This window comes from Marmota monax, unplaced genomic scaffold, assembly GCF_021218885.2.
Source record: "Marmota monax isolate L192 unplaced genomic scaffold, Marmota_monax_Labrador192_F-V1.1 WCK01_AAM20220418_F8-fsc00061, whole genome shotgun sequence".
In the NCBI taxonomy this organism is placed as follows: Eukaryota; Metazoa; Chordata; class Mammalia; order Rodentia; family Sciuridae; genus Marmota; species Marmota monax.
In genome coordinates this window covers 18,542,606-18,686,784 of record NW_026695230.1, presented here as the reverse complement: position 1 = coordinate 18,686,784, position 144,179 = coordinate 18,542,606, and the positions used below count along the sequence as shown (strand labels likewise).

Here is a 144,179-nt window from a genome sequence, read left to right as displayed (position 1 = left end):
GTGCTTTGAAATTTTCTTTTTCTGAGCAAGTTCTGGTGAAAGAATTTTTTTTTTTTTTTTGTAAGAGTAAGAAGTCAAATACAGCAAGCTATGCTTGAGATTTGAAACGCCTCCCAAGGTTGCATTTTCAGGTCAGAACTTAATAGAAGGGAATCAATACTAGCCAAGCAGTGCCTCAGACTTTTTAGTGGCACAGAATACCGAATACCCGATTAGTGGATGACTGTAGGCGTTGTCAGCTTCCTCTTAAAGGCGCCAAGGATTTCTTGGTCGCATGAAGCCTCAGTTTGCAACAGTCACAGTTGCACAAATGTACCCAAATTCTGAAATCCTTTTAATTTACCCTATTCAGCAACCCCAGTTAGCAACAACGCTGGCTTAGTAGGCTACATGGATAATCCATAAGACCAGACTGCACTGGGTGTTGTTTTTGTTTTTTGTTTTCCGTGCGGGGGTATTGAATCCAGGGCTTGGAGCATGCTACACTGAGTTCAACCCACAGCCCTTGCCCCAAGTTTGCAGCTTCACTTTGTGGAGATGCTTTGCTTTTTAAATTTTCTTTTGGAGAGTTCGGCCCTGGATGGATGTGTTTGGTTTGTATTGTTTCCTAATTGCACGGCAGAAATGTTTTTCACGACTTATTTTCTTTCTTTTTATTTAAACGCAGTGTATTTCTTCTGCTGGTTTGAGTGCCAGGTACACGTCTTCAAGTTTCAAGTTTCCTTAGTAACTTTTGCGCAACAACTGAGCCAGGAAGTAGTTGGGAGGAAAGTAGCAGTTTCTACAGTGGTCCCAGGGAAGAAGCTCTAGGCCAGGGGCTGGGGGTGTGGAGCTGAGGGGAGGGCAAGGGATGGTGGTGTTGGAAATCAAGTTCCAGTAGAACTCCTGGCCCACCCTGGGCAGATCACCCAGGTCCAGAGAGAAAGCGTGTGGCCAGGTTCCACAGTATATTGATCCCAGAAGTTCTGTTGCCTGGTCTGTTGAACCCCCAGGACCACTGCCTGCAGCCTCATACTGCTCTCTGACCTGTCCATTTCACACCAGGTTACACAGATTATGGGGGGTGATGGGTGTCAGAAATCACAAGCACCTGTCTGAGTATTCTCTTCTGATCCCCTGGGCAGTCCTACCTAGATTCTGGAAAGCTGGGTGGGGAGTGTAGTCTTCAGAGCAAATTACCTCCTAAAACAGAATTAATGATATTCACACAAAATCTTATCCACCTGGATGAAATTATGGAGGTTGAGAGGAGATTGGCATAAAGTTTTGAAAGAAAAATCCCCACCAGATTTGTGAGAGGAAAGCTGTTTGGGGGCAGCTGGTTCACTATTGCACCAAATCACATTGCTAGTTTTGGAACACAGTCTAGAACCCAAAATATATACCAAAGATCTCAGGTTAAGAGCTTTGAACAGAGAAAGTCTGGAAGGGAAATGTGTGAATGGTGACTTAGGAATGTTGAGGCTCAGGGCAGGGGCATGCACTCAATTTTGCTTGTGGTCTTTCACTTTCCCAGTTTAGTGTTCTAGTGCCAGATTGCTAAATTGAAAGGACTTCAGAATTTGTGTACACGTGTGCAACTGCAAGAAGCTAAAGTCTCAAACTGAGTCACAGAGCAGTTGCATGGCTTTCTAGATGTGTGACCGTCACCAAGTTCTCAAACTGTTGCAGCTTTTATTTCAACCTTCTCTGAAATGGAGGCCAAGTCAGCTCTCATTTTTTCAAGGAGGTTTCTTGAATAGTCTTTGGTGGTAAAAGTGACTGATGAGCAGCAGATCCATGCTGGAAGTGACTTGTTCCAATTTCACCAATATCGTAATAACTGACTGACTGTATCATGAATTGAAAAAAGAACTTAATGGGCACAAAAGTAAAATTGACCCTTCTTTTGCAGGTTCTGTCTGTGGGGTTTTCTTCCTTCTTTCCTTTCTTTCTTTCTTTCTTTCTTTTCCTTTTCATATCATTTCCATGTTAGAAGTATAATACAGCTTCATCTGAGTCAAACCTACTGCTGTAAAGGAATCAATGGATTTTCATATAGATCACTGTTGACTTAATAAAGCTTGACTTAATAAAGCCTGACTGATCACAGTACTTAGATCTTTGTATTTATTTAATTTTATGCTATTTGATGGTACTTAAAAATTGATGTCTTATACTGTGATGTAATGGGTGCAGGACCCTCTCTCGCTCTGCTCTACTAGGCATGGGGCTGGTGGTGGCTTGTGCCTTCTTAGAGGGGGTGGCCAGGGGCCATAGACATCCTGTTATTTACACACATTTGGCCTATCTAGCAGACAGGCAGCCACCCAGAGAAGTTAGCCTGGGAATAATTCTGCTGGATCTCCCTGGCACTCCTTCCCTTGCCTCATGTGAGCCTCAAGTTGCTCTGAGGCCTCCAGCATCTCTTTTCTCCAAACACACCTCCAGCCATTGGCCTCTGGAGACCCATAGTCTCTGGCTCCCTTGGGTGCAGACAAATTCCCACAACAAAATGTCCTTTCTATTCTGAGTTCCCAGTCTGGGAATCCTGCTCTATCAATACAGCTCACCTGTGGAAACAGGGCTGAGGCAGACAGTTGTGGCAGTCTGGCCCCATTTTTTTATTTTTTGTACCAGAGATTTACTCAGGGGCACTCGACCACTGAGCCACATCCCCAGCCCTATTTTGTATTTTATTTAGAGACAGAGTCTCACTGAGTTGCTTAGTGCCTGGCTACTTTGCTAAGGTTGGCTTTGAACCCTTGATCCTCTGGCCTCAGCCTCCTGAGCTGAGCTGAGCATGTGCCACCACTGTGCCAGGCCCTGGCTTTGTCTTGTCAGCTTTTTCACTGCTGTGATAAAAAGATCTGAGAAGAACAATTAGAGAAGAAAACGTTTATTTCGGGGCTCTCGGTTTCAGAGATGTCAGTCCACAGGTGACCAACTCCATTGTTCTGTTGCTCTGTGCCCAAGGTGGGGCAGAACACCATGTGTGGAAGAGAAAAGCAGCTCAAGTCATTGAACCAGAAAGGAGTGAGAGCAGGGGTGGGGTGGAGGGAGGGAGAGCACAAAGTAGCTCCACTTAATAAGGACAAAATATATACCAAAGGCAGCTCCCAGGGACCCACCTCCTCCATCCACACCCTACCTGCCTATAGTTACCCCTCAGTTAATACCTATCAGAGGACTATGCATTAATTAGGTTAAGATCTGCACAACCTAGTAATTTCACCTCCAAACTTTCTTGCATTGTTTCACATGTGAACTTTGCGGGGTGGGGGGGACAACTAATACCTAAACCATAACAAGCCTGAAAGCGGGGCAACCTGCCATCAGGTCATAAGAGTGCAGTTTCCCCCACCTCCTCCTGGTAGTGGGGATTGAAATCAGGGGCACTATGACACTGAGCTACTAAGGGTTCCCAGCCTTTTATTTTTTGAGACAGGGTCTTGCTTGGAATCCCTACATCCATTAATTGGCTAAGGTGCCAGACCCTCTCAATAGGGTCGATAGGGAATGGAATAGAGAGCACCCACTGCATTCTGAGAAGCAAGGAGAACACTGACATAAAATAGATGATCAGCACAATATCAAAGATATCAGAAGCGGAAATTACAGAGATGATGATCCTTCCTTGGGGACTGCTGCAAAATGTCCGGGGCATTTAGATAGACCCCAGTCTCCAGCACATCCTCTTCTCCATTCTCAGTCACACTTCTCTGTGTCACCTCTGTTGATGTGGATTTCATTATTGAAGAACCATACACATCCCTGTTGTGAATTGCAAAGTATTACTTTTCTCCATGTGTTGCATTCCATTGAGGATAACTATGCATTTTCAGTATTCCAGGGAATATTTTAGTGAGTTTGTCCAAAGAAGATCTAGGCTAGGAAGTGATGACACAGATGTATGTTGGGGACACTGAAATGCCATTATTTAAAGACTTTAATTTACTTTTTTGCACTTTATTTCTCAGAAGGTACAGATAGGAAAGACTAAAAGTAAGCAAAGGAAAGGAATTATTTCCTCAAAATTATTTCTTGCTTTCCTCCTCAACTATTTCTGGTAGTGACATCAATAAGACCTCTCACTGGAAGGTGAAGAATTCATGTAATATTCTTTGTTTTCACCAAGAGAATGGCAGGCCCCCTTAGGCACTCTCTTTTTCTTTGGTACAGGGGATTGAACTCAGGGGCACTTAGCCACATCCTCAGTGTCCCCCCACACCTTTTTGTATTTAGAGACAGGGTCTCATTGAATTGATTAGTGCCTGGCTAAATTGCTGAGGCTGGCTTTGAACACTTGATCCTCCTGCCTCAGCCTCTTGAGCCACTGGGATTACAGGCATGCACCACAGCACCCAGCTCCCATAGGATCTCTTGTAAGGAAGAATTTGGAGTACAGTTCAATGATTGTTCATTAGCAATACAATAATCCAAAAACGTTTTTACCTAATGTTTGGAGTATATATTTGACTGTGAAGCTCATTTGGTAGCCAAATCTGATGGAGATAAGTTGAGGCTATTGGTTTTAAAATCCCAGCTTACATGTACATGTATAGGAATGATTGGTTACTGGACACTGTTCGGTTTTATTCAGCAGAAGTACACATATACAAGCATAGAGCCTTCACGATTTGCATCCCATGGAGATGCAGTGGATCGGCCACTTAAAGCTGGGCAAATATCCACTATTGCTTTATCACTCTCGACACAGGGACATTGAAGAAGCTTTGCTAGAGTTCTGTGGGGGACCTTGTTAAGCTGGAAGTCTGATGCACAGTGCGATCTTGGACTGTGATATCCCCGTGGCATGTAACTGAGACCTTTTCTGCCTAAACCTATATTTTCTAAGATTAAAAAGACACCGGTATTGGTGACACCTACAAGTCCCAATAGCCGGTGTTCCCTGAGTTCTACGTGAGTTAAAAAAAAAATCACAGACAGCTGAGGCGGGGTTGGATACGGAGATAACGGAACTGGCGCGACTGAGAAAAGGCTTTGGTGGCCACATCGCGTTTCCTTGGGAGGTACAAACCCTGAACGTAGTCAAAGCGGAGCTCTCCGTTGCAAAACCAAACTTGTTAGAAAAAAGAAACGGCGAATAGTGCTAAAGTGGCAATTGTTGAACCGGCCTTTCAGAAAAACGGCATTCGCCAGTACCCATGTTTGTACCCTAGGTAATCATCACCCACAAAGCTGAAATGGAGTTTGTTCTTACGAATCCGGATCTTGCTTCCACTTAAATGGCAGGCTCTGCTGCTAAACCCGAGTTCTTATGACTAAACACCGGAGGCTGGAATAAACGCTAAGAAATGGCCAATCCTGACTTGCTTGGACGAAGCGATCGCCCTCGGGTGTTAAGTCCTAACTGGTCATGGACAACCGGGACTCCAAGGACCAGGAAACCCAAGGCGGGACTCCAGGACGCCATTCGGTTTCTAGCTTCGCCTACAATCAGGACACTTTTGGTACTTGGGCGGACAAGGAATGGAAATCACAGGCGCCTCTAAATCGAAGCTTGCTAAGCCAAAAAACGCAGGACGCAGGGAGGCCAGGGATCCTGAGACAGAGGCACGGCCGCCACCAAAACAAAACTCGGTTCTTTGGCGGCAAAGGAGAGGAGGGCGCCGGGAAGACAGCGCTAGGAAAGAAAAAGCGCAGGTGTCGCTGTAGCCGAAGGGCTCAGGGGCAGAGGCGCCGCGACCCTGCCAGCCGGGCTGCCGCTAAGGAACTCTGTTTCAGGCAACTGCAGAAACTGCACGTTAGAACCCATCAGAGCTGTGTATCGGCGGTGCACAGAACAACTAGCTGAGCCGAGACCAAGAGAAAGTGGACGGGAGACAATGGTGCGCTGGGATTCCGCAAAGGACCTCAACTATCCTTTCTGCCAGAGACAAACTTCCACTTTGGCGCCAACCACGGTGCTGTTACCTAGAATGTGGCCACGCAAAGAAAGGAGCCTTGGTGCAAATAAGTGCTGTGACAGGAAAACTGTCGGGGGCCCCCTGCTGGTCAGAGAGCAAATGGGAACAGCTACCAGGGAAGGCTGCACCGACCGGCCTAGGACAGAGAAAGGGACCTCCCAGAGTACAGATAAATGTTCTCTCCGCGCAACTAAGGGCAGTGCTAAGGAGAAAAGCAGGCTCCTTTCCTTTTGGGTGAGGCGCTAGTGAACTGCGATTCCAGTTGCTGGCGTCACTTGTCCCTGCAAAAGCCAAACCCAGTTTATGCCTTTGCCGAGGCCAAAGGCATCGCCTCTGGTTGCATCCGCAGTGCAGCAGGTAAATCTATGCTAGCTTTGAGAAGGTAACGGCAATATCAGTGAGTCAGTGTGGCTAGTGAGATTTCCACTCCCAGTGGATGTCCCCAAACCCGCGTTTCCGACATAACAAAACCTTCCTTTTTCTTGGCGAAGTCCGGGTCCCCAGCAACTGACCCAGAGGGCTGAGTAGCGCCCAAGGAGGGCACCGATCAGGCTGGTCTAAGGGAAAGTAAGGCCTCCGGGACACCAACAGCTCCTATAGCAAGAAGCACTGCTGGGCCCTCCTTGCATGCCACCCCTCCGCCTTGGTCTGGGGCCCCTCTCCTTTTCTAGACACCTCAGCGCTTTGAGGCGAGTCAGAGAAATGCATCCCTTTGCGACAGGAAACTCTGCGCCCAAACCTTCAAACTAGAGCTCCCTAATTACTTAGTTGATGTTCTCTCCAATTAACGTTTTAAATGAGTCATTGAAGGCTTCTCTGTCTTGAGATGTTGCAATGGTGGCAAAGTTTCAAGCACTTGAATCCCCCCTTTCCACTCACTTTTTAAGTAAGACTGATGCCTTTGAATTACTTTTTTCTACAAAGTATGGAGGTGCCACTGCACAGAAGGAAATTGCTCTGTCCCACAACTTTTTATGCTTCCCCCCAAAGAACTGCACTACTGGAAGGGATGCCCCATGCAGACTGCAGACTCCACCATGTGCATCTCCAGCAGCCCTTAAGATCTCCCACACTCCTCTGGCTGGTCCCATTAAATCAATTCCATCCTTTCCCTAGATAAACTTCGGCTATTTGCAGGAGGGGACAGGTGACCAAGAGAGGTAAGGAGACCCCTTTTGGATGCTTATCTCACCTACTTTCAAGCTGGCTACTTACAGTCTTCCCCCGACTATCCTACCATTTCCTCCCCTAGCCAAAACCCTCTATGGTACATGAAGCATCTCCAATTGCCTCCTTTGCTGTGGGTCTGGAGAATGAAGGAAGAAGTGCCTTGTCCCCAAAGGAAAAGTTACAGCCACCTTATCAGAACCAAGAGGCCAGGGCAAAGAGCTGTTTAAAGCAAAACTGGGGGCCCATCAGTTCTATCTCCCACTCACCCACCCCTTCCCTACTTCATTCATTCATTCACACTTTGCAGTACTACAGATTGAACCCAGGTACTTGAGGCATGCTGGGCAAGTGCAATACCACTGAGCTAAACCCCCAACCCTTCCCCTCCACCCTAGCCTTGCATCTTAGCAGAAATGTTGAAATTAGCACCCCTAGTGGTAACGGTGACCAACTCCAGTTTAGGAATCTAAAGAGGAGTTTGGAAGGAGTTACTCCCCTGAAAGAGTGTGCATCAGAGCCTTCAAATTCAGTCTAATTCCAGTGTGGTGTGTGCCTGTGAGAATGGCCAGAGACTGGTCATGGGAAGGGCATATTCCCCACGAGGAGACCCTAAGTCTTTTGCAGTCTGAAATTGGCTACATTCTGGGCAGGCTGGCAATGTCAGGTGTATAGGTGCCAGGCCATGGTTTCAATCCCCCAGGGCCAATTGTGGGACACAGAAAAACATGTGATGTGGAGCCTTTCACAGTGTCTGTCCTCATTGTAATTGGAAACAAGAAACAAAGTATAAACAGAGATATGTCTGTAAAATGTTATTAAGGAAAGCTTCACCCAACCAAGATACGCAGCACAATAACAAGACTTGTTAGGATACTATTGACTGAAAGAAGGTGACACACAACAGATATTCTCTAACATTTGAAGCAAAAATGCAGAAAGGAAGTTTGGAACCACAGCAATGTGCAAAGGTGAAACTTGTGGGAAGTGTGGACATAGCTCAGAATCTATGAAGTAATGTCTTAGAGAAATAGTAATAATACATGTCCGTGCTTTCCAGGAAAACAAAGAAAAGCTTTTCCTCTGCCTTGGTAGATTCAATGGCTGTGGTTGGGACTGTTAAATAACTTGGAAACAGCTGAACAGGACCAAAGGCATAACAGATTTGTAAATTTTAAGTTTTGTGTGTATGGAGGAGTCACGGAAAGAACTAATTACTCCAAAGGAGTGGGGAAATTGGAGAACTTAAAATCACCTTAATAGGGAATTAAGATAGTTTGTAGAGAATGTCTGTTTGAGTGTGGTGGCAAATTCCCTTATCAGAGGGAGATGTAATTGTTCCTGGGGTGAGTACTAATGATGATCAAGTTATTTGGGAAAGCCCTACTTTTAGGTATAAAGAGAGATTTCAGAAACTCAAATGCCTTTAGTTCAAAATAATCCTTATGCCAAAGTGGCATATATTGAGGGTGGCATATCCTGACCTTCTTTCATAATCCCCTTCATTAGGAAAACTCCTAATTGTAACAATTGTTTTAATTTGGTTCCTGTCACTATAACAGAATCTCAGAAACCAGGCAATTTATTAAGAAAATAAACACATTTTCTATGGGTTCTGAAGTCAGGGAGGTCAAAGAACATGGTGCAGGCAACTGACAAGGGCCTTTATGCTACCTTGTCCTATGATGGAGAGGCATAGGAACATGTGTGCGAGGGCCAGTGACTGAAAGCCCTTTTGTAAAGGGCACTGAAGCCACTCATGGAGGCAGAGCCCTGCTGGCTTAATCACGTTTTTAAGGCCCCACCTTCTGATACTGTTGCATGGGGGATTCAGATTCCTATGAAAAAGCTTTCCGGGATACATTCAAACCATAGCAAGGATCTCCACCTCCTTCTTTCAAATGTCAATTTGAGGCTCAATACTGAGGTAACAGTGATCACCCCTGGGCCTGGTAGTTCAGGTGAAAACAAAGACCATGGCAACCAATGAGCAGCAAGTAAAAGAGAACATTCCCCACGGTCAGTAACACTAAGATAGAAAGTGCACAATCCTTCCTGTTGCCTGTTATCTCAACAGAGAACTCCACTGTGCCACCTTATTCACCAGCCAAAAAGAGAGCATTTTCCATTGGTCTCCTGGATTGAAAATTCAACCGCCCCCACCCCCCCCACCCCCGTCATTTAGTGTTAGTTTTGCATTCTTGTTGCAGTTCAAAGGAGTTTGCTTTGAGATGCTCTCTAGAAGAGATGGATGAATTTTAAGTACCCTGATTCTCTGTAATCCCTGCAGGGTGAAGAGGAGCTCCCTGAATAGGTGTGATGGGGATGATCTTTGTCCAGGGAATCTGTCTGCTTCATAGTTTTTCCTCCTTGGAACTTTCCAACCAATCTGAACCTCCTAGGAATAGTTTCTGCATTTCTTTAGCCAGAATGATTACTTTTCTGCAAGTTAGATCTCACAGCAATTTACATGATTTGTATTAACTGATGCACAGAAGTGAATGTTAGAGTCTGTAAACAAGTCAAAATAACACCTGGCATTTTGCCAGGGGAATGTTAGAGTTCCTAAACAAGTCTGGATGGTGCCTGGCAAAATGCCAGAGGGAGTGGTTTGAGAAGTAACAAAAGTGAGCCATTAAGTGTGGAGATTCCTGATTGGTTGACTGATGTATCTAGTTTATGCTAATTAGATAAGCTGTGTGGAATGTATAAATACCGCTCCTGTCCTGCAATAAACGGCTCCCACTCCTGCTGTATCAACATACACAAGTTGTTCTCGTCACCCCCCGGTTATTTGCTGCAGCCGGACTGCGGCAAGTGAAGACTTAGGAGGTGCATTCCACATTCTGATGTAATCTGAAGGTCACCAAATGATCCAAATTCTGTCAATCAAATGATCCAAATTCTGTCAATCAAAGAAAGGCCTACTTAGCAGTGAACACAATGGTAAGTTAGGTGTGTAATGCCAGATTCATGGGACCCCAATAGACCTCCAGGAGCCGAATCTGATGCAATCACACAAGAGTCTTTAATGTAAGCTCGAGCCTGGACTCACAGCCATTTCTGATGCAGCGGTCCCAGGGAGTGAGTTTTGGTCCTTTGTTCAATGAGATTTTATAGGTTTTGGGGGATACTCTATGTTTCACAACATCACACAGCAAATCATTTCACACTGTTGGAAAGTCAAACAACAACTCTTAACACTGGTTAGCACATTCACTGGCAGGAAAAAGTTGGGTAGGGGTGATTGGTTACTACAAGAGGGGGATTACTTTGAACTGATGGTTTAAACCACGAGGGGTGTACGCGCTAAACTACATGGTTTCCCAACATGTTATCAACCACCATAAACTACTGGGGTGTCATCTGGCATAACAGGTATTTTCCCTGTCTCATGCTGATTGGTGGTTGCTAGGGGGCTGCTATGGGTCCTCTCCTAGCCTAACTGAGTCAGGGACACCTGACTCTGCAGATCTCTCCTGTTATTTTCAGACAAACAACTCAGCAGGGTGAGTATGTGCCTAGGAGTGCTCTGTGGGTTTTTCCAAGGACAAGAGTCATGCCCCCTTCCTTGGACAGGCTTTGAGGTAGAAGCTGTTTTCAAAAATGGAATCACATCAGTTTCTCAAGATGCAACCTTTCTTTAGAATTTAGAAGGCTTGGCAAAGGGAAGGGAAGGAACCTTACCAAGGAACAACTCACGTGACAGAGGCTACATTTACGAAATTGAGGAAAAATTATACTTGTTTTACTTTCTCTATAACTAAGTAGGCCTTTCCTTGGGCAGAATTTTACAGTTTGAAAGAGACAGAATCATATGCATGAAATCCATTTTAAAATATCAAACCAAAATAAGTTTTAGAATATATTCTAGTTTGTTTTAATGATTTATCCTCACTTAGTAGGGCAATCTACACTTTGACAACATAAGGAGGACAGCAGTGTGTAGTATCGTTACCTCTGTTTACCAGTGATGAGTCCTTGATTCTCTGAATGCTGAAGTATAACACCTGAGGAGCATATGGAGGCAAGTGTACAGTGGAAAGTGGAAGGCTTTATTAAAGGACAGCAGAAAAGACTTCTCCCCAGAGGAAGAAGGGGACCCAAAAGGTGGAATCCATGGAAAGGCGAGGTCTTCCCTTTTTTAATAGCTAAGGTCTTCTTTTAGTCTTCCCACATTCCTGGCCTTTGTTTCCCTTTATCTTACAGTGATAGAATGCAGGTGGGAAGGTGGGAGACAGGTGGACTGAGGAGTAATCTGGGCAGGAAGGGCCTGGTGTGGTTTGATTAGCACCTCCCTGCTTGCTGGGAGCTGTTTCATTAACAGTTCCTTAGGATGGGTTCTGGGCCTTGGGGACATTAACATTTCAATTTCCCCAAGCGCTGCTCTGATTTCCTGGACTCCATTCTTGATAATGGACTCCATTTTCTTTTTCCTACTCAGTATTAGACCTGATTTACCTAACTACACTAACTGCCTATCTTTAAATCCGGCTTCAGTATTTTAAAGGGAAATGTAAGGAAGCAACCCAAATTTAGAATACATCTATACTTCAAACCCAAATGTTAACTTTTTGGTCAGTGTACATCTTTCTGTCTGTCTGGTGCATTCTCTCTCTCTCTCTCTCTCTCTCTCTCTCTCACACACACACACACACACACACACCTACAAGCTGAAATGATCACAATCCAAACATTTAAATTGGAAAATAGCTGGGAATAAGTCATTAGAAATAAAATATCATGAATACAAATCAGAACATATGAAATTGGTGAACAAAATCTCACGATATGGTTACGACTTATTAAGTGATAGAAAGGTGGTGAAACAATGGTATGTATCTCATAGTTCCACTTGTTTTATATGCATGAATATTTTCAAAATATACAGCTCCTTAATAGCTTCTCAGAATGTGAGAAGCACTAATTCCCAGAAGCACTAGTTCACCCTCCAGCCCCACCAAGACAGATATGCAGGCACATTGAGGACCAGGCCACAAGCCCGCCTGCCCCAGTCACCTACCTTTGGCCTCTGGGATCCTCACCATTCCCCGCCTCCCACCCGCCCCAGACCCTCAGCTGGAGATAGGATATCCCAGTAACACTTCTGTGTTTGTTCAGATGGTATGTGGAAAAGTTTCTCCTTCACTTTGCTTCCTGCCTTTTTCTGTGGCTTGACCAATAAGAGTCCATCAAATGTGAACTCTTGCCACATGTGTTCCTCCTTATGCTGAAAGAGGCTCAAGATGAAGGCCTGCACTGGAGAGTCCTAGGGACTCAGAGTAAGGGCTTAAATCAAGAGCCAAAAGCTCCGAGTTTAAAGCAAAAAAAAAGAGAGTACAAACTTAACTGCCAGGCAGTTATGAAATCCTTGCCTCATTGGCCTCATTCATGGCAGAAACTGTGCCGAAACTGCGCGGAGGAGAGCCCATTTCAGAGGCTTTAGAACTCACCTTGCTTCAGCCTGGAATGAATAGGCGACTCATCCACCGACAGAGTCTAGTTAAGGTCCCACATTAGTTTTGAAGCCACACGCACATAAATATAATTTCTTTCAAAAGCCACAAAGGGGGTAGGGGTAAAAATGAAGGGGGGGAAAAACAAAAACTCCAAGTTCAAAGAAAATGTTTCCTATAGTATAAAATTTTAATAGTGCTTTTAAACCAACGCAGCCATAAGATATGATCTTTCTCTTACGGAGGAGGAAAGGACTGACGAAGGTAAAAATGCCGCTAGGGCCACGTAGATACTGATGCGACCCTGCCAGTAGAGCGCGGGCGCCATCAAATCCTTCCTTCTAGGGCCACTGTCCCCCTGCATCATGGGTGGTGCATGCAGGCACTTGTGAGCGGGAGTAGGCAGAGGGGCGGGAGAAGTGGTCTGCGCCTGAGCCTGCGCCTTCCGCGTCTCCGCGGTTAGCTTTCCAGAAGGGCCCCGAGATAGTTTAATTCATCTCATGAAAAGAATCCAGAAAATCAACTTCAAATCCGATGCATTCACACAAGAGTCTTTAATGTAAGCTCGAGCCTGGACTCACAGCCATTTCTGATGCAGCGGTCCCAGGGAGTGAGTTTTGGTCCTTTGTTCAATGAGATTTTATAGGTTTTGGGGGATACTCTATGTTTCACAACATCACACAGCAAATCATTTCACACAAATCATTCAAATCATTGCGTTAAATATTGATTTGAGATTTTTTTTTTTTTTTTTTTGGCCACGTTCCCAAGATAATGATCCGAAATGTCTGATGTTTGTTTGTTTGTTTGGTTTTACAGATGCACGTGATTGAGAGTTTCTTTGTGGACGCGAAAGGGATATCACTATGGATGAGTAGGTTGGAGAGCTCCAGTGAGGGTCCTCCAGAAGATCGAACCGGAAAAACTCCTTTTGGACCGGCGGAAGCCCGGCAAGCAGCCATTCGAGGGGAGAGGTAAGTGAGTGTAGGCTGGGAGCGAAAGGAACTCTTGGAGGACAGGTGGCCCTCTGAGCAGCCGCGCAGGGTAGGACTTCCAGAGGACTGGGGAGAAGGCACACAAGGAGTCCGTGAACTGGACAGCTCTGTCTGTCCAGTGTCCTGGATTATGTACCTGCCAGGGGTGGTGACCAGCAGGATCAAGGGTCGCACTTACTGACTAACGCTGAGCCTCGGAGACATGCAGCAGATGGCAGCCCCGTGAACCTGGCCAGGGAAAACACTGGAACTTGGTGCCTGCACCTCCTGAGTGGCGTTTCTGGCATCTACCAGTTCTGCAGCCTCTACCACTTTAGACTGAAGAATGACACATGGTCGGGACAGATAGCTGATTTTGACCTTTGCATCCTACCTACAGAAGGTCTCTTCTCCCTCCGATGGTTCGGGAAACTAGTCCAGAACTTAGCTCATGTGCCTAGTGTCTAAAATGCAAGTGCAATATAAAGTCAGCCTCAAATTCTGAGAAGCAGTGGAAGTGGGATTAGGGTGGAAGTAGGGTCTGGTTCAGTTTGAGACCTTTCACTTGGAAAACTTCCTTTCTGGATTTAGCTGTGTAGCAGCTCTTTGGTCTTCTGCTTTAGGGTCCACACTCCTGTTCCTTCCCCAACCATCAAGCAACACCACTCTCAGGCCCTACCCATAGAGTAGACTCAGGAGCCCAACTCTACTCTTGTTTCCAGAAAAGATTGGCAAAAATCCTGGCTTGTCTCCCTGCATCCATGTTAATGAAGTAAACACATACAGAAGAGAACAAAGGATATTTATGTGAGCATTTTGGATGGAAGAGCACTTAAAAAAAGGAAAAACCACAAACTTCCAAGGTGAAATATGAGAGGAATTTTTTTTTCTTTGTCTTCATGTAGAAATAATGACCTGTATAAAACAAATATTTTGAAAATATCCTGAAAGTAAAGCAACCATATAATTACTTATATGTTTTATCAAACAATTTATATTCACTTTCCAAAGATTATAAAATAGAAAAAAGGGTATAATATATTAGTTGAATGTGGTGTTGGTCTCATTTCCTTTTGTGGTCATGGGTGTGAATAAGTGATTGGATGTTGAGAACACACCAAGAGTAAAAGCTTAATGATATTTATTACTAATATAGATCTATCTTGACAGAATATTGAAGACACAGATTTTCTGAGCTTTGGGAATACATCCCAGAACCACTCTGTAAAATCTCTGTCTAGGAGAGAAAGTGTGAGAAATCAGAATACCCTGAATGGAAATTACTGCCAAAATTGCCCTCTTCAGAACCAAGCTGCCCACAGAAATGTATTAGAATATGGTGTCATTCCAAGTATGTGGGGAAGCTGTGCATAGAATAACCATGCACTCTTGTTGGAATATAAATGTAGCAGCTATCCCAAAGAACTATCTGGCAATGCTCAGTAACCCTTGGGTTATGTGTTTTTCCATGTTATAGTTGTGTTCTTAGGTATCTGTCCTAGACAAATTCTCTCTGAGTTCTGTAATTGACTATTGTATTTGATGATGGCCACCAAGTGGTAATCTGACTGCCCATGGGTGGATGTACAGTGGAGTGAGGCAAACTGTCACAGTCCCATCAGAAGGTAATATGCTGGATCTGGAAGAGGCAGATGAAATGTGTATAAATGATCTTAGAAAAGTAATAAAAATAGTGCTTTTAAACCAAAAAAATATTGTTCTTTCATAGTACAATATAAAAATGATCCACATGGTTAGAAACAAGACAATCCTTAGAATCCTAAAGGGAATAGATTGTATAGAGATTCTAGGACATATTAAATGCCTTATAATTCCAAGAGGTAGAAAGCATTAAGTATTTTTACATATATGTAAATGTTTATAGTAATGAAAACGTGGCTCCCTGTTGACATGGAATCATATAGATTTTAAATCACTAAACAAAGATAATGATGCTACACAATTTTGTGGATTTGTAGGACCTTTAATCAGAAAAATATTTGATAAAATCAATTCTCTATTAATCTCATATCTTCCACTTTCATTCCTTTTTCTGTCTTCCTGGAAATTATTCTAGTGAAATGAAATTTAAGTAATGACTTAAATTACAAAAATATAGTGAGATTTCAGTTTGCAAAATGGATGCAAATTATATCAATAATAATTAAAAAAATAAATTTATTAAATTATGAAATTGGTGCAAAAGATACTGAAGATTATTAAAAGACAAACTTTTAAATATAAAGATTAGTTAAGACAAGTAAAGGTGTCAGAGTATAGTTAACTGGAGGTCAAGTTGAGAGATACCTCCTTCTCTTCCTGGTGCATTTCCTAGCTCACATCAAAGCCCAGGGCCTCTCCCTGTGCTACTTGTCAAAGGCTAAATCTTCCTGAGGCTGGGAAATTGCAACAGAACCTTTGGCCCTCTGCCCCTTGAAGGGACCCACCATGACTCTTGGCCCCAGGCACACTTGTAGCTTCATGGACTCATTCCTGCACTGAAAACCCAACTAATATATTAAATTAAAAATCATATTCTTTTCACAATAGTTAAAGACAATATGTTAATATTATATATCAGATGTTATATTAGGCATGAAAGTCAATTTTTTTTCTTCCTGTTTTAAAGAATTAAAATAATTTTTAGGCCCCTAGTGTATTATAAGGCCGTAGGTGCTTTGCCTAGTGGGTGGGTGAGCCCTGAGTGGTATCCTACTAATTTCCATTAGCAGCAGCTGGGGCTCTATCTCTAGAAGGGCTAAATTATGAACCCCTCCAAAGCAGAATTCGATCTGTGTGGTTAAAATGCAACTTTGTAAAGGAGTCTAAAAATTTGTGTACATTCTTAGATTCCCAATGATAAAAACTACCCCTCCTTGGATCATTGTGACAGTAAAAACCACACTGTGGCTTCTTTGTCTCAAACATGTCCCACAGAGATTTCTTCATGAATCAGTTTCAATTCAAGATCATGAGACTCTTGACTATATTTCAGGAAAACAATACCATGTAGGAAATTAATTTGAACATAATCTCTGAGGAGAGTCATGCCCTAAAATAAAACAAAAATTAAAAAATTAAAAAAAGCAAAATTGTTCAGGCACATTCACACATGCTTGTAATCCCAGCAGCTCCAAAAGCTGAGACAGGAGGATTGTGAGTTCAAAGCCAGCCTCAGCAATGGTAAGGCACTAAGCAACTCAGTGAGACCCTGTCTCCAAATAAAATACAAAATAGAGCTGGAGACGTAACTCAGTGGCCAAGTGCCCATAGTTCAATCTTCAGTACTGGGGGGAAAAAAAGGCACAATTCATCTCAATGTAAGATTTTAAAATAGAATTAGTCATTGTGAAAGTCAGCCATCTTTGTGTATTACCTCTGTGCATTTGCTCATAATTAATTCCTAAAATGTCTATAGTCCCAGCTACTCAGGAAGCTGAGACAAGAGGATCACAAGTTCCTCAGTAATTACTGGCCTCAGTAATTTAATGAGGCCACAAGCAACTTAGTGAGACTCTCTCTTAAAATATAAAACCAGCAATGAATGTAGCTCAGTGCTCATGAGCCCCAGGTTCAATCCCAAGTACCAAGAAAAAATAAAAATAAAAAAGACAGTTTTAAATGTCAGTTTTACTTTTCTTTCTTTTTTTTATTTTTCTATCATTTTATTTTGCCAGCATTACTTTTTTCCATTTGCTATGCTATGTATTCCTTCCCATAATTTCAATAATGAAAGCATAAATTGTATAAAGACTTTTGGAGAATTCTACTTTTGTTTTATGCTAATTTAACCAAAGGAAAGTACATTATGACAATGCTAGTATTTTATTTGTATAAAAACAATGAAACTTCCTCAAAAAATGAAAAGATATCTTTTTATACAACTACTTTTGTAAAATGTACAATTTCTCAAGGTCTGGAGTCTTCCAGCAGTGGCATATGTGGTGATGACTTGTTGTGGGTTTTTTCCCTTTGGTGGTGCTGGTGATTGAACCAAGGGCCTCATACATGATCAACAAGGCCTCTACCACTCAGCTACATCTCCATTTTTTTGTTTGAGAAAGAGAATCACTAATTTACCATGACTGTCCTTGAACTTGTTTTCCTCCTCTCTCAGATGCCAAGTCTCCAGGATTACAGGCCTGGGCCACTGCACCTAGCCTTCTGCCTTTCTTTATTGTGGAGTCTTATCCTCTAGTTGTCCCCAAGGTTCAAGAAAATCAATAAGGAGAGAGAGAGAAAGAAAAGCTGATTTAGACTTAAGGTCTTTAGAGTTAAAGGTCATCATATAGGAATGTTCATCAGAGACAAAGTACTTTTACTCTCTCTCAGTTTCCAGAAGTTCTGAGAGGAAACCCAGCCAGCCCTTTCATCTATGCTCCCTCCTCCTTCCTAATCCTTTTCACCAGTACCACATACTACCCATCTGCCACTAAATGGGGCTTCTAGTAAAAGGGTTTTAGTAGAAGGAAGTGAGTGGATATGGAATTCAATGGAAACTTCAGGAATAATGCACTTTAGGAATTCACATATTCATTTTTAATGCTCATTATCCAAAAATACATATACGGGGCATAATCTGGACTAACATTGGGCTTATCCCATAGATAAAATAAGCAGTTACTAATGACTATGACATACTAAACTATGACAGATGGCCAAATCTAACCATCACCCTCTTTTATATGACCTATGAGATAAAAATAACTTTTATATTTTTCAGTGATTTTAAAAATTATGGCACCTAAAATTACATGAAATTTCAATGTCTGTAAAGTTTTATGGGAACTCAGTCATACTCATTTGCCCAAATATGGCATATGTTTGTATATCTGATGATTTTATATACCAACATTATATACATGAATATTATATATATATTAGCTATATATGTATTTTTACACATATATATGTGTATTTAAGTATTGACTACTTATGACAGAAATCACAAAATTCTCAAAACCTAAAATATTTTAAATCTGGCCTTTACCGGAAGAAGTTTGCTAACCCCTGGTACAGAATCATGAAAGGAAGTAATTTGTTTAATAAGTGGTAAGGTGCTTAGCATTGCTGGAGATTAAGGTACATGAATAACAAGGAGACAAAAATGAAGCTCAAGGAATATATTACATTCATATTGTATGCCTTGCTGAAACCCCAAATTTCCTTTATTTTTTCTGATCATGGTTCTGAGTATTCTGCCATTTACTGCCAATGTAAACAAGTTGCCAAATTCATTACCTACCAAATTCTTTAGCCAGTTTAAACTTCAATTCATCCACTGGCAATAAGGGAGGATAATAATAATATCTAAATCAGACAGGTGATATAAAAAGTTGAAAAAAAATTCATAGCATAATTGTGTGTTGTATTCTATAGATATTATCAACATATGGTCATGATTTTCATTTTTATTATTACTGTTTTTTTGCTGCTATGTAACAAATGTAGCTCACTGTTTGGAAAACAAAATTAACAACATAGCCCTGTCCTCCTTCTTACCACTTGAAGGTGACAATTATTAAAATTTTATGTATTCCCTCAGTCTATTTTCTATTCACACATTACTAATATTGCAATATTATTCAAAAATCAATATTTTATATACATATTTTTGTGTTTTCATTTAATATTATAAAGTGGGTATTCAGTAGAAGGAAATGTTCTTCAAAAATGACTTAAATGATTACCTATTTTCTTAAACTCACTGGTCATAAATGACTTACTCATTCATAGATCAGTGGTTATTTCCTATTTTGACACAATAATGATTCATCATTGAACATGTTTCTATGTGAAATTTGTCTATAGCTCTGATTGTTGCCTTAAATTACAGACTCTGAAGAGATTCTCAAAACAATGGGTGAACCCTTTGAGGGAGTTCACACAAATATTCTAAATTGTTTTGCAGAAAAATTATACTAATTTATAACCAAAATTATTAACTCTGGATAATATAATTCTTCCTTTTCTAAATTTGATAAGCAAAATTGAATTTCTGTATTGTTTCCTGATTTGTTCAATTTGTATTTTTTTTACTACTAGGATAATTGAACAATTTTATATGCTTAATTCTTATTAGTAATTTTATTGAATTGAGTCTTTGAACTCTCTATCTTTGGGAGAGAGAGGTGTTTTTCCCCCAATGATTCATATGAACTCTAAGTCTATTACACAACCTTATTATTATTGTGTTCCTTTAATTTAAATTGCTGTTTCCATATATCTTATGATTTTACTCTGTTAACATATTCTGTAATACAGAGGGCTGGATTGCTTATAAGGTGAGAGTAGTTTCTAGTTATCATGCAGTGTTGATCATATTATTGTTCTTTTTGTTTGTTTGTTTGTTTTTTAATTATGGGTGTGTGGGGCATCATAGTAAAAAATACAGTGACTAAAGTCTCCAAATAATTTTTTGGCTCAAAAACATATTTTGTTTCATTTATGTTTTAGTGCTACAGAGAATTCCAAGTTCAGCATGATAGTATTACTAAAAAAAATGATATTTTAACATTACACAATGTATACAAGTATCAAAACATCACATGATACCTTAAAATATAATCTTTATATTTTATGTATTAATTAAAATACATTTAAAATATTTTAATTTAAAAAAGAAATGAGTTTTCCCTCTACAAATGCTATAAAATTTTGAATAAATTTTGAAAATCAAATTGTCTTCTAGAACACAACTGGTTGTTAGCCTTTCTTCTTTGATTTTGCCGGCCGCTTAATGAGTCATTGTTATTATTTAATTAATTTTTCTTAGGTTGCTAGTATTTTCATTTTTTTTACTACACATTACTTTTACTCCATTTGCTTCCTTGACCTCCTCAGGAACACTTAATTATTTGTTACTTTGCTTTATACTATTTTTTCTATTTTTTCCCCATTTTCTATACCTTGTGAGAGAGCACCATAAGTCTGTTAATGTATTTTTCTCCTTTAGAAAAAAATCAAGTCTATTCTTTTCTGCTTTCAATAATTTTTTTGTTTCTACTATTGCAATTTGTTTTCATTACAATATTTCCATAATTACATAAAGAAGTCTAATTTTTATGCCTATCTTAGCAAACTTCTTTTTCATCTCTGTTGCCTAGAAAACACTATATAGACTATATTAATGGCCTTGTTTGTTATATACTTCATGTTGCGGTATATTTCTTTCTTTCTTTCTTTGGTACCAGGACTGAACCCAGGAATGCATAACCACTGAGTCACATCCCCAACTCCTTGGTCTTGCTGAGTTGCTCAGAGCCTAGCTAAGTTGCTGAGGTTGGATTTGAACTTGAAATCCTCCTGCCTCAGTCTCCCACGCCCCTGGGATTACAGGTGTACACCACTGCACCCGCTGTATAATTTAATTTGGTTTCAGCCTTTTTCACTTTTCTTTTTCTTTTTTTCAGGGTTAGCTGTTTACTCTCATCACTAACTCTTCCTCATCCCAGCGTCACCACGCAATGGGCAGCATCATCCCCACTGGGCCGCAGCAACTCCGCCAACCCTTCTGCTGGACCAAATTCTTCGCCGAGTTGTCTTCTAGGCTCCAGACCCGCCCCCTCCCGCGGGTTGCCAGGAGAGAGCTTCGCCAGGCCAGGCCAGGGCAGCTCCCAAGGGCCAGCTTGGGTTTGCAGAGACCAGAGAGAAGCCGCAGACCCTAGGCCAAGGTACCCTACCCCGGTGAGTTCCCTCAAAATTCGAAGGCGCCTGGAGCACCCAGGGCCCAGAAACAAGCCTCAGCTGCCCAGCGACCGCCAAAGGGATGAGGAGAAAGGTGGTGGGGGTCTAGTCGCCGCGGGGCCGCCAGCCGGGTTACCTGAGGCGACGGGCGGGGCCCGCATCGCTGGGGCGGGCACGGGGGGCCGCACTCAGCTTTCCGCCTCACGTGACTGGCGCCATCCGGGGCAGTCCGTCCTCAGGCGGTCAGTGAGTACACCAGTCGGTGACTCTCCCAGGGCGCCTGGGGACCGGCCGGTTCAGGCAACTTCCGACTGCCAGGGGCAGTGGCCTCAAATAACTCCCCAGACAAATGGGTCACTGCGCTTGTGCGGTGCGCCTGATCAGCGACTTGAGAGGGGCTTTATTAATTCTTTTTAGCTATATATAGCATTATAATTCATTTTGACATAATTATATAAGCATAAAATATAATTTACTCTATTTTAGTCTCCAAAACGTCCCTTTTCTCCTTCCTCCCCCTGTTCTCTTCTTTCTACTGATTTTTCTGCTGTTGATTTATAGTTTTTAAATTACCTCATAAATATACATAATGGTGAAAATCACTGTTGTATATTCACATATGTCCATAGGAATTAGGTTATTCCACTCTTCTTTCTTTATTTCATCCCTCCTCCCTCCCTACAATCCCCTTAGTCTACTCCACTGATCTTTTTTCTATTATGATGGAATCTTTCATGCTTTTTTTTTCTTTCCTCTTATTTTGGATTAGTTTTCACATTTCAGAGAAAACATTCAACCTTTGACTTTCTGTGTCTGGCTTATTTCACTTGGCATGATTGTATCTAGTTCCATCCATTTACCAGAAAATGCCATAATTTCATTCTTCTTTATGACTAATACCCCATTGCCGGTATGTACCACATATTCTTTATCCAGTCATCTATTGAAAGGCACATACGTTGGTTAATGGCTTAGCTATTATGAATTCTGCTGCTTTAAATGTTAATGTGGCTGTATCTTTATAATATGCTAATTTTAGACCTTAGGGATATACACTGATAAGTGGGATATCTAGGTCATATCATGGTTTCATTCTTAATTTTTTTGAGGAATCTCCATACTGCTTTTTCAGAGTAGTTGCACTAATTGGCAGTCCCACCAACAATGTATGAGTGTACCTTTTTACCTCACATCGTTATCAACACTTATTATTATTTGTGGTCTTTATAATTGCCATTCTGACTGGAGTGAGATGAAATCTCAATGTAGTTTTGATTTACATCTCCTAATTACTAAAAATGTAGAACTTATTTTTATATATTTGTTGGCCATTTGTATATCTTCTTTGGAGAAGTTCTGCTTAGTTCTTTTGTCCATTTATTGATTGGTTTATTTGTTTTAAAAGAAAACATCCTGCACAAAAGTCAACTCAAAGTGGACAGAAGACCTAGGAATTAGACCAGAAACTCTGCAATTTCTAGAAGAAAATATAGGATCAACACTCCGATATATTGGCACAAGAAGCACAAGAAATAAAACCAAAAATCAATAAGTGGATTGGCATCAACTTAAAAAGCCTACAGAAGATTACAGAATGAAGAGAGAGACTACAGAATGGGAGAAGATCTTTTTCACCTACTCATACAGTACATTTGTGTACAGAATATCTAAAGAACTCACTTTTCATTTTTATGGTGAAATCCTGCTATAAGATATACCATTTTAAAATTTCAAATTTTTTGTGTTGTATTCTGTGAGTTGAAAATGTTGCACAAGTGCTTTGATGGTATCTATGTACATTGTATGCTTTCAGCATAGTCAGGTATCATTGCATGATAAACACAATGTTCTGACATCTAATTGGATTGCAAAATGATCTAAATTCCACTGCTTCTTCAAATGTGGCACTTGAAATCTACTTTTTTTTCTTATTTTTGGTATGATGTGTATCCACTGAAAATAAAAATGAATCTATGATGCTATACTACAAAGATGTGCATTGAAACTAAAAACACTGACAATTTACAACTGTATTATTGTGGTTGTTAGTGTTCTAAGGAGTAGAAGAAAGTATTGCTAATGGACAAACTCTGTCACAGCTGTTCAACTTTGGCCACTGTAGCATAAAATCAGCCATAATATATAAATAAATGAGTATGGTTGTACTCCAATACAACTTTATTTCTGAGTACTGAAATTTGAATTTCAAATAATTTTTACATGTCAAGAAATAGTAATCTTCTTTTGATTTTTCTAAAAATATAAAAATAAATTTTCTAAAAATGTAAAAATATTAAAATTAGAAAAATAAATCTTTCTAAAAATGTAAAAATAAATTAACTCATGAACAAAATAAAGACTTATGGAGTGTTAGATTTGGCTCATAGGCTATAGTTTTCCAACACCTGCTCAATGTATGAGCTCTGACACTAACATGCCTGGGTTTTAACCTTGATCCTGTTTGCTTAACAGCTCTATAACATTGGGCAAGTTACTTAAGATCTCCTGTCCTCAGTTTCTCCTTTTATGAAATGAGAACAATCATAGCATCTACCTCACAGCTTGATGTAGGATTAACTCAGTTAATACATGTAAATCACAAAAGAATTATGCAGGGGACATCATAATTTCTGTAGAAATATTAACCATTATGATGATGCTGATGACAGTGGCGTGGAACATGTTTGGGATGATAGAAATTGTGACATGGGAGAGAAAACAGAAGGAAGACTAGGATGGAGAGGTGGGTAGGAACCATGTCTTGAAAGGCCATCTATGCTGAGATATTTGAACGCTATTTTTTTGAACTATATAATAAGGGTTTTCAGGACAAGAAAAAAAATTAGATCGGTATTTAGAACATTACTGTGGCAGTCAGGTAGAGATTAGAAGACAAGAGGATTCAATCTGTAAGAGAGAAGTAAAAAGACTTGTACAAAGGAAAAAAAATAAGTATAAGGAAAGCCACTTCTTAAATCTCAGAAATTGTAGCCCTCTGTCTAAGTAGAGTAGGCATTAAGCAGAGCTGACAGCTCAGAGTAAAATTGTTTCTGTTCTAGACAGCAACTACTCCTGGAAACCTGCAGGCCAGCAGAGACTTGAGCTTCATAGATGGCCCCTTGCCAAGATGAGGTCATCAGGAGGTGTGGCTGTGCCACCTGGGACATTAGCCCTCCTCCCCAGATCTGAGCCTGTCTAGTCACCTACCCTTCCCCTCCAGGACCCAGCATAGGCCACTGGGAGCCTCAGTCAACTGTGCTCCCTCAACAGCAGAGTGTGTCATTATCAACTTTTTAATGAGGTCACAGACAGTGACTCTTCATTAAAGGATTGGTTAGTTTGCAAACCCAGGGGAGGAAGACACTAAGGACCGGACCGAAGTCAGTGACAACAGAGCTAAGCCCAAGAGTAGTTATACTGGAGGGAGGAAGAATGAGCTCTTCTTAGCAGAGACTCTTAGGCTTTTACTGTTAGGCCTCTGGGATCCCTTCCAGATACTATGATTCTGGAGAGAGAGAACTCAAGGGACCAGGCCCTGGTGGGAGGAAGTGACAACAGAGCCAAGTGGTCCCAAGCTCATCCCAGCTCTTGGCAGAGAGTCTTGGGGAAAATCAAACATTCTTCAGATTTTCTTGTATGCTTATGTAGATGAAATATTTGGAACTCCTCCTTGTGTAGGATCCCTTAGACATTCCATCCACTCCCAGGTTCTCAAAAACAATCACTACTGTAGAGATGAAGATGCCATTTATGTGTATCTCCCTTGAGGATTGCTGCCAGAGCTTCCTAATTGGCCTCCCTGCCTCTAGTCATGCTGCAGATTTACACATATACTCCTCATTCCAATCCATTCTCCTCAGAGTTGTTTCTAAATTAACACATGGCAATCTATTATTATGCTTAAAACCCTTGTGACTCACCTTCATCCTAAGAATAAAACTAATGTTCCTAGTATGTCATACAAGCCCCCTTATAGTTCAGCTCTAAGCTTTCTTTATAACTTCAGATCTTACATATCCCAGCCACATGGTTAAATGAATAGTCAATTATTATTGTATTATTTTCTTTCCCTGTATACCATGCATTTTTAGTTAGCATTCTTTATTCCCATCAAAATTTGGAATTGAAAAACTTCAGTTTAAATCCTGTGTTGGCTATTTACCATCTATACAAGTTCACACAAATTACTTTAAATTTCTATCCTTCTATATTCTCATCTTTGGTGCAATAACTCTTCATGAGGTTAACATAAGAATAAGATAAGGATAAAGAAACCTACGGTCCAAGAGCGTTAAAAATCCTGTTTGTCCTATGGCAACAGAGGTACAATGTGAACGAATCACATCAGTTAGTTAGTGTTAGCAACTAGTACCACTTGTAGAACTATATGATTCTATTCTTTAGCATTTTTTTCCAATTTAGAGTGGATCTTTTCTGCAGAATCCTCAATAGGTATTTGCTACTATTTGTCATATAAGTAAATTATTAAGTCCCCTCCTTTTCCCAGGGAGCAGGGTGAAGAAAGGAACTAACATGTAATTACTGCCAAATATGAGCTACCTATTTGTTAGTAAAGTATTCTTCATAGTTATTAGTAAGGGATAGAGAACAGGCAAAGTAACAACTAATAAGTGTCAGAAATTAGGTTTGAGTTTAGGTCTCTCTGGTTTCAGTATCATTATCTTTTCAATATAGCATATTACTTCTCTAGATTGTAATGATAGAAGCTAGAAAGAAACTAGGAGAAAACAAAAATAAATGTAACATGAAAGGTCAAAAGACTTCAGGAATGTTCTAAGAGGAAAAAAAAAACATTGACACCAGTAGATAAAAAGGAATGACCTATTATCATATATGATTAACTGTTTCTATGGTATCATTGAAAGAACTAGAAATGTTACTTTTATTCTTCCTTTTTTTCCAGAACAATGGATTGACCATTCAGCCATGTCCCCAACCCTTTTTATTTTTATTTTTTTATTTTGAGACAGAGTCTTCTTAAGTAGCTTAGGGTCTCACTAAGTTACTGAGGCTGCCTTTGAACTTGTGATCCTCTTGCTTCAGCCTCCTTTTCTGTGGGTAATTGGTATGTGTCACCAAGCCCTGCTAAAAAAAATTACTTTTACGTTTACATAAAAACTACTTAGAACAGAATAAGTTTTCAACCAAAGGGAGACACTATTTACATCTTTGTTCAACTCCTCTGACTGTAATTTCTGCCTCACCTCATACACCCCACATGAAATTAATTCCTACATATCACTTAAGATTCAACTCTAATATTTTTTCTTTCATGAAACTCTGGATTATCCCTCGAAGCAAATCAGAGTTGACCCTCCTTGATTGTTAAGAATTAAATGAATTGCATATTTATTTTATATGCGTAAAAGACACAGTAAGGAGAGTTTATCATTCATATTTGTATGTTTGAGAACCAGAGTCCAGGGCCTGGCATACAGTAGTACATAATAAGTGATTAAATGAGTGCATAGTTCCTAAAATGTTTCTCTAGCTCTGACCTCCCATTGAAATGTGAGTTGTTCCAACTTTCCAATTGTCAAATATGTTTTTTTCTTAGGTATCAAGGTATATGTCAAGCAACAGGAAGCTATCAAACAAACTTTTATCATAATCTTCAAATCTTGAAAAAAAATATTGTTGTTGTGGTACTTATTCCCTTTTTTGACCCACTTTTCATTATCATATCCTGAATATTTAAACTAAGAATCCTGAGAATACAACAATAACAAGGTGCTGCCCTCTAGGAGTTCCTAGATCCCTGATTAAGTCAGACAAGAAGATTAGCAGCTATAGAACAAGAGAGCAGGGTGCAAAGTGTTTTACTGTGTTAGGTATCTATATGGTGTTTTAGTGAGCCTTTTCACTGCTGTGACTCAAAGACCTGAAAAACAACAATTAGAGGAGGTTCATGGTTTCAGAGGTCTCAGTCCATAGATGGCTGGATCCATTGCTCTGGGCCAGAGGTTAGGGAGAACATCATAGCATAAGAGTGGCAGAGAAAAGCAGATCTCCACCAAGAAACAAAGAGGAAGGGAGAGATAGCAAAAGCAAGAGAGAGACACTTCTCTCACCACAGACAAAATGTTATCCCTAAAGACACACACCCCCCCAATGACCCAGCTCCTCCAGCCATACCCTACCTGCCAATGCTTACTATCCAGTTAATCCCTATCAGGTGATTAATGCACTGATCAGATTAAGGCTCTCATAACCCAATCATTTCATCTCTAAACTTTCTTGCATTATGAGCTTTTGGGGAACACCTAATATTTAAATCATAACAACTGACTGGGAAGTACACTGTAGAAATATTCAACCAGCCTTCTACTCCTGTTGATTCTTCCTTGGCAAAACTCTTCTTAACTCGAACTTGATTCAATTCCCATTTTCTTTTTTTTTTTTTTAATTTGTTCTTTTTAGTTACACATGACAGTAGAGTACAAGTTGACGTATTTATACAAACATGGAGCACATCTTATTCTAACTAGGATCCCAGTCTTGTGGTTGTACATGATATAGAGATTCACTGTGGTGTATTTATATATGTACATAGGAAAGATAAGTCAGACTCAACCCACTGCCTTTCCTAATTCCTTTCCTTCCCCTTCCCTTCATTACCCTTTTTCTAATATACTGAACTTCTATTCTTCCTATCCACCCCCTTGTAGTTTGTTAGCACCCACATATCAGAGAGAACATTTGACCTTTGGTTTTTGGGGATTGCCTCATAGTTTCCAGATCCATATATTTTCTGGCAAATATCGCAAAGTCATTCTTTTATGTCTGAGTAACATTCTATTGTATATACCACATTTTCATTGCCACTACCATTATCCTAGGTAGGCTCTTACCTCTACAGTATTATTATAAGAGCCTTCTCACGGTTTTCATGCTTTTTTGCTCATTTCCCAATCCTTTACACATACTGGTAGGTATTATTTTTACAGTGATGAACAAAACCAAGCCCCTGCCCTCAAGATGTTACAATCTAATGAGAAGAGAAATGTCAACAATGAATTGCACAAACATATATACAATTACAAACACCTATAATTGTTATGAAGGAAAAGATGTAGTGTTCTGAGAAACAAAAGGAGGGGGTCCTAATATACATTCAGAATCAGAGAAGACCTCATTGAAGAAGTGGAATTCAAAGTAGTATCAGAGGATTATATAGAAGGTAACCATGTTAAAAAATAAAAATACTCAAAGTAAATGGATTCTACTGTCATTTATAGCTAAAACTAACCAATTAAAAAGAATTTATACATACAAAAATTCTAAGGCAGTATTGCAGAAAAGGTGTTGGTGCAATAAGAGTAGTGGTGATGGTCATGATATAGTGTACTGGAATGTCCCTTCCTCTCCTTGATGCAACTTCAGGTCCCAGTTCAAATAGCATTATGATGAAACCTGATTATATATAACATTCACCAGGGCTCAGTATATTTTCTATATTTTGTTTCCTTCTCACAGTAGGTTTTGGGCATTTGACAGCTGAGGAAATGAGACAAGGAATAATTTCCCCTCAGATTACAAGTTTAGGAATCAGTGGAGAAGAACTAGAATCTAGTTTAGTTTTGTTTCTAATATCTGTCTTTTTAATAAAAGATGAATACTTATATATGATAAAAATTCAAAGACTCCTTCCTTCTGGAGGCAGAGGTTAATTCTTCTTTCTTGCATGTAGGTTGGGCCAAAAAAACTCATTTCTAAAGTATAGAGTATGAAAAGGGGAAAAGGATTAACTTTACAATAGAGAAATCTGAGAGATATCATCTTAATCAGGGATTAAGGTTAATATGACTAGTGACATGTGGTGTTGGTACAATACACAACTTAGCATGACATGATGAGATGGGACCTCACATTCACAAAATTACTACCCCTTTATCCCTTAACACCAAACAACAGCAAAAAAAAAAAAACCAAACAAACAAACAAAAAAACTACAATCTAATCACTAAAAACCTACAGACTGTTTTGAGAGACATTCTATGAAATACCCAATAGCACTCAGGTCAAAAAATTAACAGAATTCTAAGTAAATTTTACAGATTGGAGAAAAGTAAGAATATGTGATAACTGAATGCACTGTACTCTCCTGGATACAATCTTGGAAAAGAAAAGCCCTTCGTGGGAAAATTGTTCCAATTCAAATAATTACCTACACTCCAGTTAATGCACCAAAGAGAAATTCTCTGTTATTTTATGATTCTCCTACAAACCTAAAATTACTTCAAAATTAAAAATTTTTGTTCAAGACTTTAATAATGTTCAAGACTTTAATACTGTTCAAGACTTTTATACTGATACAAGGATACACAATCAAAAGTAGATTGTCCTCTCAGAGGTAATAACTATTGCTCAGAGGTAATAACTATTATCAATTTCTTATAGAGCTTGCCAGAAATTTTCTAATAATAAATTTTATTTATATATTCATGATTTTCTTTTTATAAAATATATGTCATTTTGTTAACATTCTTCACCTTGATTTTTTAAAAATAAATTTTAAAAAATTTAGAGCACTATTTTTATAGAAAAGTTGCAATGATAGTACATATAATACCCATATACCCCACATTCCGTCCTCCCTATTATTAACACTTTATTGAATATGGTACATTTGTCACAATTAATGAACAAACATTGATATATGATTATTAACTAAAACCCATTCTTTATTCAGGTTTCCTTAGTTTTACCAGATGTTGTGCTCTGGGATGACATCCAGGCTACCACCCTACGCACAGACTTCATGTCTCTGCTGGGCTGCACTTGGTCATGCCAGTTTCTCAGACTTTTCTTGTTTTTCATGACCTTGACAGTTTTGAGGAATACTGGCCAGATATTTTAAATAATATCTCATATTTGGGATTTATATAAGGTTTTGCTTATGATTGGACTGGGATTGTGGTTTGGGGAAAATGATTATAGGAGTGAAATGTCATTTTCATCGAATCTTATCAAGGTCACATTATATCAACATGTTTTAGCACTGGCTATGATCTAACTTTGATCACCTGGATGAAGTCATGATTGTCAAGTTCCTCTGTGTTATGGTTTGGATGTGAAGTATCCCCCAAAAGCTCACATGTGAGACAATGCAAGAAGATTCAGAGAAGAAACTTTGGGGTTATAAGAGCCTTAACCCAATCAGTAAATTAATCACCTGATGGGATTAATTGAGTGGTAACTGAAGGCAGATGGGATATGGCTGGAGGAGATAGGGCATTGAGGGTGTGGCTTGGGGACATATATTTGTATCTGGCAAGTGGAAATCTCTCTCTCTGCTTCCTGGTCACCATGTCAGCTGCTTCCCTCTGCCACACTCTTCCACCATGATGTTCATCCTCACCTTGATGTTCTGGTAGGGTCCTTTTAGTCACAGCAGCAAAAAAAAAAAGTTGACTAAAACACTCTAACATGAAATTATTCTCCCCTGCTCCTTCCCATATTTTACTCTTTGGAAAGAAATTAATTACCATGCTGAGCCCACACTCAAAGGGTGGGGAGTTATCCTCCAACTGCCTGTGAGTAGAGCAATCTACATAAATTATTTGGAATTCCCTCAGGAGATTTGTTGATTACATTTTTGTCTTTGTTCAATCATATATGTTCATCAATATGCATTCAAATGGTATTCATTTTATATTTTGGATTACAATCCAATCCTACTTAATTTGTTGGCAAAATTCAGCTTTAGCTACTGAGAGCTTTTCCATTTGCTTTCAGTCTCTCTTTTACATAATCTAATAATGAACTTTTTTTTCTGTTTTGTTGTTGTTGTTATTGTTTTTCTTTGTTTTTAGCATTTGCTTTCTGCACTATAAAAAGCTTCATGCTCATTTCATATATTTCCTACTCCAGTCCTAGAATTAGTCATTTTCCAAAGAGTACTAATTCCATTTTGGAAATTAATATTAGAAAGACAAGTCTTGATCCTAGATGTTCTTAATTTTTAGCATGAATATTAATATACATTAATAGTTATATAGCATTTCATTGTATATCATGAAAACTTCACAATTTTTAATTGTTCCCTATTGATGAAATTAAGGTATTTTCTACAATGTTTGGCAATTTAAATGGTGCTACAATTTAAAAACCAATTATAATTTTTAAAGCCTGAATTAAATAATTTAATACTATTTTATTTCTATCTTGTACTGTTCAATAGCTATTTAAAAGTCCAATAACCTCAAGTCACCTGAACAACTAAGAATCAAGAATTATTTCTTTTTTACATTTTCCTTGGCAATGCTCAGCAAAGGAACAAATAACTAAAAATAATAATTCCAATGGTAAAGTCTATGTATTTGAGAATGTTTTTATCTACAGTTATCTTTCTCCCCTACTGAAGCCAGAATTAGACAGTCAGTATAGTTAGGTAAATTGAGTCAGGTTGATCAAGGAAGCCAACTTTGAGTGAGTTGAGGAAGTTAGAGACTGTCCCCTGAAGAATTGAAATGTTAATTCCTTCAGAGCCTTTCCTCCACCATTATCAAGAACTTCCCTAGGGCTGGGGATGTGGCTCAAGTGGTAGCGCGCTCGCCTGGCATGGGTTCGGCCCAGGTTCGATCCTCAGCACCACATACAAACAAAGATGTTGTGTCTGCCAAAAACTGAAAAATAAATATTGAAATTCTCTCTCCCTCTCTCTTTAAAAAAAAAAAAAAAAAAGAACTTGCCTAACCTGTTCCAGGAATTGCTCCTCCCTACAGGGAGCCATAATGTTGTTAGTTAATGTGTCCTTGGCTTCTGTATCCTGCTCTTCCCCTTTAGCCCACTCGGTTTCCCACCTTTTGGCCATCTCACAGAGCATTCCTGGGCCTAGTCACGTTCACAGGAAGGAGGAAAATAAGAGGAAGAGGGCAGGAGAACAAAGGGGACCTAGGACATACAAAAAGGGCAGAACATCTCACTTCTTGGGATCCAAGAAACCTCCCTGAGAAGTCCACTCACCCCTTTTTAAATAAACCCTGCTTTAATAATGCTTGCCTCTGAGTGCTTCTCTAATATTCAGACTTCAACATGTGAGAAAGCAGGACTTGTCTCAGATAACCGGCTGTATCACAACTACATTTAATAAGAGCCCCTTGGTCGTAGGCTCTTGACCTGACTAAATATAAGCTTTATGAAGGCAGGGACAATATCTATTTGCTTCTTTGTAATGCCTAGAATTGGGCGTGTGGAGACTCTCTGCTGAAGTTAAGTTTCCCTCTTGGGAGAACATCACAGAATTCCTTACCCCTCCCCCTCCTCTCTGAAGGGCACCAAATTCGAAGGTTTTTTCAACCAATCCCCACAGGATACAGTGTCCTCTCACTGTTCCTGAGTCACCCTGCCAATCAGAACCTGCCATGTCCCCTACTCAACCCTTCTTAAGCAGAAGCTTGTAAGCAGATGCTCTCTGCCCTCTGCCGTCTTCCTCTTCTTTCTTTCCTCTTTCTCTTTCTCTCTGCCCTCCTCCTCTCCTCTCTCTGTTCTCTGCCTCTCCTTCCCCTTTAGGCAGCCCACCAATAAATCTCTTGGTTGAATCTCCATCTTGGGTGAGTCACTCGCCTTTCACAGAAGAACACTGATATCTAGAAGACACTCAATGAATGTTTATTGAGTGAATGAATAATTAGTATCTGTGTGATAGGTTTTATAAATACAAGTTATTTAATTTCATCATAATATCAACCCCATAAAATAAGTATTTTTATCTTTAACTAGGCAATATGGAAACTTGAAGCCCCAAGATTTAATCACCTTGCTGAGTACCAAAGCCAGAGTGTTCCAGAGTTGGGATTAAATTTAGGTTACTCTGACTTCAAACTGCTGCATTTTCTCTACACAAAACTACTTCCCTTTACCTAGAGTTTAGTTTGCCTTTCTTGAATTTTTCCTAGTTGGCTCTAAAATTCATCATGTTCTCAAAGGACAATAGATTAAAAAAAGGTCAGGTCCCCATGGGGAAGGGAAGGAAGAGGCGCTCTGGTGAGCCTGATAACACCTAGGGAAAATACAAATTCCAGCCATTCCACTAGCCTCAAAGACAAAAGAGGCACAGCAATAGTTTTCCTAAAGTCAGGACTGGGAGCAAGGCCAGCCCACAGTGTGCTCACTCACATCTGACACAGAAGGCCGCAGTGGACTGGCTGTGGCTACAGCCTTTAATGTTTCAGTGAGGACAAGAAGTAAGATTTGCTTGTTTCCTCCTCTGGATTTTCTAGAAGAAACAGTTATAGAGCTCTTAGATGAATGTCAGGCAAAGCCCATGAAGGAAGATGTCCCTATTGGATACAGGTAAGTCTCTTTATAAAAGGCCGAAACAAGCAGTGACCCATCTAGAGGTTCATTTGTTCAACAGGGCAAGGTTTGGGCAGGTTTGGGTGGGACACCTAATTCTATTCCTATGTCTACACTGGAAAGATCTCATCAGTTCCTTTCTTTCTTGGACCTCAGTTTCCCCTTTGTACGTCATAAGATAGGACCTGAGGCCACAAGAAAATTGATATTACCCAGGTTTTTTTTCCAGTTCTCTCATATCTTTTTCTGGGTCAGGAAGTGTCCAGGCCCTGCAGCCTCAATAGGACATACACTTCCTCCAGATCTCCATTTTCCACTGATTAACTTGGGGAAGATTTGCCTTGGTGGAACATTCATGAGGAAGAGGATATTAGGACATGCCACTTCTTTAGGGAAATTCTATGGGTATAGAAGTCTTAGAAGAATGGGCTCCTATTCCTGGGACAGTCAGAGAAATGATTAGCAATGAATGCTCCCAGGGAAGTTCTGGATGGCCTGGCAAGGAGGCTGTGGGCCAGCTGTGGAATAGTGGCTTCTGTAATATCTCCCACAACACAGACAGGGTGCAGCTCTTTTCCCCCAGTAGTTTCCAGGAGTCCAAAGAGAAACCTAGCCATCCCTTTTATCTCTGCTCCTCTCTCCTTCCCAAATCCTCTTCACTAGCACCATACACAACATCTGTCATGAAATGGGGCTTCTAGTGAAAGTAGAGTTCTGATAAAGGAAGGGCAGACACTGAGAAGATAAGAACTCTAGTGAGGAAAGAAAACTCCATTAAGAATGAACTTTGTCGAATTCATATATTTATTCATCTAATTAGTTGTCCCAAAACACATATAAATAGATTATTCTAGACAGACACTGGGCTACTTCACATAAAAGAGATAACAAAGACAATTAATATTCTAGTGCGGTCTACAGATGGAAGCAAATATTATAATACCTGAATAATTAAAATATCTTAAAGGATATAGGAAAATAGAGAAGAAGACTAATCTTATCTGGAAGCATCACATGATAGAGCTAAGTTTTGAGTCAGGTAGGGTGTGGGAAGGCAGAAGTGATGGCACATGGAAAGGCATAGAAACAGAACTGAATTGGTATGTTCAATAAAGAGTAAGAAACTCAACATTATGGTAGAGAAAGGAGATATGATATGGACTCAAAGTGACACTTGAGACATAACTTATGATCATTTGAAACCCAATTTTCAAAACTATTGAAAATTTTCTTAACTGTGAAGTTCCATATTGACTCTAAATTTCAGTTTATTCATTTTTAATACGGGGAGGGTATTATGTATGTATGTATATATATATATACAATGGCACTTAAATCATAGAATTGCAAGAAGGAAATGAGGCAATAAATGTAAAGCACAAAGCATAAATCTATTACATAGTAAATCCTACCAGCCTTATTTGATATGATCATCATTTTCATGTGAATGTTTTTATTGCTAACATATAACAAATACAGCTTATTCTAGACAATGGAGAAATCCAGAAAAAAAATAAGAAAATAAATCCCCTCTTTTTACCATTTGAATTAAATCACTTTTAATTTTTGCATATATCCTTTCAGTCTTTCTATATAGCATCTATTTTAAAAATTGAAAATGTATCACAGTGAGCAGTGTTATGTTTTGTTTTTCATTAAGTATTATATGGCAGTTACTATGCAACAACATTAAATATTTATCAAAGATTAATGATGTGGGAGCATTTTGTTGAATACTTGCTTCATAATTGAACCATGCATTGATCTGTATTGATTATTATTTTCACTTTATCACTGTAATAGTCAGCATGGAAACTTACCCAAAAAATCATTGCCTGTACCTCCTTTATTCGAAGGGGTTCTTTCAGAAAATGTAGGAATTTTACAATTTTAATTTTAATTTTATCTTCATATGTTGTGAGAAACTGATTTTCAAAGAAGTTATACTCATTTACACAGCCTTAAGCAAAATAAGATATTGTCTACTACACCATCCCTTATGTGCAGTGAATATTATCTTTTTAAATATTTCAAATTTGATAAAGATATTTAATCTCTATGTTTAATTAATTTTATTGTTATCAGTAGCAAAATAATTTTCACATGCTTACTAGCTATTAGATTTCTTTGGGAATTAAATTGTTATATCCTCTGGCTGTTTTTCTTTTGGGCAGATTATATCTATTTAAAAATGATATCAATGGCTTATATATGAAGTAGAAAAATCACATTTTATTATTTGTTTCCACAACTACAAATGTTTTCTGAAATTTGTCATTTATTTTTCCCTTTTGTTTGTAGGTTATTTTGTGTTTTCAGCATTTTATTTTTAAAAATATACAAGTATTTTTCTCCTAAATAAAAACCAATGTATTTCCACTGTGCATAATGCAAATAATATAAAATACAAAGAAAAAAAATAAAACACTTGTAATTGCACCACTAAGATGTTAACAAAGGAATAAAACTATAGGCTGTGCGTCTGTGTGTGTATAAAACATGTATGTATGTATACATATACATATATATAAAATATATGTACACATATATGTGTATATAGATATATAAAAATTTTACAACAAATATTTACATTAGCCATACTATTTTGTAGCATATTTTATCAATTTAGCCAAACATACAAGATCTTTTCTCATAGCATTTAATATTCTTCCACAGCATACTTTTACATTAATGTACAGTGCTAGATGTGGTGGTGCATGCCTGTAATCTCAGCAATTTGGGAGTCTGAGGCAGGATGATCATAAGTTCAAGGCCAGCCTGAGAACTTAGGGAGGCTCTAAGCAACTTAGAAAAACACTGTCTCAAAATTAAAAACAAAAAAAAGGTTTGGGGATGTGACTCATGGGTTAAGCACCCCTGGGTTCATTCCCGGGTACTGAAAAGAAAAAAAAAATTTGTATGTTATTTCATGGTACAGATATAACACAATTTATTTAACCAATCTGCTACATGTTTATGTTGTCCTTTATTATATATTCACTTCAATTACTTTCTTACGAATAAACAGAGAGGAGCATTCTGGTAGCTAAAATTTGCACATAATCTTAATCTAAAATTATAGATGTGAGGATTGCTAGTTCAAAGAGTCTCTGGCAATATACTGTGAAATCCACCTATTATTTGGAACTACAGTGTTTAAATAGTTATGTTCTTTCACTTTAACTCAAAATATGTATAATCATGTCTTTAAATTTAGAGGAAAAAATAACCTCCTTTTTAAAAATTATGGTTGCTTTCTGACAATTTTAAATTTTTAAAAATACTTTTTAGCCATTTGATTTCGACTTATGAACTGAATGATTGTAACTTTACTTAATTTTCTCTTGGGTAATTTATAAGAATCTTTTGATATTAACTTGCAGGTATTATCTCCATTTGTAGTTTACACTTTAATTTCTATTTTAGGTTTTAATTCTCAAATTTATTTAACTTTTATATAATCAAATCAATTAATCTTTTTTTTATGGATTCTGCTTTAGAGTAAAAGCTGAGAAAGAACTTTGCAATGCTGAAGCTAACATTAGAAAGTAATTTTAAATATTTAAATAAAATAAATTTTCTTCAAATTCAACTATACATTCACTTATATTAAAATCATTATTCATATTGAATACATTTTGGCATATTAAGATAATATTGGAATATTTATTTTCCTCTCACGTTGCCCTTTAGCTGCTTCTTGAATTCCTTTTATATATACCCTGCTTTTGGGCATCACTGTATATAAATTGTCTCCCTAAAGCACAAGAAAAAAGCATAGACATAAAATTTTTTGATAATATGAGGAAGATAATTAAATACCATGAAGTTATATTATAAAATGGCTTAACATCTTTGTATGCATGTACTTCTTCTATACTTTCCTTAGTGATTTTGGAAAAATACTAAAATACTTATCAATTTTTAGTAATATTTAATAAACACAAAATGAAACTCAATTGCATATTGTGTTCAATCCAAGACATTCTTCTAACATGAATTCGTACTACATTCCATAAGAACATGTCAGTTTTGGACATGCTTATTCTATTTTGTGAGATACCAATACAGCAAAACTATTTTTCTAACTAGTTTTTTTTTTCATGAATATAGGAAAACTACTTGTTTAATACACCTCTTCTGTAACTGGACAATGCATTGAACTTCTTAATATTACTAGCTTTTCATCTTTTTGAAATGAAAAAAATTATTTTTCCTTCCCAATATTTCTGCTTTATCTAGTTTCCTTGTCTTATTGTGTTTCCCCAATTTCCCAGAGTATTTTGTAACTCTAAACTCCAGTGTGGGTTTAACCAGGGGCTTAAAAAGATCTGAATTTCCACCCCAAAGTGAAGTATTTTTATGTAGTGATTCAATATAGGTATGGATGTGTAGATAGATATAAAGATACATAAAACTTTCAAAGGAGAGAATTTCCATAGTTTTTGTCAGCTTCTCCAAAGATTACATGAGCCACCCAAACATAAGAACTTCTATTCTAATGTTTTACTTATAAGTATAATGTTGGCTATTATTTCTATAGAGATATTCAGGTTGTCTTAAGGAAATTGTCTTAACTGGTTGACTGTAAATTTATTTGACATATTTTTTAAATCAGATAAATGTTGTGTTACATATTTTCCTATGTAACACAACATTTACCTACTGAGGATAACTTTTTTAATTGAATTTTTGGTGGGATAAATTTTGGTGGGATAAATTCCACTTGAGGATTACTGAATTTTGAACTACATTTTTATCCTTGAAACAAATTCTACCTTAGCATAATGTGTTATTAAAATATAGATTGGATTGAGATAAGTAAATGAATTTTTTTCAAAATTTTACATCTATATTAATTAGGAAGATTGACCCAAGGAGATTTTTACATGTGTTTTTCAAATTTTGAATTAAAGTATTTGTTATTATCATAATTACAAAATAAACATTGGTCTCTTCATTTAGAAGAAGTTTAAATAACCCTAGGACTATCTGTTTATTGAAAATTGAATATAACTCTCTCAGCTCAGGACAGACTCAGGGTGCAGCTCTTTTCCCCCCAGGTTGGATCTTTTATTTTACCACAAAAATATTCCCTTTGTATTTTTATAATTTATTAATGTGAATATGATCCTTAAAGAACTGCAAAAGTTTTCTAGAGTGGTTGTAACCATATACACTTCTAACTGCAATGTATGAATGATCCAGTTGCTCATATCTTCCCAGCACTTAATGCTGTTACTATTTTGTTTTACCCATTCGAATATATGTATAGTGATATATCATTGTGATATTGATGTGTATATATGCATTTCATTAAAGGGGAATGATGGTGAACCTTTTTCTTTTCTTTCTTTTTTTGGGGTGGGGGTGGGGGTGGGGGCTCACTTGTGAATTATAGGGACTTTTTTTTTTTAATCTTCTTTGGGATATTTAAATCATTTTTCCAGTCTGGTTACTAAGCAGAATTTTTCACTATTTCCAAAATTAAAAGAAAATTCCACTAACATAAAGTCATGTGTTCTAGGAATATTTTATAATTTATTGTTTTTTACTTAGGGATTTTCTCAGTTCAACAAGTCAGGTCTTCCCTTAGCTCAGAGATGTTTTTTCTTCCCCTGTTACTTCTTCAAATGTTTTCTTGCCCTTTTCTTTGTTCTATTATTTAGGTTTGCCTATTAGGTAGATTTTTCATTTCCTTTATTTTACTTCATAATTTCTCATAATTTTAATCTTTTCATAATTTGCTATAATTTCTCAAACTTGCACCTTAATCTGCTAATTCAGTTTTTTTTAAGTCTTTATCACTGTGACCCACAGCCTTTTAATTCTGTAATCATGATTTTCCCCTTTGGTGCTCTTTTTTGAGCTTAAGATTAATTTTCAGGGCTACTCATTCAGTATTTAACATTTTATGAGATTTATTAAAAGTAAGTAATAGAGACAATTTGATGCCTATCTAGTTTCTTCCAGACTCTTTCGGGAAGGATAACAACCGCTATGATGTCTTGGATTTATCTCATTAATGTGAAATGTTGTGCCTTCATATCCCACATGACTTCTGTTTACTTAATCTGAAAGACAGAACTAGCTTGTCTTTCAGCATTATAAGAGAGTTTCTAGTTGAGAGTCTCTGCTGCATCAATGATCCTTTTATTATCTTTTAAATCATATTTAGTATTTCTAAAAAAATATTTAGTGTTTCTGACGATGGGAAACAAACTGTAGACATCATGTCTTTCAAAGAAATATTAGATTCAAATGGTTTAGAATTTTGAATATAACCTTGAAATACAAATTAGTCATTGAATAATATTTAGCCTCTCTTTGTTAAGATTATGTGCTGCTTGAAAATAAATTATTATTGAAAACTAATAGCAATGATGCACATTTCACCTGCTGTCCTTGACTCCAGGCATACAACTTTTTATCCCTCCTTACTTCCATACTCTACCACATAATTTCACAGCAATGCCAGAGTGATCTTTCTTCATGGTATATTTGAAAATATGATTCCACTGTTTTGAATATCTGGGCTAATTTTGTTCTCTAGAGAATAAAGTCCAAATTCTTTAGCATGGAATAAAAGCATATTGATGTAAAATATCCAAAACACTGACCAGATCCTTATTTGTTTTTCACTTTGTGTCACTTCTGTTTTCTACTGTTTCTAATAATGTTTTTATTTATTAAACTTTGAGTGTTTCTTATGATAGTTCCCTCACCCTAATTCCTTTTTCATTTATCCCAGACTGTGAACCCATTTCATTTGCCAACTTTATCCCACTATTTCTCTATTAGACTTTTTAAATTTTAGATTACCAAGATAATAAGAGGAGATTCTTGATACTCAACTTAAAATTTGAATCTTAATGTTAATGATGTTGGTCCTCTTGATTTTCTTTCCCTCTGTCTTCACTGTGATTTTTCAGAAAATTCCATTTATTTCCCTAGATCTCAAGCATTTAGTCCTCAGATCAAGGTATAAGAATCCAACAAAGCAAAACAGAATTTAGTAGAAATCAAAAGATATTTGGAATTCAAAATTTGGATGTGGGTTGGATTCAAGATCTGCCATCTAATTGCTGTTTCTTAACTTCTCTGAGATAATGTTTTCATGTAAAGAATAGAGTAATAACAAGAAAAAGATATACATGTAATCTGTTGTCAATACATGTTAGCCTTTAACTTACCTCTCAAATTCTACCCGGGCAAGAAAGATTTATTAAGACTAGAAAAATAATTACTTGCCTTACTTTCCATTGTAATTACATTTCTAGAGATTTTATAATTTCACATTTATATGTTCTTCAGTGAGATCATGAACATTGGATAGGTTTCTCAAAAGTTTAGAAGTTTTAAGGAACACCATTGTCTCCTAAAATGTATTCCTTGGTGTCTCCTTCAGAGATTCATGAGTCTGACATCGCTTGACCTTTCTAAATATGTTAATGTACAAAGAGGAACATATCAATTCTTTCAGAAACTGATATAGGTCCTTCTTAAGCTTAGTGTCTTTATTCTTAGCAATTACCCTTCCTCTTCCAGCAGAACCTGATCTTCCTTTTCCTGAAACTAAGGGGGAATTTGAGAAACAAATGCAGAATCTCCCAATCAACAATTTCTCTTCGTGACCACACTGGGAATTTATGCCTACATCCATGATGGCAGAAAACTGGACAAGAGTAAGTGAGTTTATCCTCCTGAGCTTCTCTTCCCTACCTACCGAAATACAGTCACTGCTCTTCCTGACATTTCTAACCATCTACTTGGTCACTCTCATGGGAAACAGCCTCATCATTCTGGTGACCTTGGCTGACCCCATGCTGCACAGTCCCATGTACTTTTTCCTCAGAAACTTGTCCTTCTTGGAGATTGGCTTCAACCTAGTCATTGTGCCCAAAATGCTGGGGACCCTCATTGCCCAGGACACAACCATCTCCTTCACTGGCTGTGCCGCTCAGATGTATTTCTTCTTCTTCTTTGGGGTGGCTGAATGCTTCCTCCTGGCCACCATGGCATATGATCGCTATGTAGCCATCTGCAGTCCCTTGCACTACCCAATCCTCATGAACCAAAGGACACGTGCCAAACTGGCTGCTGCCTCCTGGTTTCCAGGCTTTCCTGTGGCTACCGTCCAGACCACGTGGCTCTTCAGCTTTCCATTCTGTGCCACCAACAAGGTGAACCACTTCTTCTGTGACAGCCCACCTGTGCTGAGGCTGGTCTGTGCAGACACAGCACAGTTTGAGATCTATGCCATTGTGGGGACCATCCTGGTCGTCATGATTCCCTGCTTGCTGATCTTATGTTCCTACACTCGCATTGCTGCTGCCATCCTCAAGATTCCATCAGCTAAAGGGAAGCACAAAGCCTTCTCTACCTGCTCCTCCCACCTCCTTGTTGTCTCCCTTTTCTATGTATCTTCAAGCCTCACCTACTTCCGGCCCAAATCAAATAATTCTCCTGAGAGCAAGAAATTGTTATCATTGTCCTACACTGTTGTGACTCCCATGTTGAACCCCATCATCTACAGCCTGAGAAATAATGAGGTGAAAAATGCCCTGACCAGGACCTTCCACAAGGCCCTAGCTCTCAGAAGCCACATCTTATAGACATTATGATATAAGAGTAAAGTTCATTAAATGGACCACAATCAGTCTCACATTTGAGTTTCCTTTCTGCCACTTTTTACATGTCCATTGGAATGAAATTCAATTCCTGAAATGGCTTTTGGATAGCTCAGTAAAGAGGAAGGAATACAGAAGTATTTTAGATGTCTTATTGCCACCCGCAAAAGCTTCTCTGCCTACCCATTATCAACTGTTTTTTTTTTTTCTTATTGGTGGTGTTGGTCTTTCAACACTTGTGTGGCCAAGTATTTTCAGATATTCATATTCCTGTGTAACATACATTTTGGATAGTATGAAACTGCTAGTAACTTTAAAACATGGATTCATACATAGAAAAAGAAGAAAAACCTTATCACAAATCATCTTGCCATTTTTTTCCTTTAGCCAAATCTGACCATCTATTTATCAGATGGAAAGTCCTGTGATCCCTCCCAGTACAAAATTTTTCTCACTATTTTACTTCAGTTCTCATGCCCTTGAAGTTGTTTTAGTTAGTTCTTTTCAGCTTATTGCTATACAAAATGGGTAGAAAAAGTGGATCCATAACCCTCATGTATATGTCTTTATAACCTCGATAATCATTTCTTTCCTCACTACACTTTTCCCAGGAAGAATGAACTGAGCTCCATAAGTTGTCTATCCCATATTTAGGTTCTTATACTTTGTTAAAGTAATATCACTAATTTTAGTCATGGTGCTGCTTTCACTGAAGCTAAAATAGATCCTAACTCCAGCATAAGTATTCTTTAACCACAAAAATAGTTCTCACTCTTTTTCAACCTCCTAGTACTCTATTTTGTAGACATGCCATAATTTACTTAACCAATTATCTACTGTTAAAGACCATGCTACAAAGAATAGCTTTATCCTTATGTATTTTTATAGTTCTGTTTTACATGTGACAGATGTAAATCTAAAAATTAGAAATCTTGAGCAAAAGGTAAATACACTTATGATATTATATATTGGCAAGTTTTCTCCCAAAGTGATTGCACAATTTTAAATTTCCATTAGCAATTTATAAGTATGCTTGTTTTCTGGTAGTTTTGTTTTCATCAATAGCATTTATCATAAAACACCTGGAATTTTCCTTATTTAACATATAAAAAAATTCAACGAAATTTTAATTTGAATGAAACAAATTTTGAAGAATAAGAAAAATATAGGTAAGTAAATCAGAGAAAAGTTATGACTTTCGTTCAAATTTCTAAATTCATAGTTAAGATAATTACCATTGGTGATATTTTGGCATTTTATTTTTGCTTCTTGAAAGATTTTGTTTCACCTTTACTTTAGCCAAATTCATCCCATCTTTCAATGTTCCACTGTGATTCCTCTGACAGCACTGCCTCAACCTGCATAGCAACAATAAAGGCCAACTGGGACACTGCCCTCTGATGGAGAAACAGTAACCCAGAACTAGCTCCACAAGTATATTTTATAAGATCTCATAATCAGAAATTTTAACTATAGAGGCTTTGTAAATTGTTCAAGGCTTGTGAGTTTTCAAGAGGCTTTTTTTTGTATACTAAAAATTTACAGAGCTAGAAACATTTCTGTAAATATCCTGCTGTTAAAGTGTCAGGAACATCCTGCAATTACCCTGCTGAACCCAGAAAACCCACTGGAATGGAACATCTGGTAACTATTAGCAGCAAAGCCAAGTATCAAGGCTGTTCACGTCCTTACCTTTTGGCAAGGAATGTTTCCCAGGCTTAGCTTTTGCCTATACCACAGGATCAGCCAACAACCAGGGCTCATTTACTCTACACATCTACCCCTTTTTAATTTTTTTAACTACAACTAATGCATGTCTATTTGGAGGTGTTGAACTGGGATCTGATGAGCTTGCAGCTGACTGCAAAAAACAATACAAAATTAAAGAAAACAAACCCTATGAGATACCAGGTAGTATATTTTAGCATATTCCAAGGATTGAAACCAGTTAGGTCATCTAACAGGTTTTCTGCAAAACTGGCAGGAGATAACATGGGAATCTGACTTTCCTGCATGGCTGGATGTAATGATGCAGTTGCAAGAGATGTAAACTAACATTGTTATGATTCCAACTTTCTAATAGATGCATTTTAATCTTTTTCCAATTCCATTGGGAACTATCATATGGAACAGGTGTTACACAAATAAATTGATAAGCAACATGGCATCATAATTTTTGTCTGAACTTAAGACTTTATATCTGATCACCTAGGCTCATTACTGTATCTTTAAAGCATTTAACTTAGCTTTAGGTTTATTATCAATAACCTCCTGAATTTGAAAGGCCAGAGTATTGACGAAATAGGCTGTTTGGATGCCTCTCACAAGAGCAATGGAGTCAGTGATTGCAGAAGTAATTACAGTACTTAGGATAACAATACCAAAGACTACAAGTCCTCTGGCACAGCATGATCAAGTCAACTGATTATGAAGTTCCTGAAGAACTTGCAGCCCTTTATCTTGATACAAGTCATGTGTAATACTAGTGGGAAGCATAAAAAAGGAAGGCTATTATAAAACCAAATATCTTGATCTTTGTTATGTCTAGTCATGCAATTAGAGAGTACAATTAGTACCTGTACAAAACATCATTCACTGTCCATTTTTATGATATTAGTATTTTATATTAATAATACATAAGGAGACCGAACACATGCTCACGGGCTAGTGGTACAACCACTGGTTACATCTGTTAGTGATGGACTAGTAAAGTTAACAAAATCCAAAGCAGCAGCTAGAAGCCATAAATCCTTCTGAATATTTTCTGAACCTGTGGTCAAGATTTTACTAACAAATCCCCCAGGAGTAATGAATTCATTATGAGGATGCACTGAATCTATGGGACCAATCCAGGACATATGACTCACACTGGGAAATGTTATGTCTTACAAGAACTAAGTTAGCACAATCTAGCCATTTGGGGAAAAGTCCCTGATTCTAAGGAAGTGGAACTAGGGCAATAAGGAAGCAAAGGGTATTTGACAGAGTTCTTATCACTAGAATTAAGAAACCCTATTTTAATAATGGTTTGTATATATTTTTGAAAATCTCAAGAACCAGAAATTGTGGCAACATGAATGCCACCATAGGATGTTTTATATTCCTGGGACACTTGTAAGTACTCAGTTTTTTGACAAATAGGGGCCTCAGCACTACACCCAGAATAAGTATAATTAAATTAATGAGAGAATAATATGATAAATTGGCCCACCACCATGGCAGAGAGATTTGTGAACACTGGAATAGATCCTCCTGCCCAGAAAGCAGAATAACTACAGGAGGGTTGGGAAAATATGTTCAGAAAATTTCTCCTATCTTCTCCTATCATCATATGTACCTGGAAACTTACAATGGCCAGCATTGCTATAAACATGGTAGCCTGTGTCACAGAGGCTCCTTAACTCTCAACAACATTCATTCACTGGTTTCTTGATATCACCCCAAGTCAGAGGATTTGTACTTAGTGTGCCTTCCATTGGTTGTTTGTTCAAAAAATTTAAAGTAAAAAGAGCATAATGTAATTGATTCTGTGGAAATGGATAATACCTCTCTCCCCATTTTTGTTTTTGAAGTTGAATCTTTAATATTTTATTGGCACACTCTACTATTGTTTGTCCTTAGCATTGTTTGATTTTTTTGTCTTATGAATAATATAATAGGAAGCACAAAAGTGTTGAAAAAAGGAGCTGGCATAAGACAGACCATTATCAGTTTTGAGTTCTTGGAATTTGCCCACGACTGCAAAAGCAGCCAGGCAATGATTAATTACATGTTTAGAACTTTCTCTTGTTTGTACTGTAGCAAAAACAAAACAAAAAAACACGAGACTATGTGTCAATAGACACAGGTACCCACCGTTATCTTTCAAACTCCTGTCAATGTGTAACATCCATCTGGCAAATGTGATTTGGTTTAATGCCTCAATGATTTATGGCTGTTAATAAGATCGGGAAGTGAATAACACATTGGGAGAATTATTTGACTATGGTCTGGGCCTGTTCCCTAGTAAGATAAAATTCTTTGCATAAACTGGAAACATGTTAATGATGTAGGTCATGTGATACTTGGGCTAGGGAATAAGGTGATACACATTGTACTGATATAACATTGTTTCCTTATACTAAGATCCTGTAACACCTGAATGAGCATTGAATGTGCCCAATAAAACATGGATAATATCATTGTTGGATAGTGCTTTATAAAGATTTAAAAAGCTAAACTGATATCTCAGCATCAGTATATCCAGTTGATACCAATGACGAGAATAAGGACCAAGTCCCATTCCCTCGGTGTTGAAGATTGAACACTCCAGAAATGCCAAGGCAAACATACAAAGCAAGTTTTATTTAAAGGATAGAACAGAGATAGACTTCTCCAAAAAGAAGGGGCCCCAGATATGGGTGTCCAAGGAAGTGGGGATGTCCTACCCCTTTTATACATTTTAAATTCTTTTTGTTCTCATACTCTCTCCTCCCATCCTGTCTTAATGACCCAAAAGGTGGAATGATCCAAGGATGGGAACAAAGCCACCCAGGAGTACAGGCAGGAAGAGAGCCACACAGGGACTACTCATTAGCTCCTTCTGAGGAGAGATTATTCTCTGGAAGCAGGTAAACTTAGCAACAGGTGGAGGAAGGAAAGGTATTCACATTCCATTCCCTTTGAATCAGCTTCAAACTTTCTAACTCAGCATAATCATTTATTATTTACCCAAAATGTCATTTGCCCCCCCAGCCTAAACCTCCCTCTGAGAAGGAAACCCTTACTGCCATAAGGGAAAATGGACGATGACCGCTCTGGCTGCTTCAAGCTGAGAGGGGGAGATGTGGGGCAAGCAGTTTGGGTTCCCATTTAAGAAGGTTTTGGGTCAGTCAAGGGGTTTATGACAAAAGTCTGGTTTGGAAGCAACAAGTTGTAAAGTCATCATGGAGGTGGGTGCTTCTATGAGAGAAACAAGAAGATATGAGTACAGGAATGAGATTAATGCAAAATAAATGTCATAGCAGCTGGAACTTGTCAATGATTATCGTGATAATAGAAACCAGTAATCTCTCACCAGGAAGTGTAAGAGCTAAAATGTTGTTCCCCTAACAAAGCCAGTGAGGACATGGCTTCTATTTGGGAATGTACATTTTTAACATTGCCAGAGTTATCAGGATTGTAAGCACAGCACTTAGTTTTAATAATGTCACAGATGTCCTCATAAGATATATTTAAGATATCTAATGTCATCTAATTTTTGTAAAATATTTCTTTATTGGCATAACCTCTGTATTTAGTAGAGATCCCTTTATTTCTGTTACTTAGAGCTAGATAATCATACTAGCAAACACAGATCAAACCTACCTGTGTAGGAGGTTGGGTAGATTTGTAAGCCTTAAAATGACTATTGATTAAGAAAACTTCTGACTCTGGTAGTCTCTTTTGATAGTTATCAGGCACTCCTATCTAAGAATTCCTCTTTTTTAGCCTCCAGTCTTACTTGCTCTTGGTGGGGCTAATACAAGTGTACATCTTAAGTTACATTAAAAGAGCAATTGTCTTTCCTTTTAAAGGCATGGCTCTGTTTTGGTAATAACTGTTTTGCTGGATGTTTAAGACAAAGCTGGTCAAACTGACATTGTTCCTATCTATTTTTAAGTCAGCTGATTACCCACAGGGGCTCATTCTTAGGAACTTGGGAGCAACCTCTTAGCACATTTAGTGCCATCTGCCAGGATGGGTCAGGGTCTCCTTGACCAGGTGGCTTCCCTTGGAAGCATAAGGGACATCTCCCTCTCCAATGACCCTCCTCTTTGCAGCATGTGCACTGATTGGCTTTCTGTTCTCTAGGATCTCAGTGATCCCCCTGATCGGGAGGTCATGTGACCCAGAGTTGCAAAGCTCTTAGAGAAGTCTCCTTGTTCCCTGAGTTTAAGCTGACTCAGAGGGCAAGAGCCAAATATTGGCAATTTTTCCTTGTCCCTTTTACTTCCCTAACTTTAGTTTTTAAGCTTTGGTCTTAGACATCCAGCAAGCCAGTTTCACCAGTCTTAAATAAGCTTAATGGGTTTTACCTTTAATGTCTATAACTTTATAGTTATTTTGGTCCTTCTGTTTAATTGGGGTCATTATTAGTACTGGAAGTCAACCTTACCTCCTGTTTGTCTTATAGATTTTGGCCTATTATCTTAAATTAACTCAGTTTGTTATATTAGAAGTTATACTTCTGTAAAGTACTAACAAACAATAGTTATAAAGTTTATAAGAAAAATATAAAATGAAATTAACAAGAGTAAAAACATAGTTATTTCGTATAATAGCTATGGACCAAGAAACACAATTTTTATAATCCAAACTTTTACTTTAAACTTTAGTTTGAAGAACACCAGCTTGATAAGATGTTCTTCTAAACCTTATACTTTAAAGACTTGTATATTTGGAAGATATGACTACATTTATTATACCAAGAAGCCAGTAATAGCATCACAATTATACTGATGTTCTTATATTAATAGGTTTAGCTTTTTCTTTTAATTTTTTAATATTTATTTTTCAGTTTTCGGTGGATACAACTTCTTTTTTTTTAAATTTTTTATTGTTGGTTGTTCAAAACATTACATAGTTCTTGATATATCATATTTCACACTTTGATTCAAGTGGGTTATGAACTCCCATTTTTACCCCGTATACAAATTGCAGAATCACATCAGTTACACATCCATTGATTTACATATTGCCATACTAGTGTCTGTTGTTGTCTTTATTTTATTTTTTTATGTGGTGCTGAGGATCGAACCCGGGCCACATGCATGCCAGGCGAGCGCGCTACCGCTTGAGCCACATCCCCAGCCCCTAGGGTTAGCTTTTAAAGAAAATTTTAGACTCAGTAATGTAATGTAATTCTCTAAAATAATAGTTGTTGTTTAACCAGAGTTGTGCAAAACCTAATCACTTTAAGACAAGTTCCTCTAAATAATAAAACTTAACAGACACGAGAAATTGTCTTGATAGATAAGATCAGATTAATGTTTTAAGAAATCTTTGTTACTTCAACCCATAGAGGATTAAACTTTGGTTTATATCAGTACATTTATATTTGACCTGAGGAAAAAGCCTTAAATAACTTTAACTGATTGTGCTACTTACATATAACCAACTTAGTTACACATTTTTGAAATTTTCCCTCCATAAACCTTCTATAACTTAGACATTCTACGGCTTTTTACCATACAAAAGAATTTTTCATCCAGAAACATTTTTCCTTCTACTTTCCATATTAAAATATATTTTCATACCGAGAACCTTCTTATATTTCTTTTCTAGCTGTTGAACCCTGTTTTAATATTCACATCCAGAAACAACCATTATAAAATATTTGGACTTAGAAAAAAATTACTCCATTTTAATAAGGTGAAATGATTTATGTTTTTATAGTACTTTAATTGAAACCTCTTTTATTATTTGCATATAAATTACACCTGATAGAATCTTCACTCTTAGTATTCTTGCTTTAGTGAAGACAGAAATAAAGCAATCTCAAACCTTTTTTATTTATCAATATATGAAAACACACATAATGTTTAAATATATTATCTTATGAAATTTAAAAAGTTAAGAGTACTTAAGTTTATATTTAGCAGTTGATGTTTTAGCATTTTAACTTTGTAAATTAAGCTGATATCTCCCCTAACAGACACATTTATGAAGATTAATCCCATTGATGTTAAATCTAATTTACTCATTCTTAACTATAAAAACCAAGATATCACACAAGTATAGTTAACAGTATGAGCCATCTCTTTCTTGTTGAAGAAGAATCATAGAAGCAATGGATATTACATTCTAGACATTTTATAGAAACCAATACACTTAACTATCTGACCATCTAGAAAAAGTTGTGAGTTAATAACTTTAAATACATGTTTCTTCTCATCCATTTACCTAATTTAAATCAAGCTTTTAAAGTCATATTAACTAAAAGGTATTTGGATCCATATCTCATTTAAATTTTGATTTATGGAAACTCATTTTTCTATATGACTATTTTGATACCATGTACATGTTATGGACATAAGCACATATGTAGACACAACAATATAAAACACAGGTGGGCATACATACATAAAACAGACAGAAACACAGATCTTGTATCTGTTTGTAGGTGAATCTCCACAAGTAAGAGGCAATACTGTAGATGTTTATTATAAGCCTTTATTAGCCTTGACCTGTTAGAAATTAAAATAGGGCCTATCAGATTTTTACATTATGACTTAAATATAAGGCAGGCCTGTACAGTTGGAAATGCTAGGTAGTCTGACAGACATGATGGACACTGAAATCAAAAGTTCAAATGGCCTCTTGTCCTCGATGGCTATCAGATTTATTCCCAATGTCACCATGTCTATGTCCTTCTTAGGATTTTGTAAAAGGAAATTTTTCCCACTGTATTTGAGAGCTAGCCCTTGAAAAATTGGCCTTTGTATAAAGATAGAGTGTAAAAACCTCTATAGTTAGATAAAATAAGACTGATCAGAAAAAATACATTAAGTAAGGTACACTGGATCAAATGTGGATTCACCATAAAACCATGAGCTCAAAATAGAATTTAAAAAAGAAAAATCAGGAGTTAAAAAAAAAAAAAAGAAGAAGAAAGACAGGGCTGTAATTACTCTAGTAAAGGACCATGCAGAACATTTTTATCAGATCAGAGTGCACTTTGGGGCTCAGATTAGAGTCAGTTTAGATATCTAAAGAATGTAAGAGTCCTGAAATCCTCAGGTAAAGATTCTCAAGGTAAAGAAGACTAGTATATATGCTATCATTCTATTATCCTTCCTGTACTGTAGTGTTTAGGGGAGGAACTTTTTAAGAAAGCAGGATGGTAGGATAGCCAGTCAGGCTGCACAAGCAGCTTGAATTCAAAAGTAACGTTGTTTTTTCTTCAATCCCAAATCAGTTCTCTGCAAGCCTTGCAAGCCCTGTAAGTCTCTGAAACTTACATTTCAAATGCAAGCCTTGGAGAGATAGAGATCTGGCAGAAGCTAAATAAGGGAAGGTACTGTTTTGAGCTCGAGAGGCAAAGCCTCATGTATAAGGCATTTTAACCATTTTTTTCTTTTATAAAATCAGTCTTTTAAGGTGTGGTCCTATAATTTATGTTTCCTTCGGGGACTAGTTTCTATTCCCCCAGTTGATAATAAGGTCAGGTTGGATGCAGAAAATTATGAAATAGTTCATTTTTCCAACTGTGATTAGGTAATTTCCTAGGCCTGGAAACAGAAGAAAATGAGACACTTTTTCTTGAGCATCTGTGGGTCAAACTTATCCCAGTTTTTCAGTATTTAGGCTAGTGGCGAACCTGGCATAACTTTTAGGACCAAAGCTCCCCTCTGAGTAAGAAAAAAGACAGGCACCCATGCCAGAGAAAACTGTCCAGTTCATTAGGGATCTCTCCCCATGAGCTTCTGATGGGCCAACACATCCATCTCTTACCATGTGGCTCTGCCAAATTCTATTACTGTCTTAATTAACAGAATGCTAGGAACTTTGTTCACCCCATGCCAAAGACCCAGGAGAAATCACACCTAGAGGCATCACTGATCATCTCCTGCTACTATGAACTTCCAAATGTGATGATCCACAGGGGGGGAAAAAGCCAATGATGGGATACATTTCTCTGCTTTGTGGGCTAAAGGAATCTCCAGAGGGTAAGGAAGACATCTAGTGGTCATTAGATGCTTAACGCCCTTTTCCTGGAGGATTTTATGGAAGGGGTGAATTGCAAGTGCCTCTCTTGTGCATCCAAGGAAATTTGTGGAGCAGATTGGAGCACAGAAGCAACAATGGGAATAATCCCTGCAACAACAATGGAAATATTCCTTATGGGTTTATAAAGGTTTACTATGCAAACAAAGAGAACTCGGGCATTTCTTTATGAACCACTCCATGTAAAATGTCCCTCTTTCCATGGCTAGCGTTCGATCAATGAGGGGAGTGGGTTGCTTGGAAGGAGTGAGCATGGTAGAGTGCAGTATGGCTCATCCAGAGGAATGTGTTATTGGGGCTTTTACCAGTGCGACTTAATTGTCCATTTGCCACAAGATACCCCATAGGGGCAGTAAGGAGGGGAGTCAGGAGAAGGAACCTTTGAGGTTCACTGGAAGTGGCCCCAGGCAGAAGCTTGCGGTTGTTTCAACCCTTTTTCCATCTTCACACACCCAAAGACAGACTGGGATTAGAGATATTGTGTATTCATGTGGGAAGTACTCCAAGACCGGACAGGATAGTGAGAAATGGCTTTGGCAGAACCCAAAATGCCTGACCTGCAAGACAGAGGATTGAGAACCATCTAGGCTATGAATCCTGTCACCTGAGTCTTGTACAATGGCAGCTTGCACTAACTGCATTTAATTAGCTAAGGGTGCCCATTATTGGCACAGAAGAGAAAGGCACACCTCAAAATATGTTGGGTGCATGTGAAGGAGCTTACCTTGGTGACCGTCTCAGTGCAACCTCCAGAGATGATACCAGTGATGAGAATCAGGGCCAAGTCCCATTCACCCGGTGTTGAAGATTGAACACCCCAGAAATGCCAAGACAGTCATACAAAGCAAGTTTTATTTAAAGGATAGAACAGAGATAGACTTCTCCAAAAAGAAGGGGCCCCAGAGCTGGGTGTCCAAGGAAGTGGGGATGTCCTGCCCCTTTTATACATTTTAGATTTCCTTTGTTCTCATGCTCTCTCCTCCCATCCTGCCTACATGACCCAAAAGGTAGAGTGATTCAAGGGTGGGAACAAACCCACCCAAGGGTAGGGGTAGAAAGAGAGCCACACAGGGGCTACTCATTAACTCCTTCCAGGGAGAAATAATTCCCTGGAGGCGGGTAATCTTGGCAACAGGTGGAGAAAGGGAAGGTATTCACATCCCTTTGAATCAACTTCCATCTTCCCAACCCAACTCAATTATTCATTACCTAGCTGACTGCCCTTTTGTACCCTGGCCTCATAATGGTGGTCGCTTCAATCACCAGAGATGCCTCCACTGCATAAGCACTATCACTGTAAATATTTACAGATTCTGATGAAAATAGTTGCAGAGCTATTACTCAGCCTTAAAAAAATAATAAAATTATGGCATTTGCCGGTAAATGGATGGAACTGGATAATATCATGCTAAGGGAAATAAGCCAGTTCCCAGAAAACCAAAGGCCAAATGTTTTCTCTGATATGAGAATACTAATTCACAATGGGGTGGGGACCTAGGGAGGAATAGTGGTACTCTGGATTAGACAGAGGCGGGTGAAGGCAAGAGAATGGGTATGGTGGTAGGAATGATAGTAGCATGAATCAGACATTATTACCCTATGTGCATATACGATTGCACAACTGGTGTAACTCTACATAATATACAATCAGAAGAAAGAGAAGTTATAATACATATATGTATGATGTATCAAAATGCATTCTACTGTCATGTATAACTACTTAGAACAAATTTTAAAAAAATTTTTAAATTGATGCTGGGCAAAAATTATGTCTGCATGCTGTGTGGAGGAAAGGTTTGTCTGAAAAACCTTAGACTCTTTTTGTTATAAACTCTAGCCTTACCTGAGTTGGATCCATCAGTAAAAAGTGTTAGAGCCAGGGAAATTGGTTTAGTGGAAACAATTTTAGGGAAAACAAAACTGGTCATAGGAGCAAACTATAAAATTTTATTAACAGGGTAGTGACTATCTATTTGGCCAGAAAAATTAGCAAGTATAATCTGCCAACTTGTGAAGTACTGCCAAAGCAAATCTTGTTGCACAGTAGTAAAAGGTACTATAATAAAAGAAGGTTCTAGCTCTAAGAGCTGCTGCACGCAATATGGAGCTTTTGCAATGAAATGGTATTAAAGATTTAGAAGGAGAATGTGGCAGGTGAAGACATTCTATAATTCCTGTTTTTTTGCCAAAGGATTCCCATAGGACTATGAGTAGTAGGAAAAATTAGTACTTGAATAGATTATTTAGGCCAACCCTTATAAGTTGAGCCAGTTGAAAAACAGACTCTACCCAAGTCAGCGCAGCTTTAGGTTCTGGAGTAAGCTGCTGAGGGGAAGACAGAGAGGGATCTCCTTTGAGGATATTGAACAAAGGTCCCAAGTCTTACGTAGTTCATTTTAAAGAAGGACATAACCAATTAATGTGACCCAGGAGTTTTGGGAAGTCATTGAGAGTACATAAAGTGTCTCTCCTAATTTGGAATTGCTGGGGATGAACTGTGTGACCTTCACACAGACATTGAAAGGGAGAAAACTTTTGAAAGTTGGCATAAAGTAGGGCTGTCAGCCATACCCTGTGGCAACGCTTTCCAGCAATATCATTTAACTGTCTCTTTAAAATTTTCCACAGGGACACCAAAAGCAAAGCGTTTATGATCCTTGGGGTGCAAATAAGTGATAGGATAAAGGAACAGCAGTAGGTGATTGTAGTCCAGGCTGTAGAGGGCCCATCACCTCCACAGTTTTGTTGACTGCCCTAAGGTCCTGCAGTAGTCTCCGTCTTCCAGACATTTTCTGAATCACAAAAATAGGAGTATTCCAAGAACTAAAAGTAAATTTAGTATGGTCAGCCTGAAGCTGTTATTGTACTAATAACTGAGCTGCTTGAAGCTTCTCTCCTTTTAAGGGCCATTGATCAACTCAAACAGGTTCATCAGAAAGCCAGATGATTTGGGCTACTGTTTTCTGGGTTGGAGAGTTGAGGAAGGCCCCTAATTAAAAGATGAGGAAACATTATAGCCTAGCTCTTTTGGCCCTTGTTGGTGAGAGGCAGGAATTGGAAGTGGTCTACCTTGTTGCATTTTACCTAATCCTTTAATAGGGTTAAAACCTGGATTTAACACTTGAGAGGTAACCACTGAGTTGGAACTGAATAATAGGACACCCTTGTCAGCTAATATATCTCTTCCCCAGAGATTAAAAGGAAGATTATCAAGGACATAAGGTTTAACTAATCCGGTATTACCTTCAGGATCCTCCCATCTAAGTTGTTGAACACTTTGTTGGGGCAGGGAAACCTGACCAATACCTTGTAAGTCTGCAGAGGCCGTATTTAGAGACCAAGACTTTGGCCAGTTCTTTAGGGCAATGACAGAGACATCAGCCCCAGTCTCTATCACACCTTGAAAAGATTTTCCATTTAATTTTAATTCAAGTTCTGGATATCCCTGTTTAATCAATGGTGACCAATATACCCTATCAGAGGAGCCAAAACCTCTTTCTTTTCTAGGTTCCAGAGAAAGAATTTTACCAGTCAGCCTATAAGGCAAAAGAACAATTTGTGCTATTCTAGTCTCAGGAAGAATTTGAACAGTAGTATTAATTGCTTGTGTCAAGACCTTAATTTCTCCTTCATAGTCAGGATCTATGACTCCTGGTAACACTTGAACACCTTTCATTATTAGACTATTTCTTCCCAAAATAAGGCCCATAACACCCTGTGGCAGGGGACCATAAATTCCTGTAGGAATAGCCTGTGGGCCCATCTCTGGAATCAATACAAACATGGAGGTGGGACAGAGATCCAATCCTGTGCTTCTAGGAGTTGGCATGGTAGAGGTCCCTGACTGAGGGTTTGCAGGTTTCCCCAGCCTAGGTAGGGTAAGTGACAGACCCCCCACTGTTTGTCGGGGTCGGGGTTGGTCCAGTGGGCAGCTTCCCTGCTGAGGGACTAAAGGATGTCCATTTATGTCTGTGTGTGATTTACATTCCTTTGCCCAGTGATTACCCAGCTGGCATCGAAGGCTTATCTCTGGATAACCCTGATTCCCACTAACCTTTACAGAATTAGAGCACTGTTTGTAATTTTTGGCATAATGCCCAGACTCACCACCATTGAAACAAAGTCCCTTGAGCTTATCTTTTTGCTTGTTTGGATGAAAAACTTCTTTTAATGCAGTGGCAAAAGCCACCCCTTGAATATAAGATGGCCCAATATCTGCACATATATGAATAAAGTCACTCACAGTACCCTTCTTTCGATAAGGGCGTAATGCATCTTGGCAAATCTTAGTTGCATTTTCAAATGCCAGTTGTTTTACCAGAATATTTCCAGCATCAGGATCTGCAATAATTCTATGTGTAGCCTGATACAAGCGAGCCACAAAATCAGCATAAAGCTCATCTGGTCCTTGTCTAATTTTACTGATATCTGTTGTTTTTTCTCCTTTTGTTGGCAAACTCCTCCATGCTTTTGTTGCACATATATTTATTTGCTGATAAGCTTGTAGTGTATAATTTAGCTGATTTTGTAAACCCTGAAAGGCTCCAGTCCCTGTTAACATCTCTGTAGTAATATTTACACCATGTGTCTGATTTCTAACTGCTTGTTCACCACTGGCTTCCACCCAGTCTGACTTCCACATTAGGTAATCTCCAGGACTCAAGCATGCCTTAGCCAGAACCTGCCAATCATTTGGAGTCAGGGCATTATTGGAGATAGTATCAAGCAAGCTAATAACAAATGGGGAAGTTGGCCCATATGCCCTAGAAGCTGTTTTTAGATCTTTTAAGGTCTTAAAAGGAATAGGCTCACACATATGTAACATTTGTCCAGAATTATTTGGATCAGCCCTTTCAATTACAGGAAAAATTCGAAAGCCTGAAATATCTTCCCCAGCCTGTCTAGCCTCTAGTAAGCTCAGTTGGAATGGGGACAAAGCCAGCGGCCAGGAAACAGTTGATTTTCTTGATTTAGCACCTAAGGTAGAGGGCACTGGAGGTACAGTTAAAGTCAAAGCAGCAAACTTTTTAGTTATGTCCTTGTTATTATCAGAAACATCTCTATTTGCCCGCTGATGCTTATCTTGATTCACCTCAAATTTTAATTCTTGTTCATATTGCAAGGGCAATGATTTACCACCTGTAGCTGAGTTTGCCGCCATAACCAATGGAGGGGGAGGTGATGCAGAGGGCAGACAAGACTTTAGAGTCTGACACCCACCCAAAGTTTGTCTTAGATCTGTTGCCAGGGTAGAAGAGGGTAATCTTAATTCCTCTTGAGTAGGAGTTAAACAGTCCCTAATTAATGACCATAAGGTAAAAGTTTGTATGGGAATTTTATCTGGACCCTCACTAGTATAGGGAGTTCGCAGCTGCTTTCCTACCTTCTCCCAGGTATCTAAATTTAAAATGCCTTCCTCTGGGAACCAGGGACAAGTTTCACTGACAAAATTTAAAAATTCAGCAAGCTGATGACTTTTAATGGGACACCCTTGAGCTTTAAGCAGTATTCTAAGCACTTGCACATAAAAGGTCCTCTCTTGAGAACCTGAATTTCCCATGTTTTACAACCAGCCACTGATAGATATCCCGCTACTGATAAGCACTCCTTACCTGCAATCTCTTCTTTTGTTGCCTCAAAGTTTTGCTATTCTACACAGTGACCTCTTCTTTTGTCAGGATCTCAAAATTATATATGCACGTCTCCCAGGAGAATCTCCTCATTTGATTCCTCTTTTTAAAGTTCCCCTGTACCAAGGATCTCCAGTGGGGTCCTGGAGAAGAACACAGAGACTTTAAAAATCTCAGGCCAAGTGGAACATTGCCCTCTGATGGAGAAACAGTAACCCAGAACTAGCTCCACAAGTATATTTTATAGGATCTCATAATCAGAAAATTTAACTATAGGGGCATTGTAAATTGTTCAAGGCTTGAGAGTTTTCAAGAGCCTTCTTTGTGCACTAAAAAGTTACAGAGCTAGAAACATTTCTGTAACTATCCTGCTGTTACAGTGTCAGGAACATTCTGCAACTACCCTGCTGTACCCAGAAAACCCACTGGACTGGAACATCTGGTAACTATTAGCAGCAGAGCCGAGTATCAAGGCTATTCACTTCCTCACCTTTTGACAAGGAATGTTTCCCAGGCTTGGCTTTGTCTACACTGCAGAATCAGCCAAAAACTAAGTCTCTGCATACAGCATGAATTACTCTCTCCTGTATGCATCTATTCTAAGTTTATCAATACAAAATTTAAATTTTGTGTACACTTTTATGTGTTTATTTTTACATTTATTGCCCACCAGAGTATCTATAACTTTAAAAATAAGACCCACACAAGTGTTTCTATTTTAATATGACATAAGCACTCCTGAATACCTTATGTTTTGCAAATCTTTGCACTAAAAATATTAGGAAGAAATAGAGTAACTATTAGGGTCAGACTCAAAATATATGTATCTTTGAAACCAAACTATTACCAGAAACAACAGTTGGTACCTAGGAGACAACAGAGACCATCCAGGCAGAGAGCTCAGTGAGGCTGAAGGTTGCCACAGTGGATATTTAACATGAATAATAATAGAATAATAAAAATGCCAGCAGTGCTTTAGTTGGAATAACAGTGTTTGGTACTAAGATGATGCGGATGTATGTGACAGTCTTGAACCTGAGAGGCAGCCCATAGATTGTCATGGGAGTCAGTACCACTTTTCAAGGGCCATAAGCTGCACAAAGCAAATGACACCCCTTTCAAGGACTCCATCCTCAGATTTTTTTCTGAATCCTTTCATGAGTAAGTTGAACCAAACACAAATATTCAAACTCTCCCTCAAGGATATGAATTAATCATCAGAAACAATACAGTCTAACATATATTGAATACATCGTTTTCAAGGCATCTTTATTTTTCCCAACAGACTAAAAAATGGCACATCATAATATAGGGCAGCAATAGTTCTTATCTCTCACTTAAATAGTACCCCTCTTTGAGATTGCTAGGACTCAGAAAGTAACTCATAATTATTGATTTACCTCTTAAGCCTTCTATCTTGGCCATCCAAATACATGTCTGAACCTTTGAGATTGCTATTCATAATAACATCATTATCTAAGTCCCTCATGTCCATATATATGTCCTGGGTAAAAGAACATAGTGCTGATATTTTTGCACCTACACGCTTTTCTTCAAGTTACATGTTCATTGCAGTTATAATTTGAATATGATGTAATTTTAATATGATACTTTGATGTTTGTTTTTATTTTTAAACTTTATATCTATTAGGCAAGGTGAATTTACTATGAAATCCTTAGTGCCTGGTACATGTTAGACAACCAATGAAATTTTTTTTAATAAAGGAAAAACATTCAAAGTGGCTCTTTGCTTTTTTTTTTTTTTTGCCATTGGAACCCATGTTAAAATTGCTTCTCTTGCAAATTCTACAGTGAGACTGAGGGAGAAGAAAAGGATGAGAGGAAGAATGATAGGGAGAGATAAGGGAGCTGTATCTACTTGTTGTCTTTAGATGCAATCTCAACTAAGCATGGGATCTAACAAGGATTTGGAGTATGTACTAGACAAAGAAAAGGACCACCAGAGGAAACAATAAATAGCTATTCTTTTTCACCCATGGAGCCACCTCTTTATTATTGCTTATGTTGAGAATGTGGAGTATCCTATAGAACAAGGCATAATTTGAAAGTGCCATCTTAATCAAAACAAACTATCTCAAACTTTTTAGATGGGAGTGAGACAAAAATTATGTTGAATATGACTTGTGGACATTTTAAAGCACATATATTTAGGCACCATGCTCGATAACAATCAAATAAAAATGAACAAGTCAAATGTGGTTACTGCTTTCAGTAAGCAACATACAATCAAACAACTACTTCAAAAGCATTGTGAGAAATGTTCAGATATCCACTGGAGGCTACGAATGAACCCCTTATCTTCTGGAGGAAATTGTGTCCCAAACACTGACCACACCTTACTCTCTTGATTTCAATTCCTATTCCAGGAGGGTTGGGATTACAATAACACTTTCTTTCCTCATCTTAACCTAGAATTAATAACCTCCCCACCTGATTATTGTCTTTGTTAATATTTTCACTTGGTTTAAACAATGATTAATTGATTGTCTTTCTTATGCCTGAAAACTTCTCCTCCAGCATTAAGGTCAGAAACATTCCTGAGAACCAGCCAATTAAGATCAAAAGTAAGGGAGATATTTGGTGTCAACATACCTTATATATAATCAGAGATATGATAAATTATTGTATAATGGTGTATTAAGAATTGTAATGCAAAATAAATAAAATTTTTAAAAGTATGGGAGATATATAAAAGAATACTGACAGGCTCTTTTAATCTCTCTCTCTGGAGTCCACACCCTGGAGGGTAAAAAGACCACTGAGTTTTGTCCCTTTGCTTTTAGTAAGCAACATACAATCAAACAACTACTTCAAAAGCTTCACATCTACCGGAAAAGTTGAAGCTGAAATAAAGACCTTCTTCCAATTATAGGAATGCAGAATTTTCATTAATTTTGGCACTCCTGGGAATTCTCCAAAACTCACACTGTCAGAAATTAAATCTATGATTCCACTTGAGGAAGAAGAAATATTGGGGGAATCACTTCCCTATAATAAACAGCAGGGAATGAAATAGTCCTGAGACCCAGGCTGGAATCCTCTAGAGTAGTTGACGCAGGCCTAACTCACATCATCTCTGGAGTGATGAATGCTGCACAGCTCAGAGCTTCTTTATAGGGACTAGACCAGCAACAGCCCAGGATTTACTTGGGGTGACTGGCATAGCCCTGGGACGAAGCTCTTTGGAGAATGTGACAAAGGCACAACTCAGAATCCACCAGCAATGTGGACTGAGATGAGCAGAACCCAGAGGGTCTCTGGAATGCCTGACAAACACAGAATCAAAGACTTCTCTGGAATGCCTTGCTTGTACAGAAAAGCCATAATTTAGGACTCCCCTGGAGTCACTCATTCAGAAATTTTCCAAGGCTGCTTTAGAGTGACTGACACAGACCAGGGCTTCTCTGGAATTTACATAGACGTCACTTGCAGGAGGTGAGTAAAGGGGTATAGACTTGAAATTTCTTGCAAAGAGAATGGCTCACCACCAGAAATATATTCTCTCTGACACATTTCTGAGAGACGTGGAATGGCATTAGAGATTTCATGCAAAGGACATGGAGTTTTACAGGATTTAACAAATCAGGGAAGCTAGGGAAGAATAGAACCAATGATTATGTATTTATACTATGCTTTGGAAAGCTCAAAGTGTTTGCATATATTTTACCTCAATCACTCTCATAAATCATCCTGTCAGTTGGGGAGGGTATTTTTTATAACTAACATTTTACAATTGAGAAAAACCATAACTCAGAAAAGTAAAGTGTCTCGCAGCTTAAAAAACTAACATCCAGAACTTGAGCTCTGAACTCATGATACCAGAGTCCTTGCCATTATAGCTATGTGGTCTCAAACGATTGTTTATGCAGTAGTTTCAAAGAGTTCTCTTAAATAGATTATCTAGTTCTTCTTTATTGGAACAAAACACAGAATCCCCAGATATTATGCCTAGAAGGGGACACTCTGGACAGAGATGCAGCTGACTGGACAACCTCAACTTTTTCCCAATAATCTTCCCTTTCCCTAGCATTCTCTCTCCCTCTCTGATGGCTACAGTCACAATCACAATTATCAAAAGCTCTATGCTGCACAAGAACTAAGAACAGTACCTGAATTGTACTGCACTGAGAACGTTCAATGGAAAGGAGACAAATGCAAAGTCTTGAATCAGGTTTCACATTATGTTTCTTACAATCGATAGGCCTTCATAAGATACAGGAGGGGCATTTCATGGCAAAGGAGAAAAGCAAAGACCAGGTGAGTGGAGTTCTGAGACCCTGCCTCTTCCTTAAGTTCAAATCCTCGCTGAATTTAAGAATTACCATTCCCTGTAAAATATCACACCCCTGCTTGGAAAATCAGAAAACTTTTATTAGTCATATGAAAGTTCCCTCAACTTTATTAGCTGATTGTACAATGACAGTGATTCTCTGATACTTTCTGGATTTTCGATCTGAGAATCTTTTTGTCTTCCAAGCCTTTTGTAATATGTTGGCCAATGTCTAACTAGATTCATTTTGTTGCCTATCCTTAAAATATTCTTAAACTCTGTTGTGCTTGCAGTTTTTTTTCACTTTCAACTGTCATAGGTCTATGCTATACTTTTATTACTTTGTTTTATATTTATCCAATACCACTTTATCAGAAGGTTTGATTTAGAATCTTTATGAAGTATAGAAACATCAAAATAATAATTATGACAATAATAATTTAAGTTCGAATAATGTACAATTCTACATTTATTTCCATCTTTCTTATCAGACAATAATTTAAAATATTGTTTAAAGGGTTGTTTTTAATAAACATTTAAAAATAGTGATCACTTTAGCCCATCATGAATTCACTAAGAAATTTCATGACAAAGAACCTTAACATTTTAAAACATTTTAATATGGCAACAACAATCTCATGAAAAAAATTCACCAAATGTGTTAGTGAAATGCAGATAAACCATATCAACACTGAGATCTAATGTCAGTTTCCTCCAAGGGTCTTTTTGGTCATCCCCATCCCTCACATGGGTATAATTAACTACTGTGTCCTTGTGTTCGTCATACCATTATTAAATACCTTTATAACAATAGTTTATATAATGATTATTTTTACAAATAGCAAAAATAGATAGACCAAGTAAGTAATATCATTAAAATAAAAGTTAAGCTGGGTATAGTGGCACAAGTTTATAATCCCAGCAATTTAGGAGGCTGAGATCAGAGGATAGCAAATCCCAGGCAGCTCCAACAACTTAGCAAGGCCCCACGCAACTTAGTGAGACCCTATCTCAAAATGAAAAAATAAAAAGAGTTGGGATGTTGCTCAGTGGTTAAGCACCCCTTGGTTCAATCCCCAGTACCAAAAAATAAAAAAAGTTAATTGGTAATCCTACAAGAATTTGTTATTAGTTACCAGGTTCTAGGCAATGTAACATGGATATGATAATGATTTGGGTTTCCAAGGAGTATTGTAAGACACATTCGTAAATATAATTATGATACTAAACCATTGTGATAAAGGTGTTCTAAAATGCTACGATGAACAGAGTACAGAGTGATTAATTATAACCATGTGGGAGAAGGGGATGACCAAAAGGCCTCTGGAGGAAACTGATATTAGATCTCAGTGCTTATGGTTTATCTGCATTTCAGTCATTTGGTGAACTTTTTCATGAGATTGTCATTGTACATTATAGAGGTATGTTTCAGGTGTTAGCACATCTAATTGTATTTTTTTTATACCCAACCTGTGTCTAAAATGATTTAAGTTTGCTGGTATAAAAAGGTAGATGGGGGGCTGGTGATGTGGCTCAAGTGGTAACGCGCTCACATGGCATGTGCGGGGTGCTGGGTTCGATCCTCAGCACCACATAAAAATGAAATAAAGATGTTATGTCCACCGAAAATTGAAAAAAATATATTAAAAAATTCTCTCTATCTCTCTCTCTCTCTCCTCTCTCCTCTCTCTTTAAAAAAATAAAAAGGTAGATGGTTTTGCCCAAGAGGTAAAAATTGGTGTGAACCCATTTTGGAATATGACTTAGCTGATAGGTCTCAAGATCTTGACTCTGTCCTGTGAAATATTTTGATTCAATATTTGAGGGAAGTGGACATCCATGGCATGCTAAGTGATGCCAAGCTGTCATAATAAAGTTTTTAAAATATTTTCTCAGAACATAACAAAAATTTTAAACAAAATAAATTTACCTTGGAAGACAAAACCTAAAATAGCACCTATGAAAACAAACAAAAAAACACTCTGCAATCTGACCTGAGTGGCTCAACTAAAGAAACAACAGTGGCATCAAACTGCTTTTAAAATAATTGAATCTTAGTCTACATTAAATATTGAGCAGTTGGAGTTAAGTCCTCTGCTAGATGCAAAAGATACCAGTGGTCTCATTTGTCCTCATGGTGTTGACAATTAAGAAAACATAAATAGATATATACATACATAATTATAAAAGTTCTCTAATTGAGATTTTCACAAAATATTGAGAAAGTAAAAGAAATAATTCCTTGATTCTTCCAGGAGTGGAGGTGGGGGGTGGGGGTGATCAGGGAAACCTCACAGAGGAAGTGATGAGATTCATGAGGTGAGCAGAAAATTATGTGTACTTATTAAGAAGATTCTAAGACAGCCGTGTGCACAAATGCAAAAATGGGGTAAAAATTTCTTTTTGTGTGTGTGCAGGAAACAAAAAGTATTCTGGTGTGACATCAGCTTTGTAGGGGACTGGAATCTGGGAAAAGAGAATGAATAGGATTTGTCTCTCTTATCATTCTTTATATCTTTGCTAATTTTATGATACTATATAATATTCTTTTGTGTTTATGTCTAAATTCCTTAGAATGTGTGTACTGTACTTACCTTATATCTACATAGATGTTTCCCTGATTATTTCCCATATTTTCTTCATTTTCCATTAATTCATTCAGTAACAATACACTGAGCATCTGCCTTTCTAGGCACTGGGGTAAAAATGTGAATTACACAATTTCTATTCTCAAGAAAAATACTATCTAGAGTATAAAATAGTCATAAAGTAATGATTATTCTAAAATAAGGACAATGGAAATATTATTCCACTTCTCCAGTGTTTCTTCTATATTGGAATTCTCCCCCATCTTTCGAATTGGTCTTCCTTTGCTCTTATACTGCCACCCTATGCCAAATGCTCTAGTTTGTCCTCAGCAATGGACTCAGACTCATTGCTATTCTGAAAAAAATGAGTGAAAGTGTCAACTGATGATTAAATTCATGACATGGAGTCAGACCATCTGGGATACCTTCCTAATGCCCACACTTCCTGGCTGCTTACCCTTAGAAATTTATTACTCTATTTTTCTGTGCTTCAGATTGCTTTATTGTAAAGTTTGCCTAATAAATAGTACCAGCATTTTTAAGATGTCATGAAAATTAAATAATATCTTCAAAATGCTTAGAATAGAATGTGATATTTATTTTCATTGTCACAGATGTTCATTCTTACTATGAAAATAGATGAAACATCAAAGAAGTTTTTATAAAAGAAGTGATAACATGGTTAAGCTTTTACAAGTAAAAAGGAATCAGCAAAATATTTTTTAAACAATTTTCTCTTTTTTTTCTCTCCCTGCCCCTCCTTTATGCTTTACCCATACTCCATTTCTTGCTTCTGCTCAGGACTTTACACAAATATTATTTATTCAGTGAAACCTTCCCTGACACTCTCCACATCCCAAATGCCCATATTGTCTACTTTTTTCTTCTCTGCTGCTCTGAATACCATCTAACATACTTTATGTTCTCCTAAAATCATTTGTTTATAACCTATCTTTCCTATGAGAAAGTGAGTTCTATGAGAGCAGAGATTTTTGTTTATTATCATCTTCAGTATCTAGAGCAGGACCTGGCTTACAGAAGATAATCAATATTTATTATTATTATTATTATTATTAGTAGTAGTAGTAGTAGTAGTAGTAGTACTAGGGGTTGAACTCAGGGGTACTCAACCACTGAGCCACATCCCAAGCCCTATTTTGTATTTTATTTAGAAACAGGGTTTCATTGAGTTGCTAAGAGCCTTGTCATTACTGAGGCTGGCTTTGAATTTGCAATCCTTCTGCCTTAGCCTCCTGAGCCACTGGGATTACAGGCATGTGCCACCACACCAAGCTAATCAATATTTATTGAATAATTAATATTTCATCTTAAGTATTGAACAGCAGAGCCTACAGGCTGTTTGAGCTATTGTTTGGATAAGAAGTAGGTTTTAGAAAGTAGATTCAGCTGGGCATGGAGGTGTAGGCCTATGATCCCAGCAATTTAGCCAAGCCCTAAGCAAAATAGTGAGATGCTGTCTTAAAAATAAAAAAAAGGCTAGGGACATATCTCAATGATAAAGTGCTTCTGGGTTCAATTCCTAGTACCAAAAAAGAAGCAGAAGAAAGAAAGGAGAGTCAGCCTTATCATCATCATGATAGTAACAATAATAATGGTTAGCATTTATTGAACATTTTTAATGCACCTTACAACATTCTAAATGCTTTTAGATTTATTCCCCCATTCAAGTTTTCAGGATCCCAATGTTGAAACTTAGTTATTGATACAATAACAAAATCTTCCATTTCTTTTTCATAGGATTTTATCGTATTAGTCACACTAGCATATTTGAGTTGGACTTTACTTACATATAAAATACGAACCTCAGATTTTCTTGAGAATCAAGACACAAATGAACCAAGAGTAATAGATGAAAAGCTTCATACTCAACACATCTAGGTTTGGTCCATGGTTTTGGCACTATCTCCTGTCTGTGTTCCCTTGGACCACATACAGCCACATGGAGAGCATTAAGCCCTGAGATAAATATAAACCCATTTCTATGTTGTATGTCTTTCTGTTTAGACTGAAATTTTCTGAGCTTAATAATGGAAGTTCCTACAACATAGTGAAGTATTCCCAAGTATGGGCCTCCTCAGTTGGACCTATTCAGCTCTCCTCTTTAGATATCATTTGATAATGTCTGTTCATATTTACTGATTTTCTCCTTCCCACCCTTTTGCTTTGCAGAAAAGATGTCCTGACTGATCTCACCACCTTTCATATGCATCAAATCTCCTTTCTCCAGAAACACTTATCTAAGCTTTCTTAACACCACTGTCAAATAGAGATAGAAGTAGGAACATAGCGTGAAGCTGGGACTTTGGACATTCTCCATTTAAAAAAAAAAAGTCATGTGTAGCTATGCATAGAGCATCTCGTTAAGTCTGGAAAAAAATGAAATTCTACCAAAAATGTGTAATTCCACTGATCAAATTTTCTTTGTTACATATTAGAGAGGACAGATATTTGATCTTCAACAACTATAACAAGGAATGCAGAGAATGAGGACACAGGAGCTTCCCTTTTTTATAGTATACCAGGGTAAAAATAACATGGAAAATTCTTCCTCTCTAGAGTTTAAATGCCCAGTGAAATCTTGGGCAGGAGAATGATGTGGGGAAACTGGACAACGGTCAGTGAGTTTGTTCTTGTGAGCTTCTCAACCCTTTCCTCTGAGCTTCAGGCTCTACTGTTTCTCCTGTTTTTGGCCATTTACTTGATTACTCTAATGGGCAATGTCCTCATAATCCTGGTCACTACAGCTGACTCTGCCCTGCAAAGTCCTATGTACTTCTTCCTCAGAAACTTATCCTTCCTGGAGATAGGTTTCAACTTGGTCATTGTGCCCAAGATGCTGGGAACCCTTATCATCCAAGACACAACCATCTCCTTCCTTGGCTGTGCTACTCAGATGTATTTCTTCTTCTTCTTTGGGGCTGCTGAGTGCTGTCTCCTGGCCACAATGGCATATGACCGTTATGTGGCCATCTGTGACCCCTTGCGCTACCCAGTCATCATGAGCCGTAGGTCCTGTGCCCAGCTGGCAGCTGCCTCTTGGTTCTCAGGGTTTCCAGTGGCCACTGTCCAAACCACATGGATTTTCAGTTTCCCCTTTTGTGGTCCCAACAGAGTAAACCACTTCTTCTGTGATAGCCCTCCTGTCATTGCCCTGGTCTGTGCTGATACCTCTCTGTTTGAACTGGAGGCCCTGACAGCCACTGTCCTGTTCATCCTCTTCCCTTTCTTGCTGATCCTGGGGTCCTATGTTCGCATCCTCTCCACCATCTTTAGGATGCCCTCAGCTGAGGGAAAACGCAAGGCCTTCTCCACCTGCTCCTCCCACCTCCTGGTTGTCTCCCTCTTCTACAGCACTGCAATCCTCACGTACTTCCGACCCCGATCTAACACCTCTCCTGAGAACAAGAAGCTGCTCTCACTCTCCTACACAGTGGTGACTCCCATGCTGAACCCCATCATCTACAGCTTAAGGAATAATGAAGTGAAGTCTGCACTGAGGCGGGTTGTCCGCAGGACCCTGGGCCCTCAGAAACTGTGACTGACAGATGGAAACTGTGACTAACAGATGGAAACTGAAGGGGTAGCATGTAGAGACAAAGGAAAGAGAACTGAATTCCTCAAGAGGGTTTTGGTCTCTATTCTTCCCAGGAGACACAGTGTGTGTGCCCACTGGGATTTGGGACTTTTGACCAGGATCCTCTTTTGAAAGAAAGGACATGAGCAATGAAATCAGTACAGCAGGCTCAGTATGCTGTGAGACTACGGTAGAGCGGACTCTTCATAAATGAGGATCCTCTGAAGGTTGAATTTCTATTACAATACACCATTTTTTATGTTTTAACATTGAGCTTCTTCATCCATTTCATTTTATGACTTGTACTTGACTTTTCTTCTATTTGCCCAAAACCCCTATCTACATATTTCCAGGGTGTTTTTATTTACAAAGTAATAAAAGTAGTTACTAATGATAATAAATAACTGAATTTTTTCATTCTCTCACTCATTTTTTTTTCGACAAATTTTAAGTTTGCGCCCAAAAAATCCCCCCCAAAATTTAATTCAACATTTTGCACATCAGGTCCTGTGTTGGCCCTGAAGGCACGTTAGTGAGGAAAACAAATAAATTTCTTGCCTCATGGGATTTATGAAAGGATGGTTAGAAGCCCCAGGGGTTTAGAATGTACACCTTTAGGTGGCTAGCACCTCAGGGGTTCTGCCTCTGCTACAGTGGCCTATGCCTTGTAGCATGGTAAAAGACTCCGCACTGACAACAGCCTAAATCTCACATTAGCCACATGGGATATGAAAGCTGCTTGACATAAAGGGTAAAGAACTCCCCAAAGATAAGTAGAGAGAGATTATGGGAACATGCTGTAAGGAACTGAAATGATTCTTCGTGTACTCAACTTTTTTTCTGTAATCTTAATGTGATTGAATGAAATCAATTGTCCTTTTCAAGCTGGCTTCTTATTTGGTCCAAGTAGTTTTTCCTAGTGAAGTAATATGACTCTGGACTCTCAGCAAACAGCAGCCTTGGGTTCCAGGCAATCTATCTGTGTGCAAACATATTCCTAATATTTCATTGATAATCATAGGGCTAAATAGTATTTGCCACACAAGCCTATCCCCCCACCGACTCTATAAATAACCCTACCTTTGTGTGCCATAAAGGACAAGGTGTCCTTTAGCTCTCTTGTAGCAAGGGCTCCCAAAGGACAAACTTAACAGCAGGATAATAAATCATTTATTATAGCATATAAGGTGTTATATTAAATTTATACAACAATACATATATAAACACATATACTATTTATGTTACATAGTAATTTAATGACAAGAATGTCAAAAAATATTACTGATAGTTTCAGTGGTCTGATTTGGACTGGACTGCACAAATGTTCAGGCCAATGTTTAGGGAGCAAGGTTCTCAGTGAGCAACTCTTGGCTTGGAGTCATGCCCAAAAGTTATTTTATTACATGTAAAATTCTCAGTACAAGAGGGTCAAAATTTTAACACAAAGGTAAATCTTCCAAGGAACAAATGGTTGGACTGATGACAAATTAGGGATCAAAGGCAATCAAAGTGCTTGATGTATGGCTAAAGAAAGGGTTATTATAACCAAGGTTTAGGCACCAGGTATGGCAAATGTTTTTGTAAATCTCTTTAAGGTATTACCAGACTTCCTATCCAGGTTGCCTTCTCTGGATTTAGGGTCTGATTTACAAGTTCTCCCAGTCAAGTAAACAAAAGAATTCTGAGAAGAAAATAAGGTGTGGAGACATCTTAAAAATATAGCCTATAATTTAAAAAAATTATAGATAACAATGATGACTGCCTCTCATACCTACTTCATACAATTGTATGTAATACTTCCCAATAAGAAAGTCCTTATAGAGGCACTGCCCTAAAAACTTTAGGAGCAGATGTATGTCCTGACATTCCATCCACCTGACCTTGGAATCAAAGGGTCTCATCCCAGTAAAACTTGAACATCCAAACCTGTACCTTGCCAGATGCTCAAAAATTTTTAAATGAAGATCAGTTTATATCAAATAATCCTCACTCACTATTGCCACCACTAAAACCTACGTCTATTGTGTTCGTACACGATGAGGCATAATTTACTATGAGGCTGTTGTGAAGGCCTAGGGAGGTGACTCATTGAATTGAGAGACTCTAGACAACTTGAGACCAAATGAAGGCCCTGCTTTTGTTGGAGTCCCTCATGGTGGTGCTTTCACCCAAGGATTTGCCCCCACTCATACTGGACTCGCTGTCGCTGAAGCAGTTGATGGTGAAATTGTTCTGCTGCTTTTCACTGGCATCCACCATGGTCGATCCTGTGGAACAGGGACTCATAAGGAGTCGCTGACTACTACTTAGGCCTGAGGGCTGGTGTAGAACTGCACCGGAATGGGGTACATGTCCATGTGTTTCAGATCATTTGCTATCTTTTATGGATTATTCCTTTGTTCTCTGGCTTCTAATTATAATACAATAGCAGAGGATCAAAAGGTAGATGGGGAATGTACTTAAAATGTTTCTCTCAGTGGCTTGCTCCCTCCATATCACATAGTCCCCAGCTCCTGCCTGGTCCACTCTGCATATAGCTATCCTTTCTAGGTCTTAATACCCTCCTCTTTGTCCCTTAGGCTTAGGGTTGATTATAACTCCTCACACTTGCTAGCCCCAAAATATGTTATTATTGATTGTAAGATTCCAAAACTCTGAATTCACCACTGTGAAAGTGTATCCTTGTAGATCTGATCTTCATGTCTCTTCAAAAAAAAAAGTGTAAGATGGACAGCAGAGTTCATATAGTCTGCTTCCTTGTAGACGTGTTTTCCATTTCCTCAAGCACACATACAGATATGACATGTGCTCACACACAGCACCTAGCTCATGATAAGTGAAAAAGCAATGTTTGTTAAATGTTTATTATTTTATGATATAAAAAATTCAGAAATACTCAATGATAGATCTAGAATAGACATCATGTTTTAAAAGATTTTACAAGGTCACAAGCAATTGTAGCACACACCTGTAATCCCAGCAGTTTGGGAGGTTGAGCCAGGAATATTCAAAGCCAGCCTCATCAATTTAGCAAGGCCCCCAGCAATTCGGTGAGATCCTATCTCAAGATAAAAGATAAAAAGGCCTGGGGATGGGCTGGGATTGTAGCTCAGTTGGGAGAGCGTTTGCCCAGTATGTGTGAGGCACTGTGTTAGATCCTCAGCCACCACATAAAAATAAATAAATAAAATAAAGGTATTGTGTCTGTCTACAACTAAAATACATTTTTTAAAAAGGGCTGGGGATGTGGCTCAGTGGTAAAGTACCCCTGAGTTCAATCCCCTGTATAACAACAACAACAAAAAAAAGATTTTACAAGGTCTATGAAATATTACTTTTTCTTAGAGGAAATCCTATTATGTGTCAAAGGATGAACCACAAGGAAGCAGATCCTGCATCCTATTGATCATGAATTATTATTCTTCTCCTTCTACAAATGAACTGCTGCATAAATGATAGTGAATCCACGGTCAAGGCCCGAGAATGAGAATTTTGCCATATTTAGATTTACAAGGAAGAGGACTACCTAGCAAGTCTTACTATGTAAGAGGTCAAAAGTGTCTCTGAGTCAGTGGGTGATTTCAAGCTGGCACCGGAAATTCCTTGTGGCTACTTTCCTCAGAGCTCCCTTCACATCCTTGTTTCTCAGGCTGTAGATGAGGGGATTAAGCATGGGGGTCACCATGGCATAGAAAACAGACACTAGTTTCTCTTGCTCTTTGGAAGACTTTGGAGTCATGTAGGTGACAATTGCTGACCCATAAAAAAGGGTGACCACCATGAGGTGGGAGCCACAGGTAGAAAATGCCTTGAGTCTTCCTGCAGCTGACTTCATCTTGACCACAGTCACAATGATGCGGCCATAGGATACAAGAACTAAGGAGACAGGTATGAGGAGAATCACAACCCCCATGAGGAAAATGGCCATTTCTGAAATGCGAGTGTCTGTGGATGCCAGGATCAACAGTGCAGGGGCCTCACAAAAGAAATGAGCAATACTGTTGCTACCTTGGTAAGGTAGCCTTAGTGTGAAAGTAGTGTCCACCACAGACACTAAAATGCCACTGGTCCATGATCCTGTGGCCAGTTGGAGACACATCCTCCAGGTCACGATGCTAGGGTAATGCAAAGGGTTACAGATTGCTACATACCGATCATAAGACATCACCGCCAGAAGGGCACACTGTGTACACCCAAAAATGAGGAAGAGCAGAAGCTGAGCTGCACAACGTGTAAATGAAATGACCTTCTTTCTGGAAAGCAGGTGGACTAGGGCCTGAGGAACTATGTTGGTAGAGAAACAGAGGTCAGCCAGAGACAGGTTGCAGAGAAAAAAATACATGGGTGTGTGAAGCTGGGAGTCAACCTGAACAAGGGATATAAGAAGCAGATTTCCAAGCACAGTGACCAAATAAATACCCAGGAATAAGATGAAGAGCAGCTGCTGGGTAAGGGGGTCATCAGAGAGTCCCAGAAGGAAAAATTCTGTCACTTGTGTCTGATTTATCTGCCTCATAGCCTGTCTCCCTTTTCAACAAGAAGTCACTATCTTGTAAACACAGGTGTGCATATCCAGGAATGACCCCAATCACAATAAGCCTTTTCAAAAATCCCCTTTTCAAGACCTTTAGATGACGATCATGCTGCTTCAGTTTGAACACTTTCAGTGTTTTGGAATAATACTTCCTAAGATAGTGCTTTCATTTTTTGGTTTCAATTGGTAAGTGTAGAGTAGATCAAAAGAATCATCTTCCATGTTCTAAATATCACACTTTTAAGTTCAGCCATGTAATTTCCATGTCTATATCATTTTCATCTCTGGGTTCTTTAGAAGACATGACAAAACATTTCATTCAGTAAGTGAATCCCATTTGTCTAATGCTTCTTGTCACATTTCCTCCATCACATGATTTTGTTTTGTTTTGTTTTAAATATTTTGGACATGAAACTGATCTGGTTGTCTCTTTCCTGAAAGGACAGTTAAGAAGGTGTAAGACTTCAAAAAGAGCCAAAATACCTTATAGAATTCATGTATATCTTAGGGAAAATAACCTGCCTTGAAGGATCTGGGGACAACTCTGAATATCCCTTGGCAATTTAATCTCAACTTCCTCTGAGCTCTGCAATACAAATCTCAACTACTAATGATCTTCTAGAACAGAAGACATACTTGGCTGGTTTCCTACTTGACTCAAACAGGACTACTCCACCACCTTTGCCCAACACCTCTCACTGCCTTGCATTTTTGATTGTAAAACTCCTTGGAAAGCTGTCTATGCCATTTTTATGTCTGGGTCCTTTAGAAGACATGACATACTACTTCATTCAGTAAATGATCATTAAATAATTGAAGTAAATAAAAATAATTTGATTGCATAATAAGCAGAATTGTTTAGAAGGCCTGCCAATTTCCCTGGAAAGACTTGAAAGATTTTGAGAGTAATTATAAAATTTCATGGAGCTGTTCTAAAAAGAAGGCAAATTTAAAGTGTAAAGTTTAGGGTATTATGCAAGGGTTGAGCTACTAATTCTCTACATGGTAAAAGTGCCTCAAAATGGGGCTGGGGTTGTAGCTCAGTGGTAGAGCACTTGCCTAGCATGTGTGAGGCACTGGGTTCAATCCTCAGCACCACATATAAATAAATAAAATAAAGGTATAAAAATAGAACATTAATTTAAAAGAAAGTACCTCAAAATAAGGTTTTAAAATGCATCAAAACAAATGTATAAATGATTGCCAAGGAAACCAGTAATATCAAAATACAGTTACCAAAATAAAAATGTGTATAGAGCCACACGTGTGTTTTATTAACACACAATAATAGAGAAAGTATGTGTCTTTAGTAACACATTAAATTTCTTAAATGTGGTGCTGGGTCTAATAATCACCTTCATTTCAAAATAATTATGATCTTAAATATTTGGAGATATCTTCAACAACTGCAATGTGATATGAAAATATTTCTGATTTCTGATGCTGACAATGTCATAGATATTTCTAAGACTAGGATGGCTTGGTTACCTGTATTTAAACCAGAAGAAAATACCAATTTTCAGTTAGAAGAGAGTAAAAATATAGAAATAGCATTTCACATCCATATTGAGGGACACCCTGAATTCCATTTGAGAAACCACTGGAGTATAAGAATTGTCTTTAAGAAATTAAAAAGGCAAAATTACACCCAATGCAATCTAGTAACAGAGTCTTAGCATCTGGATGGGTCTGTAAGTCTTAAGATTGAAGTTGGCATGTACGACAGCAAATATATAGAGTAATTGAGTCAAACTTCTTGGAAGCAACATAGTTAGCAATCTGAGGTATGCAAAATGATGGAAAATAGAGATGACTCAAATACATTCTTTATTCTTTTTTTGTCATTTCACTCAGACATCAAGTTAATATTAGAACAAAGCACAAATTTTCTGGTGCATGAATCAGTTTCTTTTAAGATTCAGTATTCTACTTCTTACTTTGGACCACTTTTTGTACTTAGTACTCCACCTACTATAGATGATTTAACTTACCCAACAAAATCAAAAGTAACTTATAGCCAGATTTGTAAAGGAAATAAAGTTTTAAATGTCAAATTGTCTGCATAACCAAATGCAAGCGTGGAAGAGAAATTGTATCCATAGGTGATAGTGAATCTGCCCTCAGAATCAAGAAGCTTCTGTAAGAAAATCATCATTTTTACCATTGGCCTTTCTGTCATTTTATTTTTTTCTTTCACTAAATTTAACAGGAAATTGTGAGTTCATTTCTCTAAGGATAAAATGTGTCTCTTGATATGAAACAGGATGAATGGGTGACAGAAACATGCATTTTTAAATCCAACATGTATTTTAGGAAGAAGAAACTAAGTAAACCCATAGGGAACCAGGAGAAAAATACCAAATTTCTCTTCAAATTCTCTTGATTCCAAGATCCTTTATGCTAAAGTCACCTATCCTTTATCTACGACATCCACTTACTATCTTCCAAACCAAGTTCAACATAGGAATAAATCCCCTTGCTCTACTAATCTTACCAAGATTGTTCTCATATTCAGGGGATAAAAGGATCATTAGTATGCCAAAGCCAATGAACACACTCAACTGTTGACAGAGAAAGTGCTGCAGGTGCATTGGTTTCAGTGTGACCCAAGGAGCAACAGTGAGCATCTTGTCCTGAAGGCATAAAATTCAGTAAAATCTCCAAAGTCAAAAGGAAGGGCAAGGCAGTAGGGGGAATCCCATATCTTCTGCATTCTTCTACTCCATTCAAAGCTTTTATCATTGCCTTCAGGATATACAGTACAACATATATCCTGTTCCACTTAAATGAGGTGAAGTGGGGATGGGGGACACTAGAAGCAGTCTCTAGAGCAGTGAAAGTACTCAGGAGAATTCTGAATCATTAGTGTGCATCTTGAGCTGTTTCCTCTCAAAATGCTCCCAGATGGTTACAAGGAGAACAAAAACTAACAAGTAGGTAGCACTCACATCTTGTATATAGATCCTATCACCAGTTCTTCTTACAAGTCTTTGGGGAAAGGTCGCATTGTTGCAAAATATACTATATACTGTATACCTTTGTCAGAAGGTATACAGTATATAGTATATTAGTATATAGTATACTATAGTATAGTATATGTATACCTTTACCACATGTGCTCTGAATGATTTTGAGAAAGATTGTTATTGGCAGAATGTGGAGATGATGTGCCCCAGATAACCATAATTAGATGAGTGTGATTAACATGAAGGTTGCCCATAGAAAGAGCTCAACAAATATTACTTCTGATTATTATAACTAAGGGTAAGGGATTGAGACTATGGATAGTGTCTGAGTTTTAGCATATACCATATGTGACATTGTTCAAGAAATTTATTATAAATTTGTATAATCCTCAAATGTCTGGGTGAGAGGCTGAAAAAGCAAACACAACAAAATTAAAAAAAAAAAAAGCTAAGCAGAATACTAGTTGCTGGATTGGTTGTAGGCGAGGGAAGTAGAGATCAGAAGAGAACTTTTGGCAAAACCCTTCTTTCAGTCACAGCTCCTAAATGACCATAAAAGCAAACTGAACATCAATGAGCATTCACAAAACCTGATGGAATAGGATATTCTTTCAGGCCAAGTTAATTAATTATGAGGTTAAACTCTTTATATCTCTATAATTTTCTGTCCAATTATTTTAAAATTAGTAAAAGATGTTCATCAAAATACATATGTAAATCATGCTTAGAAAACTTTAATTTTGCAATGTCATATTTTGAAAGAATTTTGGATTTTTCAGAGAAGTTAAAAGAAGAACACAAAGAACTCTTGTGCCTCCCTTACTGGATTCTCCAATTATTAATATTTTACCACATTTTCTTTATCATTTGTCTCTATTTATATACATAGTATTTTAATATCTTGATAGTAAGCAATAGACATGATGCTCAGAATATGTAAAGAGCTCCTACATGTTAATAAGAAAAGCTGGAAATTTCCAGTTTTTAACTGAGCCAAACACTTGAACATCAACTTTCAATAGTTAGATAATAGGCATATGAAAAAGTATACAACATAATTAGCCACAGGGTATATAAATTAAAAACACAGTGAACTTTCATTTACCCTCATCAAAATGGATAAAATGAATGAGAATACAGAGCAATTTTTACTGCTTATGGAAGCATAAATTGGTACAATCAACTTAAAAACTCCATTTGGCAGTATCCTTAAACATGAAAGAGTAAGGAAGAAAGAAGGAGCAAGGGATGGAAGGAGAGAAAAGGAAAGAAGGAAGGAGGAAACAAGTGTGGTAAGGATGTGAAGAAACTGGAGCCCCTCCCCATATACATATATATTGCTGCTGTGAATGTAAAAGGGTGCAGATTCTGTGGAAAACAGTGTGATGGTTCTTCAATAAGTTAAGCATACAATTACCATATGCCTCAGCAATTCCACTCCTAGGTGTACACTAACAAAAACTGAAAATAAGTGTCCAAATAAATGCTAGTACACAAATGTTCATAGCAGCAGCACTACTCAGAATAGGCTAAAAATAGAGACGACTCAAATATTTGTCAACTATGAATGAACAAGAAAAATGAGGCATATCTATACAAAAGAGTAATCCTCAGCCATAAAGGAGAACAAAATGCCGATACATGCTACAACAAAGAAGAACCCTGAAAACATTACACTGGTCAGAAGAAACAAGACACAAAGGTCACATATCACATGATTCCATTTATATGAAATACTTAGAACAAGCAAAGACACAGACACAGAAAGCAAATTAGTGTAGAGAGAGGCATGAATGGGGAGTGGCTTCTTAGTGGTGGGAAATGTGTTCTTGAATTAGTTAGTAGTGATGGTTGAACCAGATCATGAATGCACTAAATGTCACTGAATTGTACACTTTAAAATGGTTAAAATGCTATTTTCATAGTTTTATCAAATTAAAAACAATGAATTAAAATTGAAAAGAGACACAAAACGATACAAATGCCAGGGACCAAACTTATTTACTAAACTGCAAGACAAAGATATTCTGAAGAGTGTTTTTGTTCTTTAAATAATACCAGTGAAACCCATTGCCTTTCTTGCAAATTGTATGTAATAGTTTTTCTCCTATGATGCATTATTTCAAGATAAAAATAAAAGCCACCAGTTTGGTTTTAAAATAATGTTTTTAAGGAGAGGAAATGCAAATAAAATATGGAGTATTAGAGAAATAATTAGATAAAAAGATTTATTAAATGAAAGATTATCATAAACAACTTAGTATGAATAAATTTTAAAATAAAGAAGGTAAGTAAATTTATAGAAAAACATAAAATGCAAAATCATTGCAGAAAATAATTGGTACAACTGCAGGAGAAGTTGAAATGACAGACATCACTGAAAATAAAGCTGTAAGACCTTCCTGCCACTCTACAGCATACTCCAGATCTAGGTAGTTTTATAGTTGAGTTCCACTAGACTTTCATGAAATAGTACCTTATTTTCTTTACACATTTTTTTTTCTTAAAAAAGTTGGAAAAATTAGGTTGTGCTTCCTGGTTTATTTTATGAGTCTTGTGAAAATATGTCAAGTAAAAAAACTACATAATCGTGTGTGAAAAAAGGAAAATAAAGATTTATTTCACTGATGAAAATAAATGTAAAACTAGCCAAAATTAAGCTTGACTGAATCTAAAAATATGCTTAAAATGATACAGCATAATTAAATATTGTTTGTCTCTGGGATGTAGAGACAAACAATATTAGAAACCCCACAAAGAATCCATAAATTATACTTACAGATAAAAATCAAATTATCTAGGGAGAGGGAATTGGGGCAGGAAAAATGGTGGAATGAGATGGGCATCATTACCCTAGGTGCAGGTATGACTTCACATATGGTGTGATGCTATATTGTGTCAACCAGAGAAATGAAAAGTTGTGCTGAAATTGTGTACAATGAATCAAATGCATTCAGCTGTCTCATATATATAAAATTAAAATTAAAAAAACAATAAAAATTTTAAAAATAAAATTATCTCAGTGACATAGGAAAAAACCTGTTAAAGATACATATTTTTAAATGTTTTTAGACTATGGATAGAATAAAAATTAGTTATACACCAAACCCTAATAATAATATTTTATCTAATAAAGAAATTTTAGATGCATTCTCTAGTATCATGAATAAGACAAGTATGCAGCTATCACTATTACCATTTAGCATAGTACTGAGAATCATTTTTTAAAATCCTGAAAAAAAGAAAGATTAGAAGTGGAAGAATTGGAAGAGAATCAATAAAACTGTGTCATTTGCTTATCACATTTGCTGATTACTAAACTAGAAGGAAAAAAAAAAAACCCTAGGAGGAAAAAAAAACCTCACAATAAACAAACTGTAAGAAGTTGAAAGAAAGATTTGCAACTTTCCTAGAAAGGAGCTAAAAAAATTGCTAATTATTCTACCAATAATAACCAACTAGAAAATAGTTTTAAAAATGGGGTATAATTCAAAATAATAACAAAAATTACAAAGTATATAGAAGCCATTCAAAGAACGTACAAGACCACCATGGAGAGCCAAATGGTTCTGGCAAAAACATAGACAATAGTCTGAATAAATGGGGAGATATATCGTACCTTCAATCAGATGACATAATATTGCAGATATATTATTTCTCCCCAAATTGCTATGTAAATTGAGTGCAATACAAATAACAATTCCAGGTGGATTTCTTAGGTAGCTCAATAGATTTACTCACAAATTTATGTGGAGAACGCACAGTGGTGGTGCATGCCTGTAATCCTAGAGGCTGGGGAGCTAAGGAAGGAGGATGGTGAGTTCAAAGCCAGCTTCATCAACTTAGCAAAGCCCTAGTCAACTCAGAGAGACCCTGTCTCTAAATAAAATATAAAAAAAGGGCTGTGGATATGGCTCAGTGGTTAAGTGCCCCTGGGTTCAATCCTTGGTACCCCTACCCCAAATGTGGAAAAATAGTAATCCACAATTAGAATATTAAAAGCGTTAGGAAGGAATTTTCTAATAGATATCAAGACATATTGCCAAGAAGCAAATAGATGGAACATGATTCATCTATTTTAATAAATTAGATTATTAAACCAAAATTAAACTACAAGTAATATATAAATCAAGGGCCAAAACAAAAATATTCAAATTAATAGCATTCACTAATGTGATGGATGTTTTGCTGAAGCTAAATTGCACTAACAACTTCAGAGAATTTTTTTGAATCACATAAATATTTTTTTGCTTTGTTTGTTTTTCTGTTATTTTGGTAGTAGGTATTGAATTCAGGAGCACTTAACTATTGAGCCACATCCCCAGCGCCCCCCCCCCTTTTTTTTTGAGACAGGGTCTTCTAAGTTTCTGAGGCTGGCTTTGAACATGTGATCTTCCTATCTCAACAAGCGACTGGGATTACAAGAGTGTCACTATGTCCAGATAAATCTCACAAAGTTTTACCACCATCTGATAACTTAATTCTTCCATCATTTTTCTCTTACATTTTTTTTTACCTTCAGATGATAAGAATGAATTATTTAAATATAAAACTCACTTTTGGTTTGAATTTTTTCATTAGTTTGTTAGAATAGGAATAGTTCCATTTTCATGAAACCAAACCAAGGTTTCAATTTAATGATTTAAGAAACAGTCTCATTCTGGGGGGAAAAAATTGCACTTCCACTGTAAATTATTACCACAAAAGACTTTGACTTTATGTTCAGTTGAAGTTAACAACTTTAATACATCAACACACTCAGAACCCCCATTCTCATGTATAGGGGTTCTGTGTTTGGGATTGAGATCTCTGATAACTTTGTGATTGTGGCATGCTTGGAAGTTTCTGTGCAAAGGTAAAGAATGCTTGGCTGCTGGGAAAGTTCTGTGTAACAGACATGGGATGCCTGGCCGCTGTAGCAATGTTCTTCACAAGGAAGCTCTGTGTGAAGAGTTTTATCAGTTTCGACCTTGATCTTAGGCACATAACTCCTGGGAATAAATGTACCTGCTTTCTAGTTAACTCCAATGTTTCACCAAGCTCCAATGCTTCTGGATCTGCCGGCTTAACAGTAACTTTAGACAATGGACTTTCTTGAGAGCTGCACAAAGCTCCTGCCATTGCATATTGTAACTGTGAAATGTAACTGCAGAATAAGCAACCTTACAGATACTCAAAACAATAATGTAGTTATGGTACTAATGACCTAATGTAACCTATTGGTATAAATAAACGTGGCCCCCAAGCAGCCACTTTCCTGCCTCTGCACCTTGTCTCTGTGTCTCCCCTGATTATTATTTGTTACACTCATGTTGATGTTGGGATGGAGCTAACCAAACTGAACCCTACTACTTCAGGAGGTTACACAGCACCCCCCCCCAAAAAAAATCATAAAATGAAAGCACAAATTCTGAAAATAAGTAGTATTATTCAATGAGGAAAGTCAACACACAGTTGATCCAATGTATGCTCATTTCATTTGAATTTAATTACCAAATGAACAAATAAGAAGTTGATGACTTGTGAGTCCCTGAGGATGTATCTGTTGATGCCATTTTGAACAACATTCGTGTACGATTTGAAAAAGGGGTGAGTATGATTTGGCAACTTTAATCTGTGATTTCTAGTCTGGGTGTCTCAGAGGATGGAAAGGTTAATAAAGTTGAGAGCTCCAGGGAATGCCCTGTTTACATAAATCCATGGACCTCACCTTTAGATATTTGCACAAATGAAAATATTCTGTCAGAAAGGGGACCTAGGAGACTTGAGTTTGTCCCTTGAGTCAAGCAAAGCAGTCTTTGATGGATGAAATTCTATTCCTTGTCTTGTTCTTGATTTTAGAGAAAATGCTTTCAGTTTTTCTCCATTTAGAATAATGTTGGCCTTGGCAACCCCAAAAAACCAAAGGCCAGATGTTTTCTCTGATATGCGGATGCTAATTCACAATGGGGGGCAGTAAGAATAGAGGTAATTTGGACTAGACTGAGGGGAGTGAAGGAGGGGAGGGCGTGTGGGGGTAGGAATGATAATAGAATGAATTGGACATTATTATAACCCTATGTGCGTATGTGATTATATGACCTCTGTAACTCTACACCATGTAAAACCAGACAAATGAAGTTATACTCCTTTTATATATGATGTGTCAAAATACATTCTACTGTCATTTATAACTAATTAAAACAAATTTATATGATATAGATATATAGATATCTATATATATATATCTATATATATATATAAATCTCTCTCTCTCTCTCTCTCTCTCTCTCTCTCTCTATATATATATATATATATATATATATATATATATAAAAGAATAATATTGGCTTTGGGTTTGTAATATATAGCCTGTGAAATGTTGAGGTAAGTTCCTTCTATCTCTAGTTTTTATAGTGTTTTAAGCATGAATGGGTGCTATACTTTGTAAAATGCTTTTGCTTTATCTATTGATATAATCATGTGATTATTTAGTCTATTTATGTAGTGAATTACGTTTAGTGATTTCCAATCTTGCATCCCTGGGATGAAACCCACTTGAACATGGTGCACTATATTTTTAATGTGTTTTTGTATGCAGTTTGTCAATTCTTTCTTAAGAATTTTTGCATCTACATGTATCAAGTATATTGGTCTGAAGTTTTCTTCCTTTATGTGCCTGTGTGGTTTTGGTATCAAATTGATACTGACCTTGCAGAATGAGTTTGACAGAGTTCCCTCATAATTTCACTTGATTTCATCTTTGATTTATGGATTAATTAGAGGTGTGTTAACTTCCAAATACTTGTAGATATTCCAGATTTTTGTTATTAACTTATAATTTAATTCTGCTGAGGTCAAGTGATATCTCCTACATGATTTCAACCCTGTGTTATTGGGACTAATTTATTACCTGACAGGTACAGTCTACCAGGTGAATATTCATTTTTGTATTTGAAAAGAATGCATTCTTTGTACTTTTGGGGTAGAGTACTTGGTAAGCACTCATTAGGTCAAGTTGATCCCACGTTCTTTATATCCTCACTGATTCTCTATTTGTTCAACAGTAATATTGTTGCAATATTTATATCTGTGGATTTACTAATTATCCTTTCAACTTGATCAGTTTTTTTCTTTCTATATTTTTGAAGCAGCATATTAAGTGCCCTCATTTTAAGTATATTTTTGTCTTTGTGATGAATGATATTTTTATTACACAGAACTATATGTCTTTATTTCTACAAATACTCCTTATATATATAAAAGTTTACTTTGTCTCACATTACTACAGTCCTTCTAGTTTTCTTATGACTAGTGTTTATCCAGTATATCATTTTTCATCCTTTTACTTGAGCCCAACTATGTTTTTATATTTAAAGTGTATCTCTTACAGATAAAATATTGTTAGAGCTTCCCTTTTTGTCCACTCGGACAATCTCTGCCTTTTCATTAGAATGTTTAGTCCATTTACTTTACTTGTCATTATGAGTAGAATAAGGTTTAAGTCTACCTTTTCTTTACTTTCTGTTTTCTCCATACACACTTCCTTTTTGTCCTCCTTTCATGCCCTCTTATTTTTATTTTTTATTTGATTAATTATAATTCATTTTATATTTTTGTGATTTTTCTGGAGATCATAACGTGCATCCTTATCTCATCACAGTGTACTCTGTCTTTTTTTAATTTTTTATTTGTTCTTTTTAGTTGCATATGACAGCAGAATATATTTTGACATATGCTACATACCTGGAGTATAATTTCCCATTTTGGGGGCTGTACATGATGTGGAGTTACACTTGTTGTGTATTCATATATGAACATAGGAAAGTTATGTCCAATTCATTCTATTGTCTGTCCCATTCTCATACCCACTCCGTTTCCCCCATTCCCCCCATTCACTCCAGTGAATCCACTCCTCCCCTCCCCAGCCCTGTCTCTTGTGAGTCATTACCCACATATCAGAGAGAACATTCAGCCTTTGGTTTTGGAGGATTGGTTTTTTTCACTTAACATAATATTCTCCAGCTCCACCCATTTGTCTGCAAATGCCATAATTTCATTCTTCTTTATGGCTGAGTAATATTCCATTGTCTCTATATACCATAGCTTCTTTATGCATTCATCTATTGAAGGGCATTTAGTTTGGTTCCATAGTTTAGCCATTGTTAATTGTGCTACTATAAATATTGATGTGGCCACATCACTATTGTATACTAATTTTAAGTCCTTTGGGTATATGCAGAGGAGTGGGATAACTGGGTCAAAAGTGGTTACATTCCAAGTTTTCTGAGGAATCTCCATACTGCTTTCCAAAGTGGTTGCACCAATTTGCAGTCCCACCAGCAATGTGTGAGTATACCTTGTTCCCCATATCCACGAAGACATTTATTGTTACTTGTACTTTTGATAATAGCTATTCTGACTAGAGTGATAAAATCTTAAAGTAGTTTTAGTTTGCATTTCTCCAATTGCTAGTGATGTTGAACATATTTTCATATATTTATTGACCATTCGCATTTCTTCTGTGAAATGTCTGTTCAGTTCCTTTGCCCATTCATCGATTGGATTATTTATTTATTTATTTAATTTGGTGAAAAGTTTTTTGAGTTCTTTATATATCCTGGAGAAAAATGCTCTATCAAAAGTGCAGGTGGCAAAGGTCTTCTCCCATTCTGTAGGATTTCTCTTCATGTTCTTGATAGTTTGCTGTGAAGAAGATTTTGAGTTTGATAAATTCCCATTTATTAATTCTTGATTTTACTTCTTGTGCTTTAGGAGTCTTGTTGAGAGATTCCTAAGCTAACATGATTGAGATCTGGGCCTACTTTTTCTTCTAGCAGGCACATGATTGATGAACCCAGCCTAATTCCATCTTAAGATTGGGGGCCATCTCATCACAAAGTCATGAAAAGTTAATTTCTGTTTTACTATAATTTACTGAGATTTCTAAACTTGTTTGGAATTCCTGCCTGTGCCTTGAACTCACCCATGCCTGGCTCCCTCTTACCAGATAACAATCTTCTCTGAAACCTCAGCGTCGCCTCATAAATTCTGATGTTGGGATCTAAATTTATTCCCTACCTTGAAATGTTAAGGCATGTAGATCATTAACCTACTATCTGCCTTTGTATTATACTTGTCAAAATCCTGTTGACTGTAAGTTCTCAAGACACCCCCCTTTGCAACTTTTTGTGCTATAAAACCTTTTTCCAGAAGAGTTAGGGTGCTGATCTCTAGCCCAGGTTTGGGAGAGACAGTACTGGCCAGCTCTTGTGTACAAGCTTGCTTTAATTTGATTTAAAATTAGAATCAGTGGTCTTTTCTTTGTGTAGTGGTTCAACAATAATCTCTGGTCTAATGACTAGCTGCCCGACATGTGTGAGGTCTTGGGTTCAATCCTCAGCACACCACATAAAACTAAATAAATAAAGGAAAAAAGAAAAAGGGCCATATCTAACTATAAAACAAAAGATGTCTTTATGTGTCTGATATACTAAGGATTTATTTTAAACCAAAGAAAAATTTGTTGTATTTTTAAGGCTCAAATTAAGTTTAATACCTGCAAACTGTTTCATGTGTTTCAAGAATGTGATATAATTAAACATGTAGTATTTCAAACAGTTAATAGTGTGGTTTTCTGCTTGGAGATTTTTTTTTTAAATTTTTTTGCCTATTAAACAAATGCTTTATTAACTGTAAGCACTAAGAAATGTAAATATACATGTCATAACAAACAGGTGACAAGTCCACATCCAGGGCTGACAGAATGCTTGAAGGGGACTGCAGCGGATCAGATGCCCATGGTGACGACAGCATCTTCATAGGGGGGCCCAGCTGCAACAGCTTTTCAAGTCCTCTCTCCTTATCAAGGATCATGAGAGGCACTACACTCAAGGGGAGGTGAGCAATTTGATGCTCCTCAGGCAGGTCAAAACTCTCAAAATCTAAAGGATTGAAGGGAAAGAAGTTTTCTATTTCTGGATAGGTGTCATCAGAGGCAGCACCAGAGCTTTTTGCTTTAACAGTCTTCTCGGTCATCTTTTTGGTGGGGAAGGTTGGTTGTTTTTGTTTGAGGGGTGCATTGGTCTTTACTGTCTTTTCTGTAGCTCTGTTGACAGTTCCCAAAGCCTTTCTGACAGTTTTAGGTACAGCTGGTGGGACCTCCCATCTAAGGCTTTAACAGGCCCAGACACTGCCCCCCCCAACCCCCACCCCCACCCCTGCCCACTTCAGCACCTCCTTAGGAGCCACATGAGTACAAGGTTCTCCATTTTCCTTATCAACAAAGATCAGAGTAGCCATTCTGGATTGCTCCAAAACCGCGCCTTTTTAAATTTTTTAATATTTATTTTTTAGTTATAGTTGAACACAATATCTTTATTTTATTTTTATGTGGTGCTGAGGCTCGAACCGAGGGCCTCACATGTGCTAGCCAAGCGCTCCACTGCTGAGCCACAATGCCAACCCCTCTACTTGGAGATTTTTCTTCTTTCCTTCTTTTTTAAAAATTTGTTCTCATTTGTTATATCTGACCGTAGAATGCATTTTGACACATCATATATAAATGGAGTATAACTTCTCCTTTTTCTGGTTGTATATGATGTAGAAATTATCATTCAGCACTAGATGGCACAATTTACACTGCCAATAGGAGACTGTTGCTAGAGCATCTGATTCTCCTAAGCCTGAAAACTGCATATTACTGCATCCACTACAACTTCAGGAAAGAAAGAAAAAGAATTGCTGCCAAATGCTACATTAGCCAGGTGATTAAGATCAAATGACAATTAGTGATGTTGATAAAATGTACCTTTAATATGATGTGATGAAAATGGCACTCTATCCCTATGATCTTCATCCCCATGAGTAAAATGTCAGGTAAATGTCAGCAAAATACCTGACCAGAGACACTCAAAACTGTCAAGATTATTTAAATAAAAAAAAAGGAAAGTCTGAGAAATTATCACAAGCCAGAGAAGCCGAAAAATACACAACAACTAAATGTAATGGCTATCCTAGGTGGAATCCTGGAGCAGAAGAAGGACAAATGGTAAAAAAACAAACTAAGTATGAACGAAGTATGTTTGGACTTTGGGTAATAATAGGGTTATCAACATTATTAATTGTAGCAAATGTAGCATCTTTCATAATCATGAAAGATGACAATAATAGGAAAAACTGGTTGCAGGGTATATGGAATTCTCTATCTTCTCAATTTTTTGGTTCAGTAAGGCAGCCCTCTTCTGGTTGTGTTTACTAATACATTTCCAATGGCCAGTATAATATCTGCCACATTATCAGATTCTCAATAAAAATATGCTGAATGAATTAGTGGTCTAAGAAAACCATTGGCTTGGGTCAGTTCAGGTTTTCTCTGTATTTTTTATCTAAAATACAGTTTCTAATCTAGAAGTGATGAATTTCATGATGATAGAATGGAATAGTAGGTGTAGCAAACAATTCAATCCACGTCATAATTCCACGTCTTCAGGGTTTTTCACCTTTATAACTAATCATATATTGAGAGAAACCTTTTAAAATCGTGCCATTAAAAAAAATACCTGGGCTGTCACATGACAGCAACTTGAAAATAACCCTTGTTCAATTAGAGAGCGATGTCAAACCTTCAGTGAACTTTTGAAGATAATCTGGTCAGAAACACCACTCTTATAGGAGATATGCGAAGAAAGCTGGTTATTCTCCCTCCTACTGTGTGCCTTTTCCTTCTCCCTGCCTTTTAATTGATGGTATCTGATGCTTTAGCCTGTTTACTGGCAACATTGGCAAGTCAAAATTTTTTTTGTCAAGCTATGACTTTCATAAAGATCAACCCCTTCACAAACGATTCATGTCACACCACATACTCTAATTTTAGAAAATATTATTCCACAATTCTGTATATTTTATTAATAATGACCATCTAAATCATGAAGTACAGAGTGAGTATCAGTGGGGAAAATATGAAATGATCTGAACTTGAACTCAAGCTTTACCATCTTTCAATTTCAGTAAATTTGGGAATGACAATCTCTATCTTCAGTGTTATGATGTTGCCATGATGACTAAATGAGTGACATCTGTGTTTACTTATGGTAGTGGGAAGTCCAAATTGGGTTGGCAAACAAATCCAAATTCCCATCTTGTTTTACCTTAGTCAACTCATTGTATAGATTTAAAGCTAAGTGGGAAGTCTTCCCTGACTTTTGAGTTCTTTTTCTCCGCTCTTACAACACCAAATACACGCATCTACTCAAGTATTAATCATATTATCATGTCATTGATACTGCTGAGCATTCCCTCCTTTATGACACACACTTTCCTTCTTTTTGCATTTCTACATCTAGTAGATTTCCTCCTACATCCGGGATTGATCCTCCTCTTCCTTTTGCAGGCATATCTTCCTGTTCCAACCAATGTTACTGGTATTCCTAGGGGCCAATCTTTGCTCCTCTCCTATCTCCCCTTCTCTCTCCAATCTTATTCTCATTTATAGTGTTCATTTCTGCCAAACAAGGATTGACTCCGATTTTACAAGTCTTGCCCTGGACTTCTCTAAGCTCCAGACGAGAGTTTAAATCCAAATGCCTAACTGACCGCCCTTCTTGGATATCACAAAGAATCTCACACCCAACAAGCCAAAACTGAGCTCAGATCAGCAAGAGCTTTTACCTGGATGCAAAACAAATGAGTGAATGAATGAGTGAATCGACAAATCAACGAAGACCATGCGATATACATCGTGGAAATTATGTCACTGTTTTCTGGTTCCAGGTAAATGGAGCCTGGGTTGTGGGGCAGAAGGAAGGTTTTGGTCACTTTTCAGGGAAGGGTAGGGAGTCGCCATAAGTTTCCATGCATTTCTCCCAGAGTAGCATGAATCGGTGGGCTGCTCTAAGGTCGAAAGTCTACGGAGTAGGCGGGGCCTGTGGAAGGGGCGGGGCCGGAAAGATACCTTTCCACTTTCAGGCGGGAGCCGCGGGGGCTTCTGGGCGCCGGTTCCACAGCTGGTGCGCGTGCGTCCCAGCACTTTACAGGCGGTTCTGAGTTACGAGAAGGGAGGGAAGCTAGGGGTTCTTAATTCCCGCGTGATTACCACCGCCTGCGACACGCACGGGCAGGACAGCGACGTCTGCGAATCTACTAGGATCGGTACAAAGCCTGACCAAAGGGAGCCCTGGATAGATGCGGTGCTGGCTGGTATCTTCCGGGAATCCGGTTTGAGGAGGTCCAGGAGGAACACGCAGTTCTGAGCTCCTTGGCAGTTGCCGGCTTCCCACCCCGCTCTAGACGGTCTCTGCCCTGGATCCTGGAGGTGCGCGGGCTAACAGAGGGGATGTAAGCGAGGGCTTCGGAAGGGCTTAAGACACGCGTTAGAGAGCGAGATAAAGGGGGTTCACAGAGGGAAAAGAACAGCTGGGTTTTAGATCCAGTTCTGCTAAACCAGGGACTCAACTTCACTGCTGGCCCTTTTTCCAGGTCAGTCTTAAGAAACGTAACCTGGTAAATAGTTCACCAGTCAGCCGGTTATGGAATGGCTGGTATTGATGCCTCGGGCAAATAGTGGCCAGATCAATCAACTGGAAAAGAAACGAGTTTTCTTTTGATTAATTCCATTTTGTATTGCAATCCCAATCAATCCTAACCACCCCCGATTTCTAAATCTTCCCAGTACCTTAAGTATTTTAGACGTTCCGTTTTGGAACCGCCCTCTGTTCTTTACCTGAGCTAATCTCCAGGTTCTTCTCACCTTAAGCTGCCTGCCTTATGACTTGTTCGATTAAAAAGGAGACAGACAGTACTGCCTCTTCACAGACAGGTACTACCGTTTCCCCGTAATTAGTGGCTGTCAAGATCCACGAAGCCATAAAATCCATCCAACTTGTTTCACCTGGTTATATTAATCCAACCCTCCAGGTTCCTGTCTCCTTCACGTCCTAGCCCCTCCGTTGCAGTGGTATTGGTTCATTGTCTTTATTGTGAGTTTCAAGGTTATCCTCAGAGTTCTTTATTCAATAATTTAAGTTTAAACTTAATGGTCTTTAGTTTTGCTTATTCTAGTGTTTGTTGCTTACTGACGGTTTAAGCTGTTCTCAGAAATCGTAAATGCAAGCATATCATCCTCAACATCCTGTCTCTGTAATTTTTTACACTAATTCATTAATTTCTTTTTAACTGATAAATTCCCTTCAGTCCTTTTTGTTGCTTCTTTTCACTTTGCGAGTTGAATATTTAATTCATCTTATTCTTGCTTAATTAATTGTAAGGCTTTTTTTTACCATTAGATTTTGATGTGCAAAAGCATTATCTTTAAATTTTAGATTTTTTTTACCATTGTACTTTTGATTGTTATTTTTAGAAGCAAAACTTTAAATTTCAAAGTAATTTAATTTTTCCCCAATTTTCCAATTAATAAGTTAATTCTAAGTTTGCATTAAATAAATGTCTCTACTATTGTCTACTTTTCTATTTATTGAAGATTTTCTTTTCGTAGCCCAGTAATAACTTTTGTAAATGTTCCCATAGGTGCTTCAATAGAAACTTCATTCTATCTGGTTTTACATACTTATTAAACTAAGCATATTACTTAGATCTACTGTACTAGCAATTTATGTTATCTATTAGGGATTTAGAACATTGCCTAATCTGTTTCTATTCTATCATTGGTGATTTCATTTCTTGCTTTCTCAGGATTTTGCTATAAATATGCTTCAAGTATGTTGTTTGATACATTTTTCTTTTTGTCTAATGCATTTGTGCTATTCATTTGTGTGTGTGTGTGTGTGTGTGTTATTGCAGGTGGAACTCAGGACCTTACACATGCTAGGCAAGTGCTTTGTATCCCTAAGCTACATCCCAGCCCTCAATTCATTAATATATTTTAATTCACTATATTGCTGCATAATTTTTTATTATTATGTATTTGCCTGGTATTTTCTAGATCATTCCTTCCCCACCCTCAGTTTTGGAATTCATTTATTTTGGATATTTCAAGTTTTTATGTGGTTGAGTTTGAATTTTAACCCAGTACATTTAGTGTTAGGAATGGGTATCCTTATTATTAGCACCTTGGTTTTTGTTTTCCTTTGTACATATGACATATAGAGTATGTGAGCTTTCTCTCTTCCTCTCTCCCTCTCTTTCTCTCTGTTAATTTAAAAAGTACCTAGACTCCTAGTTCATTTGTTTCCTGGTACTTAATTATACCTCTTCAGGACTTTTCTGCCAGCCATAAATTAAATGTGAGAGATCTTCTTTATTCTTTTTTCTCAAGCATTGTGGGGTTTTGTTGGTTGATTGGTTAGGTTGGGTTTTGTTTTTGTTTTTTGAGCTGGGTTGTATTTCAAATTTATCTTCTCTACCAGGTGGGACCACAAGTCCTCTAAGCAGCCTTTCACCTACAGAGCACTTGGCTGAGTTAACTGCAACCTTTTTGTATCCTATATCCTCATGAGGTGGGCGACTAAGTAATGTCATTTTAGAACAGGTAGACAACTTACCATCTAGAAGTTCTTGGTGGCCTGAGACAATATAATTGCACAAACTAAAATCAGTTTTAAGAAGGCCTGATCAGGAAGGTGATGGATGTCAACAAGTGTGGCAGATTTCAGTCTTTCTTAATTATTGGCTTCCCCAGGTGCAAGATGGATTTTTGTTAAAGATTGGAGGTGCTTGGGAATACTCTGGAGGGCTTCATTGCAGGAAGGACTTATTTGGGGGTGGCTGAAGTGATTGCCTGTTGGGTAAGACCAAAAAATGGCCCAGGAAGGACACAATTATCCTCTTCTTCTTAGGCCTTGGCCACCTGGATAGGCTCTTTCAAACCAGAAGACAGTTGCCTCCATCCATGGTTTTCTGCTTATTGTGGGGAATCTATTTGGGAATTTACATTCACAGAGAGGAGGAAGCAGGGGACATTTTATTCAGATTTTTTAAGTTTTTACTTAAGGTCTTTTTAAATTTTTTTTATTGATCCAGGATACTACATTACTTTTGATTGTAATGTCTCCTCAGGCTCCTCTTGGCTATAACAGTTGTCCAGATCTTTTTTTAATGACTTTGATAGTTTTGAGTATTGGTCAGATATTGTATAAGCTGCCCATTTGTTGGGATTTGTCTGACCTTTTTCTCATAAGTAGATGTGGTTATGGGTTTGGAGTAGGAAGATCACAGAGGCAAAATGTCGTTTTCATCACATTGTCACGAGTGCATGCTCTCAACATGATTTATTACTGTTGGTGTTAATCAACTGACTAAGGTATAGTATTTGTCAGATTTCTCTACTGTAAATATACTTTTCTCCTATTACATACTATACTCTTTGGAAGGAAATCACTGTGCATTGCCCACACATAAGAGTTGGAAAAGTTACATTTTATCTCTTGGATGGCTATCTGCAAAAATTATTTGCAATTCTTCTACTTAGAAGATGTATCTTTTCTCCCTCAATTTATATTTATAGTTTTTATTTATAGCAGTATGGCTTGTGGGTGTTTTTATAGTTTGAGTTGTAATCCAGTTTTTAATTTCTTGCTCATGTAATTCTACTTTGGCCTCTGGGAACTCTTTCATTTAACTCCTGGTATCTTTGACATACTCCAATAAATGTTTGGGGTTTGTTTTACTTTTGAGCTCTTCTTTATGGCCCTTCGAGATGCTCCATTTGCATCTTATATATCCAGTCTGAAATCAGCCATTTCTCCAAGAAGCCCTGGTTCTTATTATTGGAGAACTGTATTAGAAACCAAGGTCTGGGGGGCTGGGGATGTGGCTCAAGCCGTAGTGCGCTCACCTGGCATGCGTGCGGCCTGGGTTCTATCCTCAGCCCCACATACAAATAAAGATGTTGTGTCCACCAAAAACTAAAAAAATAAATATTAAAAAATTCTCTCTCTCTAAAAAAAAAGAAAAGAAAAAAACCAAGATCTGGGAAGAGTATCCTTGTTTCTAGGCTTATTCAGCTCCAAGAAAAAGGACATGTGTGTTTATACTAGGCTGTATATATACATATATCTGTAAATATTTCTATATGTAACCATCTTCATCTAAGTTATGCTAATCACAAGTTCATAATTATATCTCCAATTCTCATCAGTTACCCGATGAATCACCCTAGGCTCTATCCCTTGATTATTTGCAAATTCCTACTTAAACATGAAAATGGTCTTCTACCATCTCCTTCCTATTTATTTCCAATATACACATATACTACTATCAGAATTGTTAACCTTCACCCCTGTAGGAAATCTTTTTATTAACTAGAATGGAACATTGTATGTTTTCTTTGTCTTTGACCTCATAGATTACACTCATTTCCAAACTTTTAACAGAAAGACATATTCTCAAATGTTCTCTTGCCCTTTTTTTTAAGTATAGTGAGTCCTCTCACCCTTCTGGCTGTCTTTTGTAGTCCCCCAAGTGTCCTTCCCCAACCCTATTCTCTAAATCTTTTATTTATGTTGAATAATGATCTGTTGAGGTGGGCATTGCCAGGGCAACACTTACATGTGCCAAGAAGAGAGATGAGAAAACTGAGTTAGAATAATTTGCTCAAGTTTGTACGTCATAACTAGTACAGCTGGAATTTAAACTCATATTGATATGATTCCAAAGTATGTAGTCTATTCCTATAGCAAAATTTCTTAATCTTAGAATTATGGATATTTTGGGCTAGATAATTCTTTGCTATATGGAACTGTCTGATGCATTGGAGGATATTTAATAGCATTCCTGGCTTCGGCCCACTAGCTGACAGTAACAATCTACAGCTGTGGCAATCAAAACTGTTTCTGGACATTGCCAAATATCCCTTGGTGGCAAAATCTCCTCTGGTTGAGAACCACTGGCCTAAAAGATATAATAAAAATGACCCCTTGAATGATAGATTGCATCTGGATTAGGGGAACTATAAATCAAATAAAAAGCTGTATCTGGACTTCCCTGAATGAAGTCACTTCTATTGTTTGGCAGGTTATTTGAGGCTCAGAGAGTTGTTATAGGAGACTTTGACTCCTGTGAGTAAGGCTTTTCAGCCAAGGTGCTTCCTGTGTGACCTATGTGAGTCCTATCTCCTTTGCACTTGAGGTATACTCTTGAGTACTGTCACTGGAAAAAAAAAAAAAAAAACTCTTTTACTCCTCTGCTACCAAGCTTTTACATTTTGAGTAAATTGGAACTAAATGTGACCTGTAATAATGTTTGTGAGTCTAAATGTTTAGTTGAGCCTAAGACCCCTTGGTGGGCACTTAACGTTAAGTCTAAACAAATGTAAATTACAGTCTGGGAATTCACTTTTTAATTTATCTCTAATAATGAAATGGTTCATGGATTTTTTTCTTAGTATATTTTAATAATTGTGTCAGTGTCTTAATTTCTAGTGCTATTTTGCCAGTTTTTCCACTCATATAACTTCATTGGTATTTTTTAGTATTTATTTTTTCGTTGTAGGACACAATACCTTTATTTTATTTATTATGTGATGCTTAGGATTGAACCCAGGGCCTCCCTAGTGTGAGGTAAGCGCTCTACCTCTGAGCCACAACCCCAGTCCCTCATTGGTATTTTAATAAGAGATTAGGATGACATCTATCTAGTCTGAAGCCTTAACCTTAATATCCTGCCTGAAAATTTGTTTTGCTCAGTTTTTTAATGAATTGTTATCTGCTATAGAATCAACCTAATTTCAATCAAATTATGAGGTTTTTTTAAGATCAAGGTACCATTTCTTTTATCACTTGTTTTGAGATGTCATTTATCTATATTTGTTTCTCTATCTTGTGGGGATGTGTTTGAGGGGCAGAGAAAGTGTATTTGCCTTTTTTTTTAACCTATATTTTTTCTATTGGTGCATTATAATTATTCTTAATAGTGGAATTTGTTGTTACATATTCACATGTACACACAATAGTTTCATTTCCTAGTATCTCCCTTTTCCTTTTCTACCCTCCTCTCCCTGGTCTCCTTAATTCTTTCTACTGGTCTGTCTTCCGTTTTCATGAAACACCCACCCACCCCCCTGTTTTTTTTTCCTTGTTCTTCTGTAGCTTCCACATAAAAAGGAAAGCATAGGACCCTTGCTTGATTTTCTGAGTTCTACTTATTTCACTTAATTTAATGCTTTAACGTTTCACCCATTTTTCTAAAAATGATATAATTTCATTCTTTATGGCTGAATAAAACTTAACTATACATATATACCACATTTTCTTTATCCATTTATTCATTGGCAGACATCTAGACTGGTCCAATAATGTGGCTTGTGAAATGTGCTATTATAAACTTGGGTATGCATGTATCACTATAGTATAGCTGGGTTATGTGTGGTTCTGTGCCTTTTAAGGAACTTCCATGCTGATTTCCATAGTTGTTGTACTAATTTACCATCCCAGCAATAATGTGGAAGTATTCCTTTTTCCTCACATTCTCTCTTGTATTTGTTATTTATATTCTTAAAGGCTGCCCTTAAACTGGAGGGAGATGAAATCATAATGTAGTTTTGATTTGCATTTCCCTGATTGTTAAAGATTTTGAACATGTTTATTTGTTGGCCATTTGTATTTCTTCTTTTGAGAAGTAGGTCTGTTTAGTCTGGGCATTTATTGGTTGAGTTATGGGGGGAGTTGCTGTTAAGTTTTTTGAGTTATTTATATATTATGGATGTTAAACTTCTGCTGGAAGAATAGCTTGCAAAGATTTTCTTCCATTCTCCTCATACTCTTGTTTCATTTGCTATACAGAAGCTTTTGGATTTGGTGCCATCCAATTTCCTAATTAAGCTTTAGCAGTCCTTTTGAGAAAATTGTTAACTGAGCCAGTATATTGGAATGTTGACCCTACATTTTCTTCCAGCAGTTGTGAAGTTTCTGGTCTAATTCCTACGTCCTTATCCACTTCAAGTTGACTCTTGTGCAAGTGAGAGATAGGGATATAGTTTCATTCTTCTACATATGGATAACCAGTTTTTCTAGCACCATTTGTTAAAAGGATTGTCTTTTCTCCAATGTATGTTTTTGGCACCTTTGTCAAGGATCGGATGAGTATATCTGTTCCTGAGTCCCTTTTTTGTTCCATTGATACATGTGTCTATTTTTATGCCAGTACCATGCAGTTTTATAAAGAATGCCATTGATATTTTGATGGAGGGTGTATTGAATCTGTAGATCACTTTTGGTGATATGGCCATTTTAACTATTAATTTTGCCTACCCATGAACGTGGGAGGTCTTTCAGTTTCTTTGTTCAGTACTTTATGATTTTTATTGTCGAGGTCTTCCACCTCCTTTGTTAGATTTATTCTTAGGAATTGTATTTATTTTTTTAGGTTATTGTGAATGAAATTGTTTTCCAGATTTCTTTTTCACTGAATTCATTATTAGTGTATAGGAAACTATTAATTTTTTTGTATGTTGATTTTTATATATTGATACTTTACTAGCTCTAAAAGTCTTCTCGAGCTTCTATGCATCTTCTAAATATAGGACCATATCTTCTGCACTGATAATTTGAGTTTGTATCCATTTTATTTTCTTCCATTGATAAATTGCTCAGGCTAAGATTTCAAGTATTATATTAAATAGGAGTTGTGAGAACAGACATACTCATATTTTCCTATTCTAAGAAAGGAAAACAAAAATGAAAGAGAATCCATAATTTTTTTAGGTAATTTTAAGAATAATTTTTACTTATGCTATTTTACCTTTCAACAACATGCTAATAAATGTTTACTATCTATGGATCAAATTTGTCTTTTTTTCAGTCTCTTGGGAAGCTGATTTCTACAGCTGAAGCTCCTGGAACTCTTCTTACTGTGATATAACCTGATTCAAACATACTGCCTATAGTAACAGGTGCTTAGCCAAACCTAAAAAGTACTGGAATCCTCAGATTTGAACTACAGCAGGCATTCTATTTAGGAAGATTCAGTCTCTTAACAAGTTGGTGGCTATCTTAAAACCCCAAAACTTGACTCTGCATGAAAAAAGTGAGGTCCTAAGAACAGATATGTCTTGGCATCAGGAAACCCTTACTGCTATGGAAACATATGACTCTGAGGAGTCTCGTCAAAAATTCAGACATTTCCAGTATTCAGAAGTATCTGGACCCCATGAAGCCCTGAGCAAACTCTGGGACCTCTGTCTTCAGTGGCTGAGACCAGAGATTCATTCAAAGGAGCAAATCCTAGAACTTTTGGTGCTGGAACAATTCCGGACAATCCTCCCTGAAGAAGTCAGGGCTTGGATAAATTTACAGCATCCCAAGAACAGCAAAGATGTGGTGACTCTCATAGAAGATGTGATTGAAATACTCAAAGACAAAGGTGAGAATTTAGAAAATTTTAGGTAGAGTAATTGGCCTTCCTGTATTAAGAAAAACTATCTATTCTGTATCATTCTATTAGGATTTTCTGTTACTCCACTAGTAAGCCTGAACTTTAATCTGTAAGCAATAGAAATAGATCATTAGAACACAGATTGGGTAGGGGAGTAACACGGTTTTGTTTGCCTTTAAAAAAATGTAGCCAGGTGCAGTGGTACATACCTGTAATCCCAGTGGCTTGAGAGACTGAGGCAGGAGGATCACAAGTTCAAAGCTGGCCTTGAGCAACTTAGTAAGGCCCTACACAATTTAGCAAGACCCTGTCTCCAAAAAAAGAGGGGGGCGCTGGGGATGTGGATTTATTTCAATCCCTGGTACCAAAATAAAAGAATGTGGAGCAGGGATTGGCAAAAATATGGCCCACGAGCCAAATATTTTTAGAAATGAAATTTTATTGGAACATAACCATGTCCATTTTCCTACATTTTGTCTATGTTGCTTTCATGCTATGGCATGAAAAGTAATTATAGTAGAGTTGAGTAATTACAGTAGAGAGTATTGCCTGCAAAACATAAAATATTTCTATCCTTTAGAATAGGAAATGTATACCAACTTCTCTATAAGAAATGGATAGACCTATAGAACCTGAGGATTCTGAAAATAGGAAAACAAATTATTGTACTAGATTAGGTATTAGAGAATACAGATACATTAGCAAAACAGAAGAGTTTAAGCCTAAAGAATTATGTCTAGGTAAAATATAAGAGTAGGATAAGGTTTGATACATACTAATGTGCTCTGGCTAGTATGAATGAAATAAGTAGTGAATTTTGTGTGTGTGGAGAAGTTAATGCATTAATGATGTGGTGTGTTGAATTTTGTGTATGGAGAGGATAATACATTTAATTATGTGATGTGCTAAATTTGAGGTTCCTGTGGGCGATCCACAATTTAAAAGCAGTATATAGTTAATGCTACAACAAAAAGTATTCAGAAAGATTTGGAAATAGAGCTAAGCTAGAAGTAGGAGAAATACAAATCCTCAGGGAGTATCAATATTTAAGAGCTAGTCCAAATGTAAGTACCTATTATAGTAAGTACAGAGGATAGAGGCCATGTTAAACCTAACATGTTAAGGTCATTAGTAAAATTCAAACTGTGAGAAACTATAAGAAAATCCACTTTTCTAAGAGGGCAGAAGTATTTAGAGATTAAAAGAAACTTAAAAGATGTGTGCCCAGTATTGTGAATATCTGGACCTTATAAGACATGGGCAACTGACTGGATATTTGAAAAGGAATTATTTCCAAGGTCATTGTGGTATTATGGTCCTATTCAGTCATTATCTAGAAAAAAAGATATAAATTGAACTGAGAAAAAGAGCACAAACCAGGTAAACAGGCTAGAAAAGAATAATGAAACAAAGAACCAAGAAAGATTAGTTTTTTGAGCTAAAAAAAAGTCTTCAAGAAAGAAATGTTCTTTCTGTTGAAATGTTCAATAGTGGTGCAACAAAAAATTCCTATTAAAATAAGTATTGAAGAAAATTTAGTGAAATCGTTAATTATGGAGGAATTTTAAACTTTAGTTTGAACAGTTTCAGAGGAGTTGGGGTCATAATTTATAGTGGGTTGTATTACATTATTATTGCTGCTATTGCCAACTATTTTTTTCAACAATATGTTAAAATCCATTATCATTACCTAAGACTTAATTTTAACATCAAAATACAGCCCTTGAAATTGAATAAATTTAAAGTTATAACAAACTTACCACATTGTTTCTATTTTTTCTCATTTCACCCTGAATCAATGAAAACTTCATCTCAGACCAGTAAAACTCTGTAGTCTGACAGTTGAGGATTGCCATATAATTCATGGATCCTGGAGAAACTTTAGTAGCCCATGAGTCTACTTCTTATCAAAGGGCTAGAGAAGAGAATTAGTTTCATTAAATTGTTTCCTTTAAAGAATCAGTATTTCAAAGTGACCAGACTGCCTCGTCTATGCAGCTTAATAGAAAACAACTCTTAAATAGAATCTTCCTCAGTATGGCTGAGGAGTGATTAATTAAATAAAATATTTTTAGCTCCAAATGGAATTAACAGCCTGTGGTAGCTAGGCCTTAGTTAAGTTTTAGTAATGAAAGGATCAAAGCTATTTTTTTTAAATCTGGTATAAACAGATAAGGTCTCAAAATACTATCTTGGTCCTCTTTGCTCTGATCTAGTAGATCATAACCCTTGATGATATATCAGAATCACTTTTGGAATTTTTCAGAAGTTACAATCAATACTCTTATCCTCTACTCTTGGGGATTCTAATTGCTAGTAGGGCCCAATTATATTTGCAAAGGTCTTCAGATGATTTCTATGATTAACATGTTAAAACTACTACTATAATCATTAAACATTACTCCCAGGCAAAACTTCTCTTCCTCCCTAATATTTTCCTTCATCTTCCTCAGATACACCCTTCGAGAACTGTGTCCTTCAGAATGGGAGCACAAGGGAGAACATGGAAGCTGACTCACTAACAGGGAAGCCTCAGGTGAAGTAGGGTTCCACTCTTTGCTAGAAATATATGCTCTTTTTAAATGTGACCTGCTTTTACTTTTTATCTTTAAACTTTTTTCAAACATGGTTCTATCCAAGGGTGTTAGTCTCTTATTCTTTCACAGGACATTGGACTGATTTTAGTTGATGATACACTCTGGAAATATTTTCTTTAGCCTCATATAGTCTTTGTGCATCTGTTCCCTCAAGAAGATAAATGATAATTAAAGCAAAAGAGCCTAAAATAGAAAGTTTAGAATTAAAAATGAAGGGAGTCCAAGAGTAGAATCCTGAGCAATGTCATTTATTATACAGGAGTAGAAGAAACCTCAAAGGATACTGAAAGCAAAGATACAGAAGAAAATTAGGAAACTATGGTATCACTGAGGGTCAAAGTACTAGAATATTTAAAGGAAAAAATGCTTTAAAAAGTCAGAGTAATACAACCTAGGGGCTGGGATTGTGGTTCAGTGGTAAAGCGGTTGTCTAGCATGTGTAAGGCACTGGGTTTGATTCTCAGCGCCACATATAAATAAATAAATAAAAATAAAAAAAATACAACCTAAGCAGTGTCTGTTTACTTATCATAGAGAGACTAATGTACACAGGGACAGAAGCCAGGTTGTGTTGGGTTATGGAAAGAAGAGAAGGTGAAGAATTAGGCAGAATTAAGTAGACAGACTGACTCTGAAGGAGAAAGGAAGAGATTTATGTATTTCCATGTGACTAAAGTTGCCAATAATGACAAGGTTGAGAGTGCTAGAGAGACGAGTAAATTTATTTGCTAACACATATTTGAGAATATGATTGGGAAATAAAACAAAATCTCTACTTTGTGGAGATTACATTCTAGTACAGGTAGCAGGTAAATACAAGCTAGTATAGTATTTCAAATAGTAATAATTTTTACAAAGAATAAAAAACAGAATGGGGCCAGGGTTATGGCTCAGTGGTAGAGCGCTTACCTAGCATGTGTGAGGCACTGGGTTCGATCCCTGGCACCACATAAAAATAAACAAATAAAATAAAGGGTAAAAAAAAAAAACAAAAAACCAGGATGGAGTAGAGACAAATCCGTTATCAGACAGTCTTCTCAGGGTGACATTGAGCTGTGACACCTGAATGATAAGGAATTAGATTACATTTCTCAATTAGAGAAAACATCCCATCTCTTTCAGCAGAGCCTACATTTTTGTTACAATTTCCCCTTGAATCTACCTGAAACTCTTCCCATCCTAAACTTTTATATAAATTCTTGGTGCTCTGTAATGTTTTGTTTCCATATATATATATATATTTGATGGACCCTTGCTACAACTTCATATTCTTCACTTAGAACCCTAAACGTCCTATTTCTTATATAGTCTGACTTCTTCCGTGTTCTCTCCAAATTCATTCCTTTTGTGGTAATATTTTTTGGGGTAACCTTTGGTTAAAAAGGAACTTAAATGTTTTAGGAACCATTGACATTCAAAGATGTGGTTGTGGAGTTCACCAAGGAAGAGTGGGGGCAACTGGACCCTGCTGTAAAGAACCTCTACAGGGATGTGATGCTGGAGAACTATAGGAACCTGCATTCATTGCATAAAGGTGGTTTCTATGTATTTATTTACTCTATTAGTATATCTCTCTTTCTACTGTGAAAAGCTATCGAACTGGTAGAGTCCTTATGTTCCTTTGGGTCTGGGTTCAGGTTTCCTAATATCCTTTGGGCACAGTAGCACATTTTCCTACTCTGTGTGGTTGAAAGTCCTTTTCTGTGTACAGCCAGAAATATACAGACATGGTGCTCTTCTGGCCTTCTCCTTCAGCAGCTTAACCTACTGTCGTTTCTTCCCTATAAAAATGTGTTAAGTGTCTATATGTTTTTTGTTGTTGTCATTTTTATTTTTCCTATGCACAGTTCATCCACTTTCCAAACCAGTTGAGATCCCCAAATTGGAGAGTAAGAAAGAAAGATGGATAATGGAGGGAGAAGTCCCAAGAAGGACCATTTGTGGTAAGAACCAGGCAGATATGATACATTTGTAAGAAGCTAGGGTTTATTAAACCTAGAGATAGTGACTTGCCTTTGAATTATTAGCTGGGTGTAATCAAAATTTTTACTTAAAAAAGCATCGTTACCTTTTATTCACAGGTTCTCTTTCCTGTGTGGCAAAATATTGTCATGGGTAGGACCACAACTTCAAGCTGGGTGGCTTGGGGCAACCTTTGTGCTGGTTTTCTCACCTGTAACTTAAAAGTTAATAATAGTAACTCCCTCCAGATTACTGTGAGGATTAAATGAATTGATACATGGAACACACTTAGAACATTGCCTGGTACATGGTAAGTGCTAAATAAACAACCATTAATCAACTAACATTGAATGTTATCCTTCCTTTTGAAGAAAATAAAACTTTATGCTAGAGTGACTTTTAGTAATCATCCACTTTTCCTTCTTTGTAAAACTTCTTAATTTGTACTTTAACTCCCACAACATCATAATCTTTTCTTATTAACACTTTGTAATAGTGTAAAACTATTGTAAGATTATATTAAAAAGGAATATAGTTCAGACCCCAGAGTTACACAATATTAACATGTTGGTTTGAATTTTTTAAAGCCATTTCTTTGTGATGCAGATCTGTGGTTTCTGAAAATTTCTTTTATTCCTAAAATATGGAACAGTTTTCAAATTTTTTCCAAAATTCAGCAGGAATATATCATTTTATATCCTGTTCTTTTCACCTTTTATATCATGACCAGTTACCTATTTTACCAAATAAACTATGAAAATGTGCTTTCTGAATCACACTTAACGTTCCTTTACACGTTATAATATTTTTAATCATCCCCTACCACCACTGTTGGATATTTAGGTTGTACCAATTTTTCAAGCATTATCCGATGATTTCATAGGATAAAGTTATTACGTGAGACTAATTTTAAAAAATAGGATTGGAAGCAGCTGGGGTTGTGGCTCAGTGGTAGAGTGCTTGCCTAGCATATGTGAGGCCCTGGGTTCGATTTTAAGCACCACATATAAATAAAAGTAATAAAAAATAAAGATCATTGGCAACTAATAAACATTAAAAAAATAGGAATGAAAAAGTTACCTGAAAAATTAGTTGTACAAATATGAGAACAACAAAGATTTATTTAGGGAAATACAATTATGAATGATACTATTAAATACTGCTACAACAATTACTGTTTTAGTTATCTGTGGTTTCTAACAAATAATCCCAAAACAATCATTTTATTCCCAATTTTTTTCTAAGTTGACTGAGGAATTTTTATGTTCCATGTGATGTTGGCTGGGGATGCAATGTCTTGGGGTTCTAATGAGACAGAATGCCCAAAATAGCACATGACATGATTAGAAGTTGATACTGACTGTCCCTGGGAACATAGTTGGTCCGATGGACACAGTACCTATCATGGCTTCTCCTTGAGGTTTGGGCTTCTCTTGGCACAGTGGCCAGATTCTCTGAGAACACATGTCCTGAGAGGAATCAGAAGCTATCAGTCTTTTAAAGATTAGGTCAACAGGTGGCATAATATCACTTCTGCAATCTTTTGTTTGCTAAGCTGACACAGGATCAAGTCTCTACTTGTGTATGAGAAAAGTGGCAAAGAATGTGTAGCTATGTTCTATCATAGTCTGTCCTGTCCACAAGTCATCCATACTCTCCCCCCTTGTAAAATATATGTACTCTTTACCAAGACCCCAAGAACCTCTTCTTATTATCAGACTTAAAGTTCAGAATCTCATCATCTAAATTGGGTACAGGTTTGAAAGTGGTTCCTCTCTTTTCTCTGAAGATCTGTATATTAAAATGACATGTGGCCAGCCCCCACACACTCAGCATACATTGGTGAGGCAGAGACAGGAAAAATGGATTAAAATCCCATTGTATATTCCTAGGCTCCATTCAATAGATTGATTTAATACTCTAGCTTCTAGCTTGGCTGTGGTGCAAATGATAATTTCTGATATAAAATTAGATTAATTAGGCTGAGTTGATAAATATTTGTCAAATTTGGCAGTATCACTGGGGCTGATTTGTGATAAAAGTGGAATGTCTGTGGGGTCCCAGAGGGAACATGTAGGGGTTTCTGATCCCTAGAGCATTCCAAATTCAGAAAGTAGCTCCTTTCTCAAGATGGCTCCTGGATACAGCAACCTAGGGTTTGGTGAGAGATTAGGTGATATTCAATCCAAAGTGAGGCTGCTATTGCAGCTGGAATTGCTAAGCATTTACACTGGTAAAAGTTTGCTGATACTCTTGCACCTTTACCCTGCAAAAGGGAGACTTTTTCCCCCAGCTATGGCATGTGACCAGGTATTTAATTTCTCTTATTATGTTCTTGACCTAGGTCTTTGAATCTTACAAGATCCCAGCTCTCTTGTTGATTTCCAGTGTTCTTCCATGGTCATTCACCTCAAAATACAAATACATGGTAACTTTGATTTTCTTTGTGGAAGAGGACATGAATACTGGGCTCCTCTATTCAACTACCTTCTATAAGTATCTTCACCTCTTATTTACATTCTGCATTTAAGACCAACAATACATACATATACCATTATGTGAATTAGCTTCTCTATCCTCACTAAGCAGTTTTACTTCTTTTTATCTAATTTTATATTTCTTTTTAGACATGGAAACTGTTTCAAAAGATCAAGATTCAGTTCCAAAGCAGAGGGCTTCTACAGAAGAATCATCCTATGGAGTAATTATGACAAGGTTTACCAAAAGTGAACATCCTTTCTTAGAAGGCTGGAAAAGTGAGGATTGGTTACATGAAATCCAGAAAAATCAGAACATAAGTTTGCTGCAACAGGCTTCTATTCATAAAACTGTCTGCACTGAAGAGGGAGACTCTGAATGTAATGAAAATAAGAAAAGCTTTAATTCAGTTAGCTCTATATGGGATATACAACAGGGAATTCCTATGGGAAAGGGTCTCACAAAAGAACACAAGTTTAAAACTAATTTCAAATCCAATTCAGAATCAGTGGGTAAGAAACATTTAGAATATAATGAATGTGGAAATGCCTTGAATCTAAGTACACATATTATTCAACCCCCCAAAAGTCACACAACAGTGAATTCCTATGAATGTTATCAATGTGGAAAAGCCTTCAGCCGGACTTCATCCCTCATTCGACATCAGATCATTCACACTGGAGAGAAACCCTATAAATGCAGTGAATGTGGGAGATTGTTCAACCGAAATACAAACCTTATAAAACATAAAAAAATTCATACTAATGCTAAGATTTATGAAGACAATAAAAGTGGAAAAGCCTTGTGTAAGAGTGAAGACAATAATAAAAACCCAAGACTCCATTCTGGAGACAGTTCCTATGAATGTGTTGACTGTGGAAAATCCTTCAACCGAAGCTCTTCCCTTATTCGACATCAGATGATTCATACAGGAGAGAAACCATTCAAATGTAAGGACTGTAAGAAAACCTTCAACAGACATTCAAACCTTATTAAACACCAAAAACTTCATGCTAGAGATCAATCCTGAAAAGGAAGAAATACTAGAAAACCTTCAGTCAGTGAGAACTCATTCAGCATCCATGAATTTTTGCTAGAGGGAATCCCACGCATATAAGAAAATATTTGTCACAGATTATTCTTTAAATGATGTAACAATATTGGAGAGAAGTCTGTTTGAGGGATCTTTTCCAGATTCCCAAAATTAAGCCATAAGAGTTTGAAGTTAATACAAAGACTAGTATGGTAATATGTTTTTGATTATTTTGATGTAACCTTCATCTTTCTCTAGTCCATAAAATGTTATCTGTAGCATACTTATGTTCATCTGATTCATTAATGAAGTATCTATTAGGGAGAAGCCAAGCAATATTGTTGATGATATTCAATATTAAACTGTTGGTCCTTATAAGAAAGTCACACACACATAAAAAGGAGCTTTTGAGGATATATGAAGATAGTTCTAAGGATTAATGGGAAAGAGTACAGTGAAAGACTGTTACTTCACCCTTGACAATATCTTTGGCAACTAGAATTGGGAGAAACTTATCAATTGCAATGGGAAATGGGTGTGGTTTTGTTCAGTTATATGTAGTCTTAATATTTCATTTTTTTAAAAAAGTACTTTCTGAGATCTAGGATGGAGAAACATTGTAGCCTTAGGTCTGTCATTAGTTCCAGACATTCTGAGGTCAATAAAATGTCTTACTACTATGTGTGCTAGAAATGTATTTACTATAGGGTAGCTCAGGGTCCCAAATTGTTTCTTAAGCCAAGAAGCATGTCTTAATCTACCCAAATGATTACTACTGGAGACATTCCCAATAAATAATGATGCTGGCTTTTTGTCGAAAGTTCTAAACTAATACGAAAGTCAAATCTCCCTCTTATTACCCTCTTATAAGTATTCCCTTACAAAATTATTTGTAATTACATGCAAAGCCCACCCAGTTAATTCAGATAATTTCCTGATCTTAAAATCCTTAATCACATATGTACAAAGATTTTTTATATGTATTTTTAAGTTTTCCAGGATTTTTTTTTTTTTAATCATTCACAGGGTCTAGGGATTAGGGGTCTGGGTATCTTTGGGGAAGAGGAACATTATTCAGCTCCCCACTGCTATGACAAATTTCCATAAATTTAGCAACTTAACACAAATGTATCATAGATCTTCAGGATATAAGTCTGGGTCTTAATTGGACTAAACTCAGATGTCAATAGGCTGTGTTCTTTCTTGGAGATTCTAAAAGAGAATCTCTTTTGCCTGTCCCAAACTTCTAAAGGTACTCAGATTATTTGGTCTGTGACTCTTCCTCCATTTGCACAGCCAGTAGTGTTGCCCTCTTCTTCCATAGTAACATCTTTCCCTGACTAGCTCTCCTCTCCTCTCCCACTTTTAAGGACCTTCTGAATAAACTAAGGCCCCCAGAAAACCCAAGACAATCTCTTTAAAATCCTCTAATAAATAATTGTAATATCATCTACAACTTTAATTTCCTTTTGCCATGGAATCTAACAGATTCCCAGGTTTTGGGATTAGGACTTGGAAATCTCTAGTGGCTATTATGCTCCTTACCAGAGTACACCTCTGTTATTTGTGCTGACAAACTATCCCAGAATTAAGCCTGAACCCGTGTTTTTCATATTGTTTAAGGGGTAGTAGAATCAAGCTTCAGAAGCAGCACAATGCAATTGCTTATCTCCTCTATTATCTGGGTAGAAAAAAATTAGATCCTAAACTCAAAAGACCAAAATCAGTGAAGTACTTTAAAACCTAATTATTATTTTCCTTCTTAAAATTAATGTCTCAAATAGTCTAACTGAAAGATTATGAGCTATTAATAACACTTACCCAGTGAGACCAGTCCCTATATTTTTTTCAGCATCGTATCTGTGAACAACATCCTCTGAGCAGAGTCCACTGCCACATCCTTGAATGTCATTGTCCCCTAAAATATCAAACATATTTCTGCTAACTGTTGATTCCTCTAAAAATATCAAGAGTTTTGCAAACTGGAACAAGTTGAGAGGAGGAACAAGATGTTGCTCTGACTTTTGATGAGACATTATTTGGAAATCTAATTTTGTGTTATACCATGCAAGACAGACAAAAGCTGGTGATAGAGTTAACCACTCTAAAAAATGAGGCTAGAGTAGAATGATTTATGACATAATTAGAAAAAAATGTATAATATAGCAGAGGGTCAAAATGGTTTAAAGTCTTCAAACTACACACCTTCCCCAACCATAACAAGTATACAAGGATGTTTTGTATATTTCTTTTTCATTGGGTTATATGATAAAATATAATACTTGCATACAATAAAATAGGGAAAGTCATAGTACGTCCCTGAAAGATTTCACAAAGTACAGAATTACTATTGGAGGAGTAAGAAGGTTTCACAGTGATGGACCATAAAAGGTGGATATTGTTTATTTAGATGATAGGAATAACTATACAAATAATGGGTGAAGAACAAAGTAGATAAATCTTTTAATTGTAAAGGCTATATATGTAGGCTGCAGAAAAAAAACTTTGAGGAGAAAAGCATTCATCCATCTCCCCACCAATTAGACTCCCCAAGTAAACATTGTTATTGATGTTTCTTTCCAGGAAATCTCAACACATGTAAAATATATACGTAGAGAAAATAGAGATTGTCTAGACATGAGGGGTGGAAGTATAACTATAAGTGGATACAAGGGAACTACTTGTAGTGACAGATTATCTGAAAACTGGATTGGGACAGTGCACAACTCTATAAGCTTACTAAAATCAACTATATACTGATGATGGACGGACTATATATAAATTGTATGTCATTGAGGCTGTTAAGAAATAGACATGAGTTCTGGAGCAAGAACATTCTTTTTGTAGAAGGTAATTGTTCACCCTTTGAAAAGCAGCTTCTGACATAATACCGGGTCCTAGTAGAGACTGAACTCCTGTCTGCAACTTCAAATTACTATGCAGTCACACCCACCTTTGAGCTTGGTAGTGTTAGATCCACTGTCTCAGGGTTCTCCAGAGAAATGAAACAAATAGAATATATGTAATTATAATAGGGAATTTCTTAAATTGACTTACAGAGATTGAACTGTCTCAGTGCCTGTCTGCAGGTTGGAGAATTAGGAAAAATAGTAACTGCTCAGTCCAAGAAGCAAGAAAGCCTCAGAACAAGAGGGAGCAATGATGCAGCCCCACTTTGGGGGTGAAGGCTTGGAAGTACCTCACTAGGGCAAGCCTGCATTAAAAAAATTATAGAATCTTGAAGCTAGATTTACAGATAGGTAGGTAGTGTAGTTAGGTAAATCGGGTCTAATATCGAGTAAGATAAAGAAAATGGAGACCATTATTGAGAATGGAGTCCAGGAAAGCAGAGCAGCACTTGGGGAAATTGAAATGTTAATGTCCCCAAGACCCAGAACCCATCCTAAGGAACTGTTAATGAAACAGCTCCCAGCAAGCAGGGAGGTATTAAACCACCCCAGGCCCTTCCTGACCAGATTACTCCTTCAGCCCACCCATCTCCCACCTTTTGGGCCTTCCCACCTGCATTCTATCACTGCAAGATAAAGAGAAACAAAGGACATGAATGTGGGAAAACTAAAAGACTTTAGCTATTTAAAAAGGGAAGACCTCCCCCTTCCACGGATTCCGCCTTTTGGGTCCCCTTCTTCCTCTGGGAAGAAGTCTTTTCTGCTGTCCTTTAATAAAGCTTCCACTTTCCGCTCTACACTTGGTGTGCTTCTCTGGTGTTATACTTCAGCATTCGGGGAAACAAGGACTCGTCACCGTTAAACAGCGGTAAGAATCTGACATCCATAGGCAACAGCAGCAACCAAAATAAAGCACCTGCTCAAGAAGACTCAAGTGTTCATATGAGCTTCTGCTTTTTGGTTCCATCTGGGCCCTTGGCCTATTGGACAGTACTGTCTGCATTCAGAGATGACCAATCTTCTCTGGAAACACCTTCAGAGACACCCTAAAAAGTGTGCTTTATCAATTTTCTAAGCACCCCTCAATCTAGACAAATTGGCAACAAAGTAACCACCATTTTCAAAGATATAAAATCGAATTGCTATACAACAGCAATCCATCCTTGAGCAAAAATGGTTTATTTGAGATCTGAGGATTCAAATTTCATGAATAGGTGGCCCAGACTCGTCTTGGCTCTTCCTGAACCTTATGTATGACCCTAAAGGGTGTTTCCTGTGACCAAAGAGAGAAAATAAAAATACAGACCTGGTTCACCTAAGAGTTGGCTCTGTATGTTGCTGTGAGCCAAAATCAGCCTGCTGCTGTACCTCAGCCTCACTCAGGGATGGCCCTAATAGACAAATGGTGAAGAGAGATCTTTTCTGTGTCAAAATCATAACAATGGTGAAAAAAATCTGATCAAATTATAAGACACAGAACTGTATATAATATTACCACTTTTATTTTTAAAACTGAAAATAATATGCATATCTCTTTGCTTGTGTATGTATGATTGGTTTTTGTTTTTTTTTTTTGAAAGGAATCTTTATAATGGGTACTGGTTAGGTGAGAATTAGGAGTGAAAGGGAAACTGTTCACTTTATACCCACTTGTATCTTTTGTATTTACAGCCACATTAATGTAAAACAATACATTTTCAAAGAATGTGTTGTCTTTATATATGAACAGCTATTTGCATAGGTATTATCTCCATTAAAAGGAAAAATCCAGGGGCTGGGTTCAGCAGTAAAGTGCTCGTCTAGCACAAGCAAGCTGCTGGGTTCAATCCTCTGCACTACATAAAAATAAATAAATAAATAAATAAATAAATAAAGGTTAAAAAAAGGAAAAATCCAGACTAAGTTATTTAAGCAATTCAAAACAAAACAAAACAAAGAATTACGGAATCAAGAAGCAGGCAGTCTTCAGAACCAAGAACTGCCAGTCAATGTTTGTAGTACAATGTAGAATGTTTACAACTTTTGTAGAAAAATATAAGTGAATATACAGACAACTGGTTACAGATAAACTGGTTAATTGGTTATAATGCCTCCTACAAATTACCTGGATTGGTTTAGTCTTTCCATGCTTGGTTCTGGAAACTAGTCCAAGTCAATGGCCACCCACAAATTTTATCCAACACCTAATTCACCAATTCCAGATCCCCAAAATATACACACAGGATTTTGAAAAAGAAGAATAAGGGTATATTTACCCTACCAGGTATACATTCCCAACATAAAGCCTCAATTATGATATGCTATACCTGCAAAAATTAAAAATACTAGGAAAACTGTGAATCAAGCAACAATGATAAGAACTTATTAACTGGCCACCTAGTTAACTGACCTCTTTTTGCACCTGCAGCAGTTTTCAGTACTGACAGAACACCTTACAGCTCCATGCACCCATGGATGCTGGGATTCTGTGCCTAGAGGCCTTGGGAACCTTCGCATTTGTTACCATTCATAGTATTAATGACAACTTCCCCTGCAACCACAATTCTATCCGCTTATGGTTTTATCTGTCTTTAAACTTTTCGAAGGCTTCCCTGCCTCTCACCCAGTGAGGAAAGTGGCTTCAAAAACAGTGCCCTAACTTTAATCCGGGACAAGCAGCCTGGACAAACATTAATACTGGGAGAATTTTGGACACCCCTTTGCCATAGTTTCTTCCTGGTTCGAAATGTGTGTGTGTGTCATTGGCATTTGCTTGTGGCTTTTCTCCAGTATGAGTGACACCTGCCAAGGTTCCCACGACCTCCCTTCCCTGGGGTTTCTCAGCGTGGAGTCTGCCTCACTGCGCAGCTCAGGCAGCTACACCCTTGGGCTGGAGCCTAGTACCGGCCCCTGCAGTGAACTGGCACACCACCCGCCCTCTACCCCACAGGTTCACAACTGCATGCTTCCCCGCTTCTCCTCACAACACACACAGCCCAGCACGTCAGACCCTTCTGACTGGACTCCATCCCAGAAGCCCTGGCAGGAGCCACTCCTTTCTCAGGGTCAAACGCTGTCCTGGACATCTGCTTGGCACAACCGTTCCCTGCCGGTTTATTCCATCTCCCTGTCTGGTGTCCTTCTAGGTCCCCTCCTGGATGATCCCCCACCCCCCCCCACACACACACACCTAGGCAGCAGCAAGAAGCTCACCGATTCTCTGCCACCAGTTGTGAGCCCACTTTCCAAGCATGATTCTAGAGCTGCTGGTCTCGTCATCTACCACATCCCCCCAGCCCTTGGCAGTCTTTTTTGCTTAAAACACTCTGCATGAAATTAATAAAACCATCTTCAGTAGGAAGGCAACACAGTGACCTGTGTTTGCTGGAGTCTGCTTGGTATCCAGTGTCACCCAAGCAGCATGTCTTCCTGCATGAAGAAAAGAAGTCAGAACTGTTCAAGGGTCTCAGCCGCCCCTATGTGTTAACCAGGAAAAGTCTATATACACCCTCTAGCTTCACTGCTCTTAATTTTAAAAAAAATAACAAACTAAATTTTGGAGATCACACAGCTGAGCAATACATTAAGAGTCTCCCACAAGCTTTGCTCTAGGTAACACACCCTTGAGGTGTGGGTTATGATAACCATCGCCTATGCTTCTCTTCAGGGACTTGAAGGCCACTTTTGCTGAAAACACTGACTCTTTACTTCAGCCTGCAGTCACTTGGGTGACTGGAATAGGGTGAAAAGGCTTGGTATCTTTGTGTTCTTGGTATCTTTGTCTCCATTGCTGCCTTAACTTTTGAATCGGATTCCACTCAGCACTTGTATGTAGATGTGTTGATCATTTGAGAAATGTTTTGCTCCAAACTATAATATAGGGTTAACTTGGCCTAGACATGCCTACTCTCTCCACCCACTTCAAGGCAACGAGATTACACCAGAACATGAAATGAGTGAAAATAAGAGGTACCCAAATTCCTGGAAGATCTCTGACTATTCCCAGAAAGACATGAATATTTCTCACCTTTAGTGTCCCCCAGTAAATCACGAACCATTTCTGGGCTATGATTTTGCTACAAAGTGCGCTCCATGGGACTTTTCTTGAAGAAACTGTGAAATGAAAATGACATAAATTTTTGAGAAGACTAAACAGAATCCATGAATCCATGTGCTGTGAAAATTAATACAGTACTTTATTATGTGGCAGATATTATTCTAGAGAGAAAAGACCTGTTCAGATTGTCTCAAGACTCATCTTATTTCAACCTCTTTATTTTACAGTCAAATGCTACTTGAGCTCAGAAAGGTCAAATGATTATTCCAACCGAATACCCTCACTGAGAGACATCCTGAATGAGACCCTGAGAGTTTTTCAGATCTTTCAGCTGATATGCTATCAGCAGGGAAACTATTCCAAAAGGTGTTAAAGTTGTAATTCAACTGACAATTTTCATGTTCAATGAGAGGCACCCGTACACATGTAGTCATTGTGGTCTAAGTTCTAGGACCTGATAAAATGAACAGAAATACACCATAGTTATTTATCACCTTTTGGGCAGGATCACATGGTTTTTCAGCTTCTGCATAGCCTCGTACAATACTCTGTAGGTATTAGGATTTGATCAGTTTACTTGATAGGCATTTCTGGCAGAATCTGCCTGACTCATTCTTTTCCTTCCAGAATTGCTGATGACAGTATGCATTATTCCAAATTCACACTAACCTAAAGATTGTAAGTTTGTAGCTATTGTATAAAAATATACTATTTCTTCTTAAAAATGGACCTAAACTCAGGAAGTCTAGCTATTAATCATTAGGCTACATTTATTCCTAAAACTTTTCATATTTTGTTCAGTTTTTTTAATATTTCTGTTTCCTCTCACTCCTCAGATTATTGCAATTTACTCTCTGGAAAACCTACCCTGACTCATCAAGGCATAATTATTCCCCTGGTACAATTAGAGGTTCATTTATAATATCCAGATTAAAAAAAAAAAGCCCTAGTCCTTTAAGAGTAGTTCAAACCCCAACATAAAAACATTAACTGATTTCACTATCCTTAAAATACTATAGGCTCAACTTCAAGGTTACACAATTTTTTTTTCATTTCTGGAAAATATGTTGGCCTTCTTTCCATTAAAATAATATCTAGAGTCCAGTTTTAAAAATACCTTCTGACATATTCATCAAAATGAAAATTATTCAAAATTTTATTATTTCTCACTTCCACTGTTGACACTGTTAAACCTTATTTGTTGGGGATTACTGCAATACTTCCTAATTGGAATCCCTGCTTCATCCCTAGCCCCTATCTTTAGTCAATTCTTAACATAGCATTCAGAATGAACCTATAAAATTTAAGTCAGATCATGTCACTAAAAATCCTCCAATGACTTCTCATGTCACTTGAAGTAAGGAGAGTCCTTGCAGTGATTTATAAGGCATATATAACTTTTAGTCTCATTCCCTATTTTCTTCCTTCCTTACTGTGCCATGGTACATTCTAGATAAACTCTTAGCTAACCTCAGAACCTTTGCACTTGCTAAAGCTTCTCTATGGAATTCTTCTCCCTGGATATCTATGTGGCTCACTTGCTCTCTCAAGTATTTTAATCTTTCTTGAAATATTATCTCAGTGAGACCATCCTTGATTAACCTATCTAAAACTACAGACTTTTTCACTACCTACCTGAAGTTTTCAATTATTTTTTCCTTGGCATTTATTATCAATATACATATAAAAATTTTGAGATGTGGTTTCACTATATTGTTCAGATTGTCCTCAAACATGATCTTCTTGCCTCTGCCTCTCAAGTAGCTGGGATTGCAGACACATGCCACTATACTCAGTCGCATGTATAATTTTTAAAATAATTATTTTATTTTAAATTTTATCTTGCTTATGGTCTGCATCAACTTTAGGAAGCAATTTTGATAAAGGTAAGGATTTTCATCTATTTTGTTTACTATTATGCCCCCCACATTCTGAAACAAGATCACGTAGTAGGTGCTCAATTCATATCTATTAAATGAATTGTTGGAAGAAAGTGATATCTGCAATAAAGAAAAAATAGAGAATATAGTATGCTATCTTGCCACAATAGTTCATATGTCATGAATATTTTCACATAAACTAGGACTTTTTCAGGCTAGAAGGTGGGAGATCAAAATCTCCCCTTTGCCATTAACATCAGAAACAAATTGTAGCTCAGAATTTTCCCTTCCTATTTCCAGCTATTATTCACCTCGTACTTCTATTATAGTTATTGAATAGCAGTGAAGAGTAAAGAGAGAATTTATCATTCCAAACAGGATTATTTAGAAAGCAAAAGGGGCTATCATTAATAAATGCACTAGGACAAGAAGCAATAATGAAGTCACTGGTTTGTTCCTTATTTTTCAATACTGGGGATTGAACCCAGGACCTTAAACGTGCTAGGAAGGCACCATCCCAATTGAGTTACATCCTAAGACCTAAGAAACAATAGCTGAGACTATCCCAGGAAAACCATTATGATTCCTCTAATGTGGTCCCAACTAAGAACATTTATATAAAATATGGATCTTTTTTGGCATGTAAGATTAAGAAACTTAATGATTGATGCATATGATTTACGATTCATATTGTAGAAATTTGACATAACTTCATTCAGGGGTAAAAAAATTTTCACTCTTGCTGGACAAGAATAAGTTCTTGTCTTAAAAATTACATGTATTTAGAGAGGTTGCCTGTTCTCAGAGAAGGGACAGTGAAGAGTTCAGAGCCTGGGAGAAGAGCAAGTTCCTGCTCACCTGAGGAACACTGCTGGTGGTCTGCTCCTTCAACTCTTATTTCCTGATCTTTCCTGAATACAGTTTGAAATTTGAGAGAAGAAGATAGCAAAACACAAAATCAATGGCTATGAATTTACAGTCCAATGTCAGCACAGCCATTCTTCATAAGCGATGAGAAGGATGTTCAGGAAGCAAATCACCAATGGAGGGAAGGAAAACTGTGAGACGACTAAGACAGCAACATGTCCCATGAGTCATATTTGCCGGGAATGGAGATTGAACTTCCCTTTCTGATTACATTTGAGGACCCTCACACAACAGAAAAAACAGAGTCCCTTGCAGCATGTGCTCCAGCAACTTAGAGCATTTGAAAACCTGAAGAGACCAGCCAACAGGAGGCCTTCATAGGTTATAACCACAGTAAGAGTGACACTCTAAATTAATTGTACAAATTAATTAACAACATATAAATTGCAATTTAATTTTCTAACATGGCATGAATTGCATTAAGTAGACACTGTAAATCATTTTTTTTCAAAATCATCACTGAGGTTGAGTGCTTCTTCATATTTAAACTCACTGTATTTGTTTTATATTTATGCTTTTTTTTTTTTTTTTTTTTTTTTTTTGCTCCATGTGTTAATGGGCTAATTTTAACTTGAAGTTGATGCAGTACTAGTGAGAACTTTGTGCTGGACTCTGACCCCAGCACCCAATCAGGGCAATGTGCCTTCAAGTAATCAGGAAGACATCTGTCCTGGACCATGTTTTTTCAAGGCAGCCATCTGTCAATAACACCAACATGAGAACACTCTGCCTTGCTGTCTTCCATCCAAACCCTGAAATTGCTTTCGGGTCTCAGTGCCAGGCAACTTTAAGTCACTCTGGGAAGAACCCTGCCCTCCCTGTGAAGACAGCAGTCCAAAAGCCAGAGGGTGTCTTCTTTAAAGTTACCAAGGCTGCCTCCAAAAGGCAAGGCATGGGCGAAAGGATCAACTCTCATGCTCTGGCCAGGTGTCCTGATCTGACCAAAGAGCCCTGCCTGCAACCTGCAGCACAGAGAGAGGACCCAAACCCCAAACTTACCATCAGGGCCCCATAGAGACTGGCCAGAATGACTGAAGGAAGACTCCCTAGGAGCAGTTCCTTCTAAACTCCCCAGGGGACCACTCAGAGACCAGGCTAGAGGGTTCTCCAACTTCTCTAATCTTCAAGGTGCAAGTGGACTTGGAAGAAAAGTGTCATCCAACTGATCAGGAAAATTTTCACTCCAATACCTCATATTCCCCTGCATCCACTCCTGGGTGGGGAAGCAGTGCCCCACTGTTGTTTGGGAGAGGCAGCCGCCAGGAGAGATAAAAACAACAACAACAACAAAACCAGAAAGAAAACAAGAACAAAAGAAACTGTTGAGGCCAGGGGTGGGTAGCAAGCAAGAGGGGGATAACACCGATGTAAAAGAAAATGGGGATCCAATGGGAGGCATTGAGACTGAGGCAGTAATGGGGAAAGAAGTGAAGCAGGAATGCCGTAAGTCAGAGCAAGAATGGAGACATGCCTTTACAGCCTGCTTTGTCACAGATGTTGCAACAGCGCCATCTAGAGGACTCAACTCCTCCTGCATATGTTGGATCAAGCTGTCCCCTGTCAGGGATGACAATGGGAGGTCGCTGATTCTGCAGTAGACCTTGAAAATAGTTTTGTTAGCATACCTCAGTCCTACCTTTAAAATGATTGTTTAATAGTAATATTAGCTAGTGAGTAGTCAAGTGATTGAATGTAGAAAAGTTGGAAGATTCTAGTGTTCTATTTTCCTCACCACAAAAAAAACTGAATATTAGAAAATACAGGAAAAACAAAGTGATGAAAAAGAAAGTAAAAACCCACTAAACACAAATAATGGAAAGTCAAGTTCTGCATATGAAACACAGTAAAATGTGCACTTTTTGTAACATTTAATGGGATAGAAGAAAGTAGTATTGATTGTTCTTGATGGTAAGAACATCCCTCCATGAGCAGCATTCATATCCTGATATTGGATGTCAGAAAGGCTTAATAAATTAGAGAAAGAAATTTTTTAAAAATTACATGTATTTACATATATGATGCCAAATTACTATAACTATACAAACTGAATATTTACATACTTCAAAACCTGATATTTTAATATGAACCATAAAAAACTGCCATTTTGGTGGGTTGAAAATCAGAAATTTCTTATGGTTCAATAAAATTCTTAGCCTAGATTTTAGTTTTAGTCCCCAGAGTCATTTTTAAAATAGATTGGTTTTGGTGGGGGTGACTGGAGATTAAACCCAGGGGTGCTTAACTACTGAGCCATATCCACAGTCCTTTTAATTCTTTTTTTTTTTTTTTTTTGAACAAGGTCTTGCCACGTTGCTTTGGACCTAGCTAAATTGATGAGGCTGGCTTTGAATTTGTAATCCTCCTGTCTCAGCCTCCCAAGTCACTGGAATTACAGACATGTGCCACATCACCCAGCTTAAGATGGAATATTTTTAATGACCACAGAATGATAGTGATAGATGGGTTTCTGGAAATAACCTAGGCTAATCTCATTTTATTAATGAGGAAACAGGTCTAAAGGTGTCAGATCAGTTGCTCTAAGGTATAATTTTAGTTTAGCAATGTCATCAAGTATTATACTCAACTTTCCCGACACTGAATTCTTTCAGTTACATCATATATCTAGAATAAGGAAAAGAAGTCTAAGGTATTGTGTGAAATAAAGTTGTAGGAATGATACTTTAGACTCCCCAACAAGACTTTATAAACTACGTACTACAAGTGACAAAAAGACTTTGATTATACAGTATAAATCTGAAAGAAAGGGACTTCACAAATGTTATTAAAACAAGGATCTTGAGACAAAAAATGATATTGGTGGGTGGGGAATATTAAAAAATGCTACAATAAGTATATTGAACAACTATCTTTGTACGTGTTCTAATATAATTGAGAATGTTTGGCTCAAATCCACTACTTTCTAAAGAAATATATTTGTACATCATCCCTTAACAATGATGTTATATGCTTTCCATCATCCCTGGCCATTTCTGAAGAGACCAAAGTGGATATCTGATGGAATGCTAGCCAAGCCCAAGGTTTACCAGTATCCTATAGCTTAGCCTTGTCTCAAAAGTAATCATTATAAGCTGAGTTAATTATCTTCTACCTTTCAGAAATTTGAATATACACTGCAAGGGTGTGTGTGTGGGTGGGGGGGGGGACATGACAGGTTAGTAGAGGGCAAGGAAATGGGGGAAAATGATATTCAGAAGTGAATGGCAATTAGAAGTCATGCATAAAGTGCATAAATAAGTCAACCTGTAGGGAGAAGAGAGAGGAGGTCCAAAAGAGAAAAGAAACAATGATAATGGAAGAGTAGCTTCATTGTCTAATGGCTTTCTAGCGTGGTTCCCATGCTGAAGTTTTTGTCCTTGGAATTTTTCTGTGAGATTCTACTATGTGATGTAATACAACCCTATTTATTGCATTGTATAACTTGAGTGGACCTGTATTCTTTACAATTAGAAGTTCCCCAACAGTGGTATCATTCCTAGCTATGGAATTATGTAGCAAAAAGTAGTAACATACTTAAAGCACATTGTTGGCCAAATAACTTTCCCCAAAAGTCTATAATAATTTACCTTCAACATCTGTGGTATATAAGCATATATCACTCCATACTTTTACTGAAAATATCTATTGTTTTTGTTATTAAAAGTAATGTTTCGGGGCTGGGTCTCAGCAGTAGTGTACTTGCCTGGCATGTGTGAGGCACTCAGTTTGATTCTCAGCACCACATATAAATAAATAAAATAAAGGTCTATCAACAACTAATAATAATAATAATAATAATAATAATAATAATAATGTTGTTTCCTTGTTTCATGTTCTTTGTAAATTTTTAAGCTTTGTACTCATTTGATTAATTCATATTAATACTTTTATCATCATGGCAAATATTTTTCTTCTTTTTTGTCTGGTTTCCATAATTTCCCCCCAGTTTTAAAATTCTTATGTAGTTAAATTCCTGTACAGGGAACAGGAATTGAAAACTTCTGCTTTCACCAACATGTATTTTATGATTTAGATCACGAGATAAAGGCCTAATTTTGCTTTTTACCCAAGAGTTATTATCTGAGTACCACCCATTTACTGAACAATCCTTCTATTCATAGATCTTCATTATATGTGAAGTATATGTGCATATTTACTGAGTATATTATATATAATATGTAATCCACATACTAGTATATTTCTAAACTATTGACTCAGATTCTAAATTTTTTCAAATATATAATCATGTTCTCCATTACAATGTCAACATGCAACTTTTTATATGTTAGGGCAATCTCATTTATCTTATAATTATTTTCTCTTTTCTCCAATGCCTCTTTTTTTTTTTTTTTTAAGTGCTAGAATTTTACATTTAAAACCTCACCAAAATTCTCTTTTGAGATTTGGAACAAATCTATAAATTAACTTGGGAACATTCCCTCTAGAAAAATTTTAAGACATTTTTTTATGTCCTTGTTAATTTTCATTAATCTTATTAATATTATTCCACATTTTAATTTGATCCCTTAAAAAATTTAGTGGCATTACAAAGACATTTCCCATTCATTATATTTTTTTGATTTTTTGCAAGAGTTTAGAAAAGTAGTTATTTTGCATATTTAGCCTACTTTGATGGGTTAATTATATTTTGAAATATTTTAAAAACAGACAACCCTTTTGGTTTGCCTAATACCATCAGTCTTTTATATTTAATGAGTATCATTTTGCTTTTCCACTTGAAATAATATACAATCAAAATTTTAATCCAATCAGTATTTTTGAAACTTTTTAGGGACTAGGGTTGTAGCTCAGTGGCAGAGTGCTTACCTAGCACATGGGAGGCACTTGGTTCAATCCTCAGCACTACATAAAACAATAAATAAATAAAATATTTTAAAGGACTTTTAATAAGGCATTTAACCTATTTTAAGAAATTGAGCCTTTATCTTGTTTCAGTCTCTTATTTTTTAATGCCAATTTCTTGAGTTCTTTTGTATTGTCTTTTGACATAGGGGCTAAATATTTTGTTTTTATCTTATCCATTGTTATGAAAGGTATATGTTTTAGTTCAATTAGATGCATTTTCTAAGTTTTTGCCAAAATATGTTCCCTTGAATTGTTAATATCAAGAAGAAAATGCTATTGAGTTTCTGATATTTAAGATTATAAGTGTAGCATACTTTCTTTTGCTATCTCTTCCCAAAGTTGTCAGATTTAGCAAACAGAAACAGAAGAACCTGGTGAATTTGAATTTCAAAAATAAAATTTTAGTATAAGTACTTGGGACATACTTAAAAATAATTAAAATGTATATACTTATTTGAAATTCAAACTTTACTAAGTCACCTGCATCTTATCTGACAACCTTACTCTTCCCTACAGACTTTTATATATATTCTGCTTTTATACTTAGCATTTGTATATTTTCCTGCACAACTATTTAATATTTTAAGTTTTGTAAACAAATTAACTATTCAGCCATAACTGCAAGTTTAACTGATTTCAGAAATCATCACCAATCCTTTTATACCATGATTTCCACATTTGAACTCTAAGAAAGGCAAGTATACGGTACACTTTGTTTCTTGCTTATAGTTTATATATATATGCATATATATATGATTTGTTGATAAAATTTTGTTTTTAATCTCAGAATTCTGAAAGTGCTAGTCCTTGCTTTTTTGAGTTACTGTTGCAAAGATCTTTGTTCATGTTCCCTTTTTGATTTTGTAGATCACCAGAATTTTTCATTCTACATACTTTTGTTTTCTTTTTCTAAGCTGTTTCTAAGATTGTTTTTTAAAACATTTTTGCCTAAAATCTAGTGAACATATATTTTTAAATCAGGAAAAATTAATATCTTTGGTGACTGATTCTGTTTTTAATGTTTCCCTGGCCTCAAACTCACTATTCTCCTGCCTGCTTCCTGAACAGTTGAGATTACAGATGCACCCAAGTGTTCTTTTACCTTCCTTAGAAACTTTAATCCTTACATTCTATTCCTTGATCTTCACGTCTTTTCTCATTGTTTCTATCACATTATCCTTTTCATTTATTCATTACATTACTTGATGTTCTACAATGTTCATTCTGCTCATAGCCTTTACTTTCATACAGAATTTTAAATTTCTCTGAAGACCTTGTTGTTGTCTATTTCTCTTCTTTACTTACTGAGTTCTACTCTAGCTTTATTGATATTTTCGTTATGATACTGAGGATACCAATTTTTATGAAATTCTCTTCTGGAACCTGAAAGAGCCAATTTTCAGGGTTTTAGGCTTCTAAGTCTTCAGGATGATATTCCTTTCTTTGATATTACAATTCCTTCTTATTTTCCTAAACAGGTCCATTTTTTCTTAGGAAGTAATATCTAAACATAACTATGCATCAATAGTTAGGACTTGTGGTTTAAATATTAGATGTCCCCCAAAAGTGTATGTGACACAATGCAAGAAAGTTTAGAGATGAAATGATTGGGTTGAGAGCCTTAACCCAATCAGTGAATTAATCTAATAGGGATTAACTAAGATAACTGAAGGCAGGTAGAGTATGGCTGGAGATGGGTCACTGGGGGGGTGTGCCTTAAGGGTATATATTTTGTCCCTGGAGAGTGGACTCTCTCTCTGCTACCTGGTACTATATGTCCAGCTGTTTTCTTCTGGCACCTTTCCACCATGGTCACACCCTGAGGAATGCATTAAGACTGCTGAAAACTGTGAGCCCCCAAATAAACTTTTCCTCCTCTATTTGTTCTTGTCAGGTCTTTTGGTCATAGCAGTGAAAAGCTGACCGAAATAGGATTTGAGTATTCCTAACTCTATGACACATAATGGCCAACTCTCTTGTTTCACAATTAGCTGGAGGGTTCAATTCTGTTCCTAGCAGATATTTCCATATTACCATTCTGTTCTACTGAAGTTAAATTCTATTGCTTGAATCTCTATTTCTGAACCAATAGATGATCTTTAGTTTCTAGAATTCACTATTAACTTTCATCCATACCTTTCTTAGGGAATCTAAATCTACTTGGTCTCTGAGCCTATGAATGAATGTGGAAACCTGGGGAGAAGTGGTTACCTCAAAGTGCAGTACCCTAGCAACAGAAGAATGGTTCCTGAGTTTTCTGGATGACAGTGATAACATCTCCAGTGTATCTATTATCTTAGATACAGGGTCATACAATGTTTTCTCATCTTTTATCAGGTTGGTTTTGTTGCATAAGAATTGAATTCTACTATAGTTTATTTGTCCATATTTGAACAATACCAGTTTGAATTTCAACTTTTGCAAATTCCATCTTTTTTGTGGCTTCCCAAAGACTTTCCGAGGATGTCAAGAGATGCTCTTTCAAAGATGACGAGCCAGTTTCAATTAAAACCAAAATGAAATGTTTTGAAACAAAAATTAAAAGCATTTTGAAGTCAGTGAAAATACAAGTTGGACATTGTTTGATTTCATAAACATTAAAATGCACTGGAAAAAAGGCTAGAATGCAACAGGATGCAAAAAAAAAAATCCTTCCTTAAACTTTAATATATATTTTGTAATAATTATGTTTTGTATTTATAGTAAAGAAAATACATTTAATTTTAAATAAATAGTAATTCTCCTAAGAATTGCCTCTTGAGGTAGGAGGGGAAACTATTTTTGTTTAGAATTCTGTATTAATTATAGGATTTCTTTTCCAGCAGCATTTATTGAGTTTAATGATTAAATTTTACTTGAAGCTATTAATAAACAAGATTTATACAGTTCCTCTCTTGTGATTATTGTGAAGATATGAATTCTGATCAAACCCTTTATAATACTCATGGCATTTATAAGTTTTCTCTCCCACGTGGACTCTTTGATGAATTCGAAGTGCTGAGCTCTGACTGAAACCCTTACCACACTTTGCACATTGATAAGGCTTCTCTCCAGTATGGACCCTCTGGTGGATGTGAAGATTAGAGCTGTGACTAAAGCCCTTCCCGCAATCAGCACATTTATAGGGTTTTTCTCCTGTATGAACTCTCTGATGAATGAGAAGATGTGAACGCTGACTGAATCCCTTACCACACTCTTCACATTTATAAGGTTTCTCTCCAGTGTGTATTCTTCGATGAGTGTGAAGTTTTGAACTCTTGCTAAAGCCCTTCCCACAGTCATGACAGGTATAAGGTTTCTCTCCTGTGTGGACCCTCTGGTGAATGCGAAGATCTGAGCTATGGCTGAAGTCTTTCCCACAGTCACTACATTTATAAGGCTTCTCTCCTGTATGCACTCTCTGATGAATTTGAAGATTTGAGCGTTGAGTAAAGCGCTTACCACAGTCATCACATTTAAAAGACTTCTCTCCTGTATGTACTAATCGATGAATTCGAAGATTTGAGCTCTGACTGAAGCCCTTACCACATTCATCACACTTATATGGTTTTTCTCCAGTGTGGACTCTCTGATGAACATGAAGTACTGAACTCCGACTAAAACTCTTACCACACTGATCACACTTAAAGGGTTTTTCTTCTGTGTGAAGACTCTGATGAATGTGAAATAGTGAATTTGTATTGAGGTCCTTATTACACTCAGATTTATAGTGTTTCTCTTCTGTATGGACACTTTGATGACTATGAAGACAAGAAATCTGACTGAAGCTCTTACCACATATATTACATATATAAGGTATACCCCCTGTGAAGACTCTCTGATGAAAGTAAACTCCTGAGCCAAGACTAAAGTTACTGCCAACTTCATCACATCCATACAGCTTCTTACTTATGTGGATTCTTGGATATCTGTAAAAATCTGATCTCTGAGAGAAGCATGCTGTGCCAATGGAGTATGGATAGAGATTTTCTCCAAGTTGATTTCTCTTGTGGAGAACACATTGTGAGTTCCAATGACGAATTTCTTTACATTTATTACAGACACAGTATTTCTCCTCCATAGAGTCTCTCAGTAGGTCACACTGGCATATCTCCCCAATATATACTGGAAGGGCTTCTTCCACTGAGATATAAGAATGCTGAGCTATGAATTTCTGGTCTTTTTCCATAAAAAGATTTTTCCTAGATATGACAAGATGGTTTCCGTCCCTTCGAAAACCATGGGAATCATTCATGTAATCTTCTCTACTAAAGTCTTGGGTGGTTTTGGTTTCTAAGGACTGCCAAGGTATTAACTTTCTGAATTTTAAGTTCCTATGGCTTGCACCTTCAAAGGTCAGTTCATAGTTTCCATACTCTGGTACTTGTGTGGAGAGAATTAACCACTCTTGACACTGGGAAAGATCTTGTTGCTTTACATTTTTGGAATCTACCCCTTGAATGGTTTCATTATAATTTTGATTCTCGTATATCTGAGTGCTAGCATTTCTCCAGCTCTGCAAGAAGGAAAAATTTTCATATTGTAAGTATTTGAATCGTTCTTCTTGTGGCTTGTAGCTCTCATTCAAGTTTCCTAGAAGAATAAACAGTTACTTTAGTGATGATATGAAGGTTGTGCTTAAAGCTTTCCAATTATCTAAATCAAAGACTTTCATAATGGTAGGAAGATGTGTGGAGAGGAGTAGGAATGAAGGGTATGACTTTGGCCGCTCCTTTTGGGTCAGAGATTTATTTATTTTTGTACATTCATGTACATATTTATTCATTTGCTCATTCATTCATTTTACAAACATACCTTGAGCATCAATTTACAATTTATCAGGTACTATTTATAATAAAAAATAAGGCCAACTGCTTCATAGAAATAGTTTTGAAGACTAAACTATATTACTTTACTTGGGACATTATTATAAGAAGTAAAATATGTTTCTATTTTTCTGCTATAGAATAGTGTGGGAGACTGGGTGGAAAAAAAATGGCTGCATTAACTCTGCTTATGCCTTTGGGTGCTCTCCTTCCACACTGTGTCTAGGCTTGGTAATATAATCTGCTCACTGGGATAACAGCTAAAGTGTCAAAAGCAGAAATTTGAAGAGTGCTTGCCTTCTCTCTTGCTGCTTTTGAAAATTCTGCGACCACCACCACCACATGAAAAAAAGGGACATATAGCCAATGTATCTCCAATATCCCTAGTGATTTTGAGCCAACTGTCAGACATATGAATTAGGCCAGTCAGCCTTATCTTAAAATCACCCAGTCCCAAGAAAATCCCTCTATGAGACATCATCCATGATTCCTATTGAGGAATCATGAAAAAAATAATAAATTTTATCTTAAGCCACTAAGTTTGGGGTAGTTTGTTATATAACAAAAGGCAATTTGTACAAACGGTATGACGAAAAACAACTTTAGGAACAAACAAAACTTACTATGTATGGAGATTTGTGCTCTAAGAATAATATAGAAAATAATTAAAAATAATAATCACAAATATCTAGGTCATTGCATAACCCAGATGTCTTAGAAGATATTTTGCCTTATATTTTACAGGTTGAGCATCCCTAATCCAAACATGCAAAATCTGAAATACTCCAAAATCCAGTGCTGACATAATGCTCAAAAAATTTCAGATTTTGGAACATTTTTGGATTAGGATTGCTCAAACAATAAAGATCATACAAATATTCCAAAATCCAAAAAATTCCAAAATCTAAAAAACATTTTTGGTCCCAAGCATTTTGCATGAGGGATACTCAAACTGTATTTGTCATCTGGCTTAAAACATATTTTGTGAATATTTCTTCTATCACACCAACACAAGAACTCAGACAAAGAACTGAAATATACTCAACAAAATTGGTTCTAGAAAGCTCTAAATTCCTTGTGAGCTGGGATAACTTTACCTAATGACATGACATTTGTGTAGTTCTCCCACATAACCTCCCAGTAGAGATTTTTTTGAGAAGAATCCAGGAATTTCCACTCTTCCCAAGTAAAAATAATTGTTACATCTTCAAATGTTACTGCCATCTGGTTAAAGATGAGGCTTTTGGGGCAGAAGAAATCTAAGTGAGAGGATGAACAAAGAAAAAAATATTTAGTAGGTAATATAAGTGGCAAACCACATAGAAAAAGAAAGAACTTCAAAAAAAGAAGAAAAACAAGAAAGGTAAGGGGAGATATAACAAGTAGCCAAATGGCTTAAAAATGTATCCAAATATCAAATATTATCACTATCAAAGAAATACTTACTTGTCTGTCAACCAATGAGCTAATAATGACTTCAACTTATATTTTAGTTAGTCCTCATAGCAATCCTGTGAGGTAGATACTATTATTATCTCTGTACTACAAAAATAGTAAATAATGGTTGAAACAGATTAATGCCAATGATCACAGAGCTAGAAGGCAGCCCAGAAGGGACCCACACATGTACACTTCAGACAAGAATAATTTGCCAAGTGCAATAATATTACTCAATATTGCTTATATTATTGCTTCATGGGTGATCATTTTAGATATTATTTACTTCTTCCTATGAGATGATGAATTATATACTAGAGTTCTATTCATCATTTTCATACTATTTTCACTAATTTTCAGTTAAATCAATGCAGTGCTTATATAATTTTGACTATGATTATAAAGTTTGTTTGAAAGGATGATTTGTTTTGTTCTAAGAAATTTGCTATCCTCATATTCTTATTTTGAAAAGCTCTATATAATTTATTTTATCAAGTGTCTCAGCCTACCCAACCGTTTTATTTTGGAAATATTATCTTCTTGCTCTAATCTGGACTGGCTACTCTTTAAAGCTCAATTTTCAATATTCCATAATTCTTTATTTTACTCTGTCATTTTGGAGGAACACATCAAAATGAATCCAAACTAATCTATGAATATTAAGCTCACTGCCAGTGAAAAAGGCAAAGGTGAGAAGCAGACAAGGTATTCCTCAATATACATCATTTAAGAAAATCTCCAAGCAGGATTACTAGGAAAAATTCCCAGATCATTTGAATCACAGTACACTTGAAATCATCATTAACCCCTCATAACTGACTGAGTGCAGAAATGTAGACTAAATTTTTTTTCTCAGAATTGCTTCATTATTACAAGCATTGCTTCTGAGACTGATTTTTTTTAAATTCTAATGAATCTGTAGGTAATATTTTGTTTCCTCTATAAAAATATTTTAGGATCTTCTTTTGTTGATTCCTTGGTTTGGGACTTTTTTGTTGATTATTCAGTGAGCATTACAATCTAGAGACTGCTCATCAACTCTATGAAATGTTCTTATGTTTCTCTGCAAAATTCCTTTCTTGATTTCTTTCATCTAGAAGACTGCACTTAAACTGAGTCCCCTATTAGTCATATATCATTCTCCTGGATAGTCTATATTTGCTTTGTCCATTTTCCCTTATATAATTTGTTTCTGTCTGTTTATTCTATCATATGGAAAAGTTTCCCAATTTTACCTTCAACTTTTCCACTGAATTTTTATTTTTTATTTTTATATTTTAACTTCAGTGAGATTATGTTCATACTCATGGTTGTTTTTCTTGGCATTCTTTCTCACTTTATTGATGCTTTAAATATCTTTCTAAGAGATATTTCTAAGAGTTTCGTGGATATAATGTCTTCTTTAATTCCTTTAGAAATATTAATTAGAGTTTATAGTCTCTTGTCTACATAATGTTTCCTCAGACTCAATCCCTGTTTGCCCCAAATTCATCTTGATTTCTATCTTTAAAATTGAAGAATTTACTCAAATATCTTATAATTCTTCTATTAGCTGTATATGTGATTCAAATACCAGAATTTTCCAGGAGTGTTCAGCTAGTTCAGAAAATTAAATGTCTAATCTCCTGTTTTTAGAAATGAAGATCTGTAAATATACAAAATTCCTACATAAAATATTAGCTAATTGAATTAAGTAATGTATCAATAATACATCATGATCAAGTGCAGTTTATTCCAGGTATGCAAGGAGAGTTCAACAAAAGAAAAATTTAGCAACATAATTTCCTGTATTAATAACTATAGAAGACAATCATGATTATCTCAGCTAATTCAGGAACATCATGTAATATAAATTCCGTTAAATTGAACACCTATACATGGTATTAAGAAAAGCTTTTAGCAAACTAAAAAAATTTCTAAACTCTCTAAAATGTTAACGGTGTATAGTAAGAACTATAGGCTTAATGGAGATATTTCAATTGTAGTTCAAATGTAGTATCATTATTTTCATACTTAGAGACATGTATCTTGAAAACCCATGAATATGCACATAAAACAAACTAAATATTCAGCAAAATTAACTAGTTACAATAAGACAATAGCATACTGTATCAGCAATCAACTACTAGAAAGTAAAATTTCATATACAACAGCAACAAACAGACCAGTTGAACCAAGAATATAAAAAATTCTATCCTTTCAAGTTCCAAAGAGAAGAAGGAAGATTATCTGAATAAAAGGAGAAGCATGCTTCCATGCTCTTGGATGAGATGATTTAAATGCAATACAATTAAAGAATATTTGCAGTTGGATTTTTTTTTTTTGAGAAACACAATATACTTTTTTTTTCCTTGAAATTTATAGGGAAGGAAAATAAGTCCATAAGGAGAAGTAAACCAAGTGGGAAGACTTGCCTTACTAGATAATAACATACCACCAAAGGCTAGTAGCAAAATTAGAAGAGAACAATCAATTAGTATAACAGAATAGAGGCCTCTCACTAACCAATATGCTTCTTTATGAAAACATGTTAACAATGAAGGTAGCATTATAAATCAAAGAGGAAAGTATGGATTCTTCACTAGATGGTGATCAAAAACTGATTAACTATATGCAGAAAAAAATTAACAGGATTCCAGTATTATACCATATGTAATGAAAACACTACTTAACTGTTAAGGAAAGGCAATAAAGTAATCACAAGAAAATATGGGAATTTGAAAACTTTTGCCATTGTTAAATGAATCCAAGAACTAGTTCTCTAGGGGAAAATATTAACATTACAATAGGTAAATCAAATAATATATAAAGCAAATAAAATCCAGCAACACTTGTAGATTATAAGTTATCATACTGCTGTATAACAATTCCAACACTTAAAGCCTTAAAAGAATAATTATTTATTATCTCTAACATTTTCTCTAGGCCAGAAATTTAGGAGTGGGTAGGCAGTTTTGGCTCAAATCTCTTATGAAATTGTTGTGAATTATTGTCTAGATCAATAGTCATCAAGTATCTCGACTGGGAGGGAGGATTCACTTTCACAATGGTTCCCTCACATGGCAGGCAAATTGTTACTGATTGTTGATGTGGGGGTCTCAGTTTCTCTCCATTTGGTCCTTTTATGTGGCCTGGATTATCTCTCAACGTGGTAGCAATTTTCCCATGAGAAAAGCAAGGAAAAGGTTCATTATTTTTATGACTTAGTCTCATAATTCACACTGCATCATTTCTACTGAACTCCATGGTTTGAACCAATCATAAGCTTCTGACAGATCTGAGAGGAAGGGACATAGGCCCTGCCTTTTGGTGGGGAAGAATATCAGTCACATTTCAAGAAGAACATTAAGGACAAGATAAAGTATAATTGTGGTCATCTTTGGTAAATTTAATTTCCTACAACACTAAGGCATATTATAGCATAATAAATTGATACTTTATACCAGAATATAAAGGAAGAGTTAAAATGAAAAGTTATTAAGTTTAAACCTTCTTAATAATGTCAAATAAGAAAGTCATATAAGTATTTCAATGACTGCTGAAAGAATACTTCCTAATCATATCTCAAAACCCAAAACAAAATATTAAAGGCATTCCCATTAAAACTGTAAACCTGAAAAAGATATTGCAGATCCATGATCTTTACACCACTGATGTGAAAGCACATAGATTTTCTGTAGAGGGTAGGCTGCATATCTGAAGACTATCATAAAATCAGCTGAAAACAACTGGAAGTTATAAAACAAATTAATGTCCTCAAAATTCCACTAATACAGTTGTACTCTATGGAAGCTTACATTATGTATACCAGAAGATATGTACAAGAACAATTAGAGTAAAGTAGTTACTATAACAGCAAAAGGCTGGAAACAATCCAAATGGTTCAACAACAATAGGATAGATAAATAAGTTGTTCATACTATGAAATAGTACACAGTAGTGAAAAGGAACTATAGTTATGTAAAACAACACAGATACAGTATAAAAATAAAACATTATGCTAAAGAAATCATTCACAGGAGAATATATTTAGTCATTACATTGTACAATATACAAAAATATGCAAAACTAAATAATTTCTAAGAGATGCAAATATGCACAGCTTAAAATATAGGGGAAAGACTTAAAAATACTAAATACAACTTCTAATAAAGTGGTTATACCCCCTCAAGTTGGTGGGAATGAAAATGTGGGGTTATCAGGAAGCTTTTAAAAGTATTTGTTGGTTTAGATGATAAGTGCAGATGTTATCTTATATTTTAAATTGTACATATGTGTTTTCATATACTCTTCTACATATATGTAATACATTACAATAAATTTAAATTTTATATATCATATATAAAATTCAAATAATACAGAAAAATAGCAAAGACATTATAACAAATTATTCTATGTAATATTTATAATAACAATACAAATATAAATATAAATTCCTCAAAATAAGTTTGACAAAAATACTTAGAGCCTATATAAAGATAGTTCTAGAATCTGGAAGGATTAAAAAAGGGTTGAAAGAGTATGAAGATCCCATTCAATCTTATGTAAAAAAAAATATATATATATAATTTTTTCTCACTAAATTTACCTCTATTTTATAGGATCCAATCAAGATACTAACAAGATTTTGATGAGGGGGTAAAAAGATCTAACACAGTGGTTTTCAAGTGCTTTTGTGGGGGGAAAAAAAAAAAGGAAATTCTGAAAGAGGAATAATAAGGGGAGACTAATTTAATAGCATATTTAAACTATAATAAGGCCTCTATAATAGCATGGGTTTGACACAGGAATAAAGAAAACAATATAAAAAAAAATAGAAACCTGCAAATGGTCCCAGGTTCAACAGGGAATTTTAAACATGAAGATGTGACATTAAATTTGTGGGGGAAAAATGGCTTATTTAATTAATGATGTTTGGACAACTAAATAGACACTTGGAAGGAAAAATGAAGCTAGATTCTCTTCCTCCATATTTATGGCTTGGTGACTAAAAAGAGTTGTATTAGATATGAATTATATTTTAAGTAATAACTAATAAAATAACAACTGACTCTTAGTGAGTTCTTTCTATACGTCAAACACTGTGCTAATTTTTTTTGTGTGTGTGCCCTTATATACCATCATACTCCTACACAGTAAGTTTTATTTCCCCACTTTAAAGATGAGAAACTGGTCAAGTAATTAAATCTAGTTCATAAAACTAAGAAACAGTAGACATGAAACAAGCATAGACAGCAAGCTAAGATAGCACTAGCTATATTTTGACCAATATTCTATACTAATAAAACATACTGAAAGGTTAATATATTCAGTATTTAAAACTAATTATACCTAACTTTAATATTTTTTCCCAAAATGGAAATCACCATAATGTCATTCTGAGGAATATTTCTAACATATGATTTCTTTCTTTCCTTTCTTTATCCTTTTTTTTAAACTTTATTTTATTTATTTATTTTTATGTGGTGCTGAGGATCAACCCCAAGGCCTTGCACATGCGAGGCAAGCGCTCTACTGCTGAGCCATAACCCCAGCCCCTTTCTTTATCCTTATTAAATAAAAAAACTTATTCGTCTTAGTTGCCCATTAAGTTAACTACATATAATGGAATAACAATAAAAACACTCTGATACCAGTAAATATATTGGGAAATGGATCCACAAAACAGGACAGCCCCAAAGTGATTTGCATGTGTGTCAAGAATTACTGATTCGGGGGGGTTGGGGTTGTGGCTCAGTGGTAGAGCACCTGCCTAGCATGCATGAGGTACTGGGTTGAATCCCAGCATCATATTGAAAAAAAAAAAATTAAAAAAAAAAGTTAAATAAACAAGATAAAGGTATTGTGTCCATCTACAACTAAAATATTAAAAGAATTACTAATTTTGTATATGAAAAGGGAGAACCACATTCAGTAGAGAAAGCAAATATTACCAGTAGAATTAAATAACCAAGTAGGAATAAAAAAAAATGTTTAAGTTCTCCTGTCATTTCTCACATTCAAATATATTTCTGATAGACTCAGGAGTTAAACTTTTAAAATACTTAAAAGTATAAAAAATAATTGAGGAAATAAAAGTAATTATATATTAGTTTGGAAATAAAGTATATATTAAATTTGGAAATAAAAATATATTTCAATGCTTAAAAATATAAAGATGATATTTTGCTTTATACAAATTCAAAGCTCATTTAAACAAAGAAGCCCTTGAAAGTAAAGGGCAAATGGTAAAGTAAGAGGAATATTTACAATATGTAACAAATTATTATTATTTTTTTTTATATACAAGACTACCTACTATCAAATGGAAACAAAAAGGTTAGTAGGGAAAAAGGTAATATATATCAATAGACCCTTCATCAAAAAAAATGCAATTTTTTTTGATGAAGGGTCTATTGACATATATTAATATATAAGTGAAAAAATAGTAAACCTTACTGAAGATTAAAGAGGATGCAAATGAAAGAAAAGTTTTAAAAATAATATCTAATGCTGATAAAAGTTGAACAAGTTAGGATCAAATTGTCATGCAATTTTAAGTTCATGCAATACTTCTAAAAATAACTTTAGGTTTTCAAAAGCCTAAAACATATTTATATCTGTTGACTGTTTTCCTATTTCTCAAAGTATATCTTAAGAAAGTAAAAAAGACTTGTGTCTAATAAATTTTGTATAAGAATATTAATTAGAAGTGGTTTATAATAGCAAAATAAGACATACCTATCCCTAATAAAAGAATATTTAAATCAAGAATGGTACATACCTTGAATTAAATATTATATAATCATTAAAACTCATACTACTAAGAAATGCTTAGAAAAATGCTCATTGTATGTTAAATGAAAAAAATATACAAATAATAGTCACTCATATTTAGCAAATATTTATTGAATGCTTACTACATGCAAGGTCCAGTTCTATGCACTGGGAATATTCCCTGCCTTCCTGAAAAATTTTTAATAAAAATTTTTATAAATACTCATCTTCTGTATACATGTACCTTAGATAAACCTATGTTTAGTATTTATATATATGTGTATGTATATATGTATGCATACATAATAATGTTTAAATAGCTTAGCGAGTATGTATGCATATTAAGTATTAGGTAAAAGGCTATAAGTAAACACATCTAAATGTCAATAATGGCTGCTTATGGTTCATGTTGCACAAGAATAAATAACACATTTAATATGAATACTCCTCTATACTATGGCTTCATTTTGTACATTTATACTCCCCTGCAATAAGTCTGGTTACCTAATTTGTCCCCTCTAATTCTACCTGAGACTAAATGATGATTTTCCTGTAAATCTGAGCTGCTGTTGCTGTCCTTTAAGTGAGACTCATTCTGGTACAATTTAATGTGGATAACTCCATATATTATTAATTTCCTGGTTTAAATTACTCAGTGCAAAGACATTCTAATATATTTATCTCAGAACACTAAGAACAATACAAATGATATGTAGCCTGAACTTGAATGGCTGAATGAAGGAATGAGTTAATGTTGGTAAAAATCCCTGGGTAGGAGGCATGGGCATGCTGCATAGGAGGCGTGGAAGCCTTTCTGCAAGTGAGGAACATGTTCTAAGCAATCTGATCCATGTGTCCTCACTGCTACTTCTACTATCTCCATTACCCATGAAGAATCAGGGCATTTTATAAGTAAGAAAAGACAATCCTATTTACCTGAGATCAAATTTTGAGGAAAACAGCATACAACTGTTTCTCCTTTGTGCTTCTCTTCTGGGAATGGGTGGAATGTTGAGACAACTAAGCTGGAGGTGGGTGAGGAACGAAGGAATGAAAAACTGAGCATGGCACTAAATTCCCCGCACAGTAAGTAAATATGACTCCCAAATCTCCTACAAAGAGGTCCAAAAAAGCCCAGAAACATTCCTGTTCCCCTTCAAGGATTAGAAAGCAGAGCTATAAAAATTGGCACTTTGATGCTTCTAAGCGTCTAGAGACACTAAGGGATAAAACTCTAGACATGAAAAACAAAATTTGATTTCACAGTTTGGTCTCTCCAGGGAGAAATTAATAATATATGGAGTTATCCACATTAAATTGTACTAGAATGAGTGGCACTTAAAACACAGCAACAGCAGCTCAGATTTACAGGAAAATCATCATTTAGTCTCAGGTAGAATTAGAGGGGACAAATTAGGTAACCAGACTTATTGCAGGGGAGTATAAATGTACAAAATGAAGCCATAGTATAGAGGAGTATTCATATTAAATGTGTTATTTATTCTTGTGCAACATGAACCATAAGCAGCCATTATTGACATTTAGATGTGTTTACTTATAGCCTTTTACCTAATACTTAATATGCATATGTACTCACTAACCTGTTTAAACATTATTAAATTAGTTATTAATTACATGTATTGTTATATGGTTTATTTATATAAATTATTAATATAAGATCATAAAGTAAATAATAGCAGCACATGTAAAAGTCTTCTTTCTGTTTTTAGAGTATTGCTCATATTTTGTTAAATTAACTTAAGGAAAAAATAATTCCATTGCCTTCTCTTACTTATTACAACAAAATACTAGATTCTATCTATCACAAAGGAAACCGGAATTTTGGAGAAGGATCAAGATCTAGACCTTCCAGAATATGATTATAATCTCAACTCTGCTATCAACCATTTCTAGAACTTTATAAAAAGATCCAAGTTCTACACTTTCCAAGGCCTTTGTTTCCTCACCTGTAAAGTGGGGGCATGAGCCTTTACCACTCAGGTTCTTCCTTGCTGATCACGGGTAAGTCTCTGGGAAAAAAGATAGGCAATTAGTTAAGAACCCCCTATCTCTCAAGAGAAAAAAACTATTCACGCAGGTCCCAAGATGATACATCAGAGTTCCACCAAGCGCCACGGGCCGAGCTGGGTAGCATCCCTTCACTTGCACCAATGTTACTCAAGGAGCGGGATCTCAGGGCTACAGATCCGCGAAGCCTCGGCTCCTGCAGCAAGACCCGCAGGCCTCTGATGTGCATCCAGGTCCCCGGCCCGAGTCCACCCCAACACCTCCCAACCCAGCACCCGACCACCGGGCCAAGCTGCCTTTTGCCCTCTTCCCTCCTTAATCCTTAATAGGCGAGAGGAGCTAGGAGTAACCCACCTATACCGGGGTGTCGCCAATGTTTCTAAGTCGGAGTCGCTTTTCGCCCCAACTCTACTTTTCTGCCACTCTTCCTTCAGCCACAGCACTTCCAGCCCTGGTCCACATCTGGCTCGGCCCTCTCGAGAGTCGGCGCCACTTACGGAGCCTCTGAAGGAACACCCGGAGGGTCCAAAACCCTAGGCCCACGCAAACAATGGCGCAGCCCGGCTGGATCGAAACGGAAGTCCGGTGTCTTCCCAGGCGTTGACTCAGCCGCGTTTCCAAGGATACGAGAGGGGCGGGGTGGGAGAGGAGCGCTCTGGAAGACGTGACTCCTGATTGGCCAGAAAGATCGAGCAGTAGCGTAGCTCAACCCCTAGCAGTTCTTATTCCCGCGCGAAAGGACGGTATCCTCTGGCGCTTCTGAGCCTTGGATGGAGCCTCCAGATGCTGAAGGTCCCGGGAAGTGGGGCATGGCTGAGGTGTCCGGGAAATGGGGTCACTGGCTTCTAATAGTCCTGGGATATTCACAGACTACAAATGCGTAACCCCTTAGCCTAAACCCTAGGAAATACTTGCTGTAGGATCGCTCTGGTTGGCGAAAGGTGGTTGCGCCCACTGTCGTGCCCTTGGAGCCCTGTCCTGCCTAATCTTGAGGTTGGAGGCAAAGTGGGGCTGAGATGAACCCGTGGAAAGGAGCCCCTCCTCGGTGTCCTGGGACTGCAGAAAGACTTGGAAGTGCATGCTCTTTTTTATTTTTAAATTTTTTTAAATTGTTGATAGACCTTTATTTTATATATTTTATTTTATATATTTATATGTGGTACTGAGAATCGAACCCAGTGTCTCACACATGCCAGGAAAGTGCGCTACTGCTGAGCCCCAGCCCCAGCCTGCACACGCTCTTTTAGTAGGTAGTTGAGTGTGATATATTATGAAAATGTTTTTGCTTCCTTAAGCTCTCTCTCTGTCTCTTCAGCCCTGGATCTGATTAGTAGTATTAAAACATTTTACTAGGCAAGGAAGCTTTGGTAAAGTTCATTAAAAGCAAAGAACTCCCTGGATTCTAATCTGAGTAAATCAGTTATAATTGATGAACCTTGGCTGCAACACAGGCCTCTTAGGGTTAAATTATTTAGTGTACTTAAAATGCTTAAACCAGAATATAATTTGTATGCAACCAAAGACATGAAAAATTGTGCTCTATATGTGTGTAATAAGAATTGTAATGCATTCCACTGTCATATATAAATTTTAAAAAGAAGAAAAAGAGCATAGTCAAAAAATGATTAAACCAGTTCCTGGTACATAGCAAGCACTTTTAAGTTTTAACTATATAGTTTAATGTTTAATAGGAGTAAATGACCCAGAGTCTGCCTGCCTGTGTCCCACCACAATGAGCACTTGAATTTCTTAAGACTTCATTGACCACATTTGGAAAATCATTTTGCATGGACCTCCCTCACGTTTAGCAATTAGAGCTTTGTTTCTAACAAAACATGTATGAAGATACGAATGGTATGACTTTACGTTGTGTACAACCAGAGAAATGAAAAAAATGTGCTCCATCTGTGTACTATGAATCAAAATCCATTCTGCTGTGATGTGTAACTAATTAGATAAATAAATAAATAAACAAACTGACTTCACAACCTTTTTGTAATTCACTAGGTTGTATGGCAAGTAATTTAACCTCTCACCTTCAGTCTTCTCATATGTAAGATGAAGATTTCAATGTAGCAAAACAGTTATAATTGATAAAGTCCTAAATGCACATTGACCAGTAAGAACAAACAGTGGAGTTGGGCTCTTCTACTATTCTACCTTCGACCATAGTATATTAGTCATTACTGCTAAAAATAATATGGCTAATCTATATAGTTAACTTTTCATCATTTCTGGCATATACAAACACCAAATATTAGCTGTTGATGTTGTTTGACTTGTATTTTCATTTTTTTTAAATAATGTGCTTTAAGACTAAATTATTTTATATCAGAGGATATGAGAGTTGTAACTGGACTTTGAGCATTTTAAAACTTTTTTTGAGAGAGAAGTGAAACCTAGGATTTCAAACGACCAATGGATTAAGAACAATAATCATGGCCTTTTGCCTCCAGGTGCATTAATAATGTGTTCTTCTTGCCAAGTTTGGAGAAAATCAGGACTTTTTCATATAAATGAAAGTGAATGGGTCTCCCATTTCATAAGGTCAATAACATCTCTGTTAAAGATAGATGTGGAAGTTTTCAGAGATCTTAAGGAATGCCTACTTGAATGAGCTTCTCCACTGCCTGATCATAGTTATTAGCTTCAACTAAATCAGGGAAGTGGGTCTTATAGAGATAAACCTTGGAATTAGAGCATGAATTTAGAAACCTAGTGTGGGTCTCCATCCCTCTGGGAAGGATATAAATGTGAACAACATGAGAGCCAAGATGTGAGAAATTAAATGTAATGTTTCTTGAAAAACATCTGAACCTCAGATCTGTGGAAATTCTAGGAGATTTGTACAAATCTATTGGGATTCTTTGGCTCCCACAACACCAAGAAGAAGCTGGACATGTAGGCTAACTATTCCTGTGCTGAGTATGAGAGATTATAAGAAAACTGTAGAGCAAGAGGGATTTATCCAGGTGCTTTTGTAGAAAACTGGCTGGTTCATGCTCCTGTTCAATGGCTGATAGAAGCAGAGATCTCTTTGTCTTCCCCTGACTGTGGAACTGCTTCTACTTAAAATATTCCATTAACCAGACTTGAACCTCAGTGAACTGGCTAACAAAATGAAACAAAACCAACCAACCCTAGGAAGACCCAGTTGTCAGAGAAACAAATAGAATGTGTATCTGAGGAACTATAATTGCTGAAGGGCAGAGAGAAAAAAGGATGGAAATCAAGAAGAAAAAAAAGATAAAAGACTTAAAGGATAGATCTATGAGATCTAATGTACAGATACACGAATTTCCAGAAAGAGAAAAGAGAATTGGTAGAAGTGAAAAAACAAATGAATAACAAAATAATGGAAACTTTCTTATTAGTTTGACATTTTTTGAAAGGCCTGAATCTGTAGATCTACAGAACTCATTACATTTTCAGTCTAGATTAATAAGTAAAGGCAAGCTAGATGTATCAAAGTATAATTCCTACACTCTAAGGTGAAAAAGAAAACTAATAAACTTCAAAAAAGGGGTAAGTTATCTAAAAAGAAAAATGATATTGGACTTCTTATTTGTAGTTTAAGAAGCCAGAATACTGTTTAATAGCAATACAGACTAGTAAACTAAATAGTCCATCAACCAAACTATCATCACCTGTCATGATGAAAGAACTACTTGAGGATTTGTAGGAATTTGAATTTGTTTCATTCAAGTTTCCCTAAAATATAAGGAAGCAATTAATGAAAGGACTATAAACAAATAACAAACTAAAAACAGATACCCCCACAAAAAATTTTGAGTAACAGAGGAAAGTCATAAAATAAATAAGGTAACATATATAAGTAATGTAATAAACCATTCAGCTAAATATGATAGGACTGATGCTTAGCAGGGGCTCAGGCCCTGGGAAACAGATTTGGGATCCTGGAAAGTTAGTTGGGATAGTAAACACATATTATTTGAAGGCAGCAGCAAACCCAGCCTCCTGGGTCTTTCCATATGCCTTTATTAATATGCAGGCCAACCAAAAGGGAAAATGCCAACAGGTTACATGAATGAGTACATGCTCACAAGTAGATGTTTATGACCTTGAGTACATATGCTGAATCCGTGTATTTATGATCTTTACTACCTACTAAAAACATAACTTGCTGAAAGTCTTGGCAAGGAACCTAATTGTAGTTATCTTGGGCCTGCCCAACAACTGAGTTTTTCTGTATAAAAGCAGAATCTATCAGACTGAGTCAAACAATAAAAACCAAATTTATGATGTTTATAAGAAACATTGTGAGATATGTTTTACAAGAAAGATACCAGGCAAACAGACGAGAAATTTCAACTAGTTGAAGGTTAAGACCTAAAGAGAGGGGGCTGGGGTTGTAGCTCAGTGTTAAAGAATTTGCCTAGCTAGTTTGTGAGGCACTGGGTTCTATTCTCAGCATCACATATACATAAATTAATAAATAAATAAAAGTCCATTGAACTTAAAAAACATTTTAGAGAGAAAGAGGTTTTATATGCTGATAAAAGGCACAATTTTTGAAGAAGTACAATGGTGTCAAGCCTGTTGAATATATACAGCAAAGATACATAAATTTAAGAACTTGATAAATACAAATTTGTGATAAATATGAATACATTTGTGTCAGAATTAACTTTAAGAGATTAAAAAAGGAATACATAAATTGAATGATATAAAGAAGCATATAGAAAAATTTATATGCCTTGAATAAATAATGTATTTTTATATTCATAGAACATTGACAAAAACTATGAGCTTTATCATTCTTATGCCCAGCTGATTAGTGTGGTTTTAATTGCCCTGAGAAAATAATCAAAGAAAACTTTCACACCTTCTCACACCCCACACATATCCATGTGCCTACCTGCATCAGTGCCCATTTGGTCTTTTACCATGGATGAGTAGTCTGTGCTCCAAGCTTAGAAACCTATTCACTTAGTCATCGTATTCCAACCATTCTTGCTCCCATGTACCTAACTCCAGTCCATCTCCTAATTGTTGATGTCCTCCTTTATTGGACATCAACAATCAAGCATATATCCTTTTTAAAAAATAAAAAAGCAAAAAAAAAAAAAAAACAAAAACAAAAAAAAAAACTTCTTTAGGACCCTGTCTTTCTTTGGGTAGCCAATCACAATACCACAAACTGTGTGCCTAACAAATAACAGAAACGTATTCCTCAGAATTCTGGAGACTAGAATTCCAAGATCAAGGCATTGACAGATTCCATGTCCTATGAGGGTTCACTGCATGATCTATAGGCAGTTAACTTCTCATTAAGTCCTCATATGGCAGAAGTGACCAGGGAGTTTTCTGGTACATCTTCTATAAGGGCACAAATCTCATGATATATTGTGATATGTTGCAGAACCCTCCTGACATAATTGCCTTTGAAAGTTTCCATCTCCTAAATACAATCATGTATTGTATTTAGGCATGTTTGTAGCCAGCCTGGGAAACTTAGAAACCCTGTCTCAAAATAAAAAATAGAAGGGCCTGGGTGTGGTAGAGCACTCCTGGGTTCAATCCTTAGCACACACACACACACACACACACAAAATCATTGATGAAATCCATGTTGCTAAACCCAACGGTTTGTTTTCTGTCTCATTTTGTCTTATCTGGAGAACTAGGTGCAATTGATATTTTTATTGGTTCTTTTAGTTATACATGACAGTAGAATTCATTTTGATATAATTATATAAGCACGGAATATAGCCTACTCTTGTTAGAGCCCCATTTTATGGATGTACATGATGGTGGGATTCACTATGGTATTTTCATATCAGTATATATAAAAATTATTTCAGATTCATTCCACTGTCTTTCCTTTTTCTATCCCCTTTCCCTTCCTTCATTCCCCTTTACTAATCTATTGAATATCTATTCTTGCCCTCTCCCTGCTGATCTCTAGATATACTTTCTTTACTTGGATTTTTAGATAATGTACTCACTAGGTTTTCCTCTCTGGAAGTTCGTTTTCAGGCTCTTTTGAAAACACTTTTTCTGCCTGCCCCACTCTGTGTCTTCTAAGTTTTTTTTGTTTTTTTTTATCACAATCTTCTCTATCTCATCCTTCCCATTCCCCAAACTAGTATCTTGGACTTTCCTTTGATTCTTTTTCTTACATCCCATATCTGTTCTGTCAGTAAATTCTTGAAGTTCTGTCTTATATCCAGAATATGACTGATTTTACCACCTCTAGTATTGTCAACCCTACCCTAGTCATTATTTTCTCTCACAGGGATAATTGTCATTGCCTCTTATCTTTCTTTTACCATTGTCCTACTTTGTCTATTTAATCACAATCCAGGATGATTCTCTTAAAATATAATTGTATCATTCACTTTTCTCCAAACCCTCAGTTGACTTCCTAGCTTACTCAGAGTGAAAGTCTTCAGTACTTACAGTGACCTATATGGTCTTACATAATCTCTCCTTATCTTTCTGTTTTTCTTCCCCACCTCTCTGACTCCATATTCCATTTTTCTGCTCCCTCATCCCATGTTAGCCTGTCTGGCCTCCTGGTTGTTCTTTCTATTTGTCCTTCTTGTTTTCACTTCACTCCCTTCTCACATTCTTGATACCTGTTGATTTCATCCACTGTTCTAGGTTCAGGGAATAAAACAAAGAATAGTTAAAACATCTTTATTCAGTATGAAGCATACCTTTGGTGGGTGAAGTCCCGTGGGAAGAAAAATAACAATAGTCAGCCAGGAAATAAGAAAAATTATTTATTGGGTGAGAAAATAAAGATATAAAAATGGAATAATATAACTCAAATTTTATAACTTAATGTGTTTGAGTTTAATTAAACAGCACAGAGAAAATATGAATGGATATATACTGGATAGTTTGTGTATATAGTGTGATTGTTTATTGGGAGAGATTGATGTGAGTACAGACAGGAAGAAATCAGGGGCCTAAAAGACACTCTTGCAAACTCTTAGTGAAAAAGGAATTTCTACCACTTTAATGTTTTAAAATGTTTTTAGTTGTAGATGGACACAATATCTTTATTTTATTTATTTATTTTTATATGGTGCTGAGGATCAAACCCAGCACCTCACATGTGTGAGGCAAGCACTCTACCACTGAGCTCCAAGCCCCAGCCCCTACCACTTTAATTTTTATTTTTATGCTTGTGGGATATGAGAAAAATGACAAGTGCTAACTACTCTAAGCATTTTTTTGCCATTAATAATTCAGAGATGTCATTTAAAGTATTATCTGGTCAACAGATAATAAGTACTACAATTACTCAGATTGGCCTAACTTTTAGATAAGTAATGATCATTTTCACAAGTCACTGCAACAATCTCAAAAGTCTAGGTATTTCATAAACATCCTCTGTCCAAATAACACTTCAAAATACAAATTTATATAAACAGAAAATAGAACAAGATGATAGCACTATGAATATTTATGCAGATTGCCTTTTAAGACGGCAAAACAAGATGGAGATTTTGTTAATCTTTTCTTGGCACCTTATTAGTTTTATGAAGAATGGTATCTCACTAACATCAGTGTGAGAAGACATCTTTAAAATGTTTCTGAGATGCCTTTTTGCTATAGTTGTGAATTAAGAAGACTTACTTTTTAAAAAAAATTTATTTTTTAGTTGTAGTTGGACACAATACATTTATTTTATTTATTTTTATGTAGTGCTGAGGATCCAACCCAGGGTCTCACACTTGCTAGAGGAGCACGCTACTGCTGAACCACAGAAGACTTACATTTTCATTTTTATTATTTAGTATTTTAAGATTTAAAAAAGAGCTACAAAATTAAATTTTACTAAAGTAATAAAGAGGAGATAAAGCAGAATTTTCTTTAATAACATTGCATTAAGGAGCACACAATATTCTTTGCACAGGGGCTAATTTCAGTGGGAATTAAAGTTAAAGGAAAGCCTGGCACAGTGGCACATGCCTGTAATCCCATCTACCCAGAGGCTGAGGCAGGAGAATCACAAATTCAAGTTCACCTTCAGCAATTTAGGGAGAATCTGTCAAATCAATCAATCAATCAATCAAAAAGGTCTGGGGATGTAGCTTAAGGCTGGAGGTGTAGGGTAAAATGCCCCTGGGTTCAATCCCTAGTACTGAAAAAATAAATAAATAAAAATAAAATAAAAAATGAAGCAAAGGAAAAAGAAAAAAGATTACTCGATTGCACTAAAATTTATAATATTAGAATACTTAAGCTCTATGTAAAATTAAATATGATCAAGCATATGTAAATTAAATTTTAAATGTCTAATTCATTTTTATTCAGGTACAGTTTCAGGACCCTCAAGCTTCTAAAACTTTCTTTAGCTTCTTTAACTGTCTCCCCAGTTTTTTTCCCCCCAGGGAATAAATGCATTCTATGTCATAACTTTATGGGCATGTTAAAATGGTTTCAGAACCTAAACTTCCAACATTCATAGTTTTTCTTAAAGTGGATGTACTTGTGAACATAATAATGTACACCTTTGAAAGCCAGTATTTAACCAATTAAAGTACTAGCTTAGAATCAAATAAAGGAGAGTTTATCTTCTTCCTGATCTCACACAGCATTGGTTATCCTTTTGAGTTAGTTTTTACATGAATCTTTGTAATCTAGGCTTATGATCTGTAACTGTGATTGAGATGGTTGGATCCGTCTTGTTACCTAGCACACCTGAGCCCCTTAGCATCAGCTGCCTAGCATATATATCTGCTTAATGCCAATGAATACTGGCTCCTTTGCTAATAAAGTGTAAAGCGCTCCGTGAAGATTCCACCTGGAGAAATGCTACCTTAAATGAGGAGATGGTCAACTCCAGAATCTCCCAGATTTTGCTATCTAAATCCAAAGAGGTCTTTTGAATGGTTTATTCTGAGAAAATGGAAGCCATACCAAGAGAAGGCCCGTTTATTCATTTAATCCAGAGATCTCTTATCTCAGAATTAGACAAATCTATTCCTGGAGTTACTGGACCTATTAGGTTCTAAGCCAACTTTGAGATCCCTGTCTTCAGTGGCCAAGGTCATAAATTTACACAAGAGAAGTTTTGGTCCTGTGGGATTTGGATGAAGTTGTGCTATCAGTAAATCAACATAGTGAAGGTGACCATTGTGGTTGATTTGATTCACACTTTCCTCTGTTATGTTAAGGAGGCTCTTGCCCGAGGGCCTCTTCAGCTGAGATTTCCTCCTCCTGGAATGCTTTAATCTCCCAGACATCTGCATGGCTTAGACTAGCTTTCTATAAATGGCTCCTTAGCAGTGTTCTCCCTTTCCACTTAAAGACAAATAGGACCCATCCATTCCCTACCGCATCTCCACCATCATGCCCCTTAGGCCCCATTATTTTTCTTCCTACTTAAAAAAAAAAAATCTGAGCTCCTCCAATAGAATTTAAGCTCCATATGGATGGAGGATAAGGGAACAGACTTTTGGTTATTTTGTTCACTGCTATAGACGACCTAGAAAACTGCCAGACACAAAGTAGGGGCTCAACAGTCACGCAAATTATTGGATGGGTGAATAAATTAAGGGATATTATTTACTGGGAGTCAACCAGTCTGATCATTAAGGCTGGGTCCAATTCCCAGATGTTTTTTCCCCAACCACAAGGTTATTTTTCATCAGGAAAGGAAGTTGTGTGCCCGCAGGTGGGCAGAGTGATGA

The 144,179-nt window shown here is 36.8% G+C and overlaps 5 protein-coding genes, 1 long non-coding RNA gene and 1 pseudogene across 10 annotated transcripts; 3 read left to right on the top strand and 4 right to left on the bottom strand.

Moving 5' to 3' along the window:
• The first annotated feature begins 33,401 nt into the window (after positions 1–33,401).
• LOC124088628 (olfactory receptor 10A5) lies at positions 33,402–42,128 on the top strand. The gene is made up of 2 exons (XM_046438362.2): positions 33,402–33,510; positions 41,065–42,128. The coding sequence occupies exon 2, from the start codon at positions 41,163–41,165 to the stop codon at positions 42,126–42,128; it is 966 nt and encodes a 321-aa protein (XP_046294318.1). The 5' UTR covers positions 33,402–33,510; positions 41,065–41,162.
• A 23,407-nt stretch (positions 42,129–65,535) lies between these two features.
• On the top strand, positions 65,536–68,339 carry LOC124088595 (olfactory receptor 10A4). The gene has a single exon (XM_046438298.2). It carries the CDS (start codon positions 66,984–66,986, stop codon positions 67,956–67,958), a length of 975 nt encoding a protein of 324 aa, XP_046294254.1. The 5' UTR covers positions 65,536–66,983; the 3' UTR covers positions 67,959–68,339.
• A 3,223-nt stretch (positions 68,340–71,562) lies between these two features.
• On the bottom strand, positions 71,563–72,510 carry LOC124088632 (olfactory receptor 2D2). The gene has a single exon (XM_046438367.1). It carries the CDS (start codon positions 72,508–72,510, stop codon positions 71,563–71,565), a length of 948 nt encoding a protein of 315 aa, XP_046294323.1.
• Positions 72,511–85,175: 12,665 nt separating this feature from the next.
• LOC124088404 (securin-like) lies at positions 85,176–85,775 on the bottom strand (annotated as a pseudogene).
• Positions 85,776–88,454: 2,679 nt separating this feature from the next.
• Positions 88,455–108,573, top strand: Znf215 (zinc finger protein 215). 4 transcript variants are annotated; one of them, XM_058576935.1, is made up of 6 exons: positions 88,455–88,785; positions 96,225–96,785; positions 99,251–99,333; positions 100,796–100,928; positions 101,242–101,337; positions 103,984–108,573. In XM_058576935.1, exons 2-6 carry the CDS (start codon positions 96,470–96,472, stop codon positions 104,862–104,864), a joined length of 1,509 nt encoding a protein of 502 aa, XP_058432918.1. In that variant the 5' UTR covers positions 88,455–88,785; positions 96,225–96,469; the 3' UTR covers positions 104,865–108,573. The 4 variants fall into 4 exon arrangements, with proteins under 4 accessions (XP_058432918.1, XP_046294168.1, XP_058432919.1 ...); XM_046438212.2 differs by lacking the exon at positions 96,225–96,785 and having other exon boundaries at positions 88,457–88,785; XM_058576936.1 differs by lacking the exons at positions 88,455–88,785; positions 96,225–96,785; positions 99,251–99,333 and having other exon boundaries at positions 100,885–100,928; positions 101,242–103,784.
• LOC131423935 (uncharacterized) lies at positions 100,096–101,888 on the bottom strand. The gene is made up of 2 exons (XR_009226128.1): positions 101,463–101,888; positions 100,096–100,456 (listed from the first exon to the last, which is right to left on the bottom strand). It is a non-coding gene; the product is annotated as an uncharacterized LOC131423935 (long non-coding RNA).
• A 13,544-nt stretch (positions 108,574–122,117) lies between the features above and the next one.
• On the bottom strand, positions 122,118–135,116 carry Znf214 (zinc finger protein 214). 2 transcript variants are annotated; one of them, XM_046438210.2, is made up of 4 exons: positions 134,863–135,116; positions 134,448–134,510; positions 125,385–125,546; positions 122,118–124,054 (listed from the first exon to the last, which is right to left on the bottom strand). In XM_046438210.2, exons 3-4 carry the CDS (start codon positions 125,509–125,511, stop codon positions 122,361–122,363), a joined length of 1,821 nt encoding a protein of 606 aa, XP_046294166.1. In that variant the 5' UTR covers positions 125,512–125,546; positions 134,448–134,510; positions 134,863–135,116; the 3' UTR covers positions 122,118–122,360. The 2 variants fall into 2 exon arrangements, with proteins under 2 accessions (XP_046294166.1, XP_046294167.1); XM_046438211.2 differs by lacking the exon at positions 134,448–134,510.
• Positions 135,117–144,179: the final 9,063 nt, after the last annotated feature.

What these genes read in the sequence shown, in the direction of transcription:
- LOC124088628 (XM_046438362.2), top strand. Translation starts at nt 41,163, where the DNA reads ATGCCTACATCCATGATGGCAGAAAACTGGACAAGAGTAAGTGAGTTT.
- LOC124088595 (XM_046438298.2), top strand. Translation starts at nt 66,984, where the DNA reads ATGCCCAGTGAAATCTTGGGCAGGAGAATGATGTGGGGAAACTGGACA.
- LOC124088632 (XM_046438367.1), bottom strand. Translation starts at nt 72,510, where the DNA reads ATGAGGCAGATAAATCAGACACAAGTGACAGAATTTTTCCTTCTGGGA.
- Znf215 (XM_058576935.1), top strand. Translation starts at nt 96,470, where the DNA reads ATGTCTTGGCATCAGGAAACCCTTACTGCTATGGAAACATATGACTCT. An exon ending in CACTAACAGGGAAGCCTCAG is followed by an intron (nt 99,334 to 100,795) that starts GTGAAGTAGGGT and finishes TAAATGTTTTAG; the next exon opens with GAACCATTGACATTCAAAGA. An exon ending in CCTGCATTCATTGCATAAAG is followed by an intron (nt 100,929 to 101,241) that starts GTGGTTTCTATG and finishes TCCTATGCACAG; the next exon opens with TTCATCCACTTTCCAAACCA.
- Znf214 (XM_046438210.2), bottom strand. Translation starts at nt 125,511, where the DNA reads ATGGCAGTAACATTTGAAGATGTAACAATTATTTTTACTTGGGAAGAG. An exon ending in CACAAATGTCATGTCATTAG is followed by an intron (nt 124,055 to 125,384) that starts GTAAAGTTATCC and finishes TTATTCTTCTAG; the next exon opens with GAAACTTGAATGAGAGCTAC.